This window comes from Telopea speciosissima, chromosome 7 (assembly GCF_018873765.1).
Source record: "Telopea speciosissima isolate NSW1024214 ecotype Mountain lineage chromosome 7, Tspe_v1, whole genome shotgun sequence".
Taxonomy (NCBI): domain Eukaryota; kingdom Viridiplantae; phylum Streptophyta; class Magnoliopsida; order Proteales; family Proteaceae; genus Telopea; species Telopea speciosissima.
In genome coordinates, this window is record NC_057922.1 from 56,183,450 (window position 1) to 56,327,628 (window position 144,179).

General features: G+C 40.3%; 4 protein-coding genes and 1 long non-coding RNA gene across 5 annotated transcripts; 1 reads left to right on the plus strand and 4 right to left on the minus strand.

The window, feature by feature from the left end:
• Positions 1-12,018: 12,018 nt before the first annotated feature.
• On the minus strand, positions 12,019-13,875 carry LOC122670013 (protein transport protein SEC13 homolog A). Its single transcript, XM_043866946.1, has 2 exons — positions 13,692-13,875; positions 12,019-13,144 (listed from the first exon to the last, which is right to left on the minus strand). Exon 2 carries the CDS (start codon positions 13,035-13,037, stop codon positions 12,129-12,131), a length of 909 nt encoding a protein of 302 aa, XP_043722881.1. The 5' UTR covers positions 13,038-13,144; positions 13,692-13,875; the 3' UTR covers positions 12,019-12,128.
• A 5,524-nt stretch (positions 13,876-19,399) lies between these two features.
• LOC122668042 (homeobox-leucine zipper protein ATHB-15-like) lies at positions 19,400-92,237 on the plus strand. The gene is made up of 18 exons (XM_043864575.1): positions 19,400-19,779; positions 19,879-20,038; positions 20,229-20,329; positions 20,430-20,520; positions 20,792-20,887; positions 20,995-21,108; positions 21,228-21,311; positions 21,432-21,587; positions 21,883-21,957; positions 22,253-22,359; positions 22,445-22,637; positions 25,615-25,800; positions 25,950-26,030; positions 32,915-33,049; positions 35,271-35,596; positions 35,725-35,830; positions 42,107-42,256; positions 91,865-92,237. The coding sequence occupies exons 1-18, from the start codon at positions 19,565-19,567 to the stop codon at positions 92,009-92,011; spliced, it is 2,523 nt and encodes an 840-aa protein (XP_043720510.1). The 5' UTR covers positions 19,400-19,564; the 3' UTR covers positions 92,012-92,237.
• On the minus strand, positions 41,019-64,046 carry LOC122668043. Its single transcript, XR_006333893.1, has 4 exons — positions 64,037-64,046; positions 50,842-50,848; positions 46,873-46,881; positions 41,019-41,113 (listed from the first exon to the last, which is right to left on the minus strand). It is a non-coding gene; the product is annotated as an uncharacterized LOC122668043 (long non-coding RNA).
• A 6,699-nt stretch (positions 92,238-98,936) lies between the features above and the next one.
• On the minus strand, positions 98,937-102,313 carry LOC122670097 (leucine-rich repeat receptor-like serine/threonine-protein kinase SKM1). The gene is made up of 2 exons (XM_043867063.1): positions 99,753-102,313; positions 98,937-99,342 (listed from the first exon to the last, which is right to left on the minus strand). The coding sequence occupies exons 1-2, from the start codon at positions 102,292-102,294 to the stop codon at positions 98,981-98,983; spliced, it is 2,904 nt and encodes a 967-aa protein (XP_043722998.1). The 5' UTR covers positions 102,295-102,313; the 3' UTR covers positions 98,937-98,980.
• Positions 102,314-140,078: 37,765 nt separating this feature from the next.
• LOC122669154 lies at positions 140,079-140,843 on the minus strand. Its single transcript, XM_043865837.1, has one exon. The coding sequence runs from the start codon at positions 140,824-140,826 to the stop codon at positions 140,254-140,256; it is 573 nt and encodes a 190-aa protein (XP_043721772.1). The 5' UTR covers positions 140,827-140,843; the 3' UTR covers positions 140,079-140,253.
• Between the last annotated feature and the right edge of the window lie 3,336 nt (positions 140,844-144,179).

Sequence of the window (144,179 nt, forward strand, 5' to 3'; positions counted from 1 at the left end):
ACCGATTCTCGTCAATCGTCGATGCGGAGCTCTTCAAATCGGCGTTCGATGCCAAGTACACTGCCCCACGTACTAATACGCTCCCGAGCCGGGTCGGTCAACCTAAAGAGAGTGTACAACGTGGGGAGAGATTAGTGCCTTAGGGCTAGAAGAGTTGGGCCCCATAAGTTATCAAACAAGGCTAAAATAGGGGACCGGCACATACAGAAGGCTATATCATGTGCTGTCCATGTGCCTGTCCATGTGCCTGTCCCTCTCGGACTTTCCCACCGGCAGATCTAGGTTCTCAGGGATCGGCACTTGTATGTGCTGTCCATGTGCCTGTCCCTCTCGACCTCCCACCGCGAGATCTTTTCTCGGGGCGCACTTGCATGTGCCCGTCCATGTGCCTGTCCATGTGCCTGTCCCTCTCGGGCTTCCCACCGGCAGATCTACTTTCTCAGGGGACAGGCACTTGCATGTGCCTCGTCCATGTGCCGATCTTGTTGTTCATGCCATTCCGAGAATGGTTTTGCAGCCCCAAAGTCTTGGGCTAAAATGGGGTATTCTTAGGGGTTTTTAGGGGTCTCTTTGGCCATGAGAACAACTCCAACCAAGGTGACATAGCATACACCCAACATGGGTTTGTAAACCCCATGATCGATTAGGTTTTCTTCCATTAAAATACATATGGAAAGAAAACCCATAGGTTTGGGTATTGGGGTTTTGAAAGGGTCTTTAATTTATGTTATTTAACACCCTCAAACCCACACATCTACGGTCTTCCATGAGGGTTGGTAAAACCCATAAATGGAGGTAAATCCCCAACTTAGGGTTCATAAATGGAGAAGGGTGAATGGGTTTAAGGTAGGGTTAGGTGCTTCATAGTTAAACATCAAGGATTTGCCATTAATGGCTCTTCTAATTGAGTAGATGGAGCACTCAAGGTGTGCTCAACCAATTCAAACCCTAGGTAATAGAATTAGGGAAAGAGAGATGGAGAGAGAGAGAGAGAGAGAGAGAGAGAGAGAGAGAGAAAGAGACTCACCAAGGGTTGATGATGATAGCTTGTGCTCCACCATACTTCTCCCTTCTCCTTCCTTCTTCCTCTTCTTCTTTCTTCTTCTTTCTTCTTCTTCTTTCTTCTTTCTTTCTTCTTCTTTCTTTTTCTCCTCTCCTCTCCACGATTTAGGATTGAAATGTGAGGTGAATAGTAGTTTTGGGTCTTTAATAACCCATCTAGGCATTAGGTCTTGTTTGGTTAGTCTCAAGTCCTTAGGTCCATTTGTTTAGGAGCTTGTTTGGTTAGGTATAAGCCCAAGGTCTAGTTTAAGTCATTGGGCCATTGGATCCACTTGGGCCCATGGCCCATGGCCCATGTCCTAAGTTCTAGTTACAATTAGAAAGAGACTAAGCTCCTAAGCCCAAGCCCATTCCAGTTCTTATGCTTATTAATGGTCATGCATAGGCATGAATTATTCGGATAGTGACTTACTCCCAATCATCGTTAAGTGGATAAGGGCGATTCAGTGCGGGCCCCGCGGATCCCTATCATAAGGGAATTCCAAGAATATGCTTTCGTGGGACGATTTTCCCCCTTTCTCGACGGTGGATCTTTCCTCGAGGACTTCCCCGTTTCGCGTCGACAATCTCGTGTGATGGCTTGAGTATTATGACCCCAGATTCACGAGCGTACTCCACTCTTGGTTCTACACAAAGGTTTAAACCGGACCGGTGGTCGATCGCGTTTCAAACCGGGTTTTGGGCACGGATTTAACATCCTCCCCACCTTATAAGAATTTCGTCCTCGAAATTGAGACGTACCTAGGTATCTCGCATAGGTGAGGATACTTCGACCGCACTTCACCTTCTCATTAACGAGATGCCCCTTTAATCAATGAGATTGCTCCACCGAACTTTATCAAAAGTTACTGATTCGATTGTGAGGATTGTTGTCCTTATAATCAAAGTTCTCTTCGAGTAGCTCTTCATGTGTCAATCCATGACAAGCCGATGTGGCTTTTTAGTCTTGACAATATCAATGTAGGGGTGTACTTTCTCACATCATTACGTAAAATACATTAACACACTTGCCCTCTTTGTCGAAGGCGAATTACTCCCTTAGTTGGCGGTACTGCAAGAAAACATAATCGGCATAGCTCTTCCATTTAGATTAAGCCGCCATGATTCGGTCCCTTATCAAATCTACTTTTCCACAAGTGGCTTGTATCAATTCAGACCCTAATATTCTTTGCTAATCAACTTCCTCCCAATATAGTGGTGTTCGGAAATTTCTATTGTATCTTGTGCTTTGAACGGTGTCATACCTATAGTAGTTTGGTAGCCGTTGTTGTAAACAAACACTACGAGTGAGATGTGCTCATCCCGACTACCCTTCATATCAATGACACAAGCCCCGAGCACGTCCTCTAGGGTCCGAATAGTCCGCTCCGACTTACCATTAGTTTGTGGAGGAGAACCGTGCTAAAAATTCAGCAGTGTACCCATAGCCTTCGAAAACCGCCACGGACTTCAATGCAAACTCGGGATCACGATTAGAAATGATATCCATCTCCATGTAAGTGAGTCACATTTTCCATGTATAGCTTATTCAACTTGTCCATTGGATAGATCTCCTTTATTAGGATAAATGTGCTAACTTGCTAAGTCGGTCAACAATGACCCAAACAAACATCAATACATTTAGCTATACCGGCAATTTAGTGACAAAATCCATAATGATGTATTTCCACTCTCGTTCGGGAATAGGAAGTGATTACAATAGTCCATATGGTCGTTGCCTCTCCATGCCACCTTAACTCGCTCACCATTGGGTACACATAACCTATCCCGAACCGAAGGACGTTATTTTCGGATAAGGTAAAATCGATTCCTCCTGCATCTCTTCCGAATGTCATCTATCAATTTCTGAACTCCACATTGGTATGTTGGGCTTCCTTAATCTTCTCCGCCAATGAGGGTTGTCTTGTCGGAGCGGCAAATAACATAGTAGCATCATCAATTAACACTTCCACCCCATTCTTCGGCTTCCTCTATAAGCCTCTCATTGGTATTAGAGTGGCAAGGAAGGGTTTGTGATTTCCTACTAAGTGCATCCGCCACCACACGGCTTTGCTTAAATGGTATTGGATAGTGCCGGATAGAGGGGTTAAAACTATGCTCAACTTCCGCTCCGGATCGCTTAGTTATTTAGCTTAAACTAAGTTGTATGGATTTGTCCTCTAATAGTTTCCACCTTACATAATGGTATAAATCAATTCCGGTTTAGTTAATATAAAGTCCAGTGTATATAAGGACCCAGTGAAAATCAAACTACGAGCTTATACTTCTAGGAATAGAGAGATGCAACTATTTCCATATACTTCATCCAAGATATCTCACTCCTAAATTTTGGGTTGAATGACACAAGGCTGTACTACTTTGCTTACCTGGCTTTTCCTATGAGGACTTTCACTTCCGATCCTCCAATACCTAACTCGACTTTAGAATGAATTGGAATATTGATGGAATCCCTACTGTTCACTCCCAATAACGGAGGGGACATTCAGGGACCCATTACTCCACTCATATCTATTGTTGAGCAAGGTTTTGTCGAATCATTCAGTTCCAATTCCTTTTTGTTCTTGATCGCACTTGGCTACACTAACACCCGATATAATCTGTTCATCAACTTAAATTGCTAGATCTATCATTCTCTTTCAACTACATGATATAATCCATACCTCCTAGCATCCGTCCTAAATTATCCTTTCTAGATATCCATCGGTTCGTGGGTGTATAGACATATCGAGATTTAACTACGTGCCTATATATATATTGTTTTTCACCGTCCCTTAGAATCTAGACACAGTGCGGGTTTCCTATTGGACAAGGTCCCTGAGCGTACCAGGCCCATACACCAAGCCAATCCCAAGCATTCCTGGTAGATTTACCAACAAGTCCTAAAAATGGCTCTCCGAGAGACATGTAGGGCCATAGGCTTACCCAAGGGTACTTAGGACCAATACTCAAAATTTCTAGGTGGTTCCCAAAGAAAGCCGGGCGATCCATCGAGGATACGAGAAAAATGAAAGATAATTTCTCCCTAATCATTAGCCTACGTAACAGTCCTGGAGAGTCTCTCACCGATAGCTAGCTTTTTATGGTTAGGCTAATCCCAATTATCATTATATTTTACATCATTGTTCATGACTTTACCCTCATAAACCTTAGTATATATCTTCTTCCTCTTTTTTTTTTTTTTTTTTTTTTTTTTTTTTTTGTAACTCCTAGGGTTTAGTATGTAGTTTCTCATCTTTTCTTCATTTCTAAACTGGTTTATGTTCTATGGAAGTCCCATACCTTTATTTGTATTATTAAAGCATTGTTCTATCAAGCAAAATTTATATATTCTCCCTTGTTTCTACGATTCTTGTTTGTGGATAAGGTTTTTAATATTTAACCCTAATTTAGAGTAAATCGGGTCGTGTGAACACCTGAGTTAGTCCATAAGGTAGAGCATCGCGCTCCGATACCAAGTTGTCACACCCCATCCCTGAACCACGGGAATGCAACTAGAACGCACCAATACGCTCTCTAACCACCGAGAATCACCGATGCGTACCCAAGACTTACTCATTCACAACGACAGATAATAGGTAAAAAAAAAGAATTAATATTAATAACATCGAGTTAGCGGAAGTGGTGATAGCATATAAAATATCATCTATTCAAGTTTACCCCTTCAAGTACAATTCGTTCTAATCGGACCTATGTATTACCTACTATATAAATAATACATCTATCATGAAAGGAATCAAAAGAATACACCTATAATTCAAAATGAATAATCAAGTGCATCAAAAGATGGCCACCGCCATAAGTCACTGTCCCGCCAAGGAACACACATCGCAAGCAACACTCGGTCCATGCTCCACGATCTCTCGGAGCCCACCAATCAACGTAACCAGCCTCGGGAGTCTCGTACTCGTGCCACTCTGCTCGAATGTACCGCATCAACTAAAAATATGTTTCCTCGAGGAGTGAGCTCCAATCGAGCCCAATGAGTGGCTAAGCCACACAAACATACACAATAATAATAATGAATGGGGTTATTGCAAACCATACATGATGGACGGATACCAAGGTGTCCCATACCACCAAGGTAGACCGTACATCACATACAATTTACAATCATGCTACATGAATGAATGATGATGTATAGTTTTATTGTTATCCACCTAACACACAACTAAGTCGGTATAGTACTATAGCAACACCTTAGGTAGCATCCCCGACATCGGTACCATAAACGGATGGTATACGGCGATGACAAACCGAGTCGCCTGAAGCCTCTTGTGCCGGTCTCCACCAAGAGATATACGCAAACCCCGAGTCAAATCCCGTCCTGGCGTTCGCCCAAAATACGGTTGGCGCCGAACTTCCGGTGGGTATACCCGAATAACGGTCGGAACCCACGGTTTGACCGACACCTAACCCCCTGTCGGTAAGGGTCATAGTCTGGGTAAACATTTATCCTAGCCCGCATTCACCTATTGTATGAGTGAGGTACGCATGTGCATAGGCCGAGGCCGAGTCTATAGATACCGAAATACGGTCGGCCGACTATCCTCTCGCCCCTCTAGCCCATACGTGCGTATACAAGTACGAGATGTGAATACCGAAGGCGTCGGTCGGTCACCATCCCGTTTCCACCTAATGCAATGGACAACTCTAATGCAATTTCGGCACGGCAATCTCAAGCCCAAGACCCACCGGCACTTGGATCCCGGAAGCCCTAAATCTACATGCCATGAGTGAGTCCATATTATGGAATCCTCGGTCCAAGCACCAACCGGCACCCGAGTCCCATAACTAAATCCAACACCATTCGCACCATAGTGCAAAATAAATAATATCCCAAGACAAGAATGTAAAGTCCTATCAACATCTAAACATTTATATCGTCCTATATCTTACTAATAATTATATATTATAGCACACATGCATGAATGACATTCGCAAGACACGACACACAAACATTCCATAAATTAAGACGTTTGCTTAACTCACTCACCGATTCTCGAGTCAATCGTCGACGGAGCTCTTCAAATCGGCGTTCGATGCCAAGTACACTGCCCCACGTACTAATACGCTCCCGAGCCGGGTCGACCAACCTAAAGAGAGTGTACAACGTGGGGAGAGATTAGTGCCTTAGGGCTAGAAGAGTTGGGCCCCATAAGTTATCAAACAAGGCTAAAATAGGGACCGGCACATACAAAGAAGGCTATATCATGTGCTGTCCATGTGCTGTCCATGTGCCTCCCTCTCGGACTTTCCCACCGCGAGATCTAGGTTCTCAAGGACGGCACTTGTATGTGCCTGTCCATGTGCTCGTCTCTCGACCTCCCACCGGCAGATCTTTCTCAGGCTGGCACTTGCATGTGCTGTCCATGTGCTGTCCATGTGCCTGTCCCTCTCGGGCTTCCCACCAGCAGATCTACTTTCTCGGGGACGAGCACTTGCATGTGCCTGTCCATGTGCCGTCTTCTTGTTCATGCCATTCCGAGAATGGTTTTGCAGCCCCAAAGTCTTGGGCTAAAATGGGGTATTCTTAGGGGTTTTTAGGGGTCTCTTTGGCCATGAGAACAACTCCAACCAAGGTGCCATAGCATACACCCAACATGGGTTTGTAAACCCCATGATCGATTAGGTTTTCTTCCATTAAAATACATATGGAAAGAAAACCCATAGGTTTGGGTATTGGGGTTTTGAAAGGGTCTTTAATTTATGTTATTTGACACCCCTCAAACCCACACATCTACGGTCTTCCATGAGGGTTGGTAAAACCCATAAATGGAGGTAAATCCCCAACTTAGGGTTCATAAATGGAGAAGGGTGAATGGGTTTAAGGTAGGGTTAGGTGCTTCATAGTTAAACATCAAGGATTTGCCATTAATGGCTCTTCTAATTGAGTAGATGGAGCACTCAAGGTGTGCTCAACCAATTCAAACCCTAGGTAATAGAATTAGGGAAAGAGAGAGGGAGAGAGAGAGAGAGAGAGAGAGAGAGAGAGAGAGAGAGAGAGAGAGAGAAAGAGACTCACCAAGGGTTGATGATGATAGCTTGTGCTCCACCATACTTCTCCCTTCTCCTTCCTTCTTCCTCTTCTTCTTTCTTCTTCTTTCTTCTTCTTCTTTCTTCTTCTCTTTCTTCTTCTTTCTTTTTCTCCTCTCCTCTCCACGATTTAGGATTGAAATGTGAGGTGAATAGTAGTTTTGGGTCTTTAATAACCCATCTAGGCATTAGGTCTTGTTTGGTTAGTCTCAAGTCCTTAGGTCCATTTGTTTAGGAGCTTGTTTGGTTAGGTATAAGCCCAAGGTCTAGTTTAAGTCATTGGGCCATTGGATCCACTTGGGCCCATGGCCCATGGCCCATGTCCTAAGTTCTAGTTACAATTAGAAAAAGACTAAGCTCCTAAGCCCAAGCCCATTCCAGTTCTTATGCTTATTAATGGTCATGCATAGGCATGAATTATTCGGATAGTGACTTACTCCCAATCATCGTTAAGTGGATAAGGGCGATTCAGGTGCGGGCCCCGCGGATCCCTATCATAAGGGAATTCCAAGAATATGCTTTCGTGGACGATTTTCCCCCTTTCTCGACGGTGGATCTTTCCTCGAGGACTTCCCTGTTTGCGATCGACAATCTCGTGTGATGGCTTGAGTATTATGACCCACAGTTCACGAGCGTACTCCACTCTTGGTTCTACACAAAAGGTTTAAACCAGACCGGTGGTCAGATCGCGTTTCAAACCGGGTTTTGGGCACGGATTTAACAAAAGGTCCTTAGAGTTACTCAGGCATGAAGGAACCCTAAATTCTCTGGTTAAAAGTCAAATAAGGCAATCCCAACCTTGTTTAAGCCTGCGTCAAAGGTTCTGGCATTCCCGCACCTACACCATCCCTGCGCCATTTTGTGAGAGTGTTGGAAAAGACCAACAGTATCATGGAGGAGTTAGGGGTTTTAGGAAGACTATTACTTGCTGTACTTAGTAGCTACAAGTATTATTATTGAGAAGATAGATAGTTTAATTTAATAATAAAGTAGACAGAACAAACAAAGATAGTTTTTAATAAAGAACTTAATTCTTGTTTTTCTATTAAATTCTGAATGGCACTTCAGTATTTTGTCTGGGGCAACGTAGAGATGACTATTGCTCTGACAGAGTTGGCTTCTCATACATATTGGATTCGAATCGACCTGAAACGATAAATATTGAGGGAATCTTGAGCTAGAATGACAATTGCTCTTGCGGGAATAGCAGTAGTAGGAAGGTATGAACGAAGACGAGAATGGAGGTTCACCGCGGAAGCAGCAGTAGTAGGAAAGTATGAACGAAGAGCAGAAGATGTCCGGCGCACCCCTGCACCATAGAAGAGCCGAATCCAAGGAGAGAACATATTCTGGTTTGGTTGTCGGTCGAAATGAAGGAGAGAAGTGAAAATCCAACTTACACCCCTAGTTGGAGGTGATGGGCTCATATAGACAGTACCGTCAGTCTAGAGCCCAAATGCAGTGACAGTGTCTTCCTTTATTTGAAGTATTTAATGACTCAAAGGAGACGTACCCGACTGGGTTAGGTACTTTGGTGCGTGAAAAGCAATGTTTATATTTGTCAAAACTAGAAACTCAGATTGTCCGTGAAATATGGGATATTGTTGCCTTCTGTTATTTGAATAAAGTTCAGGAAAGAGTCTCAGTTCAGTTACCCGGAGAACTTTCTTCACCAACATGATCTGTTTCTCCACCAACATGATCTGATCCTTTGATTGAATTGAAAAAGGGTATTTTGGACATTCGATAATAAGGGATGGAAGTTAGTGGTGACTTTTACTATTTCCATAGTCTAATTACAATTTGGATCCTCTACTACCGAGCTGTCCGGTAGGACCAAACTGCCGAGACACACAGCGAGGCGGGGAATGACCGCCTTACCCCTACTCGGGCAAGGTGCTCGGACAGGGGTAAGGCAATCATTCCCCGCCTTGCTGTGTCTCGGCAGCATGGTTCGAGCTCAGGGTGAAAAGAGAAATTGATCCGAAGCTTCTATTCTTTGTATTGCAATGCTTCTTTCCTCTGTTCAGTCTCCTAGACTACTGTACTTTGCATCGACTTCTTTTGAGTCTTGCCTTTCTTCTCCATATAAAAATCCTTAGGAGCAGAAGGGGGAAGAGGGAAGAGGGGGGGGGGGGGAGGGGGTTTATGAGGCTATAAGCTATAATTCGAAACATCATCTTAAAATAAATGAACAGATTTAAACCATATTTTCATGAAGGAAAAAAAAATCAGTTCATCATTCATGCCTTGTAAGTTGTAAGGGGACGCAAAGCTGTCTTATTACTTACAAGGAAAGGATAGCAAAGTATAATATTTCTAAAAAACCGTAAGGAAAAGCCTAATATATGGAGAAAAGTTTACTGTCCATGCCAAGAAAAAGGGGGGGGGGGGGGGGAATGGCCGCCCAACCCCCATGAACGACAGAGATCCAACCACCCCAATGTGCCAACTCGTGCGCTTTAACATTCCCCCACAAAGAACGTCTACCCTATAAATATATATGACCTTCAAACACTCCTTATTGCCCTCAAGAAAGCATATGATAAATCCCCATAGAGGTCATCTTATGGTAATTACAATTAGGTAAGCATGCACTGATGCAGGAGTATCCAACTATAGTGGCATTACAACAGGGTTCAACAATCGGCATTAATGCCAAGTTATAATGAATCGTTATCCTCTCCCGTTACTGCACGATGCATCGTGCGGCGGCTGCAGAGGCCATGTGCACCATGTGGGGCCCGTTGTGCCACATGGCCTCTGCAGCGCTGCACGATGCAGTACTGCACCATGCAGTAATAGGAGAGGATAAAAATTCAGTAATAACTACCTTTTGTGAAGTTTCAAAATCAAAAGCACGTTTTAAGGCAGCCCAAACTTGATGGAATATATGAAATGCAATGTTAGTACCGAAATAAAAAAGGTTTAAATACATGTACCCCCTATAATGCACCCAATATTCCTCGTACCCCCCTAAGGTTCTGACAAGTACACGTACCACCCCTGATAATTCCACGTGCCACCCCTCCTTTACCCCCTAATGTCATTTAAGTCCACACCAAGTGTTAAATGCTATAAAATGACCAAACTACCCTTTCTTCTATCTTTTCTAAAATTTGAAAAGACCTAATTGTCCTAACCTATTTGCTAAAATTTGAAAATACCAAAATACCCTCATCTTCTCCAAATCATTATCTTCTTTTACATACCCAATACCACCACCTCCACCATCACCACCACCACCACCACTGCCGCCGCCACCCAATCAATGAATTATAGCAGGAGAGAGTTGGCTTGGACATTCGATCGAATACCTTTCGGGCATAAGATAAACAACCGGATTTTATGCGGAGAATGAGGAGTTTGATAGAGATGTCGGTGTTGGGTGAAAATCCAATTTTGAGAACGTGGGCATGAATCTTCTGACCATGGGAAGGGGAATCGGACTGGATGTAGTCTTGCAGAGCTGCAGACAGAGGGTTGGTATTTGGACGGGATATGTAGTAATTTCGCGGGAAATTTATATGTGTTGAGAATCGAAGTGTCCCATTTTTCATCTTCTCGAAGTTCTCATCCCCCGACCTCTGGCCCTGGCTATTGGCTCACGGCTAAACAGCGCTCAGCGGTGTTGAGTTTCCTCAGACTTCGATTGTTCTTTTTTGTTCACTGTTCGTCAGTCGTAAGGGACCGATCGATCATCTTTTTGGGCCTTGGGTTCACAAATTAAGATGGGAACTGATCAGACTCAGTGAGGCATGTGGACTGTGGAATGGAGGTCGTTCTTGACTAACTACCTAGTGGTGGTGGTGGTGGTATTGGGTATGTAAAAGAAGATAATGATTTGGGGAAGATGAGGGTATTTTGATATTTTCAAATTTTAGCAAATAGGTCAGGGCAATTACGTCTTTTCAAATTTTAGAAAAGATAGAAGAAAGGGTAGTTTGGTCATTTTATAGCATTTAACACTTGTTGTGGACTTAAATGGCATTAGGAGGGTAAAATAGGGGTGGTACGTGTATTTGTTAGAACCTTAGGGGGTACGAGGAATATTGGATGCATTATAAGGGGTACATGTATTTAACCCAATAAAAAAAGCACAAGGGAAGACACCCAAAGATTAAGATTGATGCTCAAAAAACCCAAAAGCACCAACCTTAGTTATTATTATTCAACTATCAACAAGAAAGAGGCAAGGGATTATAAAGGATGGTGCATTGAATGGAAGTCGTTATTGAGTACCCCTCCCCTAACCCATCCAAACCACCGCCACACCAACCACCCCCCCCCCCCCTCCCCCAACCAAAAACAAAAAAAGGTATACTCAGGTACAATGGAGACCAATAACTGCTACCAGTGAGGAATATACATCAAGCAAGTTGAAGGCATTAGGGAGAGAAGAACAGAAATGAATTGAGTTGAAGTTGTGAAGAAAAGACTAAATTAGAACGGATTGTAGAAGAGGATTTTGCAGTCAAAACTGGATATTGCTACAAAAGATTTAATTCAGTTGGCTAGAGATTACAAGGTATGCACTACATAAGAAAGTAAATGCACCTCCACTAAGCTTTCTTCTAAGGGTATTTACTATTTTCAGTTTCAATCTACTGACCTCAAAGGTAGACAATAGTCCAGGAAACCATTCCTTTTTTCTAGGCTCACAGCAAAAATTCATTTTATAAACATCAACAGCAGAATTTAATGAGTAATTGTGTATGCATAAAAGTGATTGAATGTCAAGAGTTACCAATGGATGTGAGCAGATAATAGCTTTCCAAAAGATGGTGATAATAAATTAGAGATCAATTGAGAGAATCTATCTTCGAACAAAATTCCATTCAAATAATAGAAAAGGAAAAAGGGGGTTACAACTGTTGTTCAATCCTCATTTCTTTCACTAAAGTGATAGTTCTGTACTAAAAAAAAACACAAAGAAAGGGAGAAATGAGAAAAGTTCTACTGCAGATTGAAATAAAAGGAACCAAAAACATGATATAGTAGCAGCATCAATGGAAGAAATGAAGAACCTAAATCTATGGCTCAACCGTTGTTACTTGTTGCCACTCACCATCCACAGCTTCTTTCCACAATGTTACATTGTTGTTCCCATCAGCCACAGCCAATATGTTACCAGTCAGTGACCATGAGACACTCCAAACTGGGGTCTTAAAATCATTCAAAACCTTACCCTCCCATTGACTCCCTTCCTTGGCCACAGTCCATACAATAACAGTCCCGTCCTGTGAAGCACTAGCAATAGTAGACTTGGGAAGCCCCAAGTTGGGTGCCCAAGCCACATCCCTTACCCAGTCAGTATGCATGTTAAGGACTGGGAAGCAATCCATCTTCCAATTCCCATTGTATAGCTTCCACACCTTCACAGTATTATCACAGCCACCAGAGACAAGCTTCTGAACGGGATTAAACTGGCCGGATGTAACAAGAGCCCCAGGAGCCATAGCTGGAGCCCATGAAACTGAAGTGACACCCACGGGGTGAGCTTGGTCGATCCTTGTGGTGTCCCAACCCCCATCAGTCCTGGCAGTAAACACTGAGATGTTCCCATCAGATGATCCACAAGCCAAGCACAGGCCTAATTCATGAGGAGCCCAAGCAATTGAGTTGACAGATACCTTGTGGTCATCAAAAACATAGGCTTGAGTCCACTCATTCTGGTTACCTTCCTTCCATATTATCACTCTTCCATCATAAGAACAAGAAGCAAGGATAGAACCAAACTTGGGATGGGCCCATGAAACCTGCCAAACGGGGCCTTGATGACCAGTGAGGGTGGTAAGATGCTGCGAAGCAGAGGAGCTGCTAACCCCAACTATCTTGATGGTACAGTCAGAAGATGCAGTGGCAATACGCTTGCCATAGTAATCCATGACAACATCATGAACAGTGTCTTGATGACCCGTTTCAATCTTTTGTGACGGCATTGCTTCCACTAACTAATCAATATGTATAGAATCTGCCTTCAGGTTTACTGATCGCTCTATCAACGGGAAATGATGCAGTATCTTCCTTTTCTTCTAATGTTAAATCCCTACAGAAAAAGGAAAAAAATTTCTAATTTCTCATCAGTGTGTCTGACACATTTGAACATGGGTCAAACCTATAGAATTTCCACTTTGGATCCCATGAATTCTGATCCACTGGATTGTGTTACAGATGCAAAAATGATTTTTTCAAAAATTATTTTACTTCATGTACTCTACGAGGCAAGAAATCAAACCAGTAATATACTCTACCAGAAACCTAAATTCGAGATTTCAGATTTCACTAAGTGGAAACAATAGCATAGAACAGGTATGTATGTATATATACAGATCAAAAAACTAAAATCAAAACCGCAACCCTAGCTAGTTAAAACAGAAACTTACTCAGAAGAAATTTAGATTCGAATTCGGTGCGACAGATTTATCAAATTCCAGAGCAAATCGAGAATAGAAAGAAATAACATTAAGATAGGCTTCAACTGATATTAATCGAAAGCAATATTTAAATCGATGGAAACAATTCTTACTACAGAATAAAAAATCAAATAAAAGAAAAACAAAAACAGTACAGAGAGAAAAACAGAAGCACCAGACCTGACAATGGAGATGAGAGTGCGATACCCCAACCGAAAGAAATTTCTCAGATGAAAGCTAAAACTTGAATACCTTAGACCCTGAAACGTCTCCCACAAGTCTTCTTCGACTCTTCACCCTCCGTATAAAAGGTCTCCCTTCCGTAGTTCCATGTTTCGGGGTTCTTTCACAAGAAACAAACGCCGTGTATCGCCTCGGCCCGTCGTCTGGTTCATGCTCCCTCCTTTAATCCAGACTGTTGGTTGACTCAACATGATTGCTATTTCCTTCAGATATTTTTGGTCAATGTCAATTTATTACAGTCGCATTATGACCGTCGGATTTTGTTGACGACGGTCCGATCTTTTGGCCCTTTTTTTTGTTTTTTTTTTTTTTTTGTTTACCCCCTTAACTTGAAGTTGGCCTATGGGCCCTTGGGTAGGATCCTTTGGCGGTTACCCTCGTATAAAATGGGGAAAAGGCTGGGCACACTACTCGTATAGTGTAAGCTAGCACCCGCTATGTCTATCTTCTATCCTTTGAAATGACTCTTCTACCCCTTCTATATGATGCCTGCTAGGTTTTAACATGTCAGTGATTTGTCACTTTGTCTAACCCTCTCCCTATAAAATGACCCAAGTCACTTTTAAAAATATACCCTCTTTTGGAATAAGGTCTATTTCTACCTCGAAGTAAAAACCCTTTTTTCTCTTAATTTTAAAAAATTGTGGGAATAAGACAAGGGGCAGTTAAATAAGGTTACAAATTCTAAATACTTATAGAAGTGTGATTTAGACACTCCCTATGTATAAAGTGGCGTATGTATAAATTTTTTAAACTTTGACTAGATTTCGTAGGTAGAGGGTTGGGCGTGTTGTTGGCTTTCCTAACGCTATGCCCAACTATCTCTCTCCCACCCCTATGGAAGTGACCCCTTGCCCTGCCCTCCCCTTCCCATCCTCTCCATTTTAGAGGTTTGGGCATGCCATTGGCTTACGTGAAGTTGTGCTCAATAGATAGGTTGGGAAGAGGAGGGCAAGGGTCATTTCCATAGGGGTGGAAGAGAGATAGACTCAGGTTGGGCATGCACAACACCAACATGCCCAGCCTTTACTATATTTCTTATTTCTTTTAGGGGAAAAAAATTCCCAAGTAGCCAATGTCACACCCAGCTCCTTGCAACCCAGAAGATGTGAATAGGATGCTTACCATCATCCTAGTCAGCCTGTCAGGATCTCAGACATAGTACCTTAACGTCACAGTCACATTCAAGAGAATCATAATAATCAGAGACAATAGAAGACTAAAATATAGTAATACTAATTCTCATAGCTGGGAAATTAAATGTGATAAAATACTACATACTCTCAGGTTTATTCTTGATCCAACAGTTAACCATAACGTAAATAATAATAATGACATCAAATGTAATAAACTCATCAGAAATAAAAATGGAGGACACCGTGTCCTCGATCACAGTACATCGTGAGCACAGTCGTCACATCTCCAATCGGCATTGTATCGTTTTGGTGTTGACTAGTCATCATCATACTCTATCATAGAGGAGGAACCGTCCACGCCTGTTGGTTCTACTATACTTGCATCACAATTTAAAAGGGGGTGTCCATGTGGAGTGAGCTTCACCAAGGTCAATGAGGGGATGGGGGCATGCAAGCACACACATATAGTCCATGATGCGGTGCATGGATTTAATTTTATTATTATTCACCTTAACAACAAAACTAAGACAGGGGTAATACTACTACTACAACACAATAGGCAATACCGTGGTCCCAGAATGTGTCTCGGTCACCCAGCAATACTACCCTAGTTGAGGAGGAAGCCTGCCAGTCCTAGAATGTGCCTCGATAACCGGAAGACATAGAGGGTGGAAGAACTTACAAGTCAGTTCGGCGAAGTACGCTAGCCGAACCGAGGACCTTAAGCGTACGAAACGAACTGAAGGAGATTTCGTCAAGGAATAAGCAAGGAACCACAATAAGAATGAAGAAGAGGTGACCACTATTCAAAGGACAAAAAAGAAACGAAACGACGCGACCAACAGTCGAGATTGATTGAAATCAACGGTGGAGAACAAGCAACGGTAGAGCTACTCGAGGCGCCATGATTACTTAGAGCCACACATCACTTGGAAGTCTAGCCGCACATCCCGGAAAGGCGGTGGAGCATTCAAACCTCCTCAAAAATTGATAATTAGAGGCAGCACGCGGTTGAAGACTGAACATGACTCACCTTGGAACGCAAGCGCTCCAAGGGAGTGGGGGGCAAGTGATAAGACCCTAAATGGCGGTCTGAGTCGAGCCCACAAGCCAAGGGAGAACCAAGCTTGCAAGATGGGGGAAAGGACCGGCGCCATACCATAAGATCGCTTCCCATTCACTTCTCAAGAAAGCACATGAAAGAACGTGGCTCGGCAAAGGCCCAGCTGGGGGATCGGTCCCCAGATCTCCAGTGTTTGAGTCTGACCCCCCTTGTCGGACACGGCCCGATAAGCCGACCATTTACGAATTAATACCCAACTCTAGTGCGCTCCGGAAAAAGCGTAACGGTCCTGCAATTCATGTGCCATAGTCTTATCCTTGGGGGCATAATAAGTGGGAACTTATCCACCATGACTGACAAAGGTGCTACCTCCCCTCCATCACGCAAAGAACTCCAATCTCTCCCAGAACTCCTCTTGGGTTAGAGTTCTTACCCAACTGGGACACTCCATCACCTCCTAAACTCCCTCTCCTTCCAACAATTATAAATATAAGGTGATACCTTCCCAATTGAATTCATTATGTTTTGACTATTATCTATTGCTAAGAGGCCTAACTTAAGCATCGAAGTATCCAAGATTAGCACGGCCGATCACTCATGTGTTAACTATTCTTTGCAGAACCCACACCCGAGGAGTCCAACGCAACTCTGAGGTTGGCTTGCCTAACTCTTGACGAGTTGGCGCAACACCTACATTTCAAATCGGGATTGTGGTCAAAATTTATTGGATTCGGTTTAGCTTATTCCGATTTTTATTTTACACCCTTAGGGCAAGATTAGGGATGTAAACGGATCGGATTCGGATCGGATACGGATCGGATGTGATCGGAGCCGGATATTCCCTGGCCGAATACGGATACCTCTAAACGGATTCGGATGCGGATCGGATGCGGATTTTCGACCATCCGTTTACATATATGCCTTGTGTAACCCGGACCTTCCTCCCCCTAGCGGATACAATTCTCTCTCAATCCATATCTCTTAGATCATGATTCTCTTTTCATCATATTCTAGAACTTGTTTAATCTTCAAAAACCCTAAAAATCATTATTTACTTAATTTTTTATTATTAAGTATTTGGATTTTTTTTCGGACGGATTTTAATCGGAGTATTCGGATTATTTTCCGGATATCTCTAAACGAATACGGATGCCCCTAAATGAATACAGATGCGAATTCGGATTCGGATTTCGGTTATCCATTTACATCCCTAGGCAAGATACGCTATTACCCTTTGTGCTTGTCTCTCTCCTCCTCATATTAAATTATTTCCTTGCCCTCCGTTGTTTCTTCGATACATCCGATAAAATTGGAAACAATAAAATGAAATAACGGCCCGAGTCGTCATCCCTTCCAGCTTTCCGCACACACAGACAATGCGCATGACCCCAGGTGGGCCAGGTCCACCATCATGTATACGGCGTCTAATTTAAGATGTACGTACATACCGACATGCGTATGTCTCTAACATGATATATACGTACATGAAGTGTGAAGGTAAGGCGATCATAACATATTAAGAAACTCCAAAAATATAGCCCGGAAAATAGAAATCGAGGCGCATGCGAAAATCCTCTCATTGTTCTGTCCTTCCCTGACCCACCACACAACCCTTTCCTTTCTTTTGTTTTTAGGAACCCACGCAACCGCTTCCATGCCTTTCGTTGTTTAAGGTTCGGATTTCAACAAAGGAGTTTGTATGTATGTTCCACCCTCCTCTATCCCACTGTGTTCCTTTTGTTTTTTTTTTGTTAGGCTACGTTAGTTTTTTTTTGGGTCCCACCTAAAAGTGAACCAATGTGACTATTGAAGAAGCGGGACAAATGGTGTGGACTCGCAATATCCGCATGAACTTTATCTCAATTCCCAAAAATACCCCTACTTAACACGACAATAGGCATGTCCTATTCCTTATTCAATGCTGTCGCCTCCACATTTAGAATTATTACTGATACCTAGGGATATTTTAGGTATACAAAATGAGAGTTTGAGAAGTTTTGATGGTATTTAATGCAATTATTAGATGTGCGGTTGGTTGTTTGTCATTCAAAGGTCATTTGCGTCAGGTAAACATCGTATATATAAATTTCTAATTCGTTTTCAACAACGTAGCAAAAAAAAAAATTGCAGAGCCGAAGTTGCAAACCAGTGCTGTTGGCAGTGGTGGAAGATGAAAGTTTTTATTTTCCATTTTTCTTGTCTAAAGTTAGGGTTTCTGCTCTATTATCTCTGATTGATTTCTTCTTCCAAAGTAGAAAAGAAAGATTGGAATCGCAGAGTTTCCATGGTTGGAATCTTGTTTAGACTCCTGCATTTCATTTCTTGAGAAACGATATTGTTGTTACCTCACTTCCGTCTCAATTTATGATATTATTCTGTGGTGAGAGTATTGTTTCTTGTTTCAGAAGCACTAAGATGTTTCAGAGGTTAGGAACGATAGGCTAAAATAATCGAAGTGATCCTGGAAACGATGAGGAACGCTTTTGCGGTTGCAAGCACTTCTCCGATACTACGCGGGTAGTAAAGGGGAGGAGGAGAACGTGAAACGCTCGGACAAGTTATCTGTCATCGGTGTTACTGCATTTGTATTTGTTCTTCATTTTGCCTGTAGGATTTTCTGGTCAGGATTCTTGTTTGAACTTTGAAGTCTCAGATGTCGAGAAAATAGTGCAGCAAGCGCTTCATTTCTTTTGTTGAAGATTTTTGTTTTCGTTCTGAGTTTTTCTGGGAGTCCAAGGAAGGGGGATCAGAGTATCAAACGATTTGAATTGCCGACTTGTACGTGTTAGAGGAGGAAAGAAGAAGCTTTAACTCTCGAGAAATCTCTAGTGTGAAAATTCTACTCCTTTCTCGTGTTTCTTATGCTTTTATTCACGTAAGCTTCAGACAACGAAGAAATAAAAAGGAGCAGAGGCCAATGTTTTCTTCAACTTTGTACTGAGGTTTAGAGGAGGAAAGAATCACTGCAGCTACAGTTTCAGGCAACATATGGTGCGCCGTAAATCTTCAAAGCTTCAAAGTTCACGGATGTTTCTGAACTAGTTATAGATTGTCTGCTTGTGGAGTTTCCCGGGTTGGAGAGCAGGTCATTGAGGATGTTCGAAGTGGTTAGCAGCTCCGATCTCGCAACTTCTATTTCTCTTGTGTTCGACGCTGCCTCTTATTGAGGAACTGTGGACATAGATGTTTCAACTTGGGAAACAGCTACTTGTTTCTTATATATTTTCTTCCCGGTGCGTTTCGAGATTGGAGGGGAAAAATTGAAGAAGCAGACAGTAGCTTGGTTAATATCTCCTTCACCCCTCCCGGGCGGACTTTGTCTTAACTTCTGATCCTAAGAATAGCAGGCTAATGTTTTGAGTTAGAGTATTTATGCCAGAGTAGATAAAGCAACCCAACTCAGCCTAAGAATAGCAGGCTAATGTTTTGAGTAGAGTTTTTATGCCAGAGGAGATAAAGCAATCCAACTCGGCTTTCTGCTCGCTGAGTAGTTGAATATTAAGAACTACTTCGTTTGATCCAAGCTCTTTCTAGTTGACCGGTTTGTATGGTGGGAGGAAATTTTTTTTTTTGGGGGCTTCTGCTATGTGTGCTTCTCTGGTTTTTAAGTGATGATGGCCGTGACAACGTCCTGCAAGGAGCGTAAAGCTGGAATGGACAATGGAAAGTATGTCCGCTACACTCCTGAGCAGGTTGAAGCGCTTGAAAGGCTATATTATGAATGCCCCAAACCCAGCTCCATTCGACGGCAACAACTGATCAGAGAATGTCCAATTCTCTCCAGGATTGAGCCCAAGCAGATCAAAGTCTGGTTCCAAAATCGAAGGTTTCATGCAGGAAAAGTAATGGCTTCTCGATGAGTTATAGTGTCAGTTCAATGTCGAAGTTTGTTGTGTTTTTATTGCGTTCTGTTTTCCTTCTTCAGATGCAGAGAGAAGCAGAGGAAAGAGTCTTCACGAATCCAAGCTGTTAATAGGAAGCTGACAGCAATGAACAAGCTTTTAATGGAGGAGAATGACAGGTTGCAGAAGCAGGTGTCGCAGCTGGTGTATGAGAATGGCTACTTTCGCCAACACACTCAGAGTGTAAGGGGCTATAGGTCTTCTGCTCTTTTAGTTTTCTTTTCCTTCAGATTTGAATTCGTACACCTACAATAATTTCTGTGCTGAAAACTAGAAATTAATTTTTCCTTTTTTTTTGGTTGGGCTGGATTGTGAAATTTGAATCGTCTTCCCTAAATTCCGAGTTTTTACCTTTTTGGTTCTCTTCTTGCAGACGGCTATTGTCACCACGGATACAAGTTGTGAGTCGGTGGTGACCAGCGGTCAACACCATTTGAAGCCTCAGCATCCGCCGAGAGATGCTAGCCCTGCTGGGTTAGTAGAAAACAACTTCGGCATGCTTGTTGTGTTCTTTGTCCTTGTGATTTAAATAGTAGTTCTTTATGCTAATGATGTTATGCTTGTATTTTTCTAGACTTATGTCCATTGCAGAGGAGACTTTGACAGAGTTTCTTTCGAAGGCCACTGGAACTGCTGTGGAGTGGGTCCAAATGCCTGGGATGAAGGTCATCTATTCTTTCTTTTCTATTTGTTCTTACTTTTTATCATCAAAATAGAGGTACTTCGGGAAGATGAAAATCTGCGCTTCGGGAGGTACTTCAGTATTTATTTCTGTATAGACATTCTCTAAGCCCTTCTTTCATTTCGCATGTCCTCATTGTATTTAACAATTAGAAGCTACTGGAAGCTTTAGGTTGCCCACAAGTCCCTGAAGTTCTTTTGCTTGATAATCATTTGACAATTTGTCCCACTGTAACCTTCCTTTGCAATGAACAGCCTGGTCCGGATTCCGTTGGAATCGTTGCTATTTCTAATCGTTGCACTGGAGTGGCTGCACGAGCCTGTGGCCTGGTGGGCCTAGAACCTGCAAGGGTAAGTTCATTCTTCGATGTGGTGTCTTAATTTGTCCTTGTTGTCTGTCTTCTGAACTACCATTGATTGTGCTTGTGGGAAGGACTAAACCTATAATTTCCTTACAGGTTGCAGAAATCCTTAAAGATCGGCCTTCATGGTTACGTGATTGTCGAGCTGTGGATGTGCTAAATGTGCTGCCCACTGGAAATGGTGGAACCATTGAGCTGCTCTACATGCAGGTAGGTTAGAATATTTTTTAAGTTGCAACAAATAGTGGGTGGAAATGTACACACTTGCTTAACTAACTTTTCAAAATATTTCTTTTTGGGAAGAAATTAAGTCAACTTTATTTATGCAGCACTATGCGCCAACAACATTGGCACCTGCTCGGGACTTCTGGTTGCTGTGCTACACTTCTGTATTAGAGGATGGTAGTCTTGTGGTATGCAACTCTTTGCATGTGATGGGAGACTGAACAAGATTGTCCTATTTTCTTTTTGCTTTTGCAGTGTAAAAACGTGGATTTGTTCTGATAGTGCCATGTCTTCAATGAAATGCTTAGGTCTGCGAAAGATCACTTCGCAACACTCAGGGGGGTCCAAGCATGCCAGCAGTGCAACACTTTGTGAGGGCAGAAATGCTGCCAAGTGGGTACTTGATAAGACCCTATGAAGGGGGTGGATCAATTATTCATATTGTTGATCACATGGACTTAGAGGCATGTGAACTCACTTCCTATATTTAATTACTTAAGTTGAATTGGCAATATTTAAGAGGGCAGACCTTGGCGCATTGGTAACGTTGCTCCATTGTGACCTAGTGGTCGCGAGTTCAAGTCAGGAAACAGCCTCTCCGCAAAGCGGGGTAAGGCTGCATACATTATAACCCTCCCCATTCCCCGCAGTGGTGGGAGCCTCGTGCACTGGGTATACCCTTTTTTAGTTGAATTGGCAAATATTTGGTCTAGAAAACTATCCGTTAATAATTTAAAATGTCCTGGTTCCATTAACCAGCCATGGAGCGTACCGGAGGTGTTACGCCTTCTGTATGAATCATCAACAGTGCTTGCGCAGAAGACAACAATGGCGGTACGACAATCTATCTTTGGCTAAGTAGAAATTATAATTTTTTGCTGGTAGCTGGTCTGGAATTTTATCTGTGCAGCTTGAGTTTTGAAGAATGTAATTAGTCTTTATTCTTAGCTTTTCTTATTCAAGGATATGCAAAATCCTTGGAGGTAAAATGGAGTGGGGAGAAAAATTAAAAAAAAGAGACTTTCCCTCTATTTCAATAGTCAAGCCAGTGAATTATGTGAAAGGTGGAGAGGATGCTGTAATTGTGGTTGTCTTATGCATTTAATCTGTCATTGTTTGTTTCATTCAGGCTTTACGCCAGCTAAGGCAGATTGCTCAAGAGGTTTCTCATCCAATTGTCTCTGGTTGGGGCAGACAACCTGCAGCCCTACGAGCACTTAGCCAGAGGCTTAGCAGGTGTGCATATTTTGGTGCTTTTTGGTCACCTTGTTGTGACTGGTACATGGATCTTTTGACATTGGAATTTTGACTTCCTCTGCAGGGGTTTCAATGAAGCCCTTAATGGTTTTACTAATGAGGGATGGTCTATGATGGGAAGTGATGGCATGGATGATGTTACGGTCCTCGTGAATTCTTCTCCTGGGAAAATAATGGGTGTTAATCTTTCCTATGCAAATGGATTTCCATCTGTCAGCACTGCTGTTCTTTGTGCCAAGGCATCTATTCTTTTGCAGGTCAGGATACTGAACTTGCTGCATTTGGTTACTATTGTCAAATTGCTGGACAAATATTATGCAGGTGTATATCTATACATTTTAATTTATAGGCAACTATTTCCTTGTTTTTCTTCACTCATTTGTCTTCGTTCCGTTTTTCCTTTTGAAAGAAATATTTGTGAAGAGATATCCTAGGTCTTTAGAAAATATATTTATTTTCAGCTTGAAAATGTATTGTTAACTGACATAACGGCACCTAAATTAACATATGCTTTCCAGGCATTATGGGAGGAGATTTTCTCCAAGTCATTTGACATCCGTGGACATTCTAGGAATTCAATATTTCTCTGCATCTTTTGTATTTTTAGTATGAAAACATGCTACAATAAGTTCAATTCTTTATAGTGGTTTTAGTTGTCCATCTGCTGTAGAATCAAATTGATGTAACATCTGATGAAACCAGTTGTTAGAATCATATTTATGATTGGTTCTTTGTATTCAAGTTAACATAAATGACCTACTTTGATCTATTTTATGCCAATTTGATATATCATCATCATTTTTTTTTAAAAAAAAAAAAATAAAAATTTATTGAGGATTAAAAAAAGGGCAAACAAGCCTAAAGACAGACTAAAGGCAAAGAAAGCTAAAGCTTAAAAAGGGGACTCAATCCTAAAACATATTGGCGAGGGCAACAAGCAACTCGCTCATCCAAGAGAAATAATAAAATAAGGCTACGAGGGATCTGTGAGGTGCACCGAGGGGCATTTCCTGTTTGAATTTTGTTTAAAAAGAAATAAAACAGAAAACGCACGGGTCATGTGTAATGGGTCGAACACGAGGAGGTCAACCTTGAATAAATTTTCACTCTTAATCTAGGCAAAGTGTACTTATCAATGCAAAAATTACCACTTTCCTATTATTCCAACGACCACACATGAAACAAAAATGGAAACTAACAAAATAAAAAGGAAACTTATCAAACTAAGGCAACTAGAATGAGTAACCAAGATATGACCAACGATTTTGCAAAGTAGAAAGAAGATAATGACAAATTTTGGAAACTAAGAAGAATTGATAAAATTAGAAACTATGCCTACCGAATTTAGAAACTTCAAGAGAGTATGATGAATGAACAAAAATTATGGAGATCACTTGTGGATAGGAATCTACCATGAGATTTGGTTAAACTAATGATCAACACACCATAGACATGCATGCATCATGGACTAGGTCAATAGGAGATAGGGTCAAAGTGACAAGTATTTCCTATGAGTAATTCATTCAACAAGCAATGGAACGAAAATAGAAATTATGAACCTAGATGGCGATACAAGAGATACGTCAACAATAAGTCAATAATGCATATGGTCTCTTGAGATGACATGCACTATATGGAGGCATCTAATGTATGGTCTAAACTACGCATGCATCATTAACCACGTAAGCATGATGATCATCAACCCTTCCTTCTCTCATGGCTTCATCCAACCCCAAGATGAGAGGTTTAGCTATACATGGAAGGGGTAGAAGAAGAAGAAAGGGTTGCTGATTCAAGAGACATTAAAGCTAACTATTAAAATTAAATCAAAAGACTAGGGTACTTAGCTTTGTGTAGAACTATGCATTAATGGAAGAAGAAGAACAATGGTTGAAGAAGATGATGCATCCAATGAAGTTCCAAAGGTAAGAAGTGCTGAAATTAATCCGTGCTTGAAGTAGAACAATCTTCCAATAAAACTCGAAAATTACAATGAAACTTGAAGTAAAATGAAGAGGAAAGAAAATTACTTAAAGAAAGTAGAACCAAAGAAAAAAAAAACTAAGCTAAGCATCTCCACCGAATTCTGGTTTGGAGTTCTAAAGCAAAAACCAAAAAAAATATAATTCTCCTCTCCAACGAAATTACAAGAGTATATATAGGGAGGAGCTCTACGACTCCAATGAATTTTCTCTAGTCATCAAATCCTCTGATTGTCTTTCCTTCTTTGTAGCCTTTCGTTTCTCTTCATTGTAGGAAACTCCTTCGTTTGAATCTTCTCTCATCATTGTAATTGCTTGCAAACAAAGGAAACCATCTTTGACTTTGAACTCCCTTCAATGATTTTGCATATGTAGGAAAGCTCAAAAATCGTGGAGAGGCAATTAGGTGGGTGAGAAAAAAATAGGACAGAAGATAAGAAATAAAAGAGAGAGAGAATGGGAAAACACACGGATTAGAGAAGGGGGATATTCGGTGGAGGGAAGTAGAATTAAAGAGGGAGAGAGATTTTAGGAGAGGGAAGAAAAAGAGGAGGAGATAAAATAGGAAAGAAAAAATAAATAAAGATATGGGAGAGGTTAAGCACGTAGATGGGAGTTAGGGATATGGAAGTTAGTTAGGGATTAGAAGTGGGAAGATGAGGTGGCATAAGAGAAAAGAGGAAAGAAATTAGAGAGAAAGAAAAATCGTGGAGCGGGAGATAGAAAAGAGGAGAAGAGTTGGAGAAGTTTTAGGAGAGAGGGTGGTTGGAGAAATAGACTTGGGCTGCTTTGGTCTTCAATTCTTCATGGCCCAATGGTCCGGCCCATGTAAGATATTTTAAATTACAACTTGGGCTTTGGACCTGGGCTGAATTTTGGCTTCTTCAAAATTGATTCAAACTGCGACTGGTTCTGGCCCACAAAGGTCCAGCTCTTTTGATTTTAGTCTTGCCTGCTCTTCTAGCACTCTTTAAGCTCTAACTACTCCTCTTCAACAGAAATAGACCTAACACCTGAAAACACAAACAAAACCTCGAGTAGCTCTGTTCTAAGCATTAAAAATACAAGGAATAAGGGCTTAAATTCGCACATAAAATATGCTCATCAAATTTCTTTCACAATCTTTTGATCTCAGCAATGTCAGAACCTCTGGTATTTGAGATGATTCTAACATTATTGAAAAAACTGAATTTAACAAGATCCTAGAATTACATTTTATAAGACCCATCTGTGATTTCATTCTTGTTTACAGAATGTGCCTCCAGCAATACTCCTCAGGTTCCTTCGGGGGCATCGCTCGGAATGGACAGACAACAGCATTGATGTTTACTCAGCTGCAGCTGTTAAAGCTGCTCCCTGTAGCTTACTGGGGTCTAGAATTGGAAGTTTTGGTGGGCAGGTTATCCTTCCATTGGCTCACACAATTGAGCATGAAGAGGTAAGTAATTTGCTCGTGTAAATTTCCTGTTTTTTTGTGGCATTGGCAAAGAATTGAGTTTATTAGTCTGTTCACGTAACTTAAATACATGGTTGAAACTTCTTACCATGTGCTGAATGCTTATCCAAAAAAAAATGTCTATGAAGCAGTTTTTAGAGGTTATTAAGCTTGAAAACATGGGCAGCGGACAGGATGATACAATTATACCCAGGGACATGTTTCTCTTGCAAGTAAGTAATCTTGTTTTTGATCAACTAATGCCATACTTCCTTGTTGATATCCCATGTTTCATTCATTGGCTCATCTTCTTACTTATCTTTTAAGAGTTGGGTTTTACTCTGGTGGAAAAATGGAAATTTCTACTATTTTAAAACAATTCTCATTGGTTGGAAGTGAGTTGGCAAATCCACAAAGTCTACGTCCATCCTTCTTCCCCTTGTGGCAAGAAGTGACAATTTTTTGTTTCGGTTTTTTTATTTGAGAAAAATTGAGAATATTCAAGGGCTCTTTGTAGAGTGAAAGTTCAATACAAGGTGGGCTGTGAGGCTGATGTTGACAAAGGGGACTGTAAATGCGTCTAAGCTAGATTTTCTCCTTATTTAGACGGTTCTGGATATCTTCTTCAGCTCTTATGTGGCAGAGAAACTCATCACTGCCAACTTTGAAACCTGTGACATATTTGAACTTCCTTTGATAAATTTATTTATTTACATTTTTCCTGCTGAGAATGTAGTATTATTAATGTAACAGACTTCCAAAGTTAGAGAATAGACTAGCTTTTGTAGGAAACTGCAGCACTTGACTGGGTTGTTAGTTATAAAGGACCAAAGGAAAAAAAAGTTATTATTTTTCCAGTCTGTAAGACCTAGAATGAAAGAGGTAGAGAAAGCTGTCAAGATTTTCATTTATCTTTTCTTTTTTTGGAATCTTCAAGGTACAATCTCCATTGGAGCTCTTGCTCACAAATTGGTTTGGTTGGAACCAATTAGTAATTACATACTGAAATTAAAAATATAGAATACTATATTCTTAGATTTTGCTTGGTTTTGGAAATCTCAAAGAGATGATGAGTTTGTGTTTACACATACAAATGCACACATTGGAATATAGTTTTAAAGGACCAAAGGAAAAAAAAGTTGATTATATTTTCCAGTCTGTATGACCTAGAATGAAAGAGGTAGAGAGAGCTGTCAAGATTTTCATTTGTCTTTTCTTTTTTGGAATCTTCAAGATACAATCTCCATTGGAGCTCTTTCTCACAAATTGGTTTGGTTTGAACCAATTAGTAATTACATACTGAAATAAAAAATATAGAATACTATACTCTTAGATTTTGCTTGGTTTTGGAAATCTCATAGAGATGATGAGTTTGTGTTTACACATACAAATGCACACTTTGGAATATCCTTTTCCCTACTGCTTGGGATTTCAACTTTTCAATAAGATTGTAGGTGTGGCAATCTCACTATGGAGTCCAAATTAAGATGTTATAAATTGTTACAATATCTTGCCTTTGATTTAGAAAATAAATGATGCAGTGGCACCCGAATGGTTGGATCAGCACAACCGGGTTTGGAAACCCAAGCCCAGACAGAATCGGCCCAACCCAGATTTTTGGTCTAACAAGGTCTGGCAGTAGTTTAGTTATTTATTTGGGTATAGTTTGTAGTATTTTATTTCTTTTATATTATCATGTTTTGCTTTCAATAGGTTACGTTGGAATAGGAGATAGAGATTGAGTCAATTTTCGTATTTTGGTCTTACATTCTAGTTAGGAGTTGATTCAGGTCCGAATACTTGTGCTCGAAAGAAGAAGAAGAAAGCAAAGCTGTCCAAGTAGTATTAATATTAGTAGTTAGTTGCTTTGTTTTAGTTTTCTATACTTAATTAATTTTTTATATAATAAATTGAACCAGACCAAAGCTGGTTGAACCAGTGGTTCAATTTAAGTAGTCTTATTTTATTTTTAGTGGTCACGTGAATACTTAAATAAGTCACATGACTTTTTAATTGGTCCACCCCTCCAAAATTTTAAAAGGAGTGTTTTGTTAATTATTCCTTCTCCTGGTCTAGTTAGGAATTGGCCTTATGGCCTTATACATAAAGGGAATCATGGAGGGTGCTCATTACCTCACTTTTGAAAAAATTTACTCTTAAGCTGCTGCTGCAACTTTTCTTCTCCATTGGAGTTTTGTCTTGTGTTTGATCAAGGCTGGTGGGATTGGTGTTTGATTCCTCTCACTTCCTTGAACTGGCTTTGTTGCAACTGAGCCAGATCGACCAGCTCCTCTCACCTGCTCATATGTCCTCAGATTTTTAAAATGCAAAGATTGTCGACCATAGTTGGCAAGGCGTTGCCTAGCTGTCCAGCCGCTTTGGTCGACTTGGGCGCTTACTTGGTGTCGCCATGATTTTTTACCCTCTCCTACGCCTTGGGTCGCCTAATCGCCGTGACAACTATGTTGTCGACTAACTGCCACAGATTGCTGGTACTGTCTCCACTCAGCCTCTGAGGAGAAGAGGCCTATAATCACTGTCAGAGTCATCTGCATCGACCTCTACTGCTACTCTCGCTAACACTGCCTCATCAAACTATCGCTGTTGCTGTTCCCTTTCAACCTTCTTTAATCTTCCTCCTCTTCAGTGCTTTGATATGGCCTGATGCACCTCATAAGGAACTTGTGTGCATTTGGCCACATCCTTATACCCACTAGGCAAATGCTGCTTCAATCTAGTGGCCCCTCCATAATTAAGCAACTTCCCACAATACCAACACTTGGATTTCTTTTTATCTTTCGACATTGGGTCTTTCCATGCTATCTCACCACAGTCAACCATTGTGTAGCAAATTTCTTACTTTTTAAACTAATGTATTAGTAACTATTACATAAAAAAACTAATGTGTTAAAGACTTAAACTAATGTATTAGTAACTATTAAACGTAATGTCAAGCTACTAAAACAATCAAATGGCTAAATCATATTTATCCCCTAACTCTAGTATAAATTTCTTAATTAAAAATAAAATTTATATTTTTTATTAAAAATAATTATACCTTAAAGTATAAAACATTATAATGGAAAACTGCATTTGACTCCATTTTATTTTTGACATATAATACATATGCTGTGTTGAAGATTAGGGGTAATTTAGTCTTATATTTTTGGTTTTTGGGTTTGTGTTATTTCCATATTTTCTTGTCCTTAGTTGTAATAAGAGGTTAGGGGTGTTATTATAAACCCCAAACGAACTGCCCCTTTTCATGTGTAATTGAGAATATATTTGATTAAGGCTGCCTGCGATAGAAACAATTCCATTATCTATTGCAGGCTGCCCTCTTTCTTCTTGTGGCAACATGCCTTCTTTTCCTCTTCCGCTTCTACTTTTTTCTTTCTTCTACTCTGTTTCTCTTGACTTGTTTTATCTAGATTCTGGTTTGTATCATGGCATCAGAGCCTTGGTAAACAAGTTAAGGATTCTTTTTTTTTTTTTCCCTGCTGATCGATTTCTGATTCCCTGTTTTGAATATGTGTTAAGCCTCCTATTGTGATGGAAGGAGTGCTATCTCAGTGGCTATTTGCTAGTGACGTGTTGATGATATGAAGACTTGAAGCTCTTAAGTGCTGGTTCTCTGGTTTGCAGATTGTTATTGGCTTTCAGGGTTTTGGAGTTGAGATTGATATGGGCTTTCTTCACCACTTTGTTGCTGCTGTTGATTCCAAGATTGATTGTGGGTGTTCTTCTATGGTTGCTGCTACTAGTGCATCCTTTCTTCTTACAGTTTCTGGTTCTCCATGCTTCTTGATGATGGTACTCTAAAACCCTGCATCTCATCGATTTTGCTAGTTTCCAGTTTGGTTTGGTGATTTGAGTTGGATTTTAGTTTAGGGATGCAAGTAAGAGAAGGAGAAGAAGATGAAGGAGAAGGAGATGAGAAAGAGAGGAAGAAGAGAACTAGGGAATGGAGGAAGAGATGTTTCGGTTGTAATGCTTAGTGTTGGAGAGACTTCTCCACACTACTATATTACTTCAATGAAATTAAGAGAAATATTACATCCACCTCCCAAGGGAGGTAAAAGGTAAAATAAGATAAAAAAGAGAAAATACTGTTGGAATATGTACACCAGAATACCGTGGGGGTATTCTGGTTCTTTTGGGGTAGTTTAATTATTATTTCATTAGGTATAAGCCTTGTCTCTTATAGAGTCGACTGGTGTAGGGGTATTTCTGTCCCTTTTGTAATTATCCCTTTTTTATAAATAAAGGGCTTGTCTGATCAATTAGATCATTCAAGCCATTCACTCAAATTGTGTTTTGCTAACATGGTATCAGAGCCAATTCTGATCTAGGGTTATAGGAAACAAAGAAAAAAAAAACCTTTTTTTTCTATCACTTTCTCCCTTCTTTCTCTCTCTCAGTCTACTTCTTCTGTTTTTTTTCCTCATCCTTGTAAGAGGGCAGCATTAATGAGGTGATCCAATGATTTAGTTTCTGCCCTCCAACCTACCTATTCTTTTTTCATAACATAATTTCTGCTCGATGGTTGCTGGAACCATCTCTGCGATATTGGAGTTTTCCAGAATTCTTTGAAGATCAAATCCCTATCACTATTGAAGGCTGATTTTCCATTGTTGGAGCTTCATCTGCAACCTTAACCAGCACCTATCCAACTCCTACCCATTGTTTGAAGACCCTTAACCCTAATCGATCTCTCCTTTCAAGGTTTTACAAAACCCTATCAAAACCCTGTGACATATCGAATTTTGGGTTAGGGCTTTTTGTTGCTGCTGTGATTTTTTGGAGGTGTTTCTACCATCAAGAGAGACACTCTACCTGATCAATTAATGGCTTGAAGAAGTTCTTTTTCCTGCGATAGCTGCTGCCCTTTTTTTTTGCAATTTTTTGGTGTTTCTCCCTCTTGAAGATCAAGTCCCATTGTTACTGGAGATTGGTTGTTCGCATTGGAGGTCCCATTCTAGTAGTACTGATCAGCATCTATTGCAAGTCTACATCAGCAATTGAAGCCCCCTTTCCCTTAATCGATCTCACTTTCAAGGTTTTTCCAAAACCCTGACTCTAATCGATCTTAGGGTTAGGGTTGTTCTATCCTGCTGATTTTTTGAGGGGAGTCTTATACATACCAGAGAAGCACTCGACCCTAATATCAGCATCATTCATGGAGTTTTTTTGAAAAAAGTTCAGGTTTCTTCTTTATGGTCGATTTCTCCAACTATCAACCTATATTTTTCTAGTTCCTCTATGGCTGGCTGCATCAATTTCTGCTGGATCTGTTGAGTTATTTGTCTTCTAATTGCTGGTTCTATTGAGCTTTTATTCAACCCTTGCTGGTTCTGTTGATTGGCTTCTGTAAACATGACTGGTTAAGATATTACTGCTGCCTTCATGAGGACTACTGCTGCCCTGGTTTTGAGACTAAGTCTGCCTGCTATTGGGGATCGAAGTTCTCCCACCTTGTTGAAGAGTCAAATCTACTACTCTGGAGATTAGTTTCTCTTTGGGATTACAACAGTTTGTCCAATGGTTATTGGTCGCGACTTCAAATCTATTCAGTTGTGTGAAGCTTTTCTACAGGTTTATATCCAACTTTCTCTGGGAGTTTGATCCAAGCATTATTCTCTAATTTAAGTTTGATCCAAGTTTTATAGAAGGTTATTACATCGATTCTGCCCAGATATTTTCATCAGTTCTGTCCAGCATCTGGGAGATTATAGATTGGAGTTTTTTTTTGCACATTGGTTCTTCCTTGTTAGAAGATCGATCAAGTCTTGAAGATTGGAGCCTTTCCTTTGTTCCAATTCACATATGTTTTTTTCTTATTTAAATCAGATCTGATCATTAGAGGTTGGTGTTCGATTCTGCTCTGCAAGAGTTTTCATCTCAGAAGTTTGTTTGATCGATTGAAGAAGGTTGAAGATTGATATGTTGCATTGCTCCATGACTCTTTTACCCACTGCTTCTTCAATAACCCATATCCCATACCTTTGGTATTTACCCATAACAACTTTGGAAAATCTGGTAAAATTTTGCCATTCCGTCCTCTTTAATTACCCATAGGACCTTTGGAAAATTCTGGAAAATTATACTCTTGCCATTATCTATTATCTATTACATCATCTCCATTATTTGTTCACGTGTACTACTACACGTGAGGGGGAGACTGTAGTACAATTCACTTGCAAACATTGCAGAACTTGCAGGAACATTTGTGCAAAACATTGACGATCAGTTTTTCCACCATTGCCATTGGGTATCTTTAGTTATTGGGTTGAATTTGCCATAAGGGGGGAGATTGAAGTATTGAAGAGTATTGGGTTGAATTTGCCATAACTGGTAGGCTTGAATGCATTAGATCGGTTCTCCAATCATCTTACAACTATTGGTGTGGCATATTTGGGATCCCCAAAGCCACTATCAAAGCCATGGAAAACTTCTTCTATGCCTTCCTCTGGAAAGGGAAAGAAGCCTCCAAATTCCTAGATCCAATAACCGGCTTAACCCTAGTTAGGTTTGGAAACCCAAGCCCAGACAGAATTGGCCTAACCCTGGTTTTTGGTCTAACAAGCGCGAGTAGTAGTTTACGTATTTATTTGGGTTTAGTTTGTAGTATTTTATTTCTTTTATATTATCATGTTTTTCTTTGAGTAGGTTACGTAGGAATAGGAGATAGAGTTTGAGTCAGTTTGGGTTTTACATTTCAGTTGGGAGTCTTTGTTTTTATTCTCTTTATATACTTGCATGTGCCTAATGATAAAACAGATTTGAAATAGAAAGTTGATTGGGTTTGCTCATTATGAGTTGTGTGATTGTGGTTACGCGATTCTCTTTCTCCCCCACAACTTCTGAGTTCCTATCTCAGGTATCTTCCCGTTCTATCATTGACCCTTCACCAATAAAACTAAGTACAAGCACATCTGAGGGTTGTCCAGTTGGGATGGGAAAGTTATGTTTTCCTCATTTAACGGGACAGAACATGCTTACACTTAGCTTATGTCTTTGTTTGTCAAAATTTTAAACTATTGACATTCTGTTTTATTGCTCTGAAAGTCAATTTTAGCATTTATGTTTATTGACTCTGTTACTATTGTTTCCTCAGCTCTGTAGTGGGGTGGATGAGAATGCTGTAGGCACCTATGCTGAGCTCATTTTTGCTCCAATTGATGAATCTTTTGCTGATGATGCACCTCTTTTACCATCTGGTTTCCGTATCATCCCTCTTGACTCTCTGGTGGTAAGTATTTGGTGACTAAAATATAATTATTTCCTCTTCTTCTTCTTCTTCTGCTACTACAGCTACCAAAATTTTATTTTTTCACTTTACCTGTTCTTGTGTAGACTTCATTTGTAGTCTTATATGTACCTGCTACCAAGTTTTTTTTTTAAACTTTTTCTGGGGGATTTTTTTTATTTGGGGTGGGGGGGGGGGAGTAATGGCTGGTCTGTCGCATTTTGAAAATGGTAAACAGAAAACTATCCCCGGAACATTGACTTCACCATCATATCTACCCATATAAAATGACTGAATTCACGTGAAAAATAGGAATGAGACACTGATGCATGGATCAGATATCTTCTTTTCCTTCTCTGGGGAAGTTGGAGATGGGGATTTTTTTAGTCCTTTGAAGCTCCTCTTTTCTTCTCAAATTTTTGGTGAATAAGAGGTGGTCATATAAATATTAGAAAGGATCTTTGTAAATACTTTGGCTCAACTTTTTATACTGGCAAGCTAAAATATCAATTATAAACTACTTATTGAAAGAAAATTTAAAGAGCAAATTACATGCACCCCCCCCCCCCCCCCAGTATTTTGAAACAATATCAAACCACCCGAAATAGTTTAGTTGTAGTTAAACTTTTCTAAAACCCTATTTTACCCTTCAGTAATTAACATTGACCCTTTTACCCTTATGAGAGATAACCATAGCCCAAACCCACCTCTCCCAAAACCAACTTTCCGTTGTCATCTTCCTCCACCTATCTCTTTCTTCTCCGGCGATCTGAGCACAGTCACCACTGCAACTCATGTTTTTCTATTATCATTTCGTTTATCTGGGTTTTGAAGTACAAAGAAGCTGAGCACGGTCATGGCCGATGTCACCAATGTCCGCACAATTTCCTCCCCATCTCCTTCTTCTCCCCCCGGGTTTCCTCTTCTTCTTCCTAATCTTCTTCAATTTTTTCTGCTCCAAGCACCAAACCATCGGATCACCTCATTTCACATCTAACAAAGGAGAGGCTTGATTAGAAACCAGACACAAGCTCCAAGCGCCAAACCACCAAGAAAAAAAGGATGAGGTGAATTGTGACTGGGAATGTCATTTTTAACACAAATTCATTTCACAGATATATCCTAATTTCATTCCAAGTTTCCAGTGTCTAGTCTCCGATTCTCTGTTCCAGATAATTGCCAATGACATGTATAATTCCCATTGGCTAATGGCTCGAATCTCCCCATCCAGTGATCCAGATTATCCTAACCAAACAAAAAATTGTAGAAAAAAAAAACTCTCCCCTGTCATGCCCAGAGAGACTTGGATGAGCAACTAACACAGCTTCTCTCTCCCTCGGTTTCATGAGTCATGGCTCCTACCTTCACCTCCAATTCATTTATTCTTAGTACTACACCTCGTTCCAGGTCGAGGGTAGGTCTCAAGAACCCTAAATTCACTATACTTGCGGAGGCCCAAACAGGAGGAGAAGGAGGAGCCCCCAGTAGAAAGCTCGGAAACTTACTCCAGCTTCTCAATCTGGAAAAGATTGCCGATGTCAAGTCTCTGGTGCCGGTGGTTACTCAGCCAGCTACGGCTCTCTCTTTTGTTAACAGGGGACGAAAGGATCCTAGCACTGTCTTCGTTGCAGGTGCGACAGGTCAAGACGGTGTTCGTATCACCCAAACCCTCCTCTGCCAAGGCTTCACTGTTAGGGCCGGCGTGCCGGAGCTCGCTGCCGCCCAAGACTTCAGATCATATCTCCACAAGAATCAAGGCGGTTAAACGCCGTCCAGTCCACCTTCGAAGACGCAGAAATCATCGCCAAGGAGATAGGCAACCAGCAAAGCCCTAAATCGATTTAGGGATTTTTGGTTTGGAGGAGAAGATGTAAAAAGGGTAAAATGGTAATTGAATTAAGTCACTGATGGAAAAAGGGTAAAACAGTCTTTTTACTTACAAAACTAACAGTTTACTAACCACCGTGAACCATTAGGGGGTTTTTTGAAATAGTGAAACTAGGGGGGGTGGTTTGATATTGTTTCAAAATACTGGGGGGTGCATGTAATTTTCTCAAATATAAATTATAAACTGCCTAACAAAGTGGCTTGAAGGCAACCTATTTTCATTGTATAGTTTTCCTGTTCCCTATGTTCTATCCTTTAGAAAGCAGACACATTCCACTAATATTTTTTTTTAGCTGTAGAGTTTGTTTTCTAATTGGCTACTTCGAACGTCATGCAGGATGCTGCCAGTCCAAATCGCACACTGGACCTTGCTTCTGCTCTTGAGGTGGGACCTACTGGAAGTAGAGCATCTGGTGACTATTCTGGCAGCTGTGCTTCCATGAGATCCGTGATGACAATAGCATTTCAGTTTGCATTTGACAGTCACCTGCGAGAGAATGTAGCAACCATGGCACGACAGTATGTCCGAAGCATTATATCATCCGTTCAAAGGGTTGCACTTGCTCTCTCCCCTTCTCGTCTCAGTTCTCATGGTGGTCTCCGGTCCCCACCTGGCACTCCTGAAGCACATACTCTTGCTCGGTGGATCTGTCACAGCTATAGGTCTGGTACTCTTAGTTTTGGGACTAGGCAGTAGGGTATCTTCCATATTGTAGTATATCTTTTATTCCTGATTAGGCAAATATGATTCTAAAATTTGTGGAGTATGATATGATATATTTTTTCCCCAGGTGTTATTTAGGGGCAGAGCTACTCAAACCTAGCAGTGAAGGAAGTGAATCTATTCTAAAAACCCTTTGGCACCACTCTGATGCAATTGTGTGCTGCTCATTGAAGGTTTTTACCTTACATAATATATCTACTTCTTTGTCAGATTTGACTTGCTATTGTATCATTAGCTAATTACTTGATAGGTCAATGATGTGAAGCACCAAGGGAGATTTAATATCTGCTCATTACAGTCATTCACTTTCTTGGTCTGAAAGGGGGAGCTCATGTTCCTGTCTCTTTTAGATGAACATTTAGCTTACCTATTTTATTCTCTGTTAATGGTTTCCTATTACCGATAATAATCTATTAAGCAGGGGGGGGGGTTCTAGCACTAATATATAGGTAGAGAAATGATACTTGATTCTCATGTTGAGGATAGTAGGAAACACAACATCAAGAAAATAGATGATCACAAGGAAACTGGTCATTGTCTGACATGGATACAGGGTTTCCCAATGATTTAGAGAACAATGACCTGGAAGAATCAACACAGTTTGAATGTCTGATACTGAATGGTGTTTATGGCTGTTTGAGAAAGTTTTAGGAAAGAACACTTTTGAGTTCTCTGCTAAAGTAGCCAAGTTGAAGGGGCAGTGAATTTTCCAAACAACCAAACGACCAGAAAGCTACTATGTTAAGATCGATCTAAAAAAGGGTGTACTTTTCTCAAACGTTTTTTTATTATTTCACATTCTCTTGACAACCATACATGCACAATCTTATTAGAGAGTAGTTGCTAATGGGGTTGTATTTTATACACTTGTTACTGTGATAAGGAAAATGAAGACAAAAAACCTTACGGATGATTTAAGTCTGTATGTTTTGTACATTTTAGAATTAAGTTGTCACATCTGCTTCATCCTTTTCTCCTCTTTTTTTTTTTTAATCTTTTTTATTGGGGGTGTTTGGAGTGATGGTACTGCATTTTCATCACTGGCTTATGATCTATGTTGACAGGGTATGGATTTTGATGAATGATATTTTAGTGCTGGTCTGTGCTGTCAAGGAAATGGACTGGTTCTGCCATGGAAAAAGGGCTAGGGGTGGCATAGGCTTAGACAAGGTCTTCTAGACACTTACGTGTTACGTGGCCATTTTGGTTGGGCGACCACCTAATCAATAGATATACAGAAACTCAATTCTTTTCTATTTTCCTGCTGTGTAACCATCATGTGATTATGTTGCATTATATTATGATAAGTGAAAAGAAAAACTAGTGGAAGTTAGACACACTCATTATTTTTTATCTGCTTGTCATAGAGATTTATTGTCTAAATGTGTTACTTTATAACAAACGTGATACTTGGGGATGTCAAAATGGATCAGAAGAGTTTATGCTGGAGTTCTTGGGTTTGATAATTTGCCAGCATATAGACATATCTCATGCATTTTGATGCCTCCTTAACTGACTATTGGGAGTAGAACGTATTTCTTTGGCATAATTCTGAGAACTAAGAAAATTGTAATAATGTGTTAGAGAGGTGATTGGAAGCAGTAGGCCAAAGTTGTGGTATATGGTACATGGGCAGCCATGTAGGCTACCTATGGCGTCATCACTTAAGGCTTTCGTAGGTATTTTGACAACTTTGGTGCTGGTATATTGGTCACTAGTATGTGTATGTCTGAGGGTGTATAGAAAAGCTTGTTTGCACAGGGACTTCAATATTTTATTAATTTTATTGTATTGAGTAATTTCAGGCTGTCAGCCTATTTGGACTCAGTTTTAACTTAGAATTCCAGACATGTCTTCGGTTAATAGGTACACCTTTCTGCTGATGGCAATGTGCCAATATGTGCTTAGTGACCTCCTAGTATTGGGTTCAATATGTAGCAAACAAGGACATGCCGAAATAGCATGGTTCGAGAACTCACGAGATCTCGATTTTTTTGAGAAACCGAGTCCAGTTCCAATATGATATTAAAAAGTACACTATCTCAGCGAGATCTCGAATCTCGGGTTGACCCAGAACTCGACCCATCTACCTCTTGTTTTACTTACGTATCTCGACAGAACTCAACATATCTCCGTCGAGTTCTGTCCAAAGCTCCCAACACTACTCTCTTCTTCCCCATTTGAAGCTCCTTCTTCAAAACTACAGCAACACTATGACATGGGAATTCTTTGTGGATTGTGTTGGGACTGAATACATTAACATATCACATTTTATGTAACATTTGTTTAAAGATTGATGTATTGTACACTTTACGTCTTTAGCATTTCTAATGCTTATTTAAGTTGTTACATTAATTGAATGTTTTGATTGCTTTCTATTACTAAATTATGTGTAGAGTAGGGTATTTTAGTACGTTGTCGCCTACCAACTTATGGTCCGAAATGAAACTCATATTTGGACTTTGTTTTTGCATAATCTGATAGTGCCATTGTGTTTAAATGGCCTAAAATAGGCTGAATACCAAATTTCAGACCCAAACTAGGTCTAAAACCCACCGAGTTGAGGCTTCGAGTCGAAAAAAAATAAAAATGCACCAACTCGGCGAGATCTCGACTCGACTTGGTTTTTCCAAGGGTTGAGTTGGTACCGATTTCCGAGTTTTAGTACCTTGCCAAATAGCTATGTCTTGATAATATAGTGTAAGAACCCTTTATGTTTGTCTTTGGAAATTTGGCATTTAAGAGAGGCCCAACTCCAAGAAGCTAAGGGCGTACCCAGTGCATGCCACTGCGGGGTCTGGGGAGGGTCATAATGTATGCAGCCTTACCCCCACTTCACGGAAAGGATTTTTTCTGACTCGAACCCATGACCGCTTGGTCACAATGGAGCAACCTTACCATTGTGCCAAGGTCCGCCCTTGCCCAACTACCAAGAAGCTATAGCATACAAATGCTTATTCTTAAAAATTTGATATGAGGTCTAAGACAACTCCCAGTGATAATTTGAATATTCTAACTCATGAATAATGATTGCTAAGAGCAGTGTATGTATACTATGAATTACCAAACCTGCAGTGTGATTCTCCAACGAACCGTTGACATATGATCCAAGAAGTTCTAGGGAAACTTCTTTGGTTTTGGAAAACTAGTAGTAGGGCCCAGCATTTTTTAATGGTTGAACCATGATATGAGAAATGAGCTCGATGCATTCTAACAAGAACAACAACAACAACAACTCAGCCATCTCCCAACCAAATGGGGTTGGCTACATGGATCCTTTAAAAACAAAGTAGGGAATACTGAGGTCCTCACAAAGGGAAAAGAAGGTAAGAGGAATGAAGAATAAAAAATGGAGAAATGAGATAAGAAAAGTGGGAAACGGAAAATGAAAAATGAAAGTAAGAGGAAAGAGGATTGCCCAGAAAATCAGGAAAATCTCAGCTACATGGTGCCTTATCCCAACTAAATGAGTTCGATGCATTCTCTCGCTCAAATCAATTATCTGTCACAAGGATTAGGGCATACCTAGGACATAATCCCATCCATTTTGTTTTGGCAGCACAAATCCTGTTCAGCTGCCCTTCCTATCTTGGGCCATATCTTCTGTCAAGTCCCATTAAGTGATTAGCACTCTTTCTAGGATTCATCTCCATAAAAAATGGGCAGAGTTTTTATGCCACGGTTGAACTAGAACTCTGTCTCTTGATTATCTGGGTTTGGGACTGGCAGTTCAAAATAGTCTATTAAATGATTATGATGCTTCAAAGATTAAGTTGTAGAATTATGTATCTGGATAGGTAGAAATTGACCACAAGCAGTTTACCCAATTATGGAGGTAAGTGTTAAGATTATTTTCAATTGGGAAATTATCAGCGCCACCCCCTAATGTTTACCTATATTTTAAGGCACACCCACTAACTACTATAATATCAACCGTTACCCATTTTTGAACGGTGTTAACATATGAAATTCCTTTGACCAATATACCCTTTACACTAAGACTTCAAACAAAGTCTTGGTTCTCTGTAAATACAATTTTAAGACCATTTTACCCTTCCAATTAAAACAAGTGAACCACTCCTTCCTCAATCGAATGAAATAACACACCGCCACCATTCAGCTCTGCAACCCCTTTGCAACCATCATTAAAGTGCTCTTCAACCGATGAAGCTCGCAACCATCATCGAAGTTGTAGATTTCACAGATCCGAAATGCTCTCAGGAATTTGACCAGATATCGAATTCTCACTGGAATCTCTCCCGTTAACAGATTATGTGAAAGAAACAACGATTGTAAGCCCTTCAACTCTGTAATACCCACTGGTATTTCACCTGAAAACCGATTGTCAGAGAGGTCAAGAAGTACTAGACCAGATTTTTCTGTTGTTGCTGCAATTTTACTCGGTAGAAGACCAGAGAAATCATTGGAACTCAGGTCCAGAACAAGTAGCTTCTCCGACAATATGAATCTCGGCGAAATGTCATATTTCAGGCTATTGAAGGAGAGATTGAGCACCTTTAAACCTTGCAGAGATGAAATGCAGGTGGGAATCCCTCCGACAATGGAGTTATTTGCGAGATTGAGGACTGTGAGCGAATCAACTGAAGTAGAGAAGCAAGGAATCCCTGAAACAAATGAAAAATAAAAGAGCTGAAATTGTATCTGGCGGAAGTCACCAGATCTGATTTGAACTTGGATATGGAACTCATGATAGAAGAGGATTCGGGAGGGGAGACTCTTAAGGTTTTAAGTTGCCTTCAAAGGGGCTTCCTTCTCTCCAAATCTCAGATCCAAAGGAACATGCACCAAGGAATTCAAACTCTCTGATTAGGTCTGCAAGTACCGCCGAGAAATAGGACTTGGAATGAAGCTTTAAGATTAAAAGAAATTAGGAAGAAGAAGGGCAAGAAATAAGGAGCAACGTAAAGGGAGTAAGAGAGAGAGGGAGAGACTGATAAAAACGAAACCTCGGTGGACAAGATTATTTTGGCCTCATCTCTCTAAATCTGTTCTGTTTCTATCACCAAAAAACCGAAAGGCCGAAAATGGAAACCGCCTCTGGGTTTCTGCCTTCCCTTGTTTTTTCTCAAACATAAAACAAAATTTCGTATAAATACCCAATAAAACTCCCTCTGATTTGAAAGTAAACCAAAAACCCTCTCAAAACCATCTCCCTTTCTTTATGTATGTATTATCTGTCTCCAGATTCATTCCAGAATACAAAATTTTTAGCACCCATCTTCTTCTTCTGTTCTACCCTCCTGCTGGTTTTTAGTTTGATTTCTTTGATCATTGGTCGTTGATTGATCACCACCAATGGAAACCAAGGTTGGTAACATCGATTTATGCAAACCTACCTTATAAACAGGGCCGAATCCACCCTCTCCGAGCTTGTGATCAGAGTGAAAATCTCTGGTTGCTGCAACTAGGGTTTCTAGAGAGAATTGATTCTGTTGCTCACAGGGTAAGAAATCGTTTAAAATTTTCTTTTGTCCCGGTTAAATCATGGGTTATTGACTCTGTTTGTGAAACCTTCTCCCTTCAGTGACTGATCTTGATCAATTTAATCGTGGGTGTTTCAACTACCTGTTTGATTGATGGGATCTCCCTTCTCTACCCAGTTAGGGGGGAAAAATTGAATGCTTCTGTGTTGAAATTCTGAACTTTAGCTGTTTAGAAAGTGGTCGGTTGATGCCGGGCTGCTTTATCACCGGAGTAGGTCTCTTCTTCAGAAGACGGTAGGTTGGAGTGGATTTTCCAAGGTTGTGGGTGAGTGTGAGGAAGAAGAAGGGTTTGTGGGTATTTTAATTGAAAGGGTAGATTAGGTACTTCACCCACTAAAAAGGGCAGAATTGTTTTTTAAAAATTATTAAATAGCTGACATCACCACTTAACAGTTCTTAACTAACGGTAGGGGGTCTGTGTGGAATTAGTTTGGTAAAGTAGGGGGTGGCACTGATATTATGGTAGTTTGGGTGTGCCTTAAAATATAGGCAAACGTCAGGGGGTGGCGCTGATAATTCCCCTTTTCAATTTATTGACGAACTTGATTTGTTACCTGATCCCAATGATTTCGTTAAGCATATAGAGCTGAGTTGGATATTTTCAAATATTCTTTTAATAGCATTTTTAATCCTCATGATCTTTGAAAGAATTTATTAAAATATTAAAAATAGAATTCTGGAACAGATTTTCTGTGTGACATAAACCCCTATATCCTCTCCTCCTGTTATAAAGCTCTTATTCTATATGTTTATAGTAATAATCTCTTTAGGACCAACTTATCCAAAAAAAAAAAAAAAAAAATCTCTTTGGGACCAGCTTCTATCTCTGCATCTGTTTGTCCTATTTGAATTTGGACTTTTATGATTGCTCATGGATATGCTGTTATATCTGATTTTCTTGTTATTTGAGGAGTGGAGTTATGACCTAATTGTATATTTATGCAGGCTTTGCCAGTTTTCACATTTGCAAATCAAGCAGGTCTTGATATGCTTGAGACAACCTTGGTCGCAGTGCAAGACATTACTCTTGAAAAGATATTTGATGATCATGGGAGAAAGACACTCTGCTCAGAGTTCCCACAGATAATGCAGCAGGTTCAGCTCTGGCCCTTTGATAAGCAATATCTAATTTCCCATATAAAAAAGAAAAAGAAACGGGGATGTAAATTTCAACAATTTTATGTTCCACAATATTGAATTAAGCACTTTAGTAGTTTAGTTAAATGCCTCCTGTGGTCTTAGGCTGTCTTTTGCCACCAAGAAAGCCAGGAACTGATGAGGTTTGCTTGGCTGAAAAGACAACACCGGAAAATCTACTAGAAAACCCAGAATCACAATGAAACAATACTTGAGAATATCGGGCTGAAATTAGACAGTGTTATGTCTCTCGATCCATTCATCCGATGGGGCTGAAACTTGGGTTAAATGGAGGTCCTAATGGGTAGGCTATGTGTCTAAAATATCAAGGCAAACCAACGGTTGAATTAGAAGATACAAGCAAGAACAGAATATAGGAACTAAGAAAAAATAGAATTAGTAACTTGAAGAAGAAGCCATAACTCATAATCTGCTGGTCAAATACATGTCAAATTCTTGTCGTAGGTAGTGAGGAAGGGAGAAAAGATAATATCAAAAATCAAAGCCCATCCAATGGCTGGATTGGGAGAAACAATATGACAAAGCCACTGTTAGAATACAGAAAAACAAGGGGTGAAACTAGTCGTTGAGGAGTCTTGATTCAAGTTTTTTGAAGTTTCGAATTAGTTGATGCAGAAGGGCTTTGCGGTGGACGTTTGCCTAGGGTTTGATGGTAATGGAGATTTGAATCGTGTGGGAATGGTTCTTTGGTTGGATGCGATTCAAAATTCTTGTCAAGAAGGAGTTCTTTTTGAATTTGGTGTCTTGATCGTGAAGGGCCAATCCTTGTTCGTGAAGAGTTCTTTGGTGGTGTGTCTAGATTGAAGCCATCGTTCCAGCCATCATTCTCCAAGATTTCTGGTTTTCTCAATTCCATTCCAAATTCATCATTACCCTATCATACCAGCCATCATTCTCCCATCATCCCTTACCATTACCATCGTTCCAGCCATCATTCTCCAAGATTGCTTTTCTCAATTCCATTCCTCATTCATCATTACCCCATCATACCAGCCATCATTTCTCACCATTATCTCAGGCATCATTACGACATCATATCTTATTCCATTGTCTCTGTAACGCCCCAAAACCCGAAAAAACGGATTTCGAGTCGTTAACTCAAATCAACCTGCTAATCCTCAAAGCAACACAATGAACACCTAAGATAAAATTTCATCTGAACAGTCATTAAATTTAAAGCCGAAATAAATATCCGAGTCCTCCAAAAGAGAAACATAACCAATGTTCCAAAACCAAATAAACTGAAATAGAATTAAAGTTCAACATAGACTATCCAACTCCAGGAACATAAGGTACTACTCTGAAGATAACACAAAAAAATTTCTCTTGGGCAAGCTCTTCCAAATCACTCCCACTCAAACCACTCTTCCCCAAGATTCTTTGGCTACATCTACGTCCTCATTTCAAGCTTGGCCAAAGCCCTCATCTGCAAAACATCATATTCTGCCTGAGTTTTGGAACTCAATAGGCTACTTTATAAAGAAAAGAAATGCTTGAGAAGATATGATATCAGTGGTACATGGACTAGCTGAGTAACAAAATGTAATGTATGCAAGTGCAAATTTTTACATCTATAAATTTTCAAAATACGATACTCCTTAATTACATTTCAAAAATCCAAATCAAATGACAACTATACTAATTTCCATATAGCCTGTCTATCAAAGGGGCAAAAGGCCAATGAAAGTTTCCCACGATAAAATATAACATCTCATTTCAAAGCAAGGAGATTACATGGGAAAATTTTCTTATATACTTATAGAGATGGGCAAAAATCACCAAAATAACTAGTGGTACAAGTATAGCCCACTAGACTATTTTATTAATACGGCACGACTACTAATGCCGGGTTCCTTACCCGTCATAAGGTGGTATAGGACTTGCAAAACAATTTAGTTTCAAAGGCAAAGGGCTTTCACCTCCCATACCGTCGTACGGGGTTTCTAGTGAGAAGCAACAAAAGGGACTCTACCGGTAGGACCATAATCCATCTTTTTGGGCAACCACCCCCAAGGACTAGTAAACTAGCCCCACTGTCGGCTCAAAGTATTCTCAAACATAATGGAATAAGCAATAGAGAATCTCATTAAAATAATCGCATAAGACTAGACTCCAAAACGGAATTTAAAACCCCATATTAGGGTATTAAATAGTTGCATGACATAAAATCAAAACAGGATTTTAAAACCCCATAACAGTATATGAAATTAAAACAGTATTTAAAAAAACACCATAACAGTATATGAAACTAATACAGTATTTCAAAACACCATAACAGTATATGGACTAAACCAGTATTTTAAAAGACACCATAGCAGTATGTGAAGTTAATACAGTATTTAAAAAAAAAAACACCATAACAGTATATGGACTAAACCAGTATTTTTTTTTAAGCATCATAACAGTATATGGAACCAAAACAGTATTTTTAAAACTCATAACAGTATATGGAACCAAAACAGTATTTTTTTTAAGCAAAAAAACAGCATAGCAGTCTTTAAAACAAAAATTTTTAAAATACATGAGATGAAGCCAAGACAAGGTATAAAAGCAATATTAAATAATTTCATAGGAATGAAGCTAGATCAGATTTTTAAAGACACCATAACGTACAGTTTTTTTTTTTTTTTTTTTCTTCCAGATTTGTATATAACTCTAACCCATTAAAACCCTTAGCCTATGAACACTGAACCCAAGCAAAACCAAGACAAGAACCTTAGTTTGGGATAGGGAACCTACCTCCAACCAAGCCAACGTCCTCACTCCTCTCTTCAGCCGTGATTCTTCTTAGCCCTTCTCTTCTCCTTTTCCAATCTTCTTTGGCTCCTCTTATGTTTGAAGTCTTCAGGCCAAGATGGGATGATAAAAGATTTATCCTCTGTAAATAAGACCCAAAATCCCATCAGAAATAGGGAAGGAAATCAGTCACGATCCTTCCCCCCTTCGTCTGTTTCCCTTTTTTTTTTCTTTCCTTTTCTTTTTTTTGTTCTTTTTTTGTTCTCCACGGTCCCTCAATGGATCAGCCAGCGACCCATTTGGCTCTCGGGTCAAGCCCAAGATTTGGGTTGCTACAGTCTCCCTCACCACAATCGTTTCCTCATGCACTTAATTACAATCCAACACCTTTACGTATTTTTTTTCTAGTCGGTGCAAGGCAGCAAAGAATAACTCTAGCCAAGGCAATGGCCATGGCCGATCCTCCTCCCAGGGAGGATCGTCCTCCTGATCCTGCCCCTTTCGTTGCGACATCTGGTAGTGGTGGAGTGCGGGCTTCCTTCGCCAGTGTTGTTTCCAAGTCTTATGCTTTCCAGCCGGCCTCTGTTGATATCAAAGATCCTGTTTCCCATCTCAGTTCTCCTGCTATTTTTTTCTCTAATGAGGAAATTTATCGTTCGGAAATCCCCTTTCAATTCTCCCTTATTGCATAATGCGCATATGACCGCCCAATGTTGTTTGACGTTGATGAAATATGAGAATGACTTGTATCTTATGGGACATAGGCCAGCTTTATTTATAATACGGAGGAGAACTTTCCAGAATATGAGTACAAGACATAAATACCCCTATGACATAGATATGACATAAATACCCTTGTACCCCATTTTACAACACTCCCCCCTCAAGTTGGTGCATAGATGTCACACATGCCCAACTTGCCAATAATAGGATGAAAGACCTTGGCACTAAGACCTTTTGTAAAGACATCAGCCAGTTGTTCGTTGCTAGGAACAAAAAAGCACACTGATGAGACCCGAATCCAGATTTTCCTTGATGAAGTGGCGATCTATTTCCACATGTGTTGTTCTGTCATGCTGAACTGGGTTGTGAGCAATGCTGATAGCTGATTTGCTGTCACAATGGAGTCGCATAGGAAGAGCAACAGGGACAGCCAAATCAGTGAGGAGACGCTGAAGGCAAAGAAGTTCGCAAACACCATGGGCCTGCCATTGCCTTGAATTCCGCTTCAGCACTAGACTTTGCAACAATCGATTGCTTCTTGCTCTGCCAGGTGACAAGGTTACCACCGACAAAAGTGCCATAACCAGAAGTAGACCTGTGGTCATTGAGAGATCCTACCCAATCCGCATCTGTATAAGCCTCAATGCGAAGATGATCATGAGGGGCAAATAGGATGCCACGGCCTGGAGCAGATTTGAAGTACCGGAGAATACGTAGCACAACATCCATGTGTGAAGAGTATGGGTCATGCATGTACTGGCTAACCAAGCTCACTGCATAAGCGATGTCAGGACGGGTATGGGAGAGATAAATTAAACGTCCGACTAATCGCTAATAATTGCCTTTGTCCACGGGATCACCTTCCTTGCTCACCAAATGGGAATTAATTTCAATAGGAGAGTCAGCTGGCTTGCATCCCAACATACCTGTCTCAGAGAGGAGATCAAGCACATACTTCCTTTGAGACAAGTAAATACCACTAGAGGACCTTGCAACTTCTATACCGAGAAAGTAGCGCAACTGGCCAAGATCCTTGATTTTAAATTCCTTGCCCAGGAAGCACTTGAGCCTAGAAATCTCATCAATATCGTCACCTGTGACGACTATATCATCCACATATACTATCAAAACTGCAATCTTTCCACCTGATTTTTTGATAAATAGCGTATGGTCAGCATTGCTTTGAGAATATCCTGCTGCAACCATAGCTTGATGAAATCTACCAAACCAAGCACGGGGTGATTGCTTCAGCCCATATAGTGTACGCTTTAGCTTGCACACTTTTCCTTGAGTTTGAGGACTCGAGAAACCAGGGGGAATATCCATATACACTTCTTCTTCCAACTCGCCATTGAGAAAGGCGTTCTTAACATCCAACTGTTGAAAATCCCAGCCCAAATTAGCAGCGCAGGACAAGATAACACGAATAGTGTTCATCTTGGCACCAGGTGCAAAAGTCTACTGATAGTTGATCCTGTATGGCTGAGTAAAGCCCTTCGCAACTAGCTTGACTTTATATCGGTCTACTGTACCATCAGCCCTGTGTTTGATCACAAAAACCCATTTGCATGCAACCGTCTTCTTCTGTGGGGGAAGACAAACCAGCTCCCATGTGCTATTTTTCTTCAGAGCCTACATCTCTTTAACCATGGCTGCCTACCACTGCGAATGAGCAATAGCTTCCTGCCAGTTCTGAGGAATAGATACAGAAGACAAAGAAAACACAAAACTATAAAAGGAAGGGAAAAGGGAGTCATATGAGACACTTTTAGCAATAAGATGCAAAGTACAAGACCTAGTGCCTTTACGAGTGGCAATAGGCAAATCAAGGGAAGGATCACGTTTAGAAGAGGGAAGAGAATTACCAGGATCAAGAACAGTAGGATCAGGTCCACCCGGATTAGGTTCAAGAGGTAGCGATTGGTTTGGTAATGTTGGAGCTGTAACACCAGTGTTCTGATTCTGCCCTTTGCGAGTATAGACACGCATTGCTGGTTGAGGCCGAACAACAATGGAAGGAGTCTCCCCCTGCACAGGAAGTTCGGCAGAAACAACAAAGGTGTCTGACATGAGAGGAGGCTGCCCATCTTCAATAGTAGATGTAAGCTCCCCCTGAAGATGAGGCACCGAATAATAGGGCTCAGTTTCATGAAAGACGACATCCAAGGTAACAAACCAACGCCGAGTGGGAGGATGATAACACCGGTATCCCTTTTGAGAGGTAGAATACCCCAAGAAAATACACCAAAGGCTACGAGGATCAAGCTTCCCATGAGGATGGTGGTCTCTAGCATAGCAAACACACCCAAAAATTTTTGGAGAGACAGAGAAAGCCGCAGAACCCTATAAAAGATCCTAGGGGCAGCGGAAACCAAGGACCTGAGAGGGCATGCGGTTGATTAAGAAGGCTGCAGTGACAACAGCATCACTCCAAAAATGTTTAGGGACATTCATCTGGAATAGTAAGGATCAAGCCACCTCCAACAAATGTTGATTTTTTCGTTTAGCCACACCATTTTGAGCCGGAGTGTCGACAACTAGTCTGGTAAAGTATATCCCATGTGAGAAAGGAAGGCCTGAAAGGAAGTGTCAAAGTATGCCCGAGCATTGTCACTCCGAAGAACCTTAATGGTGGCTCCAAACTGAGTCTGAACCATCTTGTGAAAGTGCTGAAAACAAGAGAAGGCCTCCCCCTTGGCACACATCAAATAAACCCAAGTAGTACAAGAACAACAGTCAATAAAAGTAATAAACCAGCGGTGCCTAGTGACAGAAACAACCCGAGACGAGGCCCGTCTCGGGTCTAGGAATAAGACCCTAGTTTGAGTCATATCAGCGGTTGTTTCTGTCACCGTCTTTTGTTCCATCAGTGGGTTGATAGGTTTATTCCTTGCTTTAATTCTTAGTCTAAACCCTGGTTCCATCAGGGATAAACTAGCGGTTTTAGAACTTAGGCTGGAACAAGGGTTTAGACTAAGAATTAAAGCAAGGGAATAAGATCGAGTCATATCGGTATAAAACTCGATCTTATTCCCTTGCTTTAATTCTTAGTCTAAACCCTAGTTACAGCCTAAGTTCTAAAACCCAAAACCCAGAGATCGATAGGTTAATTCTGCCCTAATTTTGCAGAATTTTCAAACCTATCCAAACCCTGTTATTTTTATACAATAATAACCCCGTAGACCTGCCCAACAAAACCATATAAACTCTATTGTCATTACCTCACCCTAACCCTAGTTTTACCCTACATTACCCCATCCTACTCCAATTGGCTAGCACTGTTAGAGATCCTGATCCACTGGTTTCTAGTGGGAGTTAATCCTATCTAGACTACTATTTAAAAAAAAAAAAAAAAAAAAAAAAAAAAAAAAAAAAAAAAAAAAAAAAAAAAAAAAAAAAAAAAAAAAAATGTCGTCCTAGATAGGATTAACTCCCACTAGAAACCAGTGGATCAGATCTCTAACAGTGCTGGCCGATTGGAGTAGGATTGGGAATTTAGGGTAAAACTAGGGTTAGGGTTAGATTTTGGTGGTAAGGTTTATATGGCTTTAATGGGCAGGTCTAGGGGGTTATTATGGTATAAGAATATCAGGGTTTGGATGAATTTGAAAATCCTGCAAAATTAGGGCAGAATTGCTCTATCGATCTTTGGGTTTTGGGTTTTAATGGTGTGTGGTGATGAGGGGCTTAGAGAAGGAATGAGAGGCTGAAACTTGGATCGAGTGTAGAGGGGGTTGATTAAGGAATTCGATGGAAATTTGGAGAGGATCAGGTGGCTGGAACTTGGTTGCTTGAAAACCAAGCTATGGTTTTAATGGAAAAATTGCAGGTTTACTGGTCGTTAGGGTTTAGTGGATGGAGGGGGTTATAGCTTAGGTCAAGTGAGGGGAATGCTGGACAGATTATGGAAGTTTGGGTTGGAGGATGAGAAGAAGAAGGATTGTTACAGGAAATTGTAAATAGGCAGCAGCTTGGTCGATTGAGAGAAACCTCCTGATCTTCACTATACATGGAGTCGCAGTAGTCCACCCACCCCTTCCACCTTGAGATCCACAAGGATGCAAGCACTCAGAGAGCAATCAGCAGCAGAGCAGCAAAGCTAAGAAGCAGAAATTTTTAATAATGAACTGTGGGGGAGCCTACCACGATTGTGCATATTTATTAATCAAGGCTTAAGCCAAATCCTACTTAGACTAGGACTCGTAATCCAAATCTGATTCCTAATTACTAAACAAATCAATAGACTTGTAATCCAAATCTGATTCCTAATTACAAAACAAAGCAATCCTCCTATTAGAAATCGTGAAGGGGTGGGGACTTAACAACTCAAAATAATTAAAAAGGTAAAAGACTAATTTGCCCCTAGACAATTAAAACACTTGAAATAAAACTAAGTATGGGAAAACGCTCCAACGAAAAAACAAAACAACAGCCAAATTCAAGGCTTCTTCTTCCTCCTAGTGCTTGGACCTGCATCAGCTCTCCCCGGCTTAGAAACATTCATCTCCGATGAATGGGTGAAGGCCATGTAGCGATCATACAACTCGGGATCAAGCTTCTTGAAGTCGTCTGCAAGGATCCAAGTACTGTCCTGGCGAGGGCGATCTTTCCATTTGACAAGGAAAGAATGGTACCCTGGGCCATGTCGAGTGGTCTTGTGCATATCATCTAGGACCTCCTTGATCACATCTTCAGTAGGTGGCTTGAGTTGGGGCAGCCTCAACATATGCTCCGAATCACCATCGTCTGAGTGATGTCCCATGTACAAGTAGAGATCAGCCACATTAAATACATTGCTTATGTCTATAGCAGCAGGCAACTCAGGAACATAAGCATTGGGTCCAATCCGTTTCAGCACCTTGTATGGACCCATCTTCTTTGGATGGAGCTTATTGTTGACACCAGGTTGGTGTCTCTCTGGATTCATCCTGACCATGACCATATCCCCAGGCTTGAATTCAACAAATCGGCGATGCTTATCAGCACTAGCTTTGTAATGATCAGTACTGAGTGCTATCTTCCTTCGAACATCAGCGTGCACCTCGGTGATGTGGCGGAGGAACTCATCTGCTTCCACACTTACCCTAGCTTGAGTGGGTAAAGGGATAAGATCAATGGGACGCTTGGGTTGTATGTCACACCCCGGCCCGGTTAGTGAGGGCAAGGTGTGACCGAATGCCAATTGGCATTCAATTGATCCCCCAGGATCAATTAGTGCAGTACTCCATATCACAGTTCATAAAAACAATAAATCATTGCAGCGGAAAAGAATAAACAGTAATAATAACAATAATAATAAAGGAATTAGATGATAACTGAGTATTTATATTAAGCGAAACCTGTGATACAATATATAGTTCTCAAAAAGCACCACAAGTACAAAAGTAGAACAGTAACTACATATTATATTTCGCAAAAAGTTTATAAACACAAAAAGATTAGCCTGCTCCATCAGGCCAGATCAAGTAAACGCATATGCCTCGCATTCGCAGAAAGCTTCATGAACTTCAAACTTTTGCACCGCACGGTCTTCCTCGGTGTGGAAGTCAGAAGCAGTAATATCAACATCATCTGGTTTCTCAAAACCAGCAGCACTATCTGAAAAAGAAGAGGTACCACAGGGTTGAGTTCCACTGAGCCCAGCAAGGGAAACATGCAAACACAAGCGTATAGTCCATGATGCGTGACCTATATCTAAGAATGCTACTAACATCAATGTCTAGGTCTCATGAGGTATAAATGCTACTGTAGTAGGTATGATATTCCCAGTCACAGAATGAACTCATTGATCTTCCTAAGAATACCACTCTACTACGGTGGGGACCCGCTAGTTCCGGAATATACACATCAGACCCCGACGAACCCCCAGTGATAACCCTACTGTTGTTCCCATTCCGGTATGTACTCATCAGACCTGGGATAGTGAATGACATTCCTGTATTAACCCTTCAGACCTGCCACGAGTTATCCAACACCTTTACCCCTGTTGGCAAGGGTTGTAGCATTTGGGTTAATGATAGCCTAACCAGATGCATTTCTAAACATGATGTCATATGAGGCAGCGATAGATAGTAATTTAGAAGTCCAACATCATTTCTCAACACATCACAATAGATCATAGTAAATGTAGGCAAATGCAAAAAGGAGATGACACCTATAACATGCATACTTCTAATGCAAAGCAAAAGCTATAAAATCACATGAATATACTACTAGGATGATGGATGTAAGTGGCAGCCAACATAAATAATAATTAAATAAGAAACATTCCAAAGAAATCAGAATTCCCTTACCTGTACTGGAGATTATCCCTAGACAAATAAAGCTCCAATACACACAAATTACCCCGCCACTTGATGATTATTAGTCCCTAAATAACCAATATATAACAAATGTTAGCCTGTTAGGTCTAATATAGTCCTAGGTAAAAGCCTAAGGTACCCAAGAACCCAAACCAAGCCAAAAGGTAGAACCGGATTCAGAACTGGCTGAATCCGGTTCACTTTCCAATGACTGTTTTAGGATCCAAAATCCATAGATCATTCAATTATGGGGTTACCTTCCCAAAATTAGTTTAGGGCTTTGATAGATTACAACAATTGGAAGATTTTGACCCATTTGCATGTAGGATCAAATTAGGGTTTCAAATAAAATTTTAATAAATATAAATTCTGCAAATTTTTGAGAAAATGGCTGAAATGAAAGAAGGAGATAAGGGATTGGTATTACAGCCTGATTTTAGTAACCTATTAAGCTATATCTAAGTCTTAAATGAGGATTTTATCAAAAGCCGTCTAAACTATTAGGTCTAGGCTGAATTAGGTCTTAATTCTAAGAAGAAATCAGCATGACATATAGAGAAAAGGTTGAGAAATTGGGGATTTGGGGTTGAAGGTTGTTCCTAGGACAATAGATTGGTTAATTAGGTCTTCAATTTAGGGTTTTGAACAACCCAATCTAGGTTCATCCATTAGAAAAAAGAGAGTAATTTGGGAAAAACAGGTTCAGGTTTAGAGGTTTTACCTGAATTGAGAGGATTCTTGATGATGGCAGCCCCAATTTCCAATTCCAATGGAATCTCAAGGTTGGAAGAGAGTAATCCCAGCTTTCCTTCTCTTTTCCTTAGTTTTCTTCTAAGCTCCCAAGGCTGGAATTGATTCTATTTGGTGTAAAAATGAAATCCTAAGCTAAGGATTTCTTATATATAAAGTGTACTAAGGGCTGTTTGTTACTTATTAATTAAAATAAGTTTTTAAAAATGTAATTTCCTAAACTGTTTTTAAAGTAATTTAATTACTTAATTCAAGTTTTTAAGTTACTTAGGATTTTTAAAGATCATGGAAGTGGGCCCGGGTATGTTGGCACCTAAGCAATCTAGATCTACAAAGGGGTGTGGGTCCCACTAGGTGAAAATTACTATTCTGCCCCTAGTACAGTGATTAAACAAGAATAGTATATAAATATATATACATAGAATGGAATTCTTACCTATATACCGGCCTAGTATATAATGAGGTTCCGCATATGCTCAACCCAGCATGTCTGGCATAAGAAATTGATATGCTGGAATCCGGCAGGATTTTCAGACTCAAGGATAGCTGGCTGTCCTGGCTCCTCGGAATCCTCCATAGGTGTGTCAAAGAATTGCTCTGAATCCACCACCGACGCAGCCCACAACATAGAGGCAAGCATAGACACAGACCCAGAACCTGTAATCACACAAGTTCGAAAAAGTTCAAATTAGAGGTGGGTTTCACACTCCCCCAACCTTATAATAAATTCCGTCCTTGAAATTTGACATACCTGGTAAGTTAAAAAGATAAGGATATCTTTCTCGCATCACGTCTTCCCGCTCCCAAGATGCCTCACCAGGAGAGTGATTACTCCATTTGACTTTAACAAAAGAGATGGTACGGTTCCTCAGATTATGTTCTTTCCTATCAAGGATTTCTTCTGGTACCTCCTTATATGTCAAATCAGCAACTAGCTCAGCAGGTTGCTGCGGTAAGAGGTGCGTAGAATCTGGTATATATTGCCTCAACACAGAGACATGGAAGACATCATGTACACCTGCAAGTGATGGAGGTAGTACTAGCTTGTAGGCCACTGCTCCAGCTCTGGCTAGGATCTCGAAAGGATTAATGTACCTTGGATTGAGCTTCCCTCTTTTACCAAAGCGTACCACTCCTTTGGTTAGAGATACTTTCAGGAAAGCCTTCTCTCCAACATTGAACTGTAAGTGCTGTCTTCTCTTATCAGCATAGCTTTTCTGTTGAGACCTTAGTTAGTAAGTTCGGAAACGGCAATTGAACGGGAACGGATACGTACGGCAATTAAACGGACTAGACGGTAATAATACTTTTTAAAAATCCGGCTTCATAAAACGCATACGGTAATAATACGATACGCGTTTAATACGTGTTTAATATGGCATAGATGGCAATAATACTTTTAAAAAAAGGGGCATATATTCATTATATAACATGCATTCACCACCTAATTAATAGTTAAAGTTGACTAGTTGGTCACAAGCACAGGAAAATTACCAAAAACAAAGGGATTCGGTGAATAAGCTTACCTGGTGAGCAATTCAGAGATGGGGTGACTCGAGAGGATGGCGGAGCGATCGATCACCATTGGCAATGCGTTGGATCTCATGGGTGATGACTGGTGTCTTTGATTTTAAGGTTTACCAGTGCATTTTCGGTCAAGATCGAAGCCAAAACCTTCTCTTCGATGGGCGTTCTTGGGTGGCAGCGGCAGTAGCGTAGGCAGAGAAGTCACGGTAATGGAGATGTGGAGGATGATTGGAGATGGAGGGGGGCTGCCGCTGCTGTTTGCCTTCTAGGGTTGGACTTTGGAGTGAAATCACAAATCGCAAAAGAAGGGAAAGTGAAATCGTGAAAAAATTCTAATCTTTTGGGTTTTTTTTATTTTTATTTTAAACGTTAGGGTAAAACTTAAAAAGGATAAAACGTATAATACCCGAATTATACGAGTATAATACTCGATCGGTTAAAAAACGCTTTTTTTTATTTTATAAAAATACGATAAAGTGCGGGGACGGGAGTATTATTCGTTCAAAAGTTCGGGTACGCGTATAATACGCGTACTTACTAACAAAGGTCGAGACTGGGCAACCCTGATCTTTTCTTTAATAAGATCAACTTTCTCACAAGTAGATTGAACCAGTTCTGGACCCAGAATGCGTCGCTCACCAACTTCATCCCAATACAATGGGGTGCGACAAGTTCTCCCATACAATGCCTTGAAAGGAGTCATTTCAATAGATGCTTGGTAGCTATTATTATAAGCAAACTCAACCAGGGATAGATGCTCACCCCAGCTGCCACTCATCTCTAGTGCATATGCCCTAAGCATGTCTTCCAAGGTCTGAATTGTTCTTTTTGATTGACCATCTGTTTCAGGGTGATGTGCTAAGCTATGGTTCAACTTGATACCCATTGCACTTTGCTGAGTCTTCCAAAATTTTGATGTAAATCTGGAATCCCTGTCTGACACAATATCTACTGGCACTCCATGTAGTCGAACAATGTTATCAACATACAGCTTTGCCAACTTATCCACAGAATAAGTGATCTTCATAGGAATGAAATGGGCTGTTTTTGTTAGCCTGTCTACAACCACCCAGATGGTATCCATACCCTTCCTAGTGTTAGGGAGGCCTGTGACAAAGTCCATTGTAATCTGTTCCCATTTTCATTCCGGTATAGACAAAGGCTGTAGCAATCCACCAGGTCGATGTCTAATAGCCTTTACTTGTTGGCAGGTCAAACACTTGGAAACAGAAGCTGCTACATTATTCTTCATTCCATACCACCACAAGTATTGCTTCAAGTCCTTGTACATTTTAGTACTCCCTGGATGTATAGACACCAAAGACTGGTGTGCTTCTTTCAACACCAAATCTTTCAGCTCATTAACGGCAGGCACACACAATCTGCCTCTGAACATAAGGACACTACTTGGAGTTAAAGTAAAGTCCAAGTCTCTCTGTCTACCTTCCTTGATCTCTTCCATTATCCTTTGAAATTCTTCATCAGAAGATTGGGCTGAAATGATCTGTGCTCTAAGTGAAGGTTCCACAGTTAATGCAGCTAGACCCTTAGTGGTATTTCCCCTCACAAAGGTCATGTCCAGATCCTTGAACTCTTTCACTAGATGCTTGTTCAAGTGTATCATTTCTGTTGACCAGTCTGGTAATTTTCTGCTCAGAGCATCAGCCACTACATTGGCTTTGCCTGGATGGTAGAGGATTTCACATTCATAGTCCTTTACAAGTTCTAACCATCTTCTCTGTCTCATGTTCAATTCCTTCTGAGTGAAGAAATATTTAAGACTCTTATGATCTGTGTAAATCTCTATCTTCTCTCCATAGAGGTAATGCCTCCATATCTTCAAAGCAAAGACCACTGCGGCCAATTCTAGATCATGTGTAGGATAATTCTTCTCGTACTCCTTCAGTTGTCGAGAAGCATATGAGACAACCTTCCCATGTTGCATCCAAGGTTCTAAGACTCGGGTCTCGGTGGCATCTCGGCCAAGCCAGAAACCGAGTCGAGCCGAGATCTCGGCGAGTTGGTGCAAATTTTTTTTTTTTTTACTCGGACCCCCAACTCGGTGGGTTTTACACATATTTTGGGTCTGAAACTTGGTATCCAGCCTATTTCAGGCCATTTAAACACAATGGCATGCCCAGATTTGCTAAAAAACAAGTCCAAATATGAGTTTTACTTTGGACCATAGGTTGGTAGGCGACGAGTCGTACTAAAAGTCTAAAACAACCTACTCTACATATAATTTAGTAAAACTTAGCAAATTAGCAATCAAAACATTCTAATTAGTACATATCAATCAAAACATTCAAATAAAAAGTACATTACATCAATGTTCACTGAATTTGTTACATAAAATATGATTGAGCAATTAATTCATCCCCATATTGATCCACAAAGAATTCCTATGTCATAGAATTGCTGTAGTGTTCCACATAGTGTGACACAGCTGCCATATAAGTCTTCTGATTAACATATGCCAATCTCCCTATCTTAGGGTACATGGGAGGCTGTTGGTATGAGCTGTAAGATCCACTGCTACTGTCATATTGAGTTTGAGGCATGTATGGTTGGTTTGGGATTGGGAATATGTACCCAAAACCTGACCCAGAGCTTTGACTGTCATACTCAGCTACTGACTGCCCAGACTGACCATAGGCACTATAATCAGAACCGGTGCTCTCCTGGCCATAGTCATAGCTATGATGATGCTGAGATGATTGCCATGACTGACGCTCACTAGTAGTATCTATACTCATGCTTCCGAAACTTGCAAGCATGGTGTTCATACTGCTGTCATCATCCTGAGCATCTGACTGATGTGAGTGTTTGAGACCCTTCTTTCTGTTGTATGTTTTAGGGTGGCCACCATGGTCTTGATCTTGAGTGGCATGCGTAAACTGAGACTCACCGGTGAAACGCACAGGGTCCCCCTGCGTTCCCACCTCATACTAGTACTGCTCCCCTCATGACGATCATTATAATAACTGCCACTCTGCATGCCACCACCACCACCACCACCACCACCACCATCACCACCACCATCACCATCACCATCACCACTGTCATCACCACCACCATCATCATCATCAGCAAGAAGTCCTACAGCAGGCTCAAAAGGTTTCGGTGACTTTGCATGTGCACGCCCCTCTTGCGACGACATATACTCATCAACATCAATGCCGGTTACAGATGCAATGGTGGGGTCAGGCCAAACCCCAGGCTGATCCGTATCAGGTGTACCACGATCCCTCACCTACTGGAATAGGGGATCCTCATCGTCATCACAGTCCTCTTGGAAAATGTTGGACAGTTCAATGGGTTCTTTATCATTGGACTCAATTCCTTCACGTATGTGCCTCATCCTTAATCTCATATTGTAGTGCACATACACAAGTTGCTCCAGTCGTTCGCTACTCAACCTGTTCCGCCTCTTTGAATATATCAATGAGAATGTACTCCAGTTGCGCTCACATCCGGAGGATGAAAAAGTTTGTGAGAGCACTCTCACTGCTACCTTCCTCAGGTTGGGTAAACTTGTACCATAAAGCACCCACCAGTCGGCTGCATCACAAATATAGAATAGTAAGAATATGTACATTCTAAAGAGATAAAATTATAATTCATAAATGTAATATCATGCCACCTACCAGGGTCTGACTTTTGTCAACCCTCCACTGCAGCTTGTCGACCGAAACTTGTTGAGGCCTCTTTGAAGTATTTGATCTATTTTCAATTTGAGGCATTAGTATTTCTTATTTAATAATTACATTCATAAACTAACTACCAAAGTACCAAAGTCCCATACTCTCACCTCATCATTGCAAGCAGATTGTGTCTTTGGATTGAGCTCTAACTTCTCAGTAATAGCTTGAACTGCCTCTAACAATTCTATGTCTTGCCCAAGATCATGGGAGTAGTGATACTTTGGATTCAAATAGTATGCTGGTAAAGTAGACACCACAAATATGATTTGTTAGTGACTTAATGCCTTTGGGTTTTGAATATGTAAATGTAAAAGAGTTATAACATTTAAAGTGTAAAGTATGTTGAACTCACCAGCTTTATGCAATGGATGACTCAAGTGCTTCTCCCACCGCTCATCAATGATGTTAGTGTAGGACTTTGCACTTCAAGGTATAGCAGATTAGTAGCTCTAACCATTTCCTTCATTTTTTGGATGGCAACATAAATGTGGGTCAAGGTAGGTTTCTTCTCTGTATCAACCATCCTCAGTACTACTACCATTGGCTCTAATATGACAACCACTTTCCCCAAGTCCTTCCAAAATCCATCACTTGCAATAGTCTGTTGTGCTGCCTTTGCATCTTCTGACTTAGAACCTTGTCAACCAAACCATTGTTCACTTGCAAACATAGATCTCAGACCTATCGCCTTAGTCTGAAAGCTCTTCATTGCAATGTAATTGGTGGCAAATCGAGTGACACCAGGCCTCACTAAATCTTCATTGCATTTCTCCCTCAACAAGGCTAAAGCATAAGAATGGTTGTACGCAAAAGTTATCACTTGTCTTACCCTATTTACCACACCCGCCACCAAAGTCTTTTTCCCCATGTCCTTTAGCATTAAATCAATACAATAGGCTGCATATGGGGTCCAAAAGAGCCGGATCCTCTTAGTCTTCTTATTCATCAACTTCTCTCCAGCCTTTTTAAAGTTGGAACCGTTATCCGTCACAATTGGATAACGTTCCTTGGTCCTACCTCCTCCACCACTTGCTTCAACTCCTTATACAAGTATGATGCATCTTTTACATTATTTGATGCATCGATAGACTTCAAGAATACAGTCTTTCCGTTGCAACTCACTATGAAATTTATGATGGATAGTCTAGTAGGTCCAGTCCATCCATCAACCATAAGAGTAACCCTATATGTCTCCCACGTTGGCTTCAAACTATCAATGTAATCTTTCAGCTCCTGTACCTCCTGAGGCAAATATACATTGTATAATTCATGTGGAGAAGGTCCCTTCCATCCTGCACCAGCCCTCCCTGCAGCATCAAGGAATGCATTATAGTATGTTCCTTGTGCTACATTGGCTGGAATGCCATGGTAAAGCATGAACTTGCTGAAGGCTTTTCGTGCTTCCTCTTGTTTACCACCAAATATTTGTGGGATGGTTGGCTGGTAGGCATCTTGTTATCTAAAAGTTGTGAGATCTTGCTAAAAAATGGGTTCTGGAGCTTGTACTCGTGGTCGGGTTGGGGGTCGTGGTATATTTCTTGTCCCAGTGCTTTTCCTCCTCTCATCTTCTTGCACTAGTGCAGCTGAGCCAGATCCACCAGCTCTTCTTGCTTGCTCATATGCTCTTATATTATCAAAATAAAAACTTTGTTTACTCTCAGCCAAAGTCTGCTGGTAAATTCTCCATTCAGCCTCTGATTGAAACTCACCAGGTGGAGGTCCAATGTCAGTATCATCTCCGCCACGGACCTCTACACCAGTCCTCTCTAGTACTGCCTCATCAAACTCTTTTTGCATTCTTTCCCTCTCAGCTTTCTTTAATCTTCCTCCTTTCAAGTATTGTACCATTGCCACTTTCACTTGGATAGGAACATTTGGGCATGATGAAACATCCTTGCCTGTACCAGACAAGTGTTGCTTTAACCTAGTGGCTCCTCTAGATAGCAACTTCCCACAATAATTGCATTTGGACTTCTTTTTGTCCGCGGACATGGGGACTCCATATTGCCATGCTATATCAGACATTGTGTACAAAATGTCTTATATTTTACACTGTTACATAAAAAAATATGTATTAATAACCATGGATCACTTAAAGTAAGGTATTCAAGACTTAAAGTAGGCTATTCATAACTCTTAAACGTAATGTCAAGCTACTAGAACTATGAAATAACTATCTCTTATTTATCCCCTAACCTTAGTATTTATTTCTTAATTAAAAATAATATTTTGAATTTTTTTTAAAAATATTTATACCTTAAAGTATAAGAAAAATATAATGTAATGATGTATTTGACACCATTTGAAGTTGAATATTATGTACATATGTTGTACATAATTTTCCATAAGCAATAAGTATTTTTCCTTAATATTATATATATATTTTTAATTTTTATAATATATTTTATTAAATCTAAAAAATAAAATAATTTTTTTAATGGGTGAAAATAAAAAATTAATCCATGGGGCTGTAGAGCATCCCAAGTAGTTTAACATATATGAAAATCATTTTCAAACAATCACTATTCATCCTAGTTTTTTCATTTTCTTTTTTAAAATAAATCATTTATTTTTCCAGAAATTATAATAAAAAATTTAATAACTAAAAAATAAACCCGACTCCATCAAGTGATAGATCGGGCAAAGATGTTTAACCTATATTAAAACCACATGAATCTAACAAGGATTACACAATTTTTTTTGAAAAAAATAGATTTGGGGAAATATTAGAAAATACCTTTGAAATCCTACAAATAGGTGATGATTCTTGGACTGTTGGAGTTGAATCTTCACTTTGGCACTTGAATCTCACTTCAAACAACGCATTCTAGCCAAGAATTGAAAGAAAGAGGAAGAAATTTGAGGGAGAGAGCTGTTTTCCCCTTTGTTTAGAGAGTATGGACAGAATTATCGAGATTTCCGAGTTCTGTCCATTGGCTCTATTTTAATAAAATGGGCACATGGGTCAAAATGGGCACTTAAAATGGGTAAAATCCATGTATGACCCGATATCGGCGAGATATTGAGCTTTTTCAACTAAAAAAATGCAAAAAAACTGCAACGAGACATCACTGAGATCTCGGCCGAGAAAATGTAGTTTTAGGAAGCGTATGGCATCTCGTCTCGGGATCTCATGAAACCGAGAAACTCGGCGAGATCTCACCGAGATCTCGCGAGTTCTCGAACCATGGTTGCATCAATACACATCCAAGTCCTACTTTGGAAGCATCAGTGTACACAACCATCCTTCAGTGCCTTCTGGAACAATCAGAACAGGGGCTGTTACTAGCTTTTGTTTCAGCTCTTGAAAGCTTTTCTCACAAGCCTCAGACCACTCATACTTGGCACCTTTCTTTGTCAACTGAGTCATAGGCACTGCTATCTTAGAAAAGTTTTCTATGAACTTTCTCTAATAGCCAGCTAATCCCAGGAAACTCTTTATTTCTATCACTGATTTGGGTGTCTCCCATTTCACAATTGCTTCAATCTTAGTAGGATCTACTTCAATTCCCTTTGCTGAAACAATATGGCCCAGAAACCCAATTTGTGGTAGCCAAAATTCACATTTGCTGAATTTGGCATACAACTGCTTCTCCTTTAGTCTTTGCATTACAAATCTCAAGTGTTCAGCATGTTCTTCTTCATTCTTGGAGTAAACCAAGATGTCATCTATGAATGCAATCACAAATTTATCCAAGACATCATGGAAAACCCGATTCATTAGCTCCATAAAAGCTGCCGGTGCATTAGTAAGGCCAAAAGGCATCACTAATATAAGAACTCATAATGCCCATATCGAGTTCGAAAGGTTGTTTTATTGATATCACCTTCCCTGACTCGAAGTTGATGGTATCTAGATCTGAGATCAATCTTTGAAAACACCCTTGCACCTTGTAGTTGATCGAAAAGGTCATCAATCCTTGGCAAAGGATACCTATTCTTTGTTGTCAACTTATTCAGTTCCCGGTAATCTGTGCACATGCGCATACTCCCATCTTTCTTCTTCACAAATAATACTGGTGCACCACAAGGTGAGACACTTGGCCTGACAAACCCCTTTTTTAGTAAGTCTTGCAGCTGAGCTTGCAATTCCTTCAACTCACTTGGCGCCATTCTGTATGGTGCCTTGGACAATGGTGCTGTTCCAGGAAGCAAATCGACCATAAACTCAGTCTCCCTTGGTGAAGGTGGACTTGTCAAATCATCAGGGAACACATCAGGAAACTCCCTTACAATAGGTATTTCCGACATAGGCCTAACCTTAGTCTCTGTATCTATCACTGAGACAAGGTATCCCTGGCAACCTTTGCTAAGCAATTTCTTCATCTGAAGTACTGAAATAACTGTCTTCACTGACTTTTTCTTCTTGTCTCCCACAAATATAAACCCTTGTTCTCCCTTAGGCTGGAAAACTATCTTCTTCTCCACACAAATCACATTTGCTTTGTATGCTGCCAACCAATCCATACTCAATATGACATCAAAGTCAGTCATATCAAGTTGGATTAGGTGTGCTATCATTTCTCAGGCAGCAATCCTTACAGGACATGGTTTATACACTGTGTCTAATTCTATTGTCAATCCTGTGGGTGTGCTAACCGCCAAACCACTTGCTAGACTCTTGGGTGTAATTCCCATTCTCTTCGTAAAAGACGGAGACACAAAGGAGTGCATGGCTCCGGTATCAAACAGTGTATATGCTGGTGATGCACAGACAAGAATGGTACCTATTCGACAGAGACTTGATGAATGCATGTGTATGTCACCAAACAATGAACATAAGGAAAAAAAAAATATATGTAGTGTTTATACCTGTAACTACAGTCTGACTTGCCTCAGCTTCCCCAGTGGAGACAGAATAAACTCGACCTTTAGGCTGGTTGCCTTGTTGTTAACGGGGTAGTGGAGGTCTCCGATTGGTACAGGTCCTTGAATAGTAGCCTGTTTGACCACAATTATAGCACTTGGCTTCCTGGCTGGCTACATTTGTCTGAGCTTCTATAGCCTTGATGTTAGGATTTGCATACATTGGCTTAGGAGCTGATGACTCTATAGCCCCTGTTTGAAGTTGAGAAGAGGCTGAGCTGTAGTAAACTGGCTTAGGAAATTTATTGTATTCCCTGTCTGCAAAAGGTACTGATCTCTTGTTAGACCCCATATTAGTCAGATAGGTGTCTCTCTGTTTGTCTTCAATCCTCTTAGCCATTTGTACAACTTCTGAGTAACCCTGAGCCTTATATGTAATCATTACTGTGGCAAGGGATGGCCTCAATCCATCTTCAAACTTTTGTGCTTTAGCCTTATCAGTGTTCAAGTGGGGAGGGGCGAAGAAAAAAGAGTTCTTCGAACTTCTGTTGATATTCTAACACTGATCTGGGGCCTTGAATTAACTCCATGAGTTCAATTTTCTTCTTCTTTCTCACACAAGTAGGGAAATAGTTGCCAAAGAAGGCTTCCTTGAAGATTTCCCATGTTAGAACAGTGTGGGCAGCAGCCAAAATAGGCTTAGTGATCTGCCACCAGACTTTTGCTTTTTGCTGTAGCTTATTTCTTACACAAGAAATTTTTTGTTCTTCATTATAGCCTAAGAACTTAAAGGCTTTCTCCATTTCTTTAATCCATTTAATTGGTAGAAGGGAATCCTTAGAGATTTTAGCAAAAGTAAGGGGCTGGATCTTTAAGAATCTTTCCATTAAGCGGCCAGTGGCATCATTTGCGGGGGCATCAGGAACAGGATGACCCATTGGTGGAACACGAGTTGCAGGGGCAGCTTTTCAGTCGACTCGATAGCTTGGAGAGGGCCGTACACCAGGGTTTCCCTTAGTTGAGCGGGCGAGTGGGTGCAGTGGAGGCTCAGTTGTCAGAGTAGAGATCACACTTTTCGGGGCAGGCACCACTACCACCACCACAGCCATGATCTGATGACTTTCATCCTTAGCCTAGTTTAGCTTTTTGCTTTCTTTCTTTGTAAGGACCATGTCCTCTATTCTGTATTTAGCTAACCTAATGTAACTCAACCAGCATTCCTTGCTGAAATTTTGTATCAAACTACTTGATTTTATATATATATATATATATATATGAAGTTTTTTTTTTTTGTAATTTCTTGTCATTTGTGTTTTACAATCAAGTTCCTTTTAGTTTGAAGCTTTTAATTCAACATTAGGTAGACTCACCTTCGGGTTAATGAGTCTAAGATGCTGTTGTGTTATAATTTAGGCTGTAAACAGGAGTGGAGCACCGTTTGCTCTAATACCACTAAAATGTCACACCCTGGCCCGGTTAGTAAGGGCAAGGTGTGACCAAATGCCAATTGGCATTCAATCGATCCCCCAGGATCAATTAGTGCAATACTCCCTATCACAGTTCATAAACACAATAAATCATTGCAGCGGAAGAGAATAAACAGTAATAATAACAATAATAATAAAGGAATTAGATGATAACTGAGTATTTATATTAAGTGAAACCTGTGATACAATGTATAGTTCAAAAAAGGCACCACAAGTACAAAAGTAGAACAATAACTACATATTATATTTCGCAAAAAGTTTATAAACACAAAAAGATTAGCCTGCTCTATCAGGCCAGATCAAGTAAACGCGCATGCATCGCATCCACAGAAAGCTTCATGAACTTTAAACTTCTGCACCGCACGCTCTTCCTCGGTGTGGAAGTTAGAAGCAGTAATATCAACATCATCTGGTTTCTCAAAACCAGTAGTACTATCTGAAAAAGAAGAGGTACCACAGGGGTGAGCTCCACTGAGCCCAGCAAGGGAAACATGCAAACACAAGCATATAGTCCATGATGCATGACCTATATCTAAGAATGCTATTAACATCAATGTCTAGGTCTCATGAGGTATAAATGCTACTGTAGTAGGTATGATATTCCCAGTCACGGAATGAATTCATCGGTCTTCCTAAGAATACCACTCTACTACGGTGGGGACCCGCCAGTTCCGGAATATACACATCAGACCCCGACGAACCCCCAGTGATAACCCTACTGTTGTTCCCATTCCGGTATGTACTCATCAGACCTGGGACACTGAATGACATTCCGGTATTAATCCTTCAGACCTGCCACGGGTTATCCAACACCTTTACCCCTGTTGGCAAGGGTCGTAGCATTTGGGTTAATGATAGCCTAACCAGATGCATTTCTAAACATGATGTCATATGAGACAGCGATAGATAGTAATTTAGAAGTCCAACATCATTTCTCAACGCATCACAATAGATCATAGTAAAAGTATGCAAATGCAAAAATGAGATGACACCTATAACATGCATACTTCTAATGCAAAGCAAAAGCTATAAAATCACATGAATATACTACTAGGATGATGGATGTAAGTGGCAGCCAACATAAATAATAATTAAATAAGAAACATTCCAAAGAAAGTCAGAATTCCCTTGCTTATACTGGAGATTATCCCTAGACAAATGAAGCTCCAATACACACAAATTACCCCACCACTTGATGATTATGAGTCCCTAAATAACCAATATATAACAAATATTAGGTTTAATATAGTCCTAGGTAAAAGCCTAAGGTACCCAAGAACCCAAACCAAGCCAAAAGGTAGAACCGGATTCAGAACTGGCTGAATCCGGTTCACTTTGTTACTCAGGTGTGTGAATCCGGTTCACTTTGCAGTGACTATTTTGGGATCCAAAATCCATAGATCATTCAATTATGGGGTTACCTTCCCAAAATTAGTTTAGGGCTTTGATAGATTACAACAGTTGGAAGATTTTGACCCATTTGCATGTAGGATCAAATTAGGGTTTCAAATAAAATTTTAATAAATATAAATTCTGCAAATTTTTGAGAAAATGGCTGAAATGAAAGAAGGAGATAAGGGATTGGTATTACAGCCTGATTTTAGTAACCTATTAAGCTATATCTAAGTCTTAAATGAGGATTTTATCAAAAGCCGTCTAAACTATTAGGTCTAGGCTGAATTAGGTCTTAATTCTAAGAAGAAATCAGCATGACATATAGAGAAAAGGTTGAGAAATTGGGGATTTGGGGTTGAAGGTTGTTCCTAGGACAATAGATTGGTTAATTAGGTCTTCAATTTAGGGTTTTGAACAACCCAATCTAGGTTCATCCATTAGAAAAAAGAGAGTAATTTGGGAAAAACAGGTTCAGGTTTAGAGGTTTTACCTGAATTGAGAGGATTCTTGATGATGGCAGCCCCAATTTCCAATTCCAATGGAATCTCAAGGTTGGAAGAGAGTAATCCCAGCTTTCCTTCTCTTTTCCTTAGTTTTCTTCTAAGCTGCCAAGGCTGGAATCGATTTTATTTGGTGTAAAAATGAAATCCTAAGCTAAGGATTTCTTATATATACAGTCTACTAAAGACTGTTTGTTACTTATTAATTAAAATCAGTTTTTAAAAATGTAATTTCCTAAACTGTTTTTAAAGTAATTTAACTACTTAATTCAAGTTTTTAAGTTACTTAGGATTTTTAAAGATTATGGAAGTGGGCCCGGGTATGTTGGCACCTAAGCAATCTAGATCTACAAAGGGGTGTGGGTCCCACTAGGTAAAAATTACTATTCTACTCCTAGTACAGTAATTAAACAAGAATAGTATATATATACACATAGAATGGGATTCTTACCTATATACCGGCCTAGGATATAGTGAGGTTCCGCATATGCTTGACCCAGCATGTCTGGCATAAGAAACTGATATGCTGGAATCCGGCAAGATTTTCAGACTCAAGGATAGCTAGCTGTCCTAGCTTCTTGGAATCCTCCATAGGTGTGTCAAAGGATTGCTCTGAATCCACCACCGATGCAGCCCACAATATAGAGGCAAGCATAAACACAGACTCAGAACTTGTAATCACACCAGTTCGAAAAAGTTCAAATTAGAGGTGGGTTTCACACTATATCCCAAGGAGAATCTCGAAAGAGGTATGTCCAGTAGTTTTATTCACAGAACTGTTATATGCCAACTCAGCAATGTCTAGGATGGAGGGCCATGTCTTCTTATAATCTCTGACCAAACATCTCACTAGGTTACCAAGGCTCCTTTTGACCACCTCTATTTGCCCATCAGTCTGTGGGTGGAATGCAGTAGAGAACAGAAGCTTGGTGTTTGTCTTCAGCCATAAAGTCTTCCAGAAGTAGCTCATAAACTTCACATCTTGATTAGAGACTATAGTACTCGGCAGCCCATGGATGCGAACTATCTCCTTGAAAAACAACTTGGCAATGTGGGAAGCATCAAGTGTTTTTCGGCAGGGGATAAAGTGAGCCATCTTGGTGAATCTGTCAACAACCACCATGATGGAATCGAATCTCTCTCTAGTAGGGGGCAGGCCAACTACAAAATCCATACTGATGTCAACCCAGGGCTTGTGAGGAATCGACAATGGTGAATAGAGATCTGTGTTCTGCTTGGTACCTTTAGCTAACTGGCAAACTCGGCATCTCTTGATCACATGGTCTACATCCTTGGCCAAGTGAGGCCAATAGTACCGATCAGTCACTTGCAAGATGGTTTTGTCTTTCCCAAAGTGTCCTCGTAGGCCTCCTCCATGTAGCTCCCTAATAATATGATGGCATAGGGACGAGTTGGGAATGCAGAGTCGTGTTCCTAGAACAAATATCCATCATGTAAAGAATACTTAGGGTGTTGTCCACCCTGCTTCAAATCAGCATATAGGACATGAAAGTCCTTATCACTAGCATACTCTTCTCTGATCTGTTCGATGCTAAGTGCATGGGCTGAGAATGTGTTCAAAGTCGGGACTTTTCTGCTCAGTGCATTAGCCACTATGTTCTCCTTTCTTGACTTGTACTTGAGGGCAAAATTAAATTCTTGTAGATAAGCAACCCATTTAGCATGCCGGGAGAGAGGAGAAGAAGATAAACCAAGATTAGGTTTTTTGAGTAACCCGCTTTGATGCCATAATGAAATATGAGAATGACTTGTGTCTTATGGGACACACGCCAACTTTATTTATAATACAGAGGAGAACTTTCCACACTATGAGTACAAGACATAAATACCCCTACGACATTGATATGATATAAATACCCTTGTACCCCATTTTACAACAGACGTTAAGTCCTTTCTTCAGAAGAAGTTCTGCCTTCAGGCAGATGTTATTGTTTCAAGCCTGGATCAAAGACATTTGCTGCTTCGATTTTTGGAGAAATCGGATTTTGTTCGAGTGTGGCTTAAGGAGCAAGTCTTCATCCAAGGATTTAAAGTAAGAAACAAATTGGCCGGCTGGAATGGCAAGCTGCTCTCTTCAGGAGGGAGATTGACTCTGCTGAAATATGTCCTTGCATCTATGCCTATTTATATTTTGGCTAGCCTAGATGTCCCTAGAACTGTTATGAAAAGATTTAATACTATTTGCTCCAAATTTTTATGGGGAAATTCAGAATTTGGTAGGAATCGCCATTGGGTAAGTTGGGGAAAATTTTGTGGACCATTTCAGGAAGGAGGTTTGGGCATGAGGTCCTTAGAGGATATAAACAAGGCTATGAGAATAAAGGATTATGGACACTTGCTGAAAATACATTATGGAGAAGATTTTTTAAGGAAAAATTCTTTAAGGGTGAGCATGTCATTTTTGCTAAAAGGTGTCCTACGGGTTCTATATCGTGGAGAAAATCGATGGATTTGAAGAATTTTATTCTAACTAAATCTAAGTGGCTGATTGGTCACGGTGAAGTGCTTTTTTGGCTTGATAATTGGCTTGGAATTGGTCCTCTCATTGACTTTGTGGATGGGGCAGTGAATGTGAATACTAATACCCTTTTTAGAGATATGATCCAGGATGATGGTTCTTGGATTTTAATGCTTAAATCTTATTGACAATGATTCTGTTCAGAATCTCATTTTATATTGCAGCATCTCCATTTCTTGTAGGAAGGACAGGTTGGTGTGGACTCCCACAAGTGATGGTAAATTTTCTCTTAAATCTGCTTGGTAGGAAGTTAGGACTACCCTGTAATCTCGTACTCCAAGTGGTTTTGAAATCAGTCTGTGCCTACTAAGATAGGCTTCTTCTCTTGGCAGATTTTTAATGGGAGCATTCCTACTGATGACATGTTAATGAAAATAGGCATTCCTTTGGCCTGTAAATGCTTTTGTTGTAGGGATCCTTGGCGGGACTACTCGAACCATTCTCTATTATTTGGAGGAACTGCAGCTAAAGTGTGGGGGTGTTTCAGTAGACTATCGAGTGTTGATATCTTCCCAACTCAAGACTTAAGAAGCCGAATTTTATTTTGTCACTCAAAGCAACCTGAAATGGTATATGTGAGCATATTATTGGCATTATCCCTTCTTTTATTGTATGGGGAACTCTGGAAAGAGAGGAATAATCGCAGGCATGAAGACGGCAGTAGAACGGCTTTTACTATCATTGACAGGATTTTACTTTGGATTAGGGAAGTGCCTTATCCCAAAAATTTCAAGAAATCGTCATCTTCGCATGATGGTTTGATCTTATAGGCTTTCAAGTTGTCTCCTCCAGTTTTCAGACAAAGGGTTCCTTTGCCCATTTATTGGTGTCTCCCTCAACAGGGTTAAGTTAAATGTGGATGGTGCGAGTAAAGGGAATCCTGGAATTAGTGGTGGTGGAGGTATCATTAGGGACTCTCAGGGAAATTTAATTGTGGCTTTCTCTAATTTTTATGGTGTTTGCTTCAATGCAGTTGGCCGAAATGAGAGCCCTTTTGGATGGGCTTTGTTTATGTTCTGAGTTGGGTTTTACAGGTTGCCATGTCAGTTCGGATTTAGCGACAACGGTGAACTTTATTAAGCAACGTAAATGCAGCCTATGGAGTTGTTGGTTTTGGTTTCAGGATGTGTTGTCCCTTTCAGAGGCTCTTGATGTCAACCCCTTTTTCTCTTATAGGGACAGTAATCGGGCTGCTGGATTTTTGGGAAATTATGCTTGCGGGTCTTTCAGTAATAATATTTTCCATGTGGAACATGAATTGCCTGCTCAGCTTAGCCAAATTTTGGAAGAAGATAAAGCAGGTCTGCCTGTCTTTAGGATGTAGCCAGGATTTTTGACTTGGTTGGGTTCTGTTTATTTAGGAGTGAGAGAGTGATCTGTATCCTCTTTGGGTAGGGGTAAGATGGGTTATGTTCCCCCCTTGTATTTCTTTTTAGTGGTTATTTTTTTTTAAATGAAGCTCTAGGGGCTGTCCCGGATCCTAGATAATATTCAGGTTAAATATATATATGTATTTATTTATTTATTTATTTGTTGGAAACTAGGGGTATTTTGGTTTTTGGGTTTTTCTGTCCTTAGTATGTAATTTCATAAACTCTTGTTTTATAAAATAGGGAGGCTGCCTGCGAGAGGATTCTATTCAATTCCAATCGCAGGCTGCTCTCCACAAGCTTGCGGCAACCCAGTTTTCTCTGCTCTCTTCCTCTCTTTCTCTTGGTTTGATCAATCAGATTCTGGCTTGTAACATGGTATCAAAGATGTATTGATCAAACCAAGAGGCTTCTTCAATCCCCTGCTGCTGGTTCCCTTCTCGGTTTCCAGAATTTCTGTGGTGTGCAGCCACCGAATGCTGCACTTGGTGATTATGGATTAAAGACTCCTTATTGATGAAAGGAGTACTGGTTTTGATGACTGTTGTGGAAGATTGCTTGCTGCTGTGACCTTTTTTTTTTTTTTCCTGTGGAGATTGATCTCTCTGATTGGGCTCTTTCTTCTTGAAATTGATGGAGAATTTTGGCACTGGTTTTGGCCTTTATCATATGGAGAATTGATCAAGAGTGTTGATTGGTTTGCTTTGATTTTTTTTTTTTTTTTGTTGAAAACTCTATCAGGTTCTGTTCTTATTGCCTTTTTCTTTGAAGAAATCGATTCCTCTCAAGGTTATTGGTTTTGCTATTGATTTTTGCTACTGTTTATGTTTTTGGATGGTTATTCTACTGTTGCTGCAGTTCTGTTGGCCTAGAAAATCTTCTTCAATTGCGCTTCGAGGAACTAAACTTCCTTGGTGATGTTTTTCCAAAACCCTGCCTACTTGATTTTTTTGGCTGCTGGTGTCTTGCCTTGTGTGATTGGTGCTTGCTGGCCCATTATTCTTGCTATTTTTGGACTGTTCATTTGTTTCACTGCTACTGTTACTTGCTGTTCACTCTGTTTATGTGCTATGGGTGACAACAAGTCAGCTTCTACTACCTCTGCGGCTCCTCTTCTGATAATGTGAATATAACCATTACTTCTATCAAGCTCAAAGGGAGCTCGAATTATTTGTTATGGGCACAAGCTGTGCGGGTGTATATCATGGCCATAAACTTAAATATCTTACTTCGGATCCTCGTACTTCTAGTGATAGTTGATACAATGAGTGGCAAAAGGAGAATGCCATCATTCTTTATTTTATTTCTTCTGACTTCGGAAGAAGTGATAGATACTACCGGGGAAGAGATGCTCTGAATCAATTCCATTGATTCTTCATATTCAAAAAAATCATCAGAAAAAGGAATGGAGTAGTTTGAAACATTGGAGCAAGAGTCCGTATTTATAGGAATAGAATATTCTGATTATGTTAACTGGATAAATTTCCAACTTTTATCTTTTTTGTCTTATGGAATGGATCAAAGTCTCACTGGAAGAGTAAGAACTCAACAGGACCCTACCTCTCTTTATCTGGTTATGGAATAGCATGGAACCTGATATAGCTGCTAATGTTATGTTTCATACAACAGCCAAAGGTGTTTGGGATGATTTGAAGGATACTTATTCTTAAGAGAAGAAAGAATGTATAGACTTATATGAGAAATTATTTCCACTCCAACAATCTACTAAGTCTCTCCAAGAGTACTACAGTTCATTCAAGGGCTTGGTTGAGGAGTTGAATTTATTTCAGCCACTTACCACCGATATTGAGAAGTTGAAGGCTCAGCGCAACGAAATCTTCGTTTCCAAGTTTTTGGCCGGGTTGAATTCTGATTTGAAGGCCGTCAAGGGTCACTTACTTGTTGGTGAGACAGTTCCTACACTTGTTGATACTTTTTCTCGTCTCAAGTGTATTGCTGCTCCTACTAAGGTTGAATCCTCCCCCTAGTACCGGTAGCCTGAAATCTTGCTTCGAACTGACTTCAGAGGGCCCGTTAGAGTAGATCAGATTTCCTAAACCTGGTAAAGGCGCGTCAGCCCTTAGACGAGTTCCTCAATCAAACTTGGGCCCAGTTCAGTCCGAATGTGCCCTTCTCTCTCAAAAGACAACTGCACGAGAGGTTTAAGATCATACCCACTTCTAAGATTGGACACTTATTTGGGTATTCCATTTGTGGCTGGTAAACTACCTTTATTGCTGGCCGTGGTCGTGGAAGAGGCCGTAGTACAGGGGGAGACCGTAGTGGTGGTGGTTGTGGTACTGGAAGTCAATCTAGTGATCGCTCCAATAGGAATTGTACTCATTGTGGTAAATCTGGTCATACTGTTGACTATTGTTGGGACAAGCATGGTAAGCCAGATTGGGCAACCCAATCAGCCATTCATGCAGTATTTGATGGGAGTGCTGATATTTTACCTACTGTTGATTCTAGACCTGGTCAAACTAATGGTGGCAGCTCATCTAACAGTACTAATCATGATGATATATCTTAGATATTACGCCGGTTACAAAGTCTCGAGGCATGTAGTAGTATATCCTTCGGACCTTCCTCTTCCGCCACTACCCTAGCTCATGCAAGGACATCTGCCTTCTTCTCTACATCCTCTTCTCCTTGGATTATTGACTCTGGGGCCTCTTCTCATATGACTGGTAAGTCTACCTTATTACTTCTTTTCTAATACCTCCCATCCTTCATCTGTCATATTGGCTAATGGGTCTGCTGCTCTTGTTACTAGTTCTGGTACAGTAGCTCCCACCTCTTCTATTAATCTTTCCTCTCTGTTTCATGTTCCTCAGTTTCCTTAAAGTCTTCTCTCTGTTAGTCATCTTACTAAAGCTTTACATTGCTCCGTAACTTTCTTTCCCTCTCATTGTGCTTTTTAGGATCTTCACACGAGGAAGACAATTGGTGGAGGTCATGAAAAGGATGGACTATACTATCTCACCAGTGGTGTTGCTACTCCTTCCACTGCTGCTGCATCTATTGGTGGGGTGATTCCTTTCCAGTGGCATTGTCGCTTAGGTCATCTGCCCTTAGCTAGGTTAAAATTATTATTTCCTTCCTTTCCGTCTCTGTCTAGGTTAGCATGTGAAGCATGCGAGTTGGGAAAACACCACCTTGTGTCATTTTCCTTCTTGGTCTGTGGCTCATAGTCCATCATTATTGTTAGATAACCTGGAGAGGGTGAATAGGATAACTAGTGAAATATGAGTTTGTTTAAAGTTTCTTTTGATTTGGTCTTAGAATCAAGTAAATAAATTAACTGCTCAAAAGAAGAAGACACTAGATTTTATAGTGGTTCAGCTAACCAAGTCTACATCCACTCCTCTCAACATTGAGAGAAATTCACTCGCTCTCCCTTTCAATACAATAAGTGGGGAAGAACACCTTTACAATCTTTTTACCCGGATAAGAGAATCCTAAATCTTTTAAGGATAAGAGGATCATTTGCACAATTCTAAGTATAGTCTAGGCTAGTGCAAAACCGCCTTGCTCATCTAGAGTTAACCCAACTCAAGAGCAAGAATAAAAACAAATACAATTAGAAAAAGATAAGGATTACCTAGGCAAGGAGTGTGACATGTACTCCTTGCAAGTGTTGAATGATATGAAAATGAATGCATATGATCTTGACCTTCTTTAGAACATTTCTTTAGAATGAATGCTTGTAAAGGTCTTTGAACATTGAAGTCAATCTTGAATGGTCTTGATAGAGACTTCTTAACTTCTACACAATAGACCTTTGAATGACTTTTCACCTCTCAATAAAGTAGTCTTTTGGACCGTAGTGGATGGTGAAAAGGTTTGACACGTTCACTATTTATAGAGCTCAATTAATGCTCTAAAAACATGTGCAAAAAAAGCTCTAACAGATCTATATTTGTCCATCCGGTCGACCGGACAATATAGCGCCGCTGGGGAAAAGTGTTAGAACTGTAGGGGTATTTTGGACCCTTTTCTTGTTTTTTTTATGTTTCTATTATGTGGGCTTTAGTCCCACATTGCTTATTTGTACTTCTGTCCTCTATTCTCAATGATATAAATAAAAAGCTTAGGGTGATCATTAATCATCCAAGCCTTACTTTAATTCTAAACCTCTTAACATGGTATCAGAGCAGGTTTTGAATTAGAGTCCTCTATCTTCTATTTTCAGCTCCTTCTTTCTCTTCTCTCTCTCTCTCTCTCTCGATCTCCTCTTCTCTTCTCTCTTTTCTTTCTTTGTTTTCTATTCTTCAATAGGGCAGCACTGATGAGGTGATCCATAGATCCATCTGCAACCCTTTCTCACCTCATTCCATGGTTAAATAAATCAATATCTACAACACCTTGGCTGCGATATTTGAAGCTTCGCTTATTTGATTGATTCCACCTCCAGTATAAGGAACCAATCTCCCTTATTGAAGATTAAGAACTGCAGCAGGTTCCTTTATTGGATTTCTTTCCTATCTCAGATCTGCCTTGAAGACCTCTTAGATCGATTTCTCCAAAAACAGGGTTTTTTTTGAAAACCCTGATAAATATCGATCTAGGAGCTTCTGTCCTCTGTTGGGGCTGATATTTGGAGGAGTGCTCAAGCCCTGCTAAACCCACACTTGAGCCCAGTTTCAACTCAATCCAATATTTTTTTGTAGGTTTTTTTTCCCTACATCGATCTCAACAAAATCAGGGTTTTTTTTTCAAAACCTTGAAAAAATCGATCTCAGGTTTGTAAGCCTCTGTTGCTGCTGATTTTTGGAGGCTCTTATTATTATCATATTAAAAGTCTCTCTACCAATTTTTTGGCCATTCTCTTGAAGTATTTGTTGGGGTTCTCTTCACAACAGCCCCTCTTGAAGTTTTTTTCTGCTGCACTTATAGCTGAATCCGAAGTTTCTACTGGTACTTCCACTGATAATGGGTATAGTAGGAATGACACCCGTGATCTTCTCCCTAATCCTATCAAACTGGATGGGAGCAATTACCTGATATGGTCTCGCTCTGCCTACTTTGCCATTGCTGGCCGTGGGCTTATTGGCCATATTGATGGCACTACTGTCATGCTAGCTGAAGTTGGCCCTTCTCTAACCAGGTGGATCTCCAACAATGGTATACTTATGTCCTATTTGATTGGCTCAATGCACTTAGACCTTGCCTATGGTTTTCTTCTCCTTGATATAACCCATCAGATTTGGTCTACTTGCAAGGAGACATATGGACAGCTCGGTAATGATGCACAAGTGTATGAACTCCGGAAGAAGGCCAATAATATTACTCAGGGGGAGTTATCTGTCTCCAAATACTATGCTACTTTGTGCAGTCTCTGGCAGCAACTGGACCATTTTTCTGATTACCATCCCACTACAGTTGATGATATTACTGCATATAAGAAGCATCTGGACAAAACCAGGGTCTATGATTTTTTGGCTGGTTTGAACATGAAGTATGACCAGATTCGTGATCAGGTACTAGGTCATTCCCCTTTTCCCACACTTAAACAATCCTATGCTTTGGTCTCCTCTGAAGAGAATCGTCGAGTTGCTATGCTCCACCCTCCTGTTACTGACTGATCAGCCCTCTAGTCTACTGCCCAGGCTACCCTTGCCCCTGTCGGACATGTTTCTCCTGGTGATTCTACTACAGGGACTGTTACTTGTGAGCATTGTCACAAGCCTTACCACACCAAAGAGAAGTGCTGGAAACTTCACGGGAAGCCAGTTGACTTTGAGGCTAAACGGGTTGCCAAGAAAAAGACAAAGAATGAGGCAAACCACTTTGAATCTATTCCTACAGCCCCCGCTACTGACACTGTCCTATCTCAGGATGATCTACAGGCTTTCCTACGACTACTAAGATCTTCCGTTGTTGCTGCCTCTACTACATCAGCTCTTGCCACCTCTTCTACACCTTTAGGTTCACACTTTGCCCAGTCAGGTATTCCATTGGTGGTCATTGTGCTTCTGTAGCTTCGAATCCTTGGATCATAGATTCTAGGGCTACGGATCACATGACCGGTTCCTCTAGCCTGTTCCATCGGTATTCTCCCACTTCTGGGAAAAACAAGGTCAAAGTAGCTGATGGTTCTCTTTCCTCCATATCTGGAAAAGGAATCATCAACTGCACTTCCTCCCTTACTTTGTCTTCGGTTTTGCATATCCCTAATTTTACTACTAACCTTCTTTCTATTAGTAGTCTTAATCATGATCTTAACTGTAAAGTGATTTTTTTTCCTTCTACTGTGTGTTCCAGGATCTGACCTTTGGGAAGACGATTCGATTGGGTAAAGTGCATGGTGGCTTGTACCTGCTTGATGATGGTCGTCTTACTCCACCCCCGTTACCATCTCCACATCAGAACTCCTTAGTCTCCTCTAAAATTTACCAGTGACACTCTAGATTAGGTCACCCTCCATTAGGAATATTAGCATCTTTATTTCCTACTTTGGTCAAATCATGTGATAAGACCGATTTGTTTTGTGAGGCTTGTGTTCTGGCCAAACAAACACGTTCTACTCATTTGATTTCAAATAAAAGGAGTTCTTCACCTTTTCAATTGGGTCATTCTGATGTTTGGGGCCCTAGTCGTAAAACATCCCTTTCTGGTCATCGTTGGTTTGTTTCTTTTATTGATTGTCATTCTAGGCATACATGGGTTTATCTTCTGCACACTAAGAGTCCAGTTTTTTCCTGTTTTCAGCATTTCCATAGAATAGTCCAAACTCAGTTCCAGGCTAATCTCAAGGTTTTCAGAAATGATAATGGCACCGAGTATAAGGAAAACCAATTTCAGAAGTATTTGGCTGATAATGGGATTATTCACCAGACTAATTGTATCGATACCCCAGCCCAAAATGGTGTGGCTGAAAGGAAGAACCGACATTTGTTGGAAATGACCAGGGCGTTGATGTTTTCGCGCCATGTCCCCTCCCAATATTGGGGGGATGCTATGCTCACTGCAACCTATCTCATTAATCGGTTGCCTTCTCGTGCTCTTGACTCCCGCAATCCGGCTGAACTTTTACATGGGAATTCCACCTTTGAGGTTCCTCCCAAGGTGTTTGGTTGTGTGTGCTATGCCAGAGACACGAAATCTCATGGTAAACTTGACCCCCATGGGTTGGGGTGTGTTTTTTTGGGTTACTCTCCAACCCAAAAAGGTTATAAGTGTTACCATCCCCCTTCCCGTCGTACTCTGGTCAGTATGGATGTTGTTTTTCACGAACGTCTTTCCTATTATCCATCTCCACATCTTCAGGGGGAGAATTTTGGTTCTATTAAAGATGTGTTTGTGCTTCCTCCCCTTAAGGCTCCTCCTACTTTGGAGCCTATGGCTACTGTCCAGCCTACTTTGGAGCCTACTTTGGCTGCTGCCCCTTTTCCTTTGGCTGCTGTCCAGCCTACTTTGGAGCCTACTTTGGCTACTGACCCTTCTCCTTTAGCTGTTGCCCCTTCTCCTTTAGCTGCTGCCCCTTCTTCCACGGGGATTCTTTTACAAGGGGAGCTTGTAGAAAATAATGATGGTCATGTTCCTAGTCAGGGGAGTTGACTCCAATCCAGAAGACCATCAGTGAATTTCAGAAGAGAATTGACAACTCGAATGTTATCACCTACCAAAAGAGATTCTCCAAAAGAGGGTAGCATCAATCCACTGTGGCACCCATGCTTATCCAATTGCCGGCTTAGGATCCAGTTCCTCGTCCTCCTCCTGGTGAGACTTCTCCTTTCGAACTACCTATTGCTCTTTGCAAAGGTATTAGGACTTGCACCTTGCATCCCATTTCTCGCTTTGTTTCTTATAGTTCTCTGTCTCCGTCTTTTCATGCATTTGTGTCTTCTCTTTCTTCTGTTTCTGTTCCTAAAAATTGGTAGGAAGCTTATGCAAATGGAAAGTGGAAGGCAACTATGTTGGAAGAAATGAAAGCCTTGAAAAAAAATAATACTTGGGATCTTATAGATCTTCCTCCAGGGAAAAAACCAGTGGGATGTAAATGGGTGTTTGTGGTCAAACAGAAGGTTGATGGCACTGTGGATCGGTATAAGGCACGTCTGGTTGCAAGAGGCTTCACTCAGACATATGGGATTGACTACCAGGAGACCTTTGCTCCTGTTGCAAAGTTGAATACAGTTCGGGTTTTACTATCTTGTGCAGCCAATCTTGGATGGGATCTACAACAGCTGGATGTGAAGAATGCCTTCCTAAATGGAGAACTTGGTGAGGAGGTGTACATGGATATTCTACCAGGGTTTTCTTGTGACAATAATCAAGGTAAAGTGTGCAAGTTGAAGTGAGTACTTTACGGGTTGAAGCAGTCACCTAGAGCTTGGTTTAGTCGGTTTCACAAGGCCATGATTTCTATGGGTTATAAACAGAGTAATGCTGATCACACTCTCTTTATAAAGAGGGCAGGAAAAAACCTTACTGTTCTTATAGTCTATGTGGATGACATTGTTGTTACTGGCAACGATGGTGATGAGATGAACCAATTGAAGAAGTTTCTTGGGCAGGAGTTTGAGATTAAAGATCTAGGGAAGCTATGGTACTTTCTAGGGATTGAGGTTGCCAGATCTTCTAAAGGCATTTTTCTGTCCCAAAGGAAGTATGTCCTAAAGCTGTTGTCTGAAACTGGTTTGTTAGGATGTCACCCTTCAGATACTCTTATGGTGGCTACTGTTCGTCTCAAAGAAAAGGAGGGTGAACCTGTTGATAAAGGCCGGTACCAAAGATTAGTGGGGAAACTGATTTGTCTCTCACACACACGTCCATACATTGCTGTTGTTGTGAGTACTGTGAGTCAGTTTATGCATGACCCCTATTCTTCTCATATGGAGGCTGTTCTTCAAATTTTTCACTACTTGAAGTCAGCTCTTGGAAAAGGCATTCTTCTGTCTCCTCATAGTCACCTATGGGTAAAGGCATATACCGATGCTGACTGGGCTAGTTCTGCTGATTGGAAATCTATCTCTGGGTATTGTTCTTTCGTAGGGGGCAATCTTGTCACTTGGCGTAGCAAGAAGCAGAATGTGGTAGCTCGTTCTAGTGCTGAAGCAGAGTTTCGTGCTATCGCATAGGGAATTTGTGAGTTACTTGGCTGAAAGGCTTGCTACAAGACCTTGGTTTTCCTGATCATCTTCCTATAATGTTCATAGTTGTCACAGCGTCACGGCGATCCAAGTCGGTGGAAGGGTGTCACGTCGATATATCGACATGTCGCCCACCATGGCGAGCATGTCGACCATGTTTAATTTTTTATTTTTTCTATTTTTGATGTCATTTAGTATGTTATAATATATGTCCTATAACATAAAAAATCAACATGAAAGTGTACTACACTACTATGCCACTATGGTTTAATTCATAAAAGTGTAACTAAAGTCACAAAACAAAAATAACAATTAAACTGGTTTTTAGGCTGAACTAAAACACAAAATCAAACTATCAAAGTACTGGTTTTTCTGCTATAACATTAAGTTGAAGGGGAAAAAAAAAAAACTGAATTATGGACTAATGGAGTTGAATATGTGCTGCTGTTGTGTGTGGCTGTGTGCAGGGCAAGAAGAAGAAAAAAACAAAACACCTTCTCTCATTCTCTGTCTATGTGGAAGCCTGCAACTGCAAGGCAAGAAGCAGAAAAGCTCAAAACCGAGAGGTTGTGTGCAAGCCTGCAAGGCTGCAAGTGCAAGGCAACAAGAAGAAAAAGGGAAAAAAAACTGAGAGGTCTGCTGTAAGCAATCCTGGCAATCGCAAGGCAAGAAGAAGAAAAAGAAAAAAACAGAGTAGAGGTTTGTGAAGTAAGCAGCAATCGCAAGGCAAGAAGAAAAGAAAAAAAAGCAGTACTCGTGGTCAGAATCGGAATAAATCCTCCCCCCTTTGTCTCTCGACTATCTCCTGTGCATGCGATTGCGAAGAAGAAAAAAAAAAAAAAAAAAAAACCGAGAGTCTCTCCTCTGTCTCTCGAGTCTCGACTATCTCCCTGAGTCCCTGTTCACAGAGACTGAACAAAGAGGTTGCGAAGAAGAAAAAAAAAGAGAAAAAAAACCGAGAGGCCCCCCTCTCTCTCGACTATCTCCCACTGTACAAGTAGTTGCGACTTGGGAAGAAGAAAAGAGAAAAAAATAAAAATAAAAAACCGAGAGGACTACTACCCCCCTCCCCTTCTGTCTCTCAACTCTCTCCCTGTCTTTGTGTGTAATTGCGTATGTGTGGCTGTGCAAGACAAGAAGGAAAAAAAAAAAAAAAAAAAAAAAAAACGATACTACTACTACTGGCTGGGAGGAGAAGAACTGAAGAAGAAGAAGTTAAGATTAGAAGAAGAAGAGGACTGCTGGGAGGAGAAGAACTGAACTAAAAAATCGAGTTGCAGAGGACTGGGAGGAGGAAGAAGAACCAAATTAAACAAAAATACAAATTACAAAATAATAAAAACTTACGGGAATGGAGTCCTGGAGGTTGTTGGAGATGTTCGTAACTTCGAAGGAGTGAAGAACTGCTGCCGAGAGTTGCAGGAAGCTTGCCGGAATCTCGTCTCAACTCTCACGAACTCTTCCTCACTTCCTCCATCTCGACTCTCTGAGGAGAACCTTGAAGTCTCGAACTGTTTAGCCTTTTGCGATTTCTATTTCCCACAAATGTAATATGTTTATTGTTTTTAAACTTTATGATAAATTGATAATGTGTATTGCAGGTGTATACTTTTAAGTTACACCTCCCATAGACATTAATAAAAAAGCATCTAAGCTATTAAATGGTTTAAAAAAAAAAAAATTTAAATCTAACTTTTATATGTACAAATATCGACCTATATGCCAACATATCGTGGTATAGCGTCCATGGCGACACCATGGAAGCCATATCGAACGATATATTTACATCCACCTTGGCGAAGGATGCCACGGCGGCCCCATGGCGACGACAACAAAGCTGCAATCAACATTGCTCACAATCCAGTACAGCATGATCGAACCAAGCATGTTGAAGTGGACAGACATTTTATCAAGGAGAAGTTGGAAGACGGATTGATTTGTGTTCCCTTTGTGAAGTCTACTGATCAGGTTGCTGATATTTTCACGTAAGGATTGTCTGGAAAATTGTTCCATCCTAATCTAGTCAAGTTGGGCATGATTGACATATTTGCTCCAACTTGAGGGGGAGTGTTAGAACCATAGGGGTATTTTGGACCCTTTTCTTGTGTTTTTTATGTTTCTATTATGTGGGCTTTAGTCCCACATTGCTTATTTGTGCTTCTGTCCTCTATTCTTAATGATATAAATAAAGAGCTTGGAGGGGGGGGGGGGGTGATCATTAATCATCCAAGCCTTACTTTAATTCTAAACCTCTTAACAAAAAGTCGCCGTTTGAGGCATGATCTGGACCATCCGGTCGATGTCCGGTCGATCGACACGATCCGGTCGACCGAACAGCCCTGCTGGTACGATCTGTCAGGCTTCTACCAGTCCCGGTCCAAAATGCTCTGAGATCCGGTGACTGTCCTGCTTGAATATGGACAGTCTGGCTTTTGGGACCTTGTTCCAATGACTTTCCAACCTATAGTAGTGTCAAAAGGGGTTCTATAAAATCCTCCTAAGGTCTCTACATGATGCATATGGTATTTCATTATGAGTATGCAATTACAAGTATGTAAATGTGTTTTATCTATGTGCACATGAGCATCTTCTTAGAAATCTTCAAGTTGCCTTTGCTTCATGGATCCTTTGCTTGAGTTCAAAGGTATGTCTCTCAAGTCTTTGGTTCTTCAATGCCTTGACTTCTTATGATTTGTATTATTATGCTCTTTTCTCTTCAAGTCTTGTCTTTCTTTGAAGCTTTAACAAACCTGTCATCTTTAAGTTTTCTTAAGCAAACATTAGCTTATATCCATGTGTTTGTTATCATCAAAACATTCATGGAAGGAGGGAAGTGTTTTCCTAACAATTATTTGCTTTAGTCCATTTGGACATTTGGGGTCCCTGTTGTGTCACGAATAAACGAGGTTTTATTTATTTTGTCACTTTTGTGGACCACCATCCCGTCTTACATGGTTGTACCTTTTGAAGGATAGTTCTAAGTTTTTATCTGTATTCAAAGAATTTGATAATGAAATAGAAACTCAATTTGGCATGTCTATTAAAGTTTTTCGTTTTGACATTGCATTAGAGTATGTTCAAAATGACATTTCTTCTTTTTGTGTTGACCGTGGCATGATTCATCAGACTAGCTATTCCTATACCCCACAACAAAATGGGGTGGCCGAACGCAAAAATAGGCATCTTCTAGAGTTAGCTCGCGCTGTCATATTTCATATGCATGTCCCGAAGCACTTTTAACTGCATACCTTCACCTATTCTTGCTAATAAATCCCATTTTCTGTTGTTTTTCTAGGTGCACTTTTGTTCGCTTTACCAGTGCTTGTTTTTGGGCTTGTGTGTTTTGTTCATAATTTACATGGCTTCGTTGACAAGTTTGGCCCTCGGTCTACCAAGTGTGTTTTCCTGGGATATTCTCGTACCCAGAAAGGGTACAAGTGTTATGACCCTGTCTCACACAAGTATTTTGTGAGTACAGATGTCACCTTTTTTGAGGACAATCCTTTACTTTCCTCCGTCTTACTTGTCATCAGAGGATGACTTGCCGTGTGTTGTGCCACCTCTTGTTCCTATCTTAGTTCCATTTTCACCCCCCTTACAAGTATATTGGCGACGGGAAAAGTCCGCAGCCCCAAATCTGATTCCTACTGGTCCGATGATTTTGCCTCCTCCTCTTGCCTCCTCTGGTGAAGATCCCTCTCCTTCTTTGCCTATTGACTTACCAGTCGCCCTGCGCAAAGGTACATGCTCCTACACTCAGAAATCTAATGTCATGTATTCTATTGACAAGTTTGTTTCCTTATCTCATTTACCTCCTTCTGTTCATAATTTTGCCATGCCCTTGTCTACCACAGTTGTGCCTAAAAACCATGCTAAGGCACTTTGTTTTCCTGGCTAGAAGGCTGCAATGGATGTTGAAATCGATGCCCTCTTAAACAGTAATACCTGGAGTCTTGTTGATCTGCCACTTGGTAAGGACCTTGTCAAGTGTCGCTGGGTTTACACTATTAAGTATTTTCTGATGGTTTTGTTGAGCGGCTCAAAGCCCGTCTGGTCGCTAAGGGGTATACCCAAACTTATGTGGTTGACTATTTTGAGACCTTCTCTCCTGTTGCTTGGCTGAATTCGGTGCGCTTACTTAATTCCTTGGCGGTGAATTTTGACTGGCCGTTGTATCAACTTGATATTAAAAATGCTTTTTTGTATGGTGATCTGCATGAGGAAGTCTATATGGAGCAACTTCCTGGGTATGTTGCTGAGGGGGAGGATCGTACACGGGTTTGTAAGTTACGAAAGGCTATCTATTGTCTCAAACAATCACCCAGAGTGTGGTTTGAGAAATTCAGTGTTACAGTTATGTCTTGTGGCTTCTCATAGTGTTATTCCAACCACTCTGTTCTTGTTCGTTGCCGAAGTGGCAAGGAGATTGTATTAGTTGTCTATGTAGACGATATTATTTGTTGAGATGTGTTACCCGATATTATAAGGGTATTTTGGGTTTTTTATTTATGCTTTATTTATATACTTTTGAACAAGGGTAGGATTGTAATTTGGGCTGTGACACTGTTCACGTGAACAGTATCATGAACAGTATCGTGAATAGTGCCGTGAATAGTTTTCCCTTTGTAATCTCTTTTATTATTATTATTATAAATAGAGAGTTTGACTGATCTCATTGATCATTCAAGCCATTCACGAAATTCCTGTTTTGTTAACATGGCATCAGAGCCAAATACACTCTGATCTAGGTTTTCAAAACCCACCTCCCTCCCTTTGATTTTTTTCTCCTTCCCTCCATCGAGCTTCTTCCCTTCTTCTTTCTTCCTTTCTTTTGGTTCTTCTTCTCCCATTAGGGCAGCACTACTGAGGTGATCGTAATGATCTAGCTGCTGCCCCAATATACCTCCTTTTTATGCCTCTTTTTTGGATCGAGTGGAGCTGAAGCACTGTCTGCGATTTGAAGATTCCTATTTTTTTTTGGAGATCAGGCCTCTACATCTGTTTCGGCTGCATCTTCTATTGTGGGATCTTTATTTGATATTGTTCTTAGCCCCTATTCACTTCATTAGATTGGTTGAAGACCCCAGCCCCTTATCGATCTCTCTTCTCAGGGTTTTTCTCAAAACCCTGACATTAATCGATCTTGGGGTTGGGCTGCTGGTTCCTGCTGCATCTGATTGGCACCCTTGCTGCCTTCATTCGACATCATTCCCAGCCTACATATCTGAGATTTTTTGCTCCAATACAGCCCTTTTCTATTGGGGGTCGATTCCAGAATTTTTTGGATATTTTTGGCTGTTTTTTGCTTCATTGAAGATTGGTTACTCTTGCAATGACTGGTTCAGATTCTTCTTCGGCCTCTTCTGGCATTGATGGCCAGCCCCGGACTGATTTTCTTCCCCTTGCTGCCCCAATCAAACTTGATGGCTCTAACTACCTGAAGTGGTCTCGGTCTACCTATTTGACAGTAGCTGGCCGTGGCCTCACTGGCCATCTTCTTGGGACAACAACTAAACCAGTGGAAGAGGGTTCTCAGCTCAACAAGTGGTTATCGAATGATGCGATGGTGATGTCCTACTTGATCCATTCTATGCAAGGGGATATCTCAGACAATTTTCTTCTACTGGACACTGCCTATACTATCTGGAATGGTGCCAAAGAGACTTATGGTCGCACGGGGAATGATGCACAGGTCTATGAGATTAGAAAGAAGGCTAATGCCACTACCCAACAGGAGCTCTCTGTCACCAAATACTATGCTGCCCTCAAGAACATGTGGCAGCAATTGGATCATTACTCCGACCGTCGACCCTCTCATCGCATCGATCTGGCTGCCTATCGCAAACACGTTGACAAAATACGTGTCTATGATTTTTTGGCTGGACTAAATATGGAGTTTGATCCTATTCGGGTGCAAGTACTTGGGCAGTCCCCTTTTCCGTCCTTAGAACAGGCCTTTGCCTTGGTTCATAATGAGGAATCTCGTCGGGCTGCTATGCTGCATTCCTCATCGTTGATTGCTCCGCCTTGCAAGTTGCTTCGAGATTCCTTCTCTTACCACTACTGATGGTGGTACTGCTGTCCCTAAAGGTCCTGTCAAGTGTGAACACTGCAACAGGCTCTATCATACTAAGGCTCAATGCTGGAAGCTCCATGGGAAGCCTGCTGATTTTGAGGAAAAGAAAGCCCGTGGGAAGTTTAAGCCCAAGGCTCATATGGCTGATTCTCCTACTCCCGCCGCTGCTCCTTCATCTCGACATTGGGCTTACTCGGGATGAGCTCCTAGCTTTCCGTCGCATGCTACAGCCTCTTCCATGCTTCCCTACAGCATCTACACCTGCTGCCCCTCCTGGTTCTAATTTTGCCTCGGTACTCGATCGATGAGATCGTGTGCATCGGCTGTATCCGATCCTTGGATTATAGATTCGGTGCCACCGACCACATGACCGGCTCTTCCCATGTATTTCATCTTTATTCTCCATCTTCTGGCAAAGACAGTGTTCGAGTAGCTAATGGTTCCCTTTCTTCTATTAATGGGAAGGGTTCCATACGTTGCTCCCCTACCCTTTCATTAAAATCTGTTTTGCATGTTCCGTCCTTTTCTACCAACTTTCTCTCTATTAGTAGTCTCACTAGAGATCTGAACTGCAAACTGACTTTTTTCCCTTCTCATTGTGTCATACAGGATCTGGAGACGGGGCGTACGAGTGGGGGTGGTAAGATGTAGGATGGTCTCTACTTACTTGACCCGGGTCAACCTTCTACTTTGCATTCGGCTTCCTCTACAGCTCATCATTTACAGTCCACCTCGCCCCGACCTTCATCTCTGCAACCGCCGACTTAGTCATCCATCCCTTTGTACTTTGTCTCTTTTGTTTCCGAGCTTGATTAAGCATTGTAATAGGAATGAGTTTTTATGTGAGGCTTGTGTTTTGGCCAAACAGACTGCGTTCAGCTTATTCTTCATTAAATAAAAGAAGTGAGTTTCCTTTTGCTTTGGTTCATTCTCGATGTGTGGGGCCCGCCCGTTGTACTTCCCTTTCCGGTCATCGATGGTTTGTCTCGTTTATTGATTGTTATACTCATGCCACTTGGGTGTACATGATGAGCCATAAAAGTGAGGTCTTCCGCTGTTTTCAGTTATTTCATCGTATGGTTCAGACCCAATTCAATGCCACCTTGCGCATTTTACGCAGTGATAATGGCAGAGAGTACATGGAGGGTCAGTTCCAACTTTATTTGGTTGCACATGGTATTGTCCATCGGACCAGTGTGTTGACACACCGCCCGAGAATGGGGTTCTTGAAAGGAAAAATAGACATCTCCTCGAGGTCGCGGGCCATTATGTTTGCACGGCAGGTTCCTTCTCCTCTGGGGTGATGCCATTCTTACCATCGCTTATCTCATCAACCGTGTGCCTACCGTGTCCTTGATGGTCGTTCCCCGTTGATCTCCTCCAGGGTTCCTCCTCCTTTGTGGTTCCCCCAAAGTTTTTGGTTGTGTTGGCTATGTCCGCAATCATCATCCTCATGGGAAATTTGATCCACTGAGCATTCGGTGTATTTTTAGGCTATTGCGACCCAGGAAAGGATACAAGTGTTACCATCCACCTTCTCGTCGTACTTTTGTCTCCATGGATATTGTCTTCCATGAGTCCTTGTCATATTATTCCCAGACACCTCTTCAGGGGGAGCAGGATCAGGGTTTTGAAGATGTGTCTGCTATTCTTCCGGATTCTATTCAGGGGGAGCCCTCTGTAACTTCAGCTCCTATAGTGGCTCCTATTCAGGGGGAGCGTAAACCAGTCAGTCAAATCCCTGTTGATAAGGTATATACCCGGGAGCGCACAAGACAAGTTGAGACTACCATCACCACCATACCACCTCCACAATCGTCTGCACTTGATCCAGATCCAGACCTTACTACATCATCTGGTAAGGATCCTTCCCTTGACTTACCTATCGCTGTTCGTAAAGGCGTTAGGTCATGTACCCAACACCCCATCTCCAATGTTGTTTCCTATGATGCTTTATCTCCTTCCTATCGTGCATTTGTTTCTTCTCTTTCCTCTGTTTCTATTCCTCAGAAATGGCAGGAGGCGATTGCAGATCCAAAGTGGAAAGCAGCCATGATGGAAGAAATGACGGCCTTACTTAAAAATGAGTTATGGGAGCTAGTTGATCTTCCTTCGGGTAAGAAACCAGTCGGGTGCAAATGGGTATTTGTTGTCAAGCAGAAGCCAGATGGAACAGTGGATAGATATAAAGCCAGGCTTGTGGCCAGAGGCTTCACTCAGACTTATGGGATCGACTACCAGGAGACATTTGCCCCTGTTGCAAAGTTGAACACTGTTCGGGTCTTACTGTCTTGTGCTGTCAACTTTGGCTGGGACCTACAGCAGTTGGATGTAAAAAATGCATTTCTTCATGGGGAGTTGGAAGAGGAGGTTTATATGGATGTTCCTCCAGGTTTTTCCTCTGACAAGACCCATGGGAAAGTTTGTAGGCTCAAAAGGGCACTCTATGGGTTGAAGCAATCTCCACGGGCATGGTTTGGTAGGTTTCATAAAGCCATGGTCTCCTGTGGATACAATCATCAAGCGAAAGGGAGAAAAGGTCACTCTTCTCATAGTTTATGTTGGTGACATAGTTGTGACTGGTAATGATACAAATGAAGTTTCTCACCTAAAGGCTTTCTTGGGACGGGAGTTTGACATAAAAGATCTAGGACAGCTAAGATATTTTCTTGGGATTGAAGTTGCCCGTTCTCCAAAAGGCATCTTTCTCTCCCAGAGAAAGTATGTTCTAGATTTACTATCAGAGACTGGTTTGCTTGGTTGTCATCCTTGTGACATTCCCTTGGAAGCTACTACCCGTCTGCAAGAGAAGGATGGTGAACCTGTTGATAAGGGCAGATATCAACGATTGGTGGGCAAGCTAATTTATCTCTCCCACACCGCACGATATTGCCATTCGTGAGTCTTGTGAGCCAGTTCATGCATGATCCTTATTCCACTCACATGGCGTGTTCTTCGTATTCTCCATTACTTGAAGTCAGCTCCAGGAAAGGGGATCCTTTTGTCTCCTCATGACCATCTTCGCATTGAGGCTTACACAGATGCTGACTGGGGTGGTAACCCTGACAGGAAATCTACCTCCGGCTATTGTACTTTTGTTGGAGGAAATCTAGTCACATGGCGGAGTAAAAAGCAAAATGTTGTGGCAAGATCTAGTGCTGAAGCTGAATTCCGTGCTATGGCCCAAGGTATATGTGAGTTACTGTGGCTTTAGAGTTTACTCCTTGATATTCGTGGTTCTGTTCATCTTCCAATGATGTTGTACTTGTGACAACAAAGCAGCAATTAGCATTGCCCACAATCCAGTGCAGCATGACCGTACCAAACATGTGGAGATTGACAAACACTTCATCAATGAGAAGTTAGAGAGTGGGCAGATTTGTATTCCTTTTGTGAAGTCTGGAGATTAACTAGCTGATGTCTTCACCAAAGGGTTGAGTGGGAAGTTGTTTTATCCTAGTCTAGTCAAGTTGGGCATGTGTGATATCTATGCCCCAACTTGAGGAGGAGTGTTGAGATGTGTTACCCGATATTATAAGGGTATTTTGGGTTTTTTATTTATGCTTTATTTATGTACTTTTGAACAAGGGTAGGATTGTAATTTGGGCTGTGACACTGTTCACATGAACAGTGTCGTGAACAGTATCTTGAATAGTGCCGTGAACAGTGTTTTCCTTTGTAATCTCTTTTATTATTATTATTATTATAAATAGAGAGTTTGACTGATCTCATTGATCATTCAAGCCATTCACGAAATTCCTGTTTTGTTAACATTATTATTTTTGGTGATGATGTAGTAGGTATTGCAGCAGTGAAAACATATTTGCAGCATCATTTTTAGACCAAGGATCTAGGTTATGTTCACTATTTTTTTGGTAATGAAGTTATGAGAAGTAGTAAAGGCGTAAGCTTATCTCAGAGGAAGTATGTTCTAGATCTCTTGTCTGACATTGGCATGCTTGCTTCAAAGCCAGTGGATGTTCCTATGGACCCTCATCAGAAGTTTGGGGTAGGTGGTGATCTTCTTACAGATGTACATCGATATAGAAGTCTGGTTGGCAAGCTGATCTATCTTACAATTACCAGACCAGATATTTCCTTTGCCGTGGGTGTTCTTAGTCAGTTTATGCAGTCCCCTCGAAAGGCTCATAGGGATGGAGCTGTTTGTGTTCTTCGCTATTTGAAGAGTGCCCCTGGTAAAAGGTTGATTTATTACCCACATAAACATATGGATCTTGTTGCTGATTCAGATGCTGATTGGGTTGGATCAGCCAATGATCGTCGCTAGATCACAGGTTATTGTATGCCTGTTGGAGGAAATCTTTTTACGTGGCAAAGTAAGAAACAAACTACAATCGCCAGGTTTGTCTGTGCCTATGCCAATGAAGATGTATTGTAACAACCAAGCAGCCATATACATTGTTAGTAATCCTATCTATCACGAACGGACCAAGCATATTGAAGTGGACTGTCATTTTGTTTGAGATGCTGTTTTGAAAAAGCTTGTTGAGACTTCGTTTGTTTCGTCTTCGAATCAGCTAGCAGATTGTTTACCAAGTCGTTATTTGCTCATAGTTTTCACACTAGTTGTAACAAACTGAGCATGGGTGACCTATATGCTCCAGCTTGAGGGTGACCTATATGCTCCAGCTTGAGGGGTACTGTTGGAAACTAGGGGTATTTTGGTCTCTTAATTTTGGTTTATTGGTTTTTTTGTTATTATTTATTTTCTATCCTTAGTATGTAATTTCATAAACACTTGTTTTATAAAATAGGGAGGCTGCTTGTGAGAGGATTCTATTCAATTCCAATCGCAGGCAGCACTCCACAAGCTTGTGGGAACCCAATTTTCTCCCCTCTCTATCTCTTGGTTTGATCAATCCGATTCTGGCTTGTAACATTATTTATTTATATTAAAGAGTTAATAAGAAGACACAAAAGCAATAGATATTACCTAATGAAGGCCATTGGTAGGAGAGAAGGTGGTTGCTGGAAATTGATAGAACAGCTAGTTAGAAGAAGAAAAAGGAAGAGAGAAGATAAGGAGGAAAAGGAAGAGTATGACCTTGGCTTCACCATCAAGGCCTGTGGTAGGCTTCACGACCTTGGGTCACACTTGTTTCAACACAAGAGCTGCTGCTCCATTGAAAAAAAGGGCGTCCCCAGTGCACGTGGCTCCCACCACTGCAGAGTCTGGGGAGGGTCATAATGTACGCAGCCCTACTCCTGCTTTTGCAGAGAGGCTGTTTCCAGACTTGAACTTGTGACCACTTGGTCATAATGGAGCAACCTTGCCATTGCACCAAGGCCCACCCTCTCCTGCTCCATTGAAGAAGACACAAAATAATCAATAGCAAAATCATGGGTTGTAGTAGTCCTTCTCTTGTATTTATAAAATAAGAAGTATGGGTTACAAAAGTAGAAAGTGATTTCTACTAAGGTGTGTATGGTAACATTCATAAGAAAAAAACTTGTGGTGTTTTTGTGCTGTTTTTTGGGAATACATTTGGAACATAACATGTATGTGACGTGACGTCTGGTCTTTTTTTTTTTTTGGACCTTTTTTTTGGAATGAACCGGGTAAAAAGAATCACATTTCTCAGTCAGTTGAGAAACAAATTGAAAGTGGTTTTTAAAAAAACAAAAACAAAATTGGGCAGCAAAAAAGACCCAAGTTATATGAGTCTCAACTCTCGACTCTCCACCGCCTTGACCACGAGTCATGGTCTATTGTGGGCTGGTTATAACTCAAGTTGTTGGGCCTGATTGGGCTGGTCATTTTGGTTCTTTCTCCTCCTATGCTGGCCTTGTACTGCATCAGGAATCTTGTGTCCAACATTAATTTGTCCCAATTTCATGTTCATGGACCACCGTGAAACTCAGTCTGTATTAGTGGTTGATTGGATCACCCCATACATTCTGTTACTCGGCGCTTCCTAATGGAAAAAGTGTGCATCAAGATTAATCTTTACTACATAAAGCATAAGATGCAAGTCAATAGTTCAGCTAGGGCTTCTTTTCACAATCAAGGGGTGCCCTATATGTCAGAATTACAGATCACTGTTCGAGAAAAGAGGGAAGGGAACAGGACTGAGTTCATATACATATAAGTAGGTTTAAGAAACCGCAAATGGTACGTTCATGGGGGGATCTCACCCCTCTGTGGACTCTTACCCTATTCCTAGAAGTTGGTTAGTCACCAAAGTCCATGCATTAGTGAATCCCTTCTTGAACATGGAATATTCTGAAATCTTGCTGACTGCATGATCTGTACCTTATTGATATTTTAAAAAAAAAGGATAGCTAGAAAAAGGCCTGCATAATACAGAAGCATGGTTTGTATGATTAATAGCCCAATCTGAAGATTTTCCAAACAATTGGATTGTCTGCATTAATAAATTACCACATTAGAAGTAGGATGCAGAAAGATATTTTTTTTAACAGAAAATATTGATTCCTTGGCATATATATTTTTCTGAAGATCTCTTTCTGGAACTTCTAGTCGATTTATTGTTGTTTGTCTTTGTGGCAGGGGTTTGCATGCCTTCAAGGTGGTATCTGTTTGTCTAGCATGGGCAGGCCAGTTTCTTTTGAGAGAGCCGTTGGTTGGAAGGTGTTGAATGAGGAAGAAAATGCTCACTGTGTTTGTTTCTTGTTCGTCAACTGGTCTTTTGGTTGAACTTACATATCCAATTAGGTGGGGTGGACACACAATAGTGAACTCCTGAATGACACAGCGTTTGTTTAGAGTAAGCTACCTTTTGTCTTTTTAAGATTGGGCTTGATGCTTTAACGGTCTGTTTACTAGCTCACTGGTACTCATTTTCTTGTCTTGGAACACCTTGGTACCTCTATATTTCTCCATTGCATGCTTTGCCTTTTCAAGTTTATCAGTTTATTTTCTGAAATTTACAGTATTGTCCATCATGTTTGGTGCATTAGTCAAATTATCTGTTGATTATGAAACTCCAATTAAAACTTGGAGTTTGTATGGCAATAGGCTGGTTGGCTGTAACTGGCACCATTTGTTATGATTGATCTCGTTTATCCAACCTCATATGAGTTGCCAAACTGACTGTCTTTACTAATCTGGTTTAGATCGTCTAATACTTGCTCTCTCTCTTGAGTTTCCCAAGTTGGACTTCCAATCTTTGGTACACCTGTTCGCAGAGTTGCAAGTAGGAAATATTATTGAAGTCCACAGGATTTGGTGATAGTGTGTTCAATTCGCTGGCATCTTTTTCTCTCAACATCATATTAGATCATCTAGTCAACCTCGGAGTGCTGAATCCTTGAATGGGATGAAATTGTGGTCTATTCAGTCCCCAACCCCTTATCAGGTCTGCACACGGGATGGTAACAAAGTACTTAAGCAGATATGGTGTTTTTGAGCAGTAGAAATATATGGTGATGGTGTCATGCAGGTCGAAGTAATTTAGTGAGATGGCACAGTTTATTCATCCAGTCTATTCAGTCTTTGGGTGACCATCAGACAAATCTATTATTGGCTGTTAGCCTGTTACTCACATTGCCGGTTTCTTCCTTCTTGTTTACCAAATGAAGGAGAAACCTGACATTGAAGATTGAAGACATGTGGGAGATTGAATCTACCCATTGCTAAGTCGATTCAATCAACCCATTGAAGATGGAAGACAGGCCAGCAACACTACAATCAATCAATTTCTGTTTCTCTATTTTTCAGTTACTTTATCCTGCTACTGTTTGATCTACATCTTCAAGTTGTCTTTGTAGAGAATTCGATTCATAGTTTGTTCTCCGATATCATATGGTCCATTACCACAATATCCTGGTCTCCATAACAATCCAGAATTCCTCATAAATTCCCCAAGTTCTGTTTTCAGTTTTCCTGAGTTTTTTGCTACTGTTTTCAATCTAGTCTGACATACCTAAAGCCTTTTTCTGTTAATTTCTGTTCTGCACAACTGCTGCCATATTTTCTGTCCAAATTCCTGGTAGAGTTTTATCCTATTAGGATTTTGGATTTCTACATTACAAGGCTAATGTGGAATAGCAGCTTATAGTTTGTGTAGCTAACGTCAAGTAGTTGTGGTAGTTGTGAGTTGTGACAAGGCTTTTGTATTAGGAAATTTTTATAGATATCGAAGAAACAGAAGCTGCGGGAATAAAAATTCCCTGCAGATATTAAAGGAACTGGGGGAGAGAGAGAGAGAGAGAGAGTTGCAGCAACAAGCAACATTCTTTTTCCTATAAGAACGAGACCCTGCCAGCATAGGGACCAATGGGAGTGCATACCACCCCATGTCCATGGAGGGTGGGGTGGTTATTTTGCCAACCTTATGTCGGGGTATAGGGGCAAGCGACCAAGCAGCGTTCTTTTTCCCACAAATAAATTATGGGAAAGACCATCTAAAAGATTCATCGGTATAAGCTTCATTCAAGAGATGCTTGTGGGTGCTGGTGCCGCTACACATGCGTTCCTTGCTCCCACTGCCTATGTGTGCGTAGGCTACATTGCTGCCGCTGCCCACGGCTCATTCCCTGTGTGCGCAGCTGTTAGTTTCTGTGCATGTATGCGCTCGTATTGCTGGCTGCAAGTTTACAACTTTAATTAATTTTTTTTATTAAGGTTATGGAGGAAGAAGATGGGTGAAGGGATTTCTCCTTTCCATCCATATTCTTATTCAACCTTTTATTTGGTTATTTTTAAAACCCATTTATTATTAGATTTAATCTAATATTTGCAATTCCTAAAATTGCCCCTTAGTATTTAATTATTGCTTTAAATTGAAATTAGCAATTTTATGAGTTAGCATTTCCTCTCCCCCCCGCCCACCCTACTCATGATGTTGACCATTGACTCGCTTCATTAGATAGAGCATGGTCGATCTCCGCCCATGGGCCTAGTGTAATTATGTGTATGCATGTTTCTTGGGATGGAGATCAGAATTGAGGTTTATAGCTGTTGCGTCAAGAAACCTCCGGTGGACCATTCAACTCATTCTTTTATTGATTTATTCTATGTAATCTCATATCACATGTGAGATTACATAGAATAAAGATCTTGTAAATATGGTAGTTCATATCGCAAGTGAATCCTGAGTCCTGATCATATCCAAAGACTTTCAAAATGAAGAGAATCCAATCTTGAGTGTCCATAAAAAGGAGGACTCTCAAGATAGGTTGATAATCAGATATTGGTCTGCAAATTCACAATTCTGATAATAATTTAACATGCATTCATGGTTGTTGATAATGGACAATTCTCTCAAATTGCAAAAATGGGAAGTAACGTATAATAGAAACGTTACCTTCAAGTGGAAATGATCATAAAACTTCCAATTTTAGCAACCACAAAGAACTGCCTTTTTTGGCCCACCTTGATTAGTGGTGTCTTATGTGATATATAGTGTGATTTCATGAAAAGCAACGCAGTGAGAGCATAGATGGTTTTGCTTTAATGCCAACATTGAAGGAGATTTATAAGGACATGTGGTGAACATGTGTTATGGGACCGACACATCTGCATAGATAGATGAATTTATGCAGGATTGTACTTCCCTTTCTTCTTTTATTTTTTTGGTATAAGGTTGCACTAGCAGATGATGATGAAGAGTTGAACCCAGTTGATGAAGAGGTACCTTAAAGTCTAGAGATCATGTTTATAAGCTAGGGGAAAATACTAGAATCTATGAGTCCACTAGACTAATCATGAGTCAAGTTAATCTCTTATTAGGGGGTCCACAGATAGATCCAAATTAAAGAACCCTAAACCCAAGATATTGGCACCTAATGAAACTTCACCACCGACTTTGTTTTTTGATTTAGACTTTTAGATCACTATAAGTTTAGGTTTCGTTATCAAAGCTTTATTCTGGATAACAAGTTGAAAGGGATGTGTTCATAACTGTATGTACCTTCTTTCACATTCTTTCAAACCCCAAATTCCATGAATGATTCAGACTAATCTTCTGAAGGCCCTATGATCATAACTCATAAGGGTATTTGATAATGATATAATACCTAAATATAGCCACCCAATGGTGTCACACCATGTCATCATAGTCAGGATTGCTCTGGCGAATATAAGCCCATGATCATAAGGGTATTTGATAATGATATAATACCTAAATATAGCCACCCAATGGTGTCACACCATGTCATCATAGTCAGGATTGCTCTGGCGAATATAAGCCCATCGAGTCATACCCACACATGCTCCAGCCAGGAGATTGATTATAAAATGGCATAATCCACCACGTGGGAGGTGGATTAATGCACTCCAAACTTATCGCTAACAGTTAGTGACACACTTCTATAAGGAAACTAAAAGAGGAGCACCCACGGTTCCTACTAATCAGGAGCCATTCCCCCAAGGGGATTCCATGATTGACTCTCCTACCATGGATGGAACACTCCATCAATGGGACTCTCCATAATCGCCTCTACCTACAACCTACACTATATATATTCAGGTATAAAGCATAACAGGGGGACTTGGACTACTATCCTTTTATCTGTTGCTAGAGAAATCTAACCTAAGCATCGGAGAGTCCCCGCTGGAGAAGACCGGTCTGTTCTTCTGTGCCTTTGTGCAGAGAATAGCTTGACTGACTCCCTGACTAAGAGGGCACTGTCGGTAATCGATACGACAGCTTGATTCAATTCCGATCCATAATTGCAACAAATGTGTTATGCTGCTTCCATGAGCTTTTCACGTTAATCATGAATAAAGCTTTGTTCTACCAACCAAGGATCAGTCAAAACTATATACACTACCAGACAAGAATTCTTTTCCTCATGTCCACTATAACTATAAAACATTATCCCCTCTCAAGCCCCTCTTTTAACCAAGCATACCGTGAATGGTGTGTGGATGATGGGTAGGTGTTTTTTTTTTGACTGAGATCCATTACAATGGCATATGCACGTGTACAAGGTTACTCTATCTCAATGCAGAACAGGTAAATATGTCTCAAACTAGAGATGCATAAGTGAGTGATAATTGTTATTAGATTTACAAAGTGGAAGGAGAGAATGCCAAAAGACACCAAAACACCTTTTTACCCTCTTTCTACTTTCAAAAGATGAGAGAAAGTGAAGGAGCTTTATTGAACAGAAGAGAGAGAGAGAGAGAGAGAGAGAGAAGCCAAATTAATACCCTTTTTGCATGGTCTCCTAGGAATAAATATGATTCAATCCATTGAGACTTTCAATGTCCAACACAATCAAATCTCTGCCAGCAAAACTGAGCTGGTTTTGCTTCTTATATTGTCAACTAGTATGTGTTGTATCCAACTCCACTAAATGACTCAACTTTGGAAACGGAATCTTCTATCTGCTAAGCCCATCAATTGTATGTGAGCAGAAAGTAAAAGAGAAAAAAAAGGGTTTTCTACTTCTCGTTATCACCATTATTGCTTAGAAGGAATAGTGGGAAAGCAACTCAAAGCATCATCATTAGAACATACAAGGAGAAGTGGGTCACGAGAAAGATTGTGTTAGGCTAGGCCTTGTTGGAAAGCTCCCCCCATCTCGCAATTTTCTTCTTGAACTCTTAGTGCTTAAACCATGCAAGTAGTGATTAAGACTAGATTCGTTTCAAACCATTTTTTGGATTTCGTTTGTTTATTTTGACCTTCTTGGTCGGCTCACTCACTGTAAAGGACTAATCTTGTGTTTGTCGAGACTTTTAGATGTATAACGGAAGGATCGATAAAGTGACAAAGCAAGGAAGAGAGCAAAGACGAGGATAACTAAGGGAATGAATGAGCTTTGTCACATGAAGCTATTATATATGAAAGCCACCAAGAAGGATGGAATAAAGGGTATCCATTTGCCTATTAAATTAGAAATAGTGACCATCTTTGCACATTGTGTTTGGCTCAAATAGTAGAACAAATATAATAAAAGGGAGAATTGACTTTGGTGCACTATGGTCTTGCGAGTTAGGGGGGGTTACAATCAGATCGACAAGCTAGGAAACCATTTTCACATACTTGGTTTCAAACCCTTTTGACTGATTTTCTAGGTTTTTTAAGGTTTGACTGATTTTCTAGGCCTTTTAAGGTATGTTTGGTTGGTAAAAAATGAACAAAAAGAAAAAGAAAAACTTAATAAGACAAAAGTAATTATGATATTAAAAACATTCCAAATTGTTATTTTTTGTTGGAACTTTCTTGAGTGTGATCCATTTATTTTTTTTTTGTTTTTTTTTTCAAGTCTGTTTGGGGTTATATTCTCAGAAAATGTTGGTCTGTACATTTATAAAATTATCCTTCATTTTGACAAGGGATGGAGGTGGATTCTAAAATCTTTCAACGTTAAAATCACTTGTGACACTCTTGTAAGTTGATTTTTAGTGCAATGATTCGTCATATCTGATAGAACAAAATAAAAGAAGGTGGATTTCTCTCTCGTATTCAATTGATTAAATCTAGGATTCCATTACTTTTGAAATAAGAAATAAAATTCTTCATAGGTGACCTGTGGCCAGTTTTATTTTGCTAGAAAGATCAATTATATTAAAGCCAAAAAAAAAATGTGATACAAAGAAAAAGTGGAAAAAACTGGCCACAAAGACCATACACAAAAGCTGGCCTCATTTGTTTGGTTGTTTTAGTTTCCTGTAAGTTTTGTTGAAGCCCTTTTGATGATTGTTTTGTTTTCTTTTGATAAGATCATAACTTTGACCAGCCTTTGCAGCTTTTTTTTTTTATGAAAGAAAAGAAAATTTCTATTGTTTTGTTTTTTTTTTTATGCCTGATGCCAGGGTCGGGTTGATCATGATGGCTAACACCCACATGCCCAACAACCAAGTCTAAACTTGTGGGTTGACGAAGCACTAGCCACAGGTCAAACAATATCAATGTGTACAATCAAAACAGGGTTCATCAATTAGGTTGATGAGTGGCAACCAAAACCCACAGTTAGTGGGTCAGCATTGGATCGGGTCAAGAACTTATCTAACCCTTATATATAGCATGTGAAATAGAAGCTTCAGGCGATTCATGATTAATTGTGGCCCTCCTCACTGCCCAATGACTTATTAATCATCAAAAGCTGCTTCCTTCCTTTGTATTTGTTTCTTTTTTTAACATTTCAGCATTTCATGTTTGTTGCTAGATTCCCTCAATCAGAAACACCCTCCGACAATGAGGCAGTCATATCATTAATGCGCCTAAGATATTAGGTCTGATCTCTTCCAAGACGATTCAAGACGATTGACCTAACTTAATCGGCTGTAACAACTCACCACCTGTTCAGTCGTAATACAAATTGATCCGAGCTATAGAAAGAGCAATATCCGATAGAGGTAGTTAGGTAGATATTTATATTTATTACTCTTATTGTATTTCAGACTTATTTATCAATTGTCCGATTCTGACTTTATCATCGAAGTTACTAAGAGTTAACCTCGAGTTCATCTGATCATTCCCTATCTCTTCTACAGGTCATCCACCTCAGTAAGTTCATAATTAAGCGGCAACAGGTACTAAGAGGAAAAACTATAATTCCATATAAATGGCATTCGGTTATTCACATTTTTACAATCATCATTAGTATGTTGACATAAAACTAAACAAAACATTAACACTCATGTAAGACCTTACATTTTATGAGGGTTACAACAAAAAATGAAAAGAAAATAAAAACCAAAAACTCGAAACTACATAATTGCTGAGAATTTCAGATCTGAAATGCAAGAACTTGACCTAGTTGCACACTCTAGGATCATCAATGCATCGTTAGCGCATGGTCTGGCCGCTGGATTTGTCGCGGTGCATTGCAAGGCTAGATTCATCATCTCAACGATCTCATTTCCATGCTTGGATTCGCATTCCTTGATTGCAGGATCAATCCACGTGTTGAGATGACAATCAGAATAACAGAATCGGGCCCACTCGACTATGCCATGGTGCACACCGTGTTCTGTGTCCGCCGGGTTCTTCCCGGTTAGGATTTCGATTAAAAAGACTCCGAAACTGTAAATATCACTCTTGTCGGTGATATCCTTTTTGTTCCATATCTCTGCACCCAAAAATATGTTTTGTACTTTCAGTTTCAGTCCCTCAAAGCGTGCTCTCTCCTTTACTTTGCAAGAAAATACATACAAGGCTCGACAAAAAACATTTCATTAAATCCAAGGGCATTTGAGTCAGTCTAACTAAAATATTATGTAAAATTTTTAAGGAAAGTTCCCCAATTTCTAAAGCAAGGCCAGTGTGGGTGTGGCCACACGCATGGAAAAGATCCCAAATGGGGTCCACCTGCGTCGAGGGTCCCAACAATCATGGTTCCATGGTGCAAATTGAGCATAGGGTCGGACTTTCTTTTGTCACTGTTGGGTGCTGACTACTGTAGGTATAGGGTAGCCTCAGTCATTGTTAAAAGACTAAACTACCCTCCAACTGTTTTCCCAAGCACAGAGGCATGCGTACCTGGTGCAACGGAGGCTGACGGGAGGAAACTCTTGCAGTCACTACCGACTAACTCCGGAAGACAAGGTCGTAGGCGTGGCTCGTCTTTTCTGTCAACGATCACTTCTTCCGGCGAAATATTTCCGATCAGAAAATTCGGCGAACGACAGTGAACAAACTGAAGAGCCTTTGCGATCCGAATCGTCATTTTCTGACGACGTTCCCAGCTTAAACCACCGAGAACATCTCTCATGCTGTTCCCTTCGATGAACTCGTACAAGAGAAACCCACCCCTTTCCGACCTGCAACTCCCTATTAATTGTACTACATTCGGATGTCGAAGCTTTCCCAGTTTCATCACTTCCACCCAGAAATTTGACGGATTAGTGTTATCATTTATCTCCTCAACAATGAATTGTAAATCATTCACCGCAGATTTCCCTCTGTATAAAGTTCCTTCACTTCCTCTGGAAACTGCATTCTCTTCCTTCATAGACAGTAAGATATCATCGATCGTGACGGCATTTGAGAGACTTGAATTGAAGAACTGCAACTCCCACGTCTCATCCTCATGGTCAACCTTTTTGACCTGTTCTCCATTTCTATGTCGCATGAACGCCACTATAGAAAGAGAAAGCGCCAATACCACCAGAACAACTGAAAACGAAGTGACGAGAAGCCACCAAACAGGCTTCCACGCCGTTCTGCATGGAGGTAAACCAGCTGTAGCTTCGACACTGCAGAGATTATTGCCGGTGACAGCACTCGAGTTGATAGCCAAGAATGCTCCGGTGGATGGAAGCTTCCCGTGTAAATTATTATGAGAGATGTTCACTTGGAGCAGAGAATCCACTTTCCCTAAAGCCGCCGGTATTTCTCCGGATAACTGGTTTTCCGACAAGTCGAGGTCACCCAGAACCGGCATTTCAGAGAGAGAAACTGGAATTGATCCACTGAGCTGATTTCCGCTGAAGTCTAAACTTACCAGCTTATTGCAGGAAGATAATTCATTGGGGATAACACCGTTAAGTTGGTTCTTGCTGAGCTTCAACTGCACTAGCTCCGATAGGTCGCCGAACCTCAGAGGAATACTTCCTGAAAAGCGGTTTTCCGATAAGTCTAAGCTCTCGAGATTGTGGCTACCGAATGACTCCGGCAAGTTTCCGATGAATTTGTTCCTCGCTAAATCCAGCATCTGAAGAGAAGGCATGTCCCACCTCCGCTGATCAATCCTACCGTTCAGGCTGTTTCCGGAAATATCAAGATAGTAGACTAGTGGCAATTTCGTGAATTCCTGCGACAATTCACCGATCAGGAGGTTGTTCTGGATACGGACTCTCTGTAAGCTTCGGCATCGGCTTAAGCTCTCAGGGATTCTTCCTTGGAGGAAGTTGGAGAAGAGGATAAGCTTAAAGAGACGATTCGAATTGCAGAGACTCTCTGGAATTTTGCCTGTAAGCTTATTCGTCGAAAGGTCCAGTACAGTAAGATTGTTCCATCTTCCGAGGTTCTTTGGAATATCGCCGGATAATTTGTTCGACCAGAGCTGCAGAATTTGGAGTCGAGGTAGTGAAGCCAAGGCTTCTGGAATCTTCCCAGCCAAATTGTTGGAGAAGAGATTGAGGATTTCCAAGTTTTGCAGTTGCCTTACACGGTCAGGGATCGGTCCGGAGAGATAGTTGTCGCTTAGGTCAAACGAAATCAGTTTTCTCAAATCAAAGATTGATCGAGGAATCGAACCAGTAAGTCTATTCTGATAAAGGAAGAGATAATGAAGATCAGTGAGGTTTCCGAGTGAAGACGGGATTTCCCCTAAGAGATTGTTGTAGACCAGATTAAGATGATTCAAAGATGTCAATTCACCGATTTCTTTTGGTATTTCACCTGAAAGGTTATTATAGCCCAAGTAAATCCACTTCAGACTCTTCATTTGGCCCAACTCCTTCGGAATTTCACCTACTAACTGGTTCGAAGCTAACGTCAGATACTGCAACTCTGCGAGGTTCGATATGGAATTAGGAATTTTTCCTTTCAAGACATTTCCACCGAGATCAAGAACTTTAAGACCAGTAAATAGTCTGATTTCCGCCCGAATTTCGCCGGAGAGCATGTTGTTCGATAGATCTAACGTCTCAAGTCCAGAGATCCAACCATGAGGAATCGGACCGGTGAAGTTATTGTTGCTGAGATTGAGGTGTCGAAGTGAGGAACTAGAAAAGGTTTCTGACGGAATTTCTCCGGAGAATTCATTGTTTGAGAGATCGATGGTTACTATTGACGGCAGCAGGAAAAGAGAGGGAGAAAGTTCGCCGGAGATGTTCTTTCCGGAAAGTTCAATAGCGCTAACATGTGAGGAGTTGACGCACGTGAAACCGTACCAGTTGCAGAAAGCAACGGTGGAATTGGAACTCCAGTCAGTGAGAAACCGAAATGGATCGCTTATGGAAGCTTTGAATGATAAGAGAAGTTCGAGTTCCTTTCCACTTATTACAACGTTAAAGCTGAAAAGTAATGAGAAAAAGAGCAAAACACAGACACAGGTTTGGCCTCCTACTTTCTCCATCAATTCTTCGAGATCTGTACCACATGCATGAAGAGATTCAGAATCTGAAAATAAAAGTGTTCTAATAATCTCGTTTGGTAGTATAATTTAGTGAAACTTACTTTATTTATGTAACCAAAACTACGTCAGGCGATGCTGGTACCGTTCTTGATCAAGCTCACCGATACACTGAACCTGTCATCAACGATGTTTAGAATACTTGAGAAAGAATTCTTGCAGAAGTTAAAAAAACATAAAAATGCCAAGAATCGTAAACAAAAAAAAGAAAAATCTCAGCTATTTTAGATTTTTTGTAGAGAATATTAAATGCCAAACAAGATGGAACGCGTGATTACGTACCTAAATCGCATCATTTCTCCTTCTAAAAGGGAGAATTCTGCAGAGAAATAAACTTGTATTGGAAGAGAAGATTTGATTAGGAAGACAGAAAAAGAGAGATCAGAGAGAGAGAGAGTAGTAGCAGCGAATGAAGTAATGTTAGGGTTGAGGGAGAGGAAGAGAAAGAACGTTGTTTAAATAGAAGAGGAGCAAAAAGCTGTGGAAGTGGCCCCCGTTTTAAGGGGATTTACGAGATTGCACCCTTAACATCCTTTCAAAAGTTTGAATCCAAAACGGTTGAAAGGCAAACGGAAGAGAATTTGCAAAAGCTTTGCTTCTGTCAGTTATTACCAAATTGCTCTTTGGATTGACCGATTGGGATGGGGACAAGAACTTTTCTATAACCGTTAAGAGCTTTCAAACCTGTTAATCACAAAGCTTTTACTTACAAAGTGAGCAAAAGTACCTCTTAAAGTCTTAGGCCTGATTTGGTATGATTTCTATTTCAATTTTGGATTGATTTTTTGAAATAGTCAACAAATAGATTTCTGGTCAAAAAATTGAAATTGTTTTGATTGGATCAATATGAAATATTTCAAGAATAAAAAAATTCATTTGATAGTTCAAATTCTAAGAATAAATTCTCTATATTTCTTTGGGAACGATGGTGGTGGTGGTGGCGGTGGTGACGATGGTGGCAGGGTAGTGGTGACATGGAAGCAGTGGGGGTGGTGGTGGTGATGATGGCAATGGTGGTGGTGGCGGCGGTAGCGATGGCAACGGCAGTGGTGGCGGTGGCAACGGCAACGGTGGCGGTGGTGGTGATGGCAGGGTAGTGGTGGTGGTGGTGGTGGTGGTAGCGGGGTAATGGTGGTGGTGGTAACAGGGTAGTAGTGGTGGTAGTGGTGGTGGTGGCGGTGGCATTGGTGGGAGTGGGGTGGTGATGGTGAGACCATTAGGAGAATAAGGGTGGTGTTTTATTTTTAACATGAAATTACTACTTTGCCCATGAAATTAACCATGTGTTCATTCAAGAGCAAGAGTACTAAATCAAATGAAATAGAAATTCTGAAACAACTGAGGAGCTATTTCAGAATTTCTATTTCACTTGATTTCTATTTCACTGAAATAAGGTGCAAAAATCAAACCAAACAATTTCAGAAATAGAAATCACCCCCTAAAATTGAAATACCAAATCAGGCCTTAGTCCTCTTTACTTTCTAGGCTATGTTTGGAGCTAAGAAAAGTAAAGAAAAAATTCAAAAATTTTGAAGTTGAAGAAAGAAACAAAGAAATATATAAATCAATCATTATATTATCATTATTTTTATCTTATTATTATTAATTTTTTCTTTTCTTGGCTTCCAAACATAGTCAAAAGAACTAGTTTCCATTTTTTTTTGTGGGTAAATACTAGTTTCCATTCACCCATGGTGGAGGAGTCCTTGTACCATTGTCATCCTCCTCCGTGTGATTAGTCTAGAGAGGAAATTTATGATGACAAAGTGTAATCACATGTCAAAGCACACATGGTTAAGGGATTCTTCCTTCTTTGTTGGTGAAGGAAAAGGTTGTTCTTTTGAAAAAAAAAAAAAGTCTAATTAATCACAAGCATTTATTTTTGGGAAATCCCATAAATATTTTTTTTGGTAAATAGAGAATCCCATAATTTAAATCATAGTTCTAGGGTCTTTTTGGTATCAAATTTTTTTTTTAATTTTATGTTCACAAACACTTTTTTTTTTTTTTTTTGTATTTGGTATCATTTTTTTTTTTAATATCTGGGACCCGGGGAAGCCCCTAAAGCTTTATTAGAAAAAAAATAAACAAAATGCTAACAACAATGGGGGGCATAGCCCGCCTTACCCTGACCCAAGGAAACAATAGAAACTCTCTAACCACTCCAAACCACAAAGGAATAAAAGCCCCAAATCCCAAATATACAAGGAGAACAATTAGAACCGGAAAACAGGTAACCCAGCCTTATCTTCCCTGAGAATTCGTGAAAGGTTAGAAGGGAGCTCTTGTTGCAAGTGGAAGGAAGTACTCAGCATTGAATCACAGGCCAAATTTACCAAAAAATCAGCAGCACAATTACTCTCTCTGTAGGAGAAAAGGACATTCGCTTCAAGAGCTCCATAAAGGGCATAATCTCGTAGAGATAAACCGCACAATGGTCATAGAATCCGAATTGACAAGGCAATTCCTATGACCCAGGTTAGCACACATGCGAAGACCATCAAGTAGAGCCCTCATTTCTGCTTTAGTGTTGGAACAAATGCCATAGGAATTAGCAAAAGCCATAAGGAGATTACCATTACGGTCACAGATAATACCTCCTCCGCCACTCGAACCTGGATTTCCTTTGCTTGCCCCATCCACATTTAATTTTACCCCATTGAAAGGAGGACACCAATAAACTGGACATGGAATACTTTGTCTTTGAGAAGGGGGATTGATCTTCAGAATTTTCAAAACCAGGTCGTCCTTCATATTAGATTCCCTTGAAGGAAAAGAAGGATACGGGATTTCTTGAACCCATAGCAGAATTTTCCAGATAATCGCATTAGCTGAGCGCACCCCATTATCATGCCTTCGGTTATTCCTCTTTTTCCATAGCTCCCAAATAATAAAAGAGGGAATAATCCCAATAATAATTTAATAACATTGTTCGAAGCACCTTTTGATTACCAAAATAAAATTCTGGTTCTTACCTCTTGAGTGGGAAGGATTTGTATGTCAAATAGATCACCAAAGAATTTCCAAACCTTGGTAGCTGTGGCACCTAACGCCAGCACATGAAAATTGGTTTCCTGCTAAGGTTTTTTGCAACAAAAACATTTTGAAGCAAGCTGCACCCCTGCCCGCATAACCGAGTCTTCCGTAGCAATGCTGCCGTTTAGGACCTGCCAAGTGAAAAATCCTACTTTAGTAGGAACTGTCCCATTCCAGATCCATTTAGCATAGGCAATCACAGGGTATGCCATCCGAATTGACTTTCAGGCAGATTTAAGGAAAAAATTACCATTACTTGTCGGGGTCCAGATAAGACGATCGTCCCTAGCTAAAATATGCACATTGGTGGTGGAGACTCTCTCGCGAACCTGGAACATTATAAATCAGCTCCATCGTCGCCTGGTCCCAAGATCTGTCCATATGCAAAACGTCCCTGACCTTAGTTTCCAAATTAACATTATGAATCGCCTCATCAACAAAATCGATCAAGGATCCCTCTCCACTCCAATTGTCAAGCCAGAACAGAGCATCACCTTTACCCACCAGCCATTTAGATTTATTAGTCAAAATATCTCTTAGCTCTAAGGAGAACTTCCACGATTTTGAACCAGAACCAACCAGGTTGGCCAAAGCAATATGGTATCCCCTCAGAAACTTAGCTTTGAAGAAAGAGCTCCAAATAGATGGTTCAGACAAAGCACGCTAGAGATCTTTTAGCCTCATTAACAGATTAACCTCCTTTAAAGGTCGAATTCCCAAACTTTGTTAGAACCCTATTCAAGATATAGATAGTTATTTCTAAGGCGAACCGCCAGAAAGAAAGAGGTAGTTCACTGTAAGTGAGCATCGTCCGGACCATGTCTAATAAAGTTCAATTGCATCGTTCGGATACACCATTTTGTTGTGGTATTCCTGGATAGTTAATTGATTAACTATCCCTTGTGAAGTGAGATATTCCCTAAATTCATCTAATAGATACTCTCCTCCATGATCTGATTGTAATTGATGCGCTTATCCAACTGTCTTTCGATCTCGGCTTGAAAATCTTTGAATTTATCAAATGCCTCTGATTTTCTACGCATCAAGTAGATATAACCATATCTAGAGTAGTCATTGGTGAATGTTATGAAATACTCAAATTCATATCTTTCTTGTATATTTATGGGTCCACACACATTAATATGTATCAACTCTAACAGATCTGTGGCTCTAGTACCTTTATTGCTAAAGAGTTTCTTGATCATCTTGCCTTGAAGGCATGACTCACAGGTAGGGAATGGTTCGACCCTCAGACTCTCTAAAGGCCCATCCCTTACCAATCTACTGATTCGGTTCAAGTTGATGTGACCTAATCTTAGATGTCACAGATATGTTGAGTTCACTGGAGCAGCTTTACGTTTCAAATCAATATTCGAAAGCACATTCGTTCTAATAGGGCAGACAATCTAGGAAATACAATCCACTTTGCAAATATCCAAATACCACAAAGGAATTATTAAAACGAATAACTAATTTAGAATTACAGAAAAAACTATATCCGTCCAAAACAAGTTTTGAAACCAAAATGATCTTCCTCTTAAAAGAGGATACATAGTAACAATCCTTTAAAATTAAATCAAATGAACTAAAACTTAAAGTAAAAGTTCCTATAACCAATGTCATGGCTTCAGCTCCAGTGCCCACCCGAAGACGCACCTTATTTCTTTCCAGTTTTCTTGTCTCCTTGAACCTCTGCAATACATTGCAAATGTGAACAATGGAACCACTATCCACCAACCAAGAATTGGTCGGTACAAAGGACAAATAAGACTCATAAAGAATGTTAACATCACATGTACCTTCTTTAGCAGCCTCTGAATCATCTGGCTTCTTGTCTTTTACAGTGGCCAGGAATGCACGACAATTTCTTTTCCAATGACCCTCCATCTTGCAATAGAAGCACTTGCTTTTAGCCTTCTTATTGCTAGACTTCCCACCCTTGGTTCTCAGGGTTTTACCCTTATTTTCCTTTTTCTTCTTCATCCCATTTGAAGAAGGCTTCACATCAGTTGCATTGACCTCAGCCTTATCCTTTTTCAAGGTAAGTTCCGCTTCTACCAGTGCATTAGCAAGTTCAATGACCTCTAGTTCCTTATCTGACATCTTATAAGACATCCGAAAGGTGCACATGTAGAAGTTAGTGATGACCAGATCACATTAGTCGTGTACCTCAGGGCAAACTTGGTCCCCATGGATTCCAGTTTTTCAAATAGATTTATCATTTTCATGATGTGATCCATTACTAGAGTCCCTTGGGCTATTTTGAAATTATGGATCTGACTTACTACATTGTAGTGTGCATGTGTCAGCTGTCTGTTGAACAATTCAGCAAGGTTATCCATTTTTCCTCCTGAGGTACGTATATCCTTGACTGAGTTCAATATTGATTTTTCCAATGATCTTAGGATGTAAAGTGATGCTTTAGAATCCCTCTAAAGGAAATCCTGCATCACCTCATGTGCCTCAAAATCATCTCGGTGGGGTTTAGGAGGAAATGGATCATCAAGAACCGTGAAAAGACCTTCTGCTGTCAAGAGCAATTTAATGCTCTGATACCATTCAACATAATTCGTTTCATTTAATTTATATTCGCTAATGAGTGCTAACAGGTTGGAATTAACAGTAGCCATTGAATTAGAATCTACACATGTACAAGTAAACCACACACATATTAATAACCATCGATAAAAATTCGAGAACACAATATCAATGGTCTCTCATAATTTAGGTTTCCCTCATGACCCAAAAAATGAATTGGATACCTACTACCCTTGCATGCATAACTTACCCTGTCGGGAGTCATTAAACACACCATGGTAGTGTAGACTAATCTGTCTGCCTCATGGGCTTCCAATATTTTCGGTCACCTGGGTGTCATGTCCAGATCCTATCGGCTGACATACACCCAAGTCATGTATATACCTATTGCATTAGTTAGAATCATGCAATCATGAAAGATGACCCACTGTCGTAGTACCCTCTCACTATCCATACCCTAACTTATCTAGATAGAGATAAACGTAGATGATCATGTGATGATAAGCCTGGCAATGTCCTGTCGGCGTATGCGGGGTCATATCACATAACCTCTACAGTTACCTTCAATAGGAGGCCATGGATATGTCTACTAACCTAAACTAATCCATACATACATGTATTGTAATCAAAGAGGGATAATGATCAGCTCTCATATATCATCATGGATGGCAATATATATAACAATTAATCAAACATTAATTAGATGTGATTATGGGATAGCAACATTTTAATAGAAGTGATTTAAAAAAAAATCCCTCCCATTAAAAATTAAAATCTAATAATCTTCATGGGCTTATCATCATACCAAGGATGTAGTTTGCTTCAACTCCATCATCTCCTCCATGCATCCATCCTTCAAAGTTGGTGACCATCATCTTCTTAAACTTTGAACACATGCGGATCATCATCAACATGCACTGGGAAATCACATCTCCTCTAAAAAATTACATCTGAAACCTAGGAAAAATCCATACATTTTCCTTTCAAATATAAAGAAACCCCCATGGAGAAACCAACCAACGATTTGGGCTGCCCATAGGGTGGAGTACATTTGTTTATAAAAAAACATCACATCCACCCATTTACCCCATGAAAATAAATCATGCCAAAATAAATCATCTACATTATTAGATAGCCAATCCCATAATCACATAGTCAATGCAAATCATGTCTGGCATAACCATGCAAGTAAAGAAACACATATGGATTTCATCAAATGTTGAAATAATCACATCACATGTGATAACATGTACCCAAGCCCATAAAAATTAAAATCCAATTTTAATTTCAAGTGGGTGGAGAGAAATATCTCTTTACCAATCTTCTTCCTCTAACCACAAAATTAATGTTTAAAAACAAAATTCTGTTTTGTAAATTTTTTTTTATAATACTAAAGGGAAATACTGTAGAAAAATAAATTCTGTCGATAGCACACTGGCACAGGCCGCGGTCATGGGTTATGGGCAGGATTCAGGGGAAGAGTGTGCAGGGGTGCTTGGTAGCTTGCGCTCCACCCCCACATCAAAAATTTTAGAAGTAAAAATTTTCCTTCCCTAATTGGGTACAATTTTCATTGATTGGAATTTAACATGATTTTTACAAAAACCTAAGATTAACTATAACCAACATAAATGGACAAGTTGTTAAAGAATAACAACCTTGTAACTACCCATGTGCACATGGGATGGTTATTACAATAACCAAATAACTACCCATGTGCATCCATAACAAACTCAACAAAACTTTAATAACTTGCATCCCATACATAATATTTGCATAAAAATTTAATTATGTGATATCCATGGGTGAGAAAGGTGGCTTTGATACCACACTGTTAGTCAAATAGCAGTCCATGGGATCATCTCCATGTTGATCATGGCTAAAACCTATGGTTGAATTTATCTGGGTCAGCCCATGGTCTCCCATGGTGACCCTAGGACAACTAATTATAAACCAATTAGGGTTTTACACCTCCTGGGTTAACCCATGGCTGTCCATGGGTGCCCTATTTTAATTTTAGGGTTGCCCATGGTCGCCATGGGAACCCTGGTGTAACCCAATTAGGGTATGGTATAATAAACCATTACCCAATCATTCTCTTTCTTGTCCCATAAAATTATGGGATCCCTAAGAGAGAAAATTCATCTCTTTTCCATCCCATGGAAAGAGGGATCCATCCCATACCCGAATGCACAGTAGAAAGAGATCGATTTGGGTTTCTTTCACATCCCATGAATAATCATATAACTAAAACAAGAAGAATTAACAAAAACTTGCTAACCTGATGAGCCTCAAGTGTTGCTCTTCCAATAGACAATGGTTCTTCCTCCAATGCACACACCAGGTAAACAGATCTAAATCTCTAATGGTGCAACCAAGGTTCTCCAAGTCAAAACATAATCTCTTCAGATCTTCAAGCACATATCCGGGTTTCCAAAACCCTAACTCTCAAAAGCTAGAGAGCAAGAAGAAGGAGAGAGAAGAGATCCAAAATCGTGGAAGAAGGGGGGGGGGGGGAGCTCCCAAAATGCACAAGGATGAAAATGTGGTGCCCCCCTCCACGTTTTTGAATGTTTAAATAGAAAGGGCTTCTAAAGCACTGTTTGGTAAAACCCAGTGAGAATCTGTTTCTCTCTCCCCTCTTTGACTTGGAACTGTTTAAACCTGATGGGCTTCTAACTGATGAAGAAGCAGAATCTAATAGGAAATGTTTAATTAATTATTTCTTTTATATTTAATGGATAAATAAAAATAGCACCTTATCTAATAAACGAAATAAACAATTAATTAATTAGCAAATTCCAATTATACCCTCACATAATAATTAATCATTATGTACCAATCCACCACTAATCAACATCATCATTATGGATTCTAGGGTATGTACACATGTACTGCCAAACCCCATTCCATAGAATATGTCCATACAAGAGCATCTGTGTACGTGATCGGATCCCACAAAACATGATAAAATATTTTCAAATAAAACTACATATAATCTATCATTTTATGTAAAACAGGTTTTGCAAAAACCATTTGTAAAATGGCACTGGATCCAGATTTCGATCCGACCATTCACAGACAATCTCTATCTAGATGTTCCCCAATTGGGCAGTGGTGACCATGTTGAGTAACTCTCTCACACACGAAATGTTCACACATTCCCAGAACACTGGCTTTGACTCTCTTGAATCTTAGTCATTGATAATCCAAAGAATGTGGTCACATTTCACAGTGACAAGGTCCTCTCAGGTATAGGGGTTTGGTGACACATGTCTATCCCATCCTACATCTAGCAGTAATACATGAGGAAATCGACAAAGTAGATTCATCGCCAATGCACAACATAATGTACGCTCACATTCGTACCCTAACATCAACATGTTTAGGCATATCCAATGTGACGACCATATGATAAGGGTGCCCAGCCCAAACCCTAGTCGTGGCTACAATTTTAAGTAAAATTTACAGACACATAATGCTCAAAAAGTTTATATCGCATGTGATAATATTAAACTAAAATGTATAAAAGGTTCAATACAAAGTAAACCAGACCGAACCGGGTTTGATGGACTTATAAATCCAATTCCCCAAAAACCTAAGGATTCCTCTGTAAAGTTTGTCCACAGAGGGTGAATCAGGGCCTAAGATCAGTTTGAAAGTCATAGTCGATGGACAACACGCTTTGAAAGATGCGTTCAAATCCCAAATATGAGCTGTATCCAGATCAAACCATTAATCAACATAAGAGATTTGCCACATTAACACACACATCGACTGTATCAGGACGGATTAGATTGTTCCCTTCCCCACCCCCACGCCCACCCCCACCCCCACATAAAAAAAATACTGATGCAGTTTTTTGAACCATTTTCCCTCCTCCATTTCGACATTGGTACCATCGATATAGTAACGGTATCGACTACGTAGATACCGAAACGGATCAACAATATCCATTACTGATACGAATACGACCGATCTGATCGCGATAACTAAAACCATGCATATACGTATACAATGTAGGTAGGGATGTAAATGAATAGTAAAAAATCCGAATTTGATTTGCAATCGGATCCAGTAGAAGGTATTCAAATCCAAATTCGGGATAATCCGGAACATTATCTATCTAATTCATATAGACATCCAACTAATAATAAAAAAATCATGTAACAAATGATCATGAGGATTTTTGAAGATTTGATAGGTTCCACAAAATGAGGAAAACACCTAAGACAAGTGAGAAACATGGATAGAAAGCAAATTGTATTCGTTAGGTCGGAGGGAGTAAGGAAGGTCTGGGTATACAACCCGAATTCGATTTGCATCCGTATCTGTTTACGGGTATCCATATCCGGTTTGAGGATATCCAGACCTTATTACATCCGATCCGTATTTCGATCCGTTTACATCTCTTAATGTAGGTACTTTTTTTTCCTTTTTGTTTTTTTTTTTTTTTTTTTTTTTTTTTTGGGGGTGGGGTGTTGGGGGAAAGGTTGTGTCCGTAATTTTGAGGAGGAAGTGTGTCCTACTTGGGGAGAGAATGTATGAAATGAAAGTAAGGCAACCTCACCTCATACAATGCAATGTAATGAAGGGCAATATTCTTCGCATCTTTTGTTTGGTCGCTTTATTTATGATTTCAGATTCTCTCTAACTCATTAGAGTCTCTCTGGCTCGCACAGTGAGGATCAGTGACAGTGGGAGGCAAAGCCGAATGATCAGATGAAGAGGAGCTACAGATGAAGTACTTTCGTCTGATAGCAGTAAAAGAAGAACTTTGAAAGAAGAAAGCCAAAATTTTGAAAAAGAAAAGTTGGATGTCTTTACGTTACTATGTATGCTCGTGCACCCCTTTCTTAATTTACAGGACCCACAGACCATCTCTTTCTCGAAGGAATATTCATTACTGTGCGGTCTTTGTCACACCCAGCATGCTTTGCTTTGCTAGCTCTTCCCCATTTTCTAGGGTTTTTCGCTTTTTCATCCTTCCACTACTCCACTCCTTTTTTTGAGTATTATAAGCAACTAATCAAAGTATCTTCACTTTCATAATCCATCTATTAATGTGTTTTATTATTTCACTACTTTCTTTTCCTAACTTATTATTAGAGGCAGTGAGGAACCTATTACTTTAGGTTTCATATTCAGTTATAGAATAATAATAAAAATGAATGCCTATGCCTTTATCTGTTCATCTATCTTCATACCTACCAGGAGAATGTTTTCTTGCACCCAAAAGTACACCATCCTAGGGTCATTAATGTCTACCTCTTATTGTACAGGTTGATATATACAATTCAGATCATCTATGGTGCAGCTGTCCATAGTGGCCTGTGCGGCACAGACTGGGCTGCACACGCAATGACCGCCTTACCCCGGCTCGGGCAAGGTGTTTGGGCAGGGGTAAGGCGATCTTTGCACGCGCGGCTCAGTCTGTGAAGTTCAGACCACTATGGGTAGCACGCCGTAGAGGATCTGGATCCTGGTATATAATACCTTTGTACTGTTCCCCGATACCCTCTTCCGACCATCAGAACGCATCGGTCAAAGAATCATGACTGAAGGAAAACCGTCCCCTATCTAGCCAGAAGGAAATTTTAGAAACTTTGTGTACATAGATCATTTATAAGTCTTATGACCCAAATGCCATATGTGTTTTCCATTAGCCTATCTATATTTTTACTAAATTCATTTGCTAAAATACACTTAATTCCAAAATTAAATTCTGGCCAATGTGTTTCTGGACGAGCTTGTCCAGATGGTATTTTGTAAGGGAGATTATTTTTGGCCACATGGAAGGATGATCCAACAATTTTGACCATTGGATATGGGAATGATTTGGATTAATCACATGTAAAATTTCAAACTTAACTCATCATTAATCTACCCTCTTTTGTAATGGCATATCATCATGTGTATGTCCATGCATCCCCTTGATACTTTAAACATATATACCTTTTTTGTTGTTCTAAGTTTCACTTCTCTATTTTGCCACTTGACAAACTCCATTTGGAATGAAACTTGATATGCGAAAAGAGAATCTTGGGATGATGTCAACAAAATTTCAATCACATCCAACATTGTCACATGGCAAAAAGTAGAGCACGTCTAGAAAACCATTTGGACGAGATTGTCTAGGAAAAAGCAACACTAACAATTAAGATAGTGTAATATTTTGATCCTTCTAAGTAAGATTCATACCTTAGATGATCTTGTTAGGGATGAACGGCATAACAATAATATTGGTTAATTAAGGGAATCTGCCATAGCTTATCTAAATAACTTTACAAGACGAGGTTTATGTTGGATTGTGTCCATCAAACCCGGTTAATTTGGAATAAATAAATTTAATATTAATTTATTGCATGAATTTATTTATGGGCTTATAAGTTTTTTCAATGGGTTTTCACCAAAAACGGTTCTTGACTAGGGATAGGATCAAACATCCTGTTCATATGGACGTTACATTGTATGTCACTAGAAAAGTTATTTTTAGGGGCATAAATGTAAGTACGCATAATGTATGTGTATAGAAACAAATCTGGTACAAATTCTCACATGTTTTATTGTCTGTCGTGTTATGGAGAAATGCGTACCCATCACCAGTGACCCTCTAACCTGAGGGATCTTTATCGTTACGATGTTACATGGCGGATTTTGGTATGGTTAATGTCATATGGACTATATATCGGTGTGTTCGTGATGGCGCATTGTAAACAAAAGAGATGCTCAATTTTGAATCCACTACCCTTGATTGGAGGATATCAAATAGATAAAATACATGTTATCAATCGGATTGGAATCTGGATCCAGTGGCATTTTTTTAAAATGATTTACAAAATTATTTTCTATTTATAAATATATTAGTATATTATTTTAAATAATTTTTAATCACATTTTGATCGTCCGATTGTAATCACATCATTTCTAATTAAAGACATGTACAATAGATTGAGGTTTGACAGTATTAATTATATGACCTATAATCCATCATGAGATATTATTTAGTGGAGGGTCCTATATGCAAATTAAAGAGTTTAATTAAGCATGACATTTAAAGAAAAATTAAAAATAGGTTGGTGATATTTTATTTAAGGTCATTAATTTTATTTGATAAATATTGACCCTTTTTAGATTCTACATCTTCCTCCTTAGAAGCAAGTTGGAGTGCAAGTCAAACTATTTTCACCAACAATTTTCTATTCACTTTAGAAAAATGAATAAAGGAATCCAACACAACCTTAAAGTGTTTTGATTATATATAGTAGCACTAAGGGAAGGGGAGAACAGTCTTAGCTGAATTTTCTATTTCTCCTCCCTAGTTGACTTTTCTCTCTCTCTCTCTCATCAAGTGTGATTGTGGTGTAGTGCTTTGAGCTTTTGAATTTCAAGTTGTTGGTGATAGATCAAGTTGATTGCATGCTTTGATTTGGAGATTCAAGAGTTAATCTTCTTCAAATCTTTCATTGCTCAAGTGTGGAAGAATTATTATTTGGAGGAGAAACTACACTTATGGTTCTCAGGTAACCTTTGTATCCTGTATTAATTTTTGTTATGGAGAGAGCTCTCAAACTTGAATTCAAAGGTAAAATACTCGATCCAAAATTCCACTACGCATTCGAATAACCAAGCTGGTAGTTAAACACCAACAGTTTATTGTATGACACTTGACTGTAAGAAAGAGATCTATAAAGAAATCACAACCATTTGGGAAAGAGGAGGTTGCAGTTTCAAAGAGCATATATGGATTTGACAATGCCACCACAGTGGTTTAGGGCATTTAGAGAGAAGTGCAAGTTATAGTTAGTGATTATTGATGATGATGATCATGATAGGTCCATTGTTTTTTTCGCAAAAGGATCATATATTAAAAACCACCAAGAAAAGAAAAATACAAAAACAGAGGACCAAAAACCCCTCAACAGCAAACACCCGGCAAAGCCATCAGCGGAAGAGGAAAAGGCCACAAAGACAAAAAATCACGAATACACAAGACGAAATCTTGATCTACCTTGGGCATCCACAACCAAGGTGTCCTGAATCGAGACCGGGAAAGAAACCATGATTGAAGAATATTGATGTAACACATTTAGCCAGAAAATCAACAATTGGATTTGCTTCCCGAAAACAATGAGAAATCTTCAAGCAATCGAACTCAAATATGATAACAAACCATACCAGCGTTGATAGAGAAACCAGGGGACTAGCACCCTCGAAGCAAGCATGAAAACAGCTACTGAGTCACACTCAATCCAGAGATTTGAGAAACCTTGGAATTTAGCAAACTCCAAAACTTGGTCTTTAATTAAAGTTGCAGTCAAGTTTTTTTGTTTTTTTTGTTTTTCTTCATGGCTTAATAACATGAAAGAATGGGAAGAGAACTTATCATTGTTGCCTATTATTGTGGCAAATTCTGTTATGTATTTCATTGATCAATGGATGTATATATAATTACAAGAGAGACAGTGATAAGAGAGGGAACAACTCCTATACAAGAGAACTAGTTGGAATAGGAAACTGTTATTGATAACAGTCCACATGTGATAATGGGATAAGATAAGATCTATCCAATATGAGGATTGAGTTTCAAAGTGATTGAAACACCTCATACGTGATAGAGTCCTACATGTGATAATACACCCCCTCAAGATGGGGAGGCGTGACAACGAATCTTCAGCTTGTCTCATAAAAATTGGAACCGAGCCGTTGGAAGCGCCTTGGTGAGAGCATCAGTAAGTTGATCGGTGGTGGAGATGAACCGGACAAAAAGACGGCGTTGAGCAACACGATCCCGAACAAAGTGGAAGTCAATCCCCACATGCTTAGTGCGTGCATGGAAGACCAGATTGGCCGATAGATAGGTGGCGCCAATGTTGTCACACCACAAAATAGGCGGGCCAGGAAGAGAGACGCCTAACTCAGTGAACAATGATTCAAGCCAGATCAGTTCGACAGCAGCATCAGCAAGGGCCTTGTACTCAGATTCTGTGGAGGAGCGGGCGACAGTGCGTTGCTTGCGGGAATTCCAGGAGATGAGATTAGGGCTGAGAAAAATGGCATAAGCACCTGTAGATTTTCGATCCTCACCGCTACCAGCCCAATCCGCATCAGAGTAAGCCTGTAAAGTGTAGTCAGGGGACCGGCTAATCAGAAGACCATGAGTACGGGTAGCCTTGAGGTAACGCAAGATGCGTTTAACAAGAGACCAGTGATCCTTGGTAGGGGCATGCATAAATTGGCATACACGGTTAACAGCAAAGGCAACATCAGGCCTAGTGAGAGTGACATATTGTAGGGCTCCCACAATAGAACGATACTTAGTGGCATCAGAAAAAGACACCCCCCCTTGATCAGAGGGTTTAATAGAGGTAGCCATTGGAGTAGAGCTAGGCTTGCAGTCCATCATACCCACACATTGGAGAAGATCAGTGATATACCGAGCCTGTGAAAGTAACAAACCACCAGAGTGGGAAACGGCCTCAATTCCAAGAAAGAAGGAAAGAGGACCAAGATCTTTAATGGCAAATTCTGAAGACAGCTGCTGGAGAAGAGAAGTAATGCGTGCAGCAAATTTACTAGTGACAAGGATGTCATCGACATAAATAAGCACATATACTGTGTGAGAAGCATCCTTGAAGATAAAAAGAGAAGGGTCCGTCTGTGAAGCCCGAAAACCCAACTGAAGTAGATACTGAGAAAGGCGATGAAACCAAGCCCGCGGTGCCTATTTCAGCCCATAGAGCGAGCGATGAAGCTTGCATACATGATCCGACCGGGTGTTGTCAATGAAGCCAGGGGGTTGCACCATAAACATATCTTCAGAAAAAATGCCGTGAAGAAAGGCATTGTGTACATCAAGCTGGCGCACCGGCTAGCCCTGGGAAATTGCAATAGTCAAAACAACACGAATAATGGTAGGCTTGACAACCGGACTGAAAGTTTCAAGGTAATCAATGCCAGGTTGTTGATGAAAACCCTTGGCTACAAGACGAGCCTTGTAACATTCAAGAGAACCATCAGCTTTGCGCTTGATACGATAGACCCATTTGCAGCCCACTAAATTCATAGTAGGGGACCTGAGAACAAGAGACCATGTGCCATTCTTAATAAGTGCATTGACTCATCAGCCATAGTAGATCGCCACTCAGGAAGCTTGGAGGCCTGCGAGAAACAAGTAGGTTCAGGGGGGGAAATGTCAGTATGTAAGGAATGAGGCCGAGAATGGCCACTGGATGGAGGGAGGGGAACACTGAATGGAGCGGGTCCGTGGAGGCCGAGGGGGAGGGGGTAAGGGTGATGGGGAGGGGGGGATGGAGGACATGAAGGGAGGGGTGATGGTGAGGGGCTGAGAGGAGGGGAAAGGGGTTGGGGTGCAACCGAGGAGGGGGAATCGGTCATGGTAAGGGGGGGTAGGGGGAGATGGCACCACACAAGGGGAGGAGACCTAAGGAGATGAGAAGGATGGTGAAGGGGAGAGGGAAGGAGGGGGAGGGGAGAAGAAAAGGGAAAAACATGCTCGTTAAATCTGACATGACGAGCAATCCATAATTTGTTGGAACGAAGATCAAGACACCGATAACCAGTGTGGGAGGGACTGCAACCAAGAAAAACACAGGGAGAGGAATGGAAATCCATCTTATGAGAATTGTAAGGGCAAAGAAAGGGATAGCACAAATAGCCAAAAACACATAAAAAAGAGTAGTCAGGGGACTTGTGGTGGACTAGTTGAAAGGGGGAAACTTTGTCAGAAATGCGAGAGGGCATACGATTAATAAGAAAAACAGCGGTGTCAAACGCAAAATGCCAATATTGCCTAGGAATATGACCATGAGCTAAGAGAGACAAACCAATCTCAACAATGTGACGATGGTGGCGCTCAACAGCACCTTGTTGCTCATGAGTGTGAGGGCAAGAGAGACGATGGGAAATACCCAAGGTGGAGAAAAAATTGGGGAGAGTACGATACTCACCCCCCCAATCGGTTTGAACACTGTGAATCTTGCGATCAAAGAGCCATTCAACAAGCAATTGAAAGGTACGAAAGGTAAAAAAGACATCAGACTTGCGCATAATAGGATAAAACCAAATAAATTTAGTGCAATCATCCACAAAAATTACAAAGAACCGCTGACCATCAACTGAGGGAGTGGGAGATGGTCCCCAAACATCACTAAAAATTAAATCAAGAGGAAATAAACTGCGGGTAGGGGAAAGTTTTAAAGATAAATGAGAAGCCTTGCCAAGTTGACAGGCATTACATAAATTGGAAAGTTTAGTAGAAGCACATGGTAAATTATTTTCATGAAGCATAAAGCGGAGCATTTGCTCATGTGGATGACCAAGGCGATGATGCCAACCATCGATGGAAGTTCTTTCGACAATATTGGCAGTTGTTGATGACACTGGAGAACAAGAAAGGGTGTAGAGACCATTGCTACTCGGTCCAAAAAGCAGGATATTCTTGGTGACCTGATCCTTAACAAAAAAATGAGTGGAGTGAAATTCAAAATAAACACCATTATCCTGACAAAATTTTTGAACAGAAAGAAGATTTTTGAAAATAGAGGGAACATGTAAGACATGCAATAAACGAAAAGAAAGAGACTCAGAATTAGAAGGGATAGAACCCATACCAATGTTAGAGATAGGGATACCCTTACCATTACCAACATGTAGATCAGGACCAATATAGTTGTCATACGAAGAAAGGGAATGGAGGTCTGGGGTGACATGGTGGGAGGCACCAGTATTTGGATACCAGGCCAAGGCAGTGGAGGGTGGAGGGGTAGGGAGTAGTGGTGGATTGGTATAGTAGGCTGCAGGAGAGGGAGGGGGAGGGTGGGGGCGGAAAGTAGGGGAAGGTGGTGGGATAGGGTTTGAAGGGTGATGGAAAAGGTGAGGCTGATCCTTATAGTGGCATTGTGATGCAGTGTGATACAAGCGATGGAAAATAGTGCACCAAGCTGTAGATCCTTGAGAGCGACCACCAAAATTACCACCACGGCCATGACCACGACCACCCCTCCCACGAGAGGAACCCTTAGGAGAGCTGGATTCGGTAGGAGAGGAGCCCTTTTGAACATTGTTGGCAGTGGAGGGCGAGTCAGTTATAGACAGCATTTGTAGAGCAGCTCCATGAAGAAATTCATGGCTTTGAAGCATGGCGTGCAGATCATCAGAAGAAATAATATCAGTCCGAGTCAAGAGAGAAGAGACCATAGGGAGAAATTTAATACGCAAGCCCTTGTATATGTGCATGTTGAAGTTGCTAGGCCGTAATGGCTGACCAGCGGCAGAGAGTTCAGCCGATATAGCCTTGGCACGGGTGAGAAACTTAGAAACAATTTCATCCGGTTGTTGGGTGAGATCGTGAAGTGCCATAGTGAGGGCCATGAGTCGGCTTTCAAAGGGGGATGAAAGAGAAGTGGAGAGCGCATCCCATATAGCCTTGCTGGTATTTTTGCCGAGAATAAGAGGGAAGACATCCTCGGTAAGAGAGGCAATTAATAGACTTCGAAGCATAGCATCTTGGCAGCGCTAAGTAGTAGTAGTGGCAGCATCTGTAGGGCATGGAGTAGAGCCATCTAGATAACCGAATAGGTTTTGAGCCTGCAAAAATGGTTCAACCTGTGTCCTCCAGTATAGATAGTTGGTGGAGGTTGACTTAATGGAGATATAATGATTCGCATGGGGGAAAGGACTGTCAGGAGTCGCCGCATTAGGGAGAGGATTAATGACCTCATTGTCGTCACCCATTGAAGGAGAGAAAGAGAAAAAACAACAGAAAAAAATAAAAAATCAGGACAGTTTAGCTTGTTGGAGAACTGGCGGATGATACCATATTATTGTGGTAAATTCTGTTATGTATTTCATTGATCAATGGATGTATATATAATTACAAGAGAGATAGTGATAAGAGAGGGAACGACTCCTATACAAGAGAACTAGATCGAATAGGAAACTGTTATTGATAACAGTCCACATGTGATAATGGGATAAGATAAGATTTATCCAATATGAGGATTGAGTTTCAAAGTGACTAAAACACCTTGATATACATAAAAATATACCCATATAGGTGGCAGTACGATGGAAAGGTCTTCGATGACCGTGTGGTTCCCCCATCATTAATACACCCTAAATATCATGTCTTCTACGTTCTTCCTGGATGACTCGACACAACCGACTTAACCTAGTCAGTCGTAACAGCTCATCATCCACTCAGTCAGATCGTAATACAAACCGACTTGAACTATATAAGGACCACGATACACAGGTAGGCAGACAGATGAATACTCTTATCGTCTCTCTCTCTCATATTTACAGTTGCCCGGTTCTAACTTAATCATCGGAGTTACCACGAGTTACCCTCGGGGTCATCCGATCATTCTCCATCTTTCTTACAGGTCGTCTCCCTCAGCCCGGTCAGAATATAGCGGCAATAGATTGGCACCGTCTATGGGAACGACTAGAGTATTGACCGTCATACCTGCGAATACCGAAGTTGGTAAATACCAGAGCCTCTCAGCCTTCAACATCGAAACAACCTCAAGTCTCGCGAGAAGTTTCTCCCGAACGAGATCAAAATCTTACAACCAATAGCACTCATGTTTCTCCTGTCCTATACACCCCAAATCTTGTGGCGCTTCCACGCACCAGCCATGGGAGCAAAAGCCGAGGACAAGCATCTCAAAGCAAGAACACAGGTCACTGTCATCAAACACCACCGAGCATTCCTCAAGCTCCACAACATGTTGCCACTCAGTCACAATTCAATACCCTACAACGCCAAGTTCTAGCCTTAACCACAGCCATTAAACAGAACACTCAAGCAGTTGGAGAAACACAGTCCAAGGAAAACTCCCCCTACCAATCCAAACCAATCTACAAGCGATCATAGTCAATCTTCCTCAAGTAACCCCGGTAGGAATCCAAGAAGCCGCACTCAAAGTAAGCGATAGACAAAAGCGGCATTATTTCAATCCAAGGAAATCCCCACCAAGATAGTGTCCAACAGATCAAACAATTATAGGATCAGATGCAGCAAATGATACAAATTCAAGTCGAAGCCGAAAAACCCATTTTTTCTAGCACCACAGCATATCTGATGTTAATCTCAGCTTCTCCTTGTGTAAAAAAGAACCAGAAGACCTCAATGAACTCCTGATTCAATGTGAAAAATTTATGATTGCCACAAAAATCATGGATGCTCGGAATGAAACTACTCAGGGAAGAATTGATAAGAAAAGACCAGAGCAGGAGGATCCAGATGATCACAGGAATGATCGGAAGAAACAACGCTCAGAGGGGCGTCACGCCACTAGTCCGCTAAATCCACCTGATGTTCATCATGCTCGGGGACTTCTTGGGAACCCCCGGTTCTCTTTTTGATAGCTTGAATCACCGAGGGATGATTCCCATCTACTTCTTTCTTCTTTTTCTACCCTTTCTCGACTCCCTTTCATCTTTCTTCCTCTTCCTCCACTCCAATCTCTTTGCTTCCTTCCTTCTTTTAGCCTCCTCTTTCTTCTTGGCAACCTTTTTATTAAACTCTTCAACATCTATATCTCACTTTTCGGAAATTGAAGGCTTCCAATTGCCTCTCACAATATATTGAGGCTGGCTAAGAGACAAAATTAGAATAATGGCTTCTCAATCAAAGAAAAGGAATAGAATGGCCGTCAGGACTAAGGATTAACTAATAGTTTTTAGCAATTGAATCTGATATGCATGATGAATATAAAATGGAATCATGATTGCCAACAATACAAAGTACACCAACGTCTCAGTCTATGTTCCCAAATAGAGTTCTTGCATAAATAATAAGAAGTGACATGCAAAACCACCTCATTAGTATACATGATTTTTTTTTAAAGTGCCCACTGCATAGTACAATTTGAACAAAAAATAATCATGTTACCCATGCCTTTATTTGCATCTTTGTACACCCCATGGTACCCACCGGGCATTACCTGCCGAGCATCCTAATGCTCGACATATTTTGCTCGCCATCTTTTGCTTAGTATAAAGCAATGGTACCCAACAGGCATAACCTGCCAAGCATCCTAATGCTCGGCATATTTTGCTCGGCTTATTTCGTCCGGTAATGCCACGGCAATGAAACCCGGCATTACGTGCCGAGCATTATAGTCCTCGGACGATTATGCTCTCCATGCCACGGCAATGAAGCTAGGCATTCCATATTGACTATTCCATTTTGCTCTCCATGTCACGGCAGCGAAGCCGGGCATTTCGTGTCGAGCATTGTAATCCTCGGACGATTATGCTCTCCATGCCACGACAATGAAGCTGGGCATTCCATACCGAGCATTCCATTTTGCTCTCCATGTCACGGTAATGAAGCCGGGCATTCCGTGTCGAGCATTATAGTCCTCGGACGATTATGCTCTCCATGCCACGGCAATGAAGCTGGGCATTCCATACCGAGCATTCCATTTTGCTCTCCAGGTCATGGTAACGAAGCCGGGCATTACGTGCCGAGCATTATAGTCCTCGGACGATTATGCTATCCATGCCATGGCAATGAAGCTGGGCATTCCATACCGAGCATTCCATTTTGCTCTCCATGCCACGGCAATGAAGCCGGGCATTACGTGCCGAGCATTATAGTCCTTGGACGATTATGCTCTCCATGCCACGGCAATGAAGCTGGGCATTCCATACCGAGCATTCCATTTTGTTCTCCATGTCACGGCAACGAAGCCGGGCATTACGTGCCGAGCATTATAGTCCTCGGACGATTATGCTCTCCATGTCACGGCAAAGAAGCCGGGCATTACGTGCCGAGCATTATAGTCCTCGGACGATTATGCTCTCCATGCCACGACAATGAAGCTGGGCATTCCATACCGAGCATTCCAGTTTGCTCTCCATGTCACGGCAACGAAGCCAGGCATTACGTGCCGAGCATTATAGTCCTCGAACGATTATGCTCTCCATGCCACGGCAATGAAGCTGAGCATTCCATGAGCATTCCATTTTGCTCTCCATGTCATGGCAACGAAGCCAGGCATTACGTGCCGAGCATTATAGTCCTCAGACAATTATGCTCTCCATGCCATGGCAATGAAGCTAAGCATTCCATACCGAGCATTCCATTTTACTCTCCATGTCACAGCAACGAAGCCGAGCATTATAGTCCTCGGACGATTATGCTCTCCATGCCACGCCAATGAAGCTGGGCATTCCATACCGAGCATTCCATTTTGCTCTCCATGTCACGGCAACGAAGCCAGGCATTACGTGCCGAGCATTATAGTCCTCGGACGATTATGCTCTCCATGCCACGGCAATGAAGCTGAGCATTCCATACCGAGCATTCCATTTTGCTCTCCATGTCACGGCAACGAAGCCAGGCATTACGTGCCGAGCATTATAGTCCTCAGACAATTATGCTCTCCATGCCATGGCAATGAAGCTGAGCATTCCATACCGAGCATTCCATTTTACTCTCCATGTCACGGCAACGAAGCCGAGCATTACGTGCCGAGCATTATAGTCCTGGGACGATTATGCTCTCCATGCCACGCCAATGAAGCTAGGCATTCCATACCGAGCATTCCATTTTGCTCTCCATGTCACGGCAACGAAGCCGGGCATTAAGTGCCAAGCATTATAGTCCTCGGACGATTATGCTCTCCATGCCACAGCAATGAAGCTGGGCATTCCATACCAAGCATTCCGTTTTGTTCTCCATGTCATGGCAATGCAGCCTGACATTACGTGCCGAGCATTATTCGTCGGGCATACAACCGCTTGGCGCCATTTTCTCTCACATGCTACGGCATCAAAGCCGAGCATTATTCGTCGAGCATACAAACGTTCGGCGCCATTTTCTCTCACATGCTATGGCATCGAAGCTGAGCATTATTCTCGGGGCATACAAACGCTCGGTGCCATTTTCTCTCACGTGCTACGGCATCGAAGCCGAGCATTATTCGCTGGGCATACAAACACTAGGCGTTATTGCTCTCACATCCTATGGCATCGAAGCCGAGTATTATTCGCCAGGTATCACATATATGTCCACACACTTTCTTTTCTTATTTCTTACAAACATAGATATCTTCAAGCAAATCGTATTTTTCTCACTTTACTGTGCATTTCCAACCGGGCATATAAACGCTCGGCTTAATAAAATGCTCGGTCACTTTGTAAACCTAATTACCGAGCATTCCTTGTCGGGGATATAAACGCTCGATCTACCAAAATGCTCAACTGTTAGTACACAATAAAACGCTCGCCGACCAATGTTTGTATAAATTTCCTTCTTATACTCCCTTACCCTTATTTTTCATAAGTCTAGGGAGTGGAGGACATCTGATATACATAAAAATATACCCGTACAGGTGGCAGTACGATGGAAAGGTCTTCGATGACCGTGTGGTTCCCCCATCATTAATACACCCTAAATATCATGTCTTCTATGTTCTTCCTGGATGACTCGACACGACCGACTTAACCTAGTCAGTCGTAACAGCTCATCATCCACTCAGTCAGATCGTAATACAAACCGACTCGAACTATATAAGGACCACGATACACAGGTAGGCAGACAGATGAATACTCTTATCGTCTCTCTCTCTCATATTTACAGTTACCCGGTTCTAACTTAATCATCGGAGTTACCACGAGTTAACCTCGGGGTCATCCGATCATTCTCCATCTTTCTTACAGGTCGTCTCCCTCAGCCCGGTCAGAATATAGCGGCAACACACCTCATACGTGATAGAGTCCTACATGTGATAATATTGCCAAATTGTATCATATGTTCGACAAAAGACAATCATATATATGATCCGGGGTGTCAATTGATTAACTTCTGTTCTCGGATCCGGACTGTCAAATACTGGTTCCCAGTTCAAGGTACATTAATATATGGTCCACGTCCTTAACTAGAAGTTGTTTGAATGATCCAAATTGTTTAAAAATCTCCTTCCACATAATGATAAATGATCTTAGTAGCCAATGGCATCTTTGCAACCGCTTCCTAGTACAACTTTAATGATACTAAAGCAAAACTGATGATGCAACAACATCCATTACAAAAAATAGAATTACTTTCCTAGATCTATTAGATAAGAAAATAAATAACAAAACAAGTAGGTGTAAAATAAAGTGAAATCTTCTTGTTTTGTAATTTATTTTCTTGTCAAGTAGATTTAGGAAATTGTCCCTTTTAATGGCTACTAATCTTGTATTATCTAGTTTGAAGATTGTTAGCGAAACATGGGGCATTCGGGTGGGTTGAGGATAACGGTTTGAATTAGAGATGTAAACGGATCGAATACTGGTTAGATACGAATCGGATGTGATTCGATCCTTATATTCTTTGCCCGGATACGAATATCCCTAAATGGATACAGATGTAAATCAAATTCGGTTTTTTTACTATCCGCTTACATGACTTCTAATATGGACGTTCCTCCTCCCAATGGATACAATTCACTCTCAAGTTCATGTTTTTCAATTGTCTTAGTCTCTTAATTCTCATTTCTTCATTCTTTAGAGCCTGTTGAATCTTTGAAAACCCTCAAAATTATTAGTTATCTAATTTTTATTATTAATTGAATATCTATTGGGATGGGATAAATTTTTTTCTGAATTATTTGAACTTAAACTTGAATGCCCCTAAACAGATAAAAATACCCCTAAATAGATATGAATGTGAATCGAATTCAAATTTTTGAATATCCGTTTATATCCTTAATTTGAAGTAGATCATTATCCACATAGAATGTCAAACTTCTTCTCAGTACCTTGTTGATGCCTCTTGTGCCTACCCCTGTATAGGTCTCCAGATCATCAAGTTGGTCTCTTAATGTGTTTACCAACTCTATTACAACGTGGGCCCTCTATTACACTCATTTGGGTCTTTGGAAGTCCTATTTCCCTAGGGATCTTCTTAAGATTGTAGCTACTTTTTGCCCAAGGAGACCTAATAATATTCCCCTGGTCGTGGGGTTTTCAATGCCAATAATAATAATAATAATAATAAGAGAACAATACTTGAACATCTCCTGTACTATGGTCTAATTACTTAATTTTTCCAATTTTTTAAACAATTATTTGAACCCCCTGTGGTTTACCATTTCTTTCAAGTAGGTCAAGTCCGTTAGTTTAATGATGTTGTTATTGGTTAAATTTTTTGTAATGCCTAAACTACCCTTAAAGGATACCGAAGTTATAGATTTGCCCCTTCTTCTTCTTCCTCCTCCTGCAACCAAAAAAATAAAACCAGTGAATAATGAGGAGCAAAACCATGAAGGGAGAGGAAGAAGGGAAAGAAAGGAAGAGAGACAGGCAGGGAGACAGAGTAGAATTGGGTAAGAGTGAGGGAAAGGGAGTTGAAATACTGAAGAAAGGGTTTCAATCTTGTAGCAGCAGCTTGGAATCCAAGTTTTGCTGCACTAGGGCTGAGGATTTTGAGCTGGGATTTGAAGAAAAATCAAATCAAATAGGTTTGTGATTCGTCAAGAGGTAAGGTTCTTTTCTCAAGTGATTTTAATGTTAATGCTCTGTCTTTGGGTTCCTATTTGAGGTGGTGAAAAAAATCAACGAAGAAAAAGGGAAAATCTGGGTATGGGTTCTCTGTTCTTTCTTTTGGATTTTTGAGTTCTGTTCTCAAAGATTCAAACGTGAAATGGTGAAATAAGTAGAAGAAGAAAATGGGAATAAATGAAAGGAAGGAAGAAGAAGAAGCTGGGTAAATCTATCAATTTCACTGTTTTCTATTGAATATGTGATAAGGGTAAAATAGATATTTCCAATTAAACAATAACAGTAGATTAATACCGTCAGGTTTCAGGGAGTGTCAAGTAATTGTTTGAAACATTGGTGATAATAAATAATTAGGCCATAGTACAGGGGTGTCTAAGTAATTTTCTCTAATAATAATAATAGACTTCTTTTCCCATGTGGGTGACATTTGATTTTATAATCAAATAACCATGAATCATCTCGTTAGATGGCAACTTAGGTAGGGTTGAAATATAGTGGACAAGAAGACCCTATGGTCCCTTGTTTACATGTCAAGTTTCACCCTACTTGGCGTTTTCCACATGACAAAACAAACGTCAAGTTTAAGACTACAACAAAGAGTGTGCATAGACATACATGGACGGATATGCCATTACATGGATAGGAATATGATATAATTCGAGGCTGAAATTTGACCCGTGTCTAATTTTGAGCATTCTCTAGAGATCCAATGGAGTCACCACATCACTTTTCCACGCGATAAAATAAAAGCCATGGTTACAATGCATTTGTCAGAAGTGTGGTGGCAATAAAAATTTTCATATATTAAAAATATCAAATTAGGCAAATATTATGTATATGTACAAGTCAAATATGCATGAAATGACAACTGTGTAATATCATGTCTATCCCCTATAGGATGAAGGGTGGCCGTATACATACACGATCGTGTATGATAAACAGGCCCATCAAATTATATTCTCTTTTCTTTTCCTTCATAAATGCTTTGGCTCATATATAATGATGCTAGATATAGCTTCAAACCATAATCTTTTATACAAGCACACAAAAAGAGTTTTTATGATGTGTATAAATTCTAAGATTTTGATATTGAAATGCATTTAAAATATAATCTTGATATTTATGTTTCCTTGAGAACAAATTGATGAAAATTAGAAAATAGGGATTGATACTTTATCTACCCAATTCGAGCTTGACACGTGGAATGGCTTGGATTACAAGTAATCGGTCCTCGTCTAGAGTATATCAGACCACTAGCGAGACGATTATACTGATCTAGACACATCAACAAGATCTGTTTAGAGCACCCTGGTGGATGGTGACTGATAACCGCAATTCACGCGTGAGAAGATTCCGGATCCCGGGATACGAGGAGAGGATCGCACTTTTGAAGGGTTTCCTAATCCGAGCATAAGGGAACCACCTCAAAAAGAAGAAAGCCATCTGGCAGATCTGGAGGATCGGAGAAAGAAGGCTGGGGAGAGAAACTTGTATAAATAGGAGTCCGTGCGTCCATGTAAAGCAACAAAAAGATATTCTCTCATCGAGAGATAAATCAAGAAACCTTGAAGAATCATCTTCGTTTTTTTACCGTTCCTAGTCTAATCTTGTTTGAAGGTTGCAGTGTTTGAGGAATTCCTTCAAACACCTTTCTTTGCTCAAGGGATTAAAAAAAAAAGTTTGAACTTCTAAAGTGTATTTTACACTTAATTAACACAGCTGTCAAGCCAATGGAAGTCAATTTTTCACTAGCATTTAACTCTTTTTTTGTTTTAAAGAAGTGATTTGTTAATGAAAAGCAAAACCAGCATAGAAAGCAAGTATGTCATCCATCAACTATTTTTGTTTTCTTGTTTTTAAAAACAAAATCCAATCAACCATGGAGAAAGCTAGCCATCAATATAAAATTCCTATAAAAAAAAACACTCATTTGACACATAAAATGTGTATTAACATACAAATCCAAATGCTACTTTTAATGGGTGTGAAAACTGGCCGATCTGCTAAAACGTTAATACGCCGCCGGACACGACAAGAAACAACATTTCGCACCCTTTAAATATTTGTCGAGATTTAATTATTGTTTAATTGTTTTGTTTATTAGGTCAGGACTCATAATTTTTGTTCATTAACCACTAACATTAATTAGCCATCCTTGGTAGGGTTATCGATCCCCCATCCTTACCTATTATGTTAAAAACATCAACTTTGCCTCTCTATGCTGTAAGGGACAAATAAAAATAGCAGACTGATACACCGTTTGGTAGCATTCTTGGAATGCATTTTAGGTCGATAATGTCATTCCAAGAAATCAGCCTTAATTTCAAGTCCATTATACACGATTCCAAACACGTTCAAAGCATAGTTGTATAGTTCATTCCCTTTAACGATAAATTAGAGTTGAGATTTCTAGGGATAGGTTACTCGAGACCCACAAAATGTTGAGGTTGAGAAGAGATGACATAGGTGTGCAGGTTTGGTTTGGCGGGCCTGAACTCACCCAAGCCCGGCAAGGCCTGGGTTGGGTTTTTCAGCCACTGGCTGGGCTGGGGTTAAAATTTCTAGACCCACCCATCTTGGCCCTGTATATATAATTATAATAATATCATGTATATGGTAAAAACAAAAATAGGGCTAACCCCACCTTGTATAACTTTGAAATGATATAAATGCAGCTTACAGAAAAAAATGATAAAAATAAGAGTTGCAAGGGTCAATCAGGGCCAATCCGGTCCAATCAGGGTCAATCATGGCTGGTCTGAGCTTGGTTGAGCTAAGGGGACCCAGGGTTGTGCTAGGTTTTTTTAAAAATCTGATCCATCCCACCCGATTGGGTCCCTAAGATGACATATACATTAAATAAGTAGTTGGTCAAAATGTTTAAGATCATGGATGGAAGACTAAGGTTGCGTTTGGTATGATTTTTTGGAATGCATTATCAACCAAGAATGTTAATCAAATGTAGGCATAATAACCTTCCGTACATGTCCATGCACCCCATTTCCTGATAATCCCTAATTTTTTTGTTTTGCATTTGGCAAATTCCAATTGAATTGAAATTTGACAAGTGATCATGGAACTTTGGGATTCTCCTATTCACAAACTTTTAATCCTACTTTATTACAGGGCGTGCTATTTTACATTCAGGTGAGAGCATAATGCCGAGAAACCGCTACCATGTTGTAAAGACTATTATAATTAGCAACTAAAGTATGTTTTAGTGCTGCTTTTGTACTAATAGTAATTAATTTGTTATCTGGACCCCAAACCTTTTCACAAAATATTGTTTTAATAATTCACTTTTCCCTTATTTACTGAGGAATGCATGACAGGAAGGAAACCCGTATCCTATGCAACCGGTTCTGGGTTTAGGGTGACAATTTTAATTCTAAGAAATGATCCAATGTCTCACTCAGCCAAGGTCCTAAAATCATCAAATAAGAGTAACTAATGTTTAATAATTTTTTAAACTGTAACTACTGTTTAATTCAGAAAGATTTCATTTGATTAAAGATTAAACGAAAAAACTTAGAATTCAATTATGCAAGCATTATGAAAAAATGATGATATTAATTAGCATTATGGATTCGGTTTCTCTTCACCGATGGTTAAAAGAGAATCTCCTTACTATGGATCTAACGATCTCAATTTTAAAATCATAATCGAACCATTTATTAAACAATTTCACTGTTTCGATTTTAAACGATTGTATAACACTTGACTGTAAGAAAGAGATATATATATTTGAGAAGGAAGAGGTCGCAGCTTCAAAGAGAATATATGGATTTGACAATGCCACCACAGTGGTTTAGGGCATTCGGAGAGAAATGCAAGTTATTTATTTATTTCCATGGCTTAATAACATGAAAGAATGAGAAGATAAATAATTATTGCTGCCAAATTGTATCATATGTTGGACAAAAGACAATCATATATATGATTTGGGGTGAATTTTTGTCGTATGCGGTTCCTTAGTGCCTCTCACAAGAGGAGGGTGAACCCCACCCGGATAGAGTGTTCGATCAGGTGCCCCGGGTGGATCCCACTCCCCTTTTGTGAGAAGCACTAGGAAACCGTACCGGTCAGATCGAGAACCGTAGACGATAACGATTTGATCCGGGGTGTCAATTGGTTAACTTCTGTTCTCCGATCCGGACTGTCAAATACAGGTTCCCAGTTCAAGGTACATTAATATGGTCCACGTCCTTAAATAGAAGTTGTTTGAATGATCCAAATTGTTTAAAATCTCCTTCCATAATAATGATGAATGATCTTAGCAGCCAATGGCATCTTTGCAACCGTTTCATTGTACAAGTGTAATGATACTAAAGCAAAACTGATGATGCAACAACATTCATTACAAAAAATAGAATTACTTTCCTAGATCTATTAGATAAATAAATAAATATAAAATAAACTACTTGTTTTGTAATTTATTTTCCTATCAAGTAGATGTAGGAAATTGCCCCTTTTAAATAGCTTCTCGTCTTGGTCCTTTTCTCTCCGGTTCTCCTAGATCTAAGATGCTTGTGTTGGTGGCTACTGATCTTGTATTATCTAGTTTGAAGATTGTTAGGGAAACCTGGGGCATTCGGATGGGGTTGAGGATAACGGTTTGAAGTAGAGATGTAAACGGATCGAATATAGGTTAGATACAAATCGGATGTGATCGGATCCTCGTATTCTCTGCCTAGATACGGATATCTCTCAATGGATACAGATGTGAATCAAATTCGATTTTTTGACTATCCACTTACATACTTGACTTCTGATCTGGACCTTCCTCCTCCAAGCGGATACAATTCACTCTCAAGTCCATGTTTTTCAATTGTCTTGGTCTCATAACTCTCATTTCTTCATTCTTTAGAACTTGTAGAATCTTTGAAAACCCTCACAATTATTAGTTACCTAATTTTTATTATTAATTGAATATCTATTTGGATGGGATAAATTTTTTTTTTGAATTAATTGAACTTAAACTTGAATGCCCCTAAATAGATAAGAATACCCCTAAATGGATACAAATGTGAATCGAATTCGAATTTTCAAATATCCATTTATATCCCTAGTTTGAAGCATATCATTATCCACTTAAACTGTCAAGCTTCTACTCAGTACCTTGTTGATGCCTCTTCTGCCTACCCCTATATAGGTCTCCACTATCATCAAGTTGGTCTCTTAATGTTTACCCACTCTATCGCTACGTGGGCCCTCTCTTACACTCATTTGGGTCTTTGGAAGTCCTATTTCCCTATGGATCTTCTCAAGATTGTAGATATTTTTTGCCCAAGGAGACCTAATAATATTCCCCCGTTCGTGGGGTTTTCAATGCCAATAATAATAATAATAATAATAATAGATTTCTTTTCCCACGTTGGTGACATTTGATTTTAATAATCATGTATCATCTCGTTAGATGGCACCTTAGTTAAGATTGAAATATAATGGACAAGAAGACCCCATGGTCCCTTGTTTACATGTCAAGTTTTAGCTTAATTGACGTTATCCACATAACAAAACAAATGTCAAGTTTAAGACTACAACAAAGAGTGTGCATAGACATACATGGACGAATATGCCATTACATGGATAGGAATATGACATAATTCGAAGCTGAAATTTGACATGTGTCTAATTTTGAGCATTCTCTAGAGATCCAATGGAGTCACCACATCACTTTTCCATGCGATAAAATGAGAGCCATGGTTACAATGCATTTGTTAGAAGTGTGGTGGCAATAAAATTTTTCATATATTAAAAATATCAAAGTAGGCAAAAATTATGTATATGTACAAGTCAAATATGCACGAAATGACAACTGTGTAATATCATGTCTAACCCTACAAGATGAAGGGTGGCCGTATACATACACGATCGTGTATGGGCCCATCAAATTATATTCTCTTTTCTTTTCCTTCATAAATTCTTCAACTCATATATAATGATGCTATATATAGCTTCAAACCCTAATCTCTTCCTTATACAAGCACACAAAAAGAGTTTTTATGATGTGTATAAAATTCTAAGATCTTGATATTGAAATGCATTTAAAATATAATCTTGATATTTATGTTTCCTTGAGAACAAATTGTTGAAAATTAGAAAGTAAGGATTGATACTTTATCTACCCAATTCAAGCTTGACACGTGGAGTGGCTTGGATTACAAGCAACCGGTCCTCGTCCAGAGTATATCAGACCACTAGCGAGACGGTTATACTACTCTAGACATGTTAGCAAGATCTGTTTAGAGCACCCTGGTGGATGGTGACTGATAACTGCAATCCACGTGTGAGAAGATTCCGGATCCCAGGAAATGAAGAGAGGATCGCACTTTTGAAGGGTTTCCTAATCCGAGCACAAGGGGACCGCCTTAAAAAGAAGGAAAGCCATTTGACAGATCCAGAGGATCGGAGAAAGAAGGCCGAGGAGAGAAACTTGTATAAATAGGAGCCCTTGCGCCCATGTAAAGCAACAAAAAGATACTCTCATCGAGAGAGAAATCAAGAAACCTTGGAGAATTGTTGCGGGTGAAAATCTCCGACGCTTGGTTCGCCCACGGATGAGCCTGCAAAGACCAAGTGATGAGCATAAGAGGGCCGGTGTGGCTCCGGCCTAGGACTCTCCGATGCTCAAGTTAGATCACCAGTGCAACAGCGTAACAGCTAGTAAAAAGTGAGATGAGCAATAGAGCTCCATACCTTAGTATTTATAGAGGGAGATGAGGCGGTTGGAGGAGTCCTAGTATGGTAAGAGTCCTTGTTTGGTAAGGCTCTTCCCCGCGGAGCGGAGTGGAGTGGAGCATTTCCTTCGGGGTAGGACTCTTGTTAAGGTAAGAGTCCTAATGGGAGTGTGATTCGGTATCGCGATGAGATCGTGACTCGATTCTTATCCCGTGATTCCCGGGTGGTGCTTACGTGGCGCTGTGATCTCCTGTGAGGCGCTATGGTAGCCTTCGTGGAGAGCTCGGCGTCGAAGCTCGGCCATAGAGGTCGGCCTAAGAGCTCGGCCTCGTCTCGTATGACCTGAGTGAGGGTCATCATTAGTTGTGTGGGCTTTGCCATGCTGTGGTGCTCCAATCGAGGCCGACCTGCGTAGGCTCGGACCATGGAGTCGACGGGCGTGCAGCTCAGCCGTGATGGGGGTTTTTGGGTGAGTATTGATCTGTCGTGCCATGCGGCCAGAGATCGGCAGAAGAGCTCGGCCTGCTAGGTCGGCCTCGTCGGACCCGTACAAGTTCGGCTCAGCGTCTGGTTGACTGGGAAGTGTCTGACGACCTCGGCCAAGCAGTAGGGTTTACCCAGATCGGGTCAGCCTGGTCTTCCGCTTAGCTCGATTCGGTTATTGGTATGACCTCAGCTCGGCCATGTGGCCACTTCTGATTGGTGGGGTGCTTTATGCCTCATCAAGAATCAACTTCGTTTTCCTACCGTTCCATGTCTAATCTAGCTTGAAGGTTGCAGTGTTTGAGGAATTCCTTCAAACACCTTTCTTTGCTCAACAGGGATTAAAAAAAAAAGTTTGAACTTCTAAAGTGTATTTTACACTTAATTAACACAGCTGTTAAGCCAATGGAAGTCAATTTTTCACTAGCATTTAACTCTTTTTTTTGTTTTAAAGAAAAAGTGATTTGTTAATGAAAAGCAAAACCAGCATAGAAAGCAAGTATGTCATCCATCAACTGTTTTTGTTTTCTTGTTTTTAAAAACAAAATCCAATCAACCATGGAGAAAGCTAGCCATCAATATAAAATTCCTATAAAAAAACACTCATTTGACACATTAAATGTGTATTAACATACAAATCCAAATGCTACTTTTAATGGGTGTGAAAACTGGCCGATCTGCTAAAACGTTAACACGCCGCCGGACACGACAAGAAACAACATTTCGCACCCTTTAAAGATTTGTCGAGATTTAATTATTGTTTAATTGTTTTGTTTATAAGGTCAGGACTCATAATTATTGTTCATTAACCATTAACATTAATTATCCATCCTTGGTAGGGTCATCCCCCATCCTTACCTATTATGTTAAAAACATCAACTTTGCCTCTCTATGTTGTAAGGGACAAATTAAAATTTCAGACTGATACAGCGTTTGGTAGCATTCTTGGAATGCATTTTAGATCGATAATGTCATTCCAATAAATCAAAAAAAAAACCAGCCTTAATTTTAAGTCCATTATACACGATTCCAAACACCATCAAAGTATAGTTGTATGGTTCATTCCCTTTAATCATAAATTAGAGTTGAGATTTCTAGGGATATGTTACTCGGGACCCACAAAATGTTGAGGTTGAGAAGAGATGACATAGGTGTGCAAGTTTGGTTTGACGGGCCTGAGCTTACCCAAGCCCGGCAAGGCCTGGGTTGGGTTTTTCAGCCCACAGACTGGGCTAGGGTTAAAATTTCTAGACTCACCCATATCGGCCCTGTATATATAATTACAATAATATACATAATAATATCATATATACGGTAAAAAAAATAAGGCTAACCCCACGTTGTATAACTTTGAAATGATAAAAGTAAGAGTTGCAAGGGTCAATCAGGGCCAATTCGATCCAATCAGGATCAATCGTGGCTGGGCTGAGCTTGGTTGAGCTAAGGGGACCTAGGGTTGTGTTAGGTTTTTAAAAAAATCTGTTCCATCCCGCCTGATTGGATCCCTAAGATGACATATACATTAAATAAGTAGTGGGTCAAAATGTTTAAGATCATGGGTGGAAGACTAAGGTTGCGTTTAGTATGATTTCTCGGAATGCATTATCAACCAAGAATGTTTATCAAATGCAGCCTAAGACTCAACCTATCCTCCCATATGCAAGCATAGCCTCCCTTGTATGTCCATGCACCCCATTTCCCTGATAAACGATAATCCCTAATTTTTCAAGTCCTTGTTTTGCATTTGGCAAATTCCAATTGAATTGAAATTTGACAAGTGATCAAAGAACTTTGGGATTCAGCTATACAAAAATTTTTAATCCTACTTATATTGCCATGCGGCAGTTATTACAGGAATTTAACTCGTCTCTAGGGAGGCGTGCACCCAGGGTGTTGCCAGGGGGCATCCAGCAATTGTGCTGTGCCGTACACATCTCGACGTATGCCTAGGGATGTGTGTGGCACAGCCCAACTGCTGGCAACGCCCTGGGCATTCTCTTCTCCCTGGAGACAATCCTGATCCTTATTACAGGCCGTGCTATTTTACTTTCAGGTGAGAGCATAATGCCGAGAAACCGCTACCATGTTGTAAAGACCATTAGCAACTAAAACTATGTTTTAGTGCTGCTTTTGTACTAATAGTAATTAATTTGTTATCTGGACCCCAAACCTTTTCATAAAATATCGTTTTAATAATTCACTTTTCCCTTATTTACTGAGGAATGCATGACAGGAAGGAAACCCATATCCTATGCAACCGGTTCTGTGTTTAGGGTGACAATTTTAATTCTAAGAAATGATCCAATGTCTCACTCAGCCAAGGTCCTAAAATCATCAAATAAGAGTAACTAGTTTTTAATTACTTTTTATGTTTAATTCAGAAAGAAACCCTTTGGCCTTTTCAGCTAGTTTCATTTGATTAAAGATTAAACGAAAAACTTAGAATTCAATTATGCAAGCATTATGAGAAATGATGATATTAATTAGCATTATGGACTCGGTTTCTCTTCACCCATGGTTTAAAGAGAATCTCCTCACTATGGATCTAACCCTTCGATTTGATTAGTATAACAAAAGGTATTTTGGACCTTAACAATACGAGATGAGAGTTAATGATGACAATATAAGTAGATTAAATACTGGAAACTTAAATCCATTTCATATTCTTTAGTTTAAAATACAGCTTAAATGGTAACATGAGTGGGTTGAGTAAAGAATGTTAGATTAAATAAATCGTTTCATTGGGATTTCACATTGAAAAACCCTTGAACATATCACCCATATGAACTTAGAATACAAACAGCAGTACAGGGCACCTTAGTATGTTGATGAAAAACAGTCATAGAAATAACCAGGAACTCCTCTTAGTTCTGCCATTGGCTAAACACATCTTGAAGGGATCTTTTGTAATCTCCCGTTCTTCATCGTAAACACCCTTTTCTTGTGGGAGAAATAGGGAGGTGAAAACCAACGTGATTACAGGGACTGATCTTCTAATTAGTATTTATAATAATACTGCCCCAAACCCTAACCCACTTCCACAATGGGCTTGGGTTGGCCCATCTCAATTATCTCGATAGAAATAGTTTATAATCTCGAGATCGGATTGGTATCGACCGAGGCCAATCCCAAATCTTGACTGATCCGATATCGATCCACTAGTATGAACCAAGGGTAAAAAAGTAATAAAAACAAAATTATATTATAAAAAAAGGGGCAATTTTGTTCGATTCAGGACTATTTGGATCAGTATCGACCAGGACCGATCTTGATCTCGACCTGATTTCTGATACCTTAAATCATGGTTGTGAGAACAATCTAATATTCTTCAATTTGGTTTGTAGTCTACACTTTCTTCAAATAGATGTCAATTAATTTGACAATTGATCTTTGATCTTTAAATCATTTAAAGAACAAGACATACAAGTAAACAAGAGCCATATGTACTAAGGACTAGGAGTTACCGACATATCACAATATCCTGTCACTATGAAAAAAATTTATCATGATCATACGCCTAATTTTCGTGCAAATGATTTTCGCTTTTTTACAACGTACACAATAAATTTATGAGCATCTAGGAATTCAAAGCAAATCTGAGGAAAATGTCGAGCTTTCTACGTAAAATTTTAGACCCTTGGGGGTAATTTGGATCCTCTAATGCCGAGCAGATAGCGGCCTTGGTGCTGCCCACACTGATGCAGGACAACTTGAGATGGAGCTTCAATCAGTTATGGTTTTCAGCCCATATCCTGGGTTTAATTAAAACCATTGAGCCAGCCTAGTTTGGTTCAACTCCTGACCCAGTTGGATCAGTCTTTTGTGGGAGAAATTTTAGCTATCAGCTAGCCTGTATTCCCCACTCCCATCGATCCAGCAAATATTGTGGGAGATTCTTCATATTTATTAATCATTAATTTGCTGATTTATAGGGTATTTAACAGATTTCGTGGGAGCCTAAGAAGACAGCTATCAATCAGCACTGGAGGAGATAATTAATGGTTGATTTATAGGGTATTTAACAGATTTCATGGGAGCCTAGGAGGACAGTTATCAATCAGCACTGGAGTAGATATAATGATCAAGATTGTGTGGGCCCCATGGCCAGCTCGCATAGAGGGAATAAAGGGAATAAAATTAGGGATATAAACGGATCGGATTCGGCTCGGATAGTGCTATATCCGCATCCGCATCTGATTAGCTTTCGGACGGATTCGGATAGTGCTAAACAGATACGGACACGGATTCGGATCGGATATTTTATCCATTTACATGTAAATATAGCTTTTCGGATAGCTATAGCCTATCCATATCCGTATCCGTTTAGCTTTCGGACAGATTCGGATAGTGCTAAACGGATACGGATTTCGGCTATTCATTTACATCCCTAAATAAAATAGGAGATCGATGGAGAGAATGATGCTGCCTAGCATGAGAGATTTTAGAGATAGGTTGTTAGTTTCCTATAATTTTGGATTATATCTAGTCCTTGCGTGGGGGCTTAGTAGTTTTAAGCTACTTTTTTTTTTTTATTATATTTATTTATGTAATGGGTAGTTTCTATTTTTGGGACTCTTTAATTTCTTTTTATATATGATGTAATTCTCCATCATTGAAATTACGGAATAAAAGAATAAATTGAGTTTATGAGTTGTGTGTGTGAACTCCCCCCCCCCCTTCTACTGCTTTCTTCTTCTACCCTGCTGCTTCTTCTTCTCACCGTTTCTTCTCTTTTCCCCGCTTGAAATTTTGATTTCTTTCCAGTTCTTCTCTTCTCCTATTTTGTCCCCCATTACACACCCAGACAGGGGCGTGGACCCCACCCAGGTAGGGTGCTCAAGCAGTGGGTAAGGCAGTTATTTCACCTCTGTCAGGGTGTGGGCAGCACTAAGGCTGCTATCTACCCGGCCATAGAGGATAAGAAAGGAGCATGAAAACCTGCCTTAGTGCCTTATCATCATGATCGCAAGGGGAAAGAAATACAATATAATTCCATTAAATTATTTAGGACAAACAACATAATTTAAATGAAAATTAAATCAAAGGCACATGCAAAAAGAGGCCTTGTAGTAAGCGTAGCTATATTCAACACTTACATGTACATTGATCTAACATGAAAACATGTCATCTTGATACTTAGATTAGTGTCGGTGGGCTGCCTGGGGCAAGGGCAGAATTGGACATTTCAATGATATTATCTTCAGAGAGAGAGAGAGATAGAGAGAGACAGAAGACGATAGTAGTAGAAATTATCATAGATAAAGGAGGTAAGTGTCTGGACCAACCCGAGGAAAAACCCTAGAGGGAAACTGCAAGGGTTGATCATGAAAATTACATTTTGTGTTTTTGGTAAAAATCATGAAAATTACATTACAGATCAATCGTCCAGGATTAATTATACTAGGAGTAGATGTTATTCCAAAAGAAAACCCTTGCTTTTTTTTTTTGATGAAAAAGAAAACCCTTGCTAAAAGGATAAAAAAAGACTCAAATCATAGAAGTTTGACTTGTCAACAAACAAAACTGACAGGAGAAATAAGAGGTGAAAATTTGAAGATCAGGTTACTCTCAAGGAAGACTTTTTTTCGGATTCAAGACCCCAAGAAGCCCCTCACCACATCACAACCCTGCCTTTTAGTAAACTCATGTCACCGGTTTCTGGTCAGTCATCTCCTTAGTAATGGCCGGAATACAACTTGAGCTCCTCGCAATCCCACCCTTCTTTACACCACCACTCCTATCCCTAGGACTCATTGATTTAGCCCTAACTCCTCTCCCTTCCAATCCTGTGCTCTTCTTCAATATCTCCCTCATTGCATCAGCTTGGAACAAAGCTGGATATCTCTTACCAATTCTATTGAACCTCACACACACATTCATGTGAGAATTCAAAGCTTCTTCACCTCTCCCTCCATTCTTCTCCACTTCTTCCTTCACTGCTTCAGAGCACAAACCACATATCCACTTACCTGAGAACTTGTCACGTACACGCTGAACGTACTCCGGTGTATACTCTTCGCTCATACCGCAACACTCGCACTTGGCATCCTCTACTTCGGTGATTGGCGGGAGCTTGATATCGATCGCTTCTTTGCTTAGATCAAAGGAGATATCTGAAAGAGTCCTATGGAGGCTTTCCATGGAAAGCCTTGGTGGCTTGCTTAAGTTGTTGGTCCTTGAATAGGAAGTAACAAGGGTCTCTCCGTTTGGTGCCATGACTCATAAACTTGAGAAAACAAAACAAAAAAAACCCTAAGTGAGTTACAGTTTAGTTCTGAGTGTTTAGGAACTAAGCAACGAAGATGAAGGACTTGACGGTTATCTCTTGTGAGAAGAAGTTAAGTTCCTAAAACCCTAATTTATAAGGTTCTGCTCAACCTTTCTTGAAGCAAAGGATTGATATGTACTAGTGGACCCTAGAACTCTCGTGCATGTAATCAATTGAGATAAGGGAAACTCATGAATTCACTAGATTTTTCATGATTAGACGATTGAGCCTAAAACCTAAAAGCAACAGTTTTTTTTTTTTTTTTTTTTTTTTTTTGAGATAATCACAAAATATAGCAACTTGTCACCTTCACATATTCAAGAAATAAATTTATTTGGGTAAATAACACGTCACCCTCTACTAGTTTTCAAACGAAATTCAGATCACCCCCTGATTTTTGAAAAAACTCAAATCACTCCCCCTATAGTAACGGTGTTAGTCTGCTGTTAGTTATTGGTGTGATAGGACTATTTTACCTTTGTACTAAAACATTAGAATTAAATTTACAATACTACCCTTCCTTCATCTTCAACATTGGTCATGGGTAGTTTAGGGATTCAAATTTATTTAACTGGCTGACATCATCACTTAACAGCATAAAACTAACGGTAGGGATTAATTTGTCATATTGGGTCTAAACCAGGGGATGATTTAAGTTTTTTCAAAAACCAGGGGGTGAACTGAGTTTTGTTTGAAAACCAAGGGATGATGTGTAATTTATCCAATTTATTTTAGTGGACGAGGGAGTGCAGCCCTGTTCACCAGAAAAATTGCAAAAATTAATAGAATTATTGTTTGTTTTTTTTGAGTTAAAATGTTTTAGATGGGCTAAAAGTGAAACCGGATAGGCATTCACGTTTGGGCATTTGTAACCATATAAGGCAGTGGCTTCCTTTATTGGGTTTCTAGCCCTCTTTTTTACTTTAAAAGGGGAATTAATCTTGATCGAGAAGGATTGGTTCAGATGTGTTTGTTCCTCAACCATAAGAATAAAAAGATCAAAAGAGCCCTTAAAGATCACGAGAAGTACATAGAAGAAGAAAAAAAAATGAGCGGTAATGGGAAAATGTAAGAAACTTGGAACACTTAAGAGTCACATATCTTTAAAGAAAAGAAATTGATCGCTTAATCACAGATATCTTGGAGGGAGGAAAGGTGAGATGAATATATAGCTTCTCAGCTTTGTCTGGTTTGATCGATCTTGTTCACAGAGAATCCTAACTGCCTCTACCTTCCGAACAGCGACGTATGCTTTCGTAAGTCACAACCTGATTACAGTGTTGATGTTATACTGTCTCATGTGATGAATGCGAAGGAAAACAACAGATAGCTACTGATGCTTGCATGGGAGAGGAAAAAAAAAAAAAAAAGAAGACAAAAAAAAGAAAGAGCGGAAATAGAAGAGATAGGAGAGAAAATAGGATGTTTGGCCTTACAGATGAAGCCGGTGCAATGACCGCCTTATCCCGCTCGGGCAAGGCGCTAGAGCAGGGGTAAGGCGGTCAATATGCACTGCCTTGTATCTACGCAGCACGATAGGACGGGCAGCCCGCGCCGAAGAAGATCTGAATCCTTATGTGACTGAAAGACATTCCTGACATCTACAGGATCTTACTCCGGTGGTCTAATCTCACAATTAATATTCACAGTAAATCAATAAGATAATCAGAGTATTATAGTGGGAAGTTGATACTATACTATAAGATCAGTTAAATGAGTTTCTAAGTGATAGGTAATATATACAATACCATGTTTCAAACTTTACATTCTTCCATAATTACATACTTATAAAAAAATATATATTTACACAAAAAGAGTGTCAGAAACTATCTCAAAACATATCCACAACGTAGAATCACATCAAACAGTAGCCATCAAAGGCACAACTATCGCAGACACTTGAGGCATCATGCTCCTCCTACTCAACACCTCCAATGTTTGCTCCCTGCTTGATTTCAAACTGAGATGAAGGATCCACGTCCATCATTGCCACACCACTTGTCATACATATATAAAAGAAAGGTATACCAAGGACTGAACTCCACTGAGCCCAATGAGTAGATACATACAAGCATGCTCATATAGTCCATGTTATATGCATGATACGATATAAATATCAACAACAATGTCTAGCAAGCAAATGCCTAAGTCTCATGTCAGGTTTATATACTACAACAACTTATGTTGCAATGAAAGCCTGTCAGAACACGTGTACCTCCTGCCCGGCAAAACCCCTATATTAACCCTAGCTCTCCCTTAGTCCCGGCAAGTCCCTCTGCTACCTGAGTTCAAGAATGGTACTCTAGTCCATCAGATGTCACCATCGGTTACCAACACCTTACCCCATTTTGGTAAGGGGTGTAATATAAGATACACTCTAGCCACATGAATTCTAAGGATGATGTGTATGCACATGATTGAAGGTATGAACAGAGTCCATATCAAAGTCATACCAACCCCATGACAGTGCTCAACATAAATGAATTATCATGCATTTTCATATCATGCTCTTCTCTAAATCACATTCACATTTCAATGCTTCTCACAACCAAATCCATAAATCAATTTGTCAATTCTTTTTTTTTATCTTTTTTTGCTAAAGATCAACAAAATTATATTAATAAAAGATAAAGAATGTAGTATAAGAGAATAAGAAACACTGTTGATCTACTACTCCACCTTCAGCATGGCCATCAGCATAGAAGCAAATCAAGCAAAAGGGAAGGTAAGACTCAACAAAATCTATATTTGGGTCTCATTTGAGCATCCCAGTTAACATCATGAAGAATAAATAGAGGGACCGACTCCCAAACCATTGTCACTCTTGTCGCTGCCGCATGTTTTGCTAACCTATCCACCATAGAATTAGTTTCACGACAGCAGTGAGAAACCTGCCGTGTGATGCCATCTAAGAAGTTTTTGAGAAACCACCATTTTTCCTGAAAACACCATGGAATCTTTTGATTGTGAATACAATCTACCACAGATTGAGAATCGCATTCAATCCAGAGATTAGTCATTCTCATTGATGAAGCATGTTGGAGACCTTCAAAAAACACTGCAAACTCTGCCATTAAATTGCTCCCAGCTCCTTCATAATACGCAAAACATCTTTTAGGGGAGCCTAACCAATCCCTGAAAATGCCCCTAGCTCCAGACCTACCTGGATTACCAAGTGAGCAACCATCAATATTTAATTTATAGTAACCTCAGGCGGATCACTCCAATAATTCAATAATTCTCCTTGGAGGAGATCGAACTATTGAGACCTGTAATTTCTTGGATATGAGCAAATCAGCCA

Bases quoted from the DNA above. Each gene is read 5' to 3' on its own strand.
- LOC122670013 (XM_043866946.1), bottom strand. From the start codon at position 13,037: ATGCCGTCACAAAAGATTGAAACGGGTCATCAAGACACTGTTCATGAT.
- LOC122668042 (XM_043864575.1), top strand. From the start codon at position 19,565: ATGATGGCCGTGACAACGTCCTGCAAGGAGCGTAAAGCTGGAATGGAC. The intron at 21,588-21,882 runs GCATGTGAACTC...TCCATTAACCAG, and splicing joins TTGATCACATGGACTTAGAG to CCATGGAGCGTACCGGAGGT. The intron at 35,831-42,106 runs GTTTTTACCTTA...ATATTTATGCAG, and splicing joins TTGTGTGCTGCTCATTGAAG to GCTTTGCCAGTTTTCACATT.
- LOC122670097 (XM_043867063.1), bottom strand. From the start codon at position 102,294: ATGGAGAAAGTAGGAGGCCAAACCTGTGTCTGTGTTTTGCTCTTTTTC. The intron at 99,343-99,752 runs GTACGCATGCCT...TTTTGGGTGCAG, and splicing joins GTCAGCCTCCGTTGCACCAG to AGATATGGAACAAAAAGGAT.
- LOC122669154 (XM_043865837.1), bottom strand. From the start codon at position 140,826: ATGGCACCAAACGGAGAGACCCTTGTTACTTCCTATTCAAGGACCAAC.